The following is a 144179-nucleotide window of genomic DNA, read 5'->3' on the forward strand; positions in this document are numbered from 1 at the left end:
TACCTGCTCCGTCTTTACACCTTCGCTTCATGCTTTTCTCTGCACACCTGGGTGCTGGGTGAGTCTAAGCTTCGCTTTTACAAGTGAAGCTTGTAATAAGCTTTTACTGTTCTGACTTTATTCTCTGTCCTTTTCCTCCCGGTCATCTCTCCACTGCCCCAGTGACTGACCACACAAGGCGACCTTCACATTTACAGCTCTCTTGTGACCCTCTGATGGTAGAATTCCTTTTTAATTCCCATCCTGGACTGAGAATACATTGAGGGAAGGCCTTGGACCGTTCTTTTATCAGTCTACCTGAAGCAGATGTAGGAGGTGTCCTGGTGCCTTGGTGTCTTTTGAATGAATGTGTGAGTATTTTGCTACCATAAGTGACCCCACTACTCCCAGAAGAGTCTTCATGCTTCAGAGGGGCTGTTCTACCTCTTAAACTTGAGTTACCTCATTTTCCCCAGGTAAGTATGCCATATTTATTTTAACATTGTTTATATTCACCTATTGATGTGAATATAAGGTCCTCTCACCACCACATGGTCCTGTTGTGGACAACAAGAAAAACTACCCCACCAACACAGAATGGCAAGTTGCCATAAACGTGGTGATGCCAAGGCCTCCTGGACCACATGTATCAGGGACATAAAGATGTTGGTGAACTGCAGAGAAGCAAGGCTGAAGCTTTGCTCCATGAGGAAAGGGTAGCCCCATCTCTCAACCCACACAGCCCAAGCCTGGGCACACAGTGAGGTGTGCAGAATGATGCTGGGTTTCAGGCTGCCTATCCTCACTCCTGGCCAGGCACTTCTGTATGTCAGACAGTGCCACTGCTGAGCATCGATGCCCTAGCCAGGTCATTGCAGCCCAGTCTATAGAGTGACCTTGTCCCCTGGTGAAGGCATTGGTTCCCAGAAGGCTTGTGAACAGACCTATGGAACAAAGCTGAAGGCACTTTGATGATGAGTGTTAATATATATAGAAAACAATGAGTAAGAACCGTACTACTGAGAAACACCGTGGGAGGAAGGCCGCTCTCTCTCCTGTGGAAATAAGACCTCCTTTCTTGGGTTCAGTTTCCTCATCAGAGAACCAAATCCCCTATACCTTCTGGAGGCGGAGAAGCAACACTCCTGGCACCCAGTGGGCCGCATGTTGTAAGCCCTGATTATAGACTTACTGCTGTGTGGTTTTTCCATATGGTTTTCTCAAACAAGAATCCTGAACATCCGATCTCCGTTCTCCCTGCATGCGTGCTGAACAGCAGGGGTATAAGAAGTTGGCTTTAATGGTATTTAATCTAAGATTCCCGATAGTCCTCTAAATCTGCCTCACCAGCCGGCACCCAAGTACAAAACGCATGGCCTCAATTAGCACCAGAACCTTCCACTCCCCCCCCACACACACACCCAGCAAGCCTCCTGTTCAGCCTCAAAAAAAAAAAAAAAAAAAAAAAAAGACACAAAAAAACAATTCTGCCACAGAAGAGAGGACTTGAGCCTTGTCAAAGCTTTGTAGGTGGGTGGAATCTTCCAAGTCACAGAGCTAAGTGAGGGAGGAGGAAGGGAAGGGGAAGGAGAAGGGATTTGATACTTTTGGGGTGAGGGAAAGTCAGCTATTGCAACCAGTGGGATTCCAGAACACCTGATGAAGAATTCAGGAACAGTTCTGTCTCCAGAAAAGTGGGGGATGGGCAGGGCCATAACCAGAGAAAACCTTGTAATTCAAAAATAACGAGAAAGCCAATGTCACAAAGGGAACAAAGCAACAGCCCCTTGGATTCTTTTCCAAGCTAAGGTTATCCAAATTCTTCCTTAGTCTTGCCGAGGGAAGTCCGTGTCTATGGTTCATGTCTGTTGGAGGACATTTAGGGCCATACCTGTCACATTTGACACATGTATGGAGGCTCCAGGGAGAGAGGAGGGTCCTGTTTCACTTCAACCTAGGCTTTATACCACCAGCTTTCTCTATAGAAGAATGAGGAGAGATGCTTTAGTTGGGTGCTCTGCTGAGTCTCCACACTACATAGACCAGTACCAGTAGGAACCTAAGTGAAGGAAACAGGTTTTCTAGGTGGAGAGGGGAGGAAAGCAGCAGGAAGGTGCCATGCACTGAGGATTGGGCTGCCCAGCACTACACCTGGGAATGAGGCTTGCCTGGTGCTCTCCCCCTTCAGGCCCACTCTGTGACCCTGATTGAGATCAAAGTGGATATAAGAGAGAAGCTAAGCTCACCTTAGATGGACTCATATTCTCTGATGGGTCTGACATCTTCTCCTGGTGGAAGAAGTATGGTATGTGATTTGAAGTCAAAAGATTAACCTATGCCTTTAATATTAGCAAAATGATTACTTTGCAGAGTTATGATGCAGTGAACTAGAGAATAAGAACGTGTGTGCATGGCAACAGATCTGGGGATATCCAGACGACCAATAAATATGTGTTGTTTTTTCCTTCCTTCCTTCTGATGAAAATATTTTTGGCTACATAAAAGTGTTCTTTTTCTTCTGCTGCTAGACACAAAGAAAATGTCCAGTTTATCTCAAATAGTAGCATTTGGGTTGGGTTCTTATAGGATACAGCTTCTGATGCCTTAGATGAGAGAAGCTGAGGAAATGGGAAAGATGAACATCATTTCCATAAATCCCAAGATCATCCTGCCAGAGGACCACCACAAAGCCTGGAGCGAGAGAGAAACAATCTGTTCAAATGAAGGCCGACATGATAGACGTGACCCTGTTCACACTAGCTAGGCTCCTGTCATAGAACACAGTGGGGATCCTAAAGACGAACCCATGACTCAAAGTAAGGTGTCAGAGCTCTGGCTCCAAGCTGCATGTTAAGCCTCTCCATCCTCAGCTCTGCTCCCTCCATGTGCCCTGATTGAAGGATAGTCTTCCAAAAAGCCAGCAGTTCCTGGCTCGCCTTCTCACGAGTTTTCCCTTTACCCTACCCAAAGTAGCGTGAGTTCTCCCCATTGCATCTGAGACTGTCTTCAAAATCTCACACCCAGTCAAGTGCTCATCTCTTGAATCCCTGCAGTTAAAAATGCCTTGTCACACTCCTTATGGCCTGTAGGACATTTTCTTTTTAAAATATAGCTGCCTCTAATCAGATGAGAACACCGTATTTTGGGGATTCCCATAGGAGAGGGGCTCTCATGAAACAGAAATATTACAGGAGAAATATTTGTGTTCTTGCCTTTTCCCACCCTTATCATGCAAACATACCACCCTTTCCCCAAGAGAGACAGACAGACAGACAGACAGACAGACAGACAGACAGACACACACACACACACACACACACACACACATCATTACCCCTTCCAATACAGAGATTACCACTTCTCTTGCTGACATTGGATTCAGGAAATATTTGTTAGAGGTGACACTCAAATACAAACCTTGACGCATCCATCCGTTTCTACCAGCATATGCTGTGCAGCTCCCTAACAACCAGTTTTTGCTGAGGACAGATTCTGCAACAGAGACCGGAATTTAGTTATAATCATGGCCACCCACCACCACCATGGCATTCATCTGGACTATCTTGACAGGAAGAAGCCTAAGTTCCAAATATTATCTTGTCTAATCCTCACCCCCTAAAGGGGTAACTATTTATGGGTGCCTCACTATGGATGGAAAAATCCATAGAAGCTTTCCCAAGCCATGTTGTACAGACTTCTAGGAAAGCACTGATTGCTGAGCAGTTTCTCCAGACCCACAGGTAGAGAGAAGCACTGTAGGCTGAAGCATCAGGGGACCACACCCTCTGTGGAACACAGGAACACTAGAATATGATTTAAACTTACTTTGTTAAGATGAGGCAGACTCTGCCCTGGCCTAGGGTGATGCCTGCTCTGAATTTTCCCTTTGAAGATAATAGATCTGGTCAATTTAAAGGGGGCAGAGGTGAAGTAAGAAACCAATAAGCCCCTGAAAGTTTGGCTGCCTAACTAAGTGGTGAATTATGTGCTCATCAATGAATCCTAGACATGAGAGATGCGACGGCCCCCTGGGTCACATGGCCATCCCCCTGTGAGGAGAGTTTTCTCCGCAGCATCTTCTATAAGTGCTTCTCCAATCTAATTAGAAATGACCAAGCAATGGGGTTCCCACCACTGCCTCTTGGGGAACTATTCTGCTGTCTAAGAGACCTAATTATTAGGGAATTGATCATTATATTTATACTAAATTCTTCTGCACACAGTTGTATCACATCGCTTCTTAATTGTTCTCCTTTTGACCCTGCCTCCTCCTCCCCCAAACAATTCCTCTTAAGCACTTCAATTACTTTTTCCCTCTGCTGACTCCCAGCTGGCCCACATGGGAGTGAAGTTGAGAGAGAAGAGAAATGAACTCCGGGAAAGAAGGAACAGAGGCCTGGCTGCCTGGGAGGGTGGCTTGGTCCACGGAAGGCCCACATGTCACTCACAGCTTTTATCCTACATGCCAGAACCCTACACAGACAGCAGGCCACAGAGAACTGTGTCCCTCACAACAGGTGCCCAGCAGAGCAAAAGCCACAGCCCACTGTCACTGCAGCCACAGCTAGGTCCCAGTAAGTCCAGCAAAGCAGATGTCTGACAAGAGGGAGGAGATCATTAGAAGCTGTGTTCAAGACCAGTGTTATTCTTTCTAACACACAAATTCTAGCTCAGAAACAAAACCTCCCAGTCTCAGGAAAGAGAAAAATTGAATCAGACTCACCGGGCCTCTGCATGATTCCACCAGGCCTACAGTATTGTGGAGACAAGCCTCCAGTGCATGTTCCACAAGGTACAACTGATCATCATGGTGCCTGCCCATACTCTCTGAAAGCCCTCTATAGAGCTAAGGAGAAAATCTGGGAGCATCATGTCTCCCTGAGGCAGTGGATCTTTTGGCTTGTACAGACCTGGGCTACATGGTAACCAGTGTATCCTGAAATTCGATTGACCTGTGATTATTCAAACCAAAAGCAAAATGTTTGCAACTTTAAAAAAAAAAAAAAAAAAAAAAGGAGTGTACCTGTCAGCAGATGCTCTATCCTGAAGAGGCCGCCCATCTATCCTGATTTTTTCTCACCTAAAAACATGAAACACCCAGCATTGCTGAAATCCCAATCTCATGTAACTCTGCTTTTAACTGGCATGACCACACACTTACTGAAGGTGGTAATAAGTGATTCACATAGTCTGCAGTACACATCACACATCATACACCTTTGCCAATGAAGTACAAGATTCTGAAAGCTGAGGGTTCGGCGGGAACCCCGTCCCATCCTCATCTTGTTCCTTGGTGATTCTTCCTTCAGCCTCCTCCTTGCTTGCTTCTCCTTTCCCTGGCTTCCCCACAAGTTGTTTTCCCTAGTGTTCTCACATACTTATTACTGAAGATTCCCTTGATCTCCCATAGCTGATTCTTAGACACCACAAAGCAAGACATGGAGAGAACTTTTAGAACCTCTAATCCAACTCCAGAGGAGAAAGCTGAGGCCAAATATTATCAGATTTCATCCCAGTAGGAACCAAGTTTTCAAGATACATGTTGGAAGATAAACCCCAGGTGAATCTCTATGGTAGCTGCAATGGCTACAGCACCTAAGGATCAATTCCTTTGGTGTCAGGAAAGCTCCAGCTGAGTGGCCAGACGAAGATAGAACAGCCTCCAGTACAGTGACACATGCTTTAGTAAAACATTGGGAGAGGTCATCCTTAAGTTAGGGGAAAGAAATCAAGAGATAATGAAAACCTCCTAAAAGGTTCCCACCATTTATTTAGGCCCAGACTGAAGGAGCAAATACAAAGAGTTTACAGAAACAGTCTGGGAGGTAAAACTGCATTCAGGAAAGTAGCCAGTGAGCGGTCAGGTTGGGAAGGTGTGGTCAACGTAAAGGAGAAGAGCAAGAAAATGAGACTGGAGAGGTAGATTGTAGAAAGGCCATGACTACACTAAGGAATTTGGGATCTGGGATCTGATTTTCATGTAGTCTGTGGATATTGACAGAGGATTTTGTTCAAGAGAATGTTGATATTAAACCTGTCATTTTCTAAAAGAAAGAACTAGGTCTTCCAGAATTCATCTAGCCAAGAATGAGTGACTAACTGTACTAAGATGTCAAATGAAGAGATCAGAGGAAAGTGGGTCACTCGGTTTTAGGAAACATTTTCAAGACTGACTCTATGGATCGTATGTGCAAGAGACAAAGAAGAAAATTCAAAACTGATTGAAATTTTGAATAGACGATCTAGGTAAATATTCTTACAGAGATGAGAGAATAGCAAGAAAACCTGACTTGTGGGAAATGACAATCAGATCTTGGGAATATTGAACTCAAAGAACTGGATAGATCGATCGTTCCTTAGGAAGGCACAGAGACAATGGTGTGGCCTCATGACAGTACATGTAGATAACAACTGAGTCCACAGGAGTGGTTTTCATTCAATGGAAGAGTGTGGTGCAAGGGGCTGGGGTAGGATTAAAACTTGGAGCATTGGGACACAGGGGAGGGGCCAGGCAAGAGAGACATGCCATGGAAGAGAATGTACCAAGGAGATGGGTGGGCAAACAGCAATTGCCTTGACCTCAGAATGTCAGGCTCAAAGGGTCAAAGGCATACACTATTGAAACAGGAGCACAGAGAAGGCAGATGGGTGTACCTTCCGTAAAGGAAATGGGATGTTATCTATAGGGTGTCAACCCAAGAGAAGAAGAGGATTGGTGACAGGTGAGGACTCTAGAGGGTTTGTGAAGTGAGGTGGCCAACAAGAGCAGAAAGGGAACAGCGTAAAACATCCCTTGAGAGAGACTTGAGGGAGAGGCGCGTTCCACAGTGAGATGGAAGTAAACTGTGGAGAATCGAATCTGCTAGGCTGATTTTCCCCCTGAAATAGGAAAGGTGGTCCTCTAATCTGTGGATGGAAAGATTGAAAGAAATAAAGGATGTATCAATGGTACCTCAAGAGGTAACAAGAGGTGGTCCGCTTACATGGTTGGGACCAATGCTGAGGTAGGTGAGGTACATCGGGCAGAAAATCGAAAGCAGCTGCCATCCTGAAGGTACACAAATGCCGTGTCGGTGCCAAGAAGACTAGCTTCATTGACTTTTTTACTTTAGACTCCTCACTATCCCACCTAAGCCATGATCCTAGGATCATGAAACACCCTCGGCGGTCTTAAAAAGGTTGCGAACCATAGATTCTTAATGATGTAGTGTGTTCTCACAGGCAACTTCTTTCATGGTCCTTAGATACCCTGGATAAGACATGGGCAAGAGAGAGGGAGGAAGGGACGGAAGGAGGGGAGAGAGAGAGTTATTCCATTAGCTCTGTATCAGAGAACACATGAAACAAGAAATGAATAGGGTGGAAAGGATTGCTGTGAGGGTGTAGTTGAAATGGTTGTTCCAACAAGGCCGAAGAGGAATGGAGCTAGGATGAAGTGGCACACCGCTAACACAAGGAAAGGTCAGGAGACGGCGAGTCCCAATGAGACCAAAGGATGTGTTTCAAGGGCATGAAAGGCTGGGGCTGACAGAAGGATCAGAGGTTGTGGTCAGAAAGGAGAATTTCAGAGTTCAGGATTTCAAAAACAGAGCAACTCCAGTTGGTGACGAGGTCTAATCCTTGCTGTTGGAGCAGCTGCTAAAGTACAGTTGAGGTGGAGGTTGCTAGAGACTCACTCTCAGGAGCCCTGCGGTGGATGCATCAGACGGGGTCCTCTGTGGGACATGTCTGCAGTAGTTGAAGGGGGGAAAAAAATCACTCTTCTGTTGAAACGTTTAATGTGGCTCGGGAGATTCAGACAATTCTTTACAAACAATCATCTGTCCTTCTTGCTCAAGTCAAAGTCATGCCCAGAAGGCTGCAAGTCATCTCCCTGGCAGGAAGTGTGGGGACTACTTATACTACACTGTGCCTTTCCAGATCGGTGCCTTTATCTCGTGCTTTCATACACAGCTGGCCATTCCTGGTGACCAAAGCACTGAGGTAGTCTAATTAATCATGGCCACAGTATCATTTAGAACAGGTTCTTCCATACTCCATGGGTAAAAATCTCTTTCAAGGCTGCAGAAAAGCTTATGTGTTGAAAAGAAAATTTTTGGCGAGTTTTCTACTCTAGTGCATAAAAAGGTTATTTTTTTTTTCTGTCCTCAGACCTCTTTCGTATCAATGCCTTGATGTCTATCATACTGCTTAATAAATAAACAAAACAACTGAAACAGAGGGACTTAACTTTTAAAAAAGACACCAAATCGAGCCTCATCATTTTTATTGGAACAAAAATAAGGCAGGCAGTTTAAAGACGTGAAAGTAGTGGGTCTGAAATAAGCACCCTTGACCTCAGGGCTGGGCAGAGACGCCAGTTGCATTTGACTACCCAGCTGAGGCTAATAACACTTTTATGAGACTCCAACCAGTAAAGAGCCTGTGCCAGTACTGATCTTACTCGATTTGACTTTCTTGTTCCAGGGCAAAATTTGAGAATGTCTCAAAAATCAATTTCTGTAGACTCTCCAGAGTTCCTCACAAAATAAAGAAAAGTAACAGTTAATAGGGATGGCCCAGTGCCAGTGGAAGTCCTAAGCATGCAGCTGCCACCATGGGCACAGAGGGTATGATTGACCCCAAGCCGGACTATTGAAGTATTCAGCAGACATTTAATAATTAAGACCATAATTGTTCAGAAAGATATACTTTATGAAAGCTAAATGAGCTCTCACTCCCTTAATACAGAAAATATTACAGATGTTTCAACTAAGTGTGGACATTTTGAAGCCTATCTTTGTAATGCTGGAGAAATGTATCATAGGTTTGACAAGAACAGTAGACCTCAGGTCATCAAAGAACAATGATGCTTAATAAGCCCTCTAGGACTTTGCTACAGCTTCAATGCTTGTCCCCTTCAAAGTGCAGGTGGAAATGTAATTGTCATAGTAACTTATTAACAGGAGGGGCTTTGGGGGAGTAATTAATCCATGAAGGCTCTACCTCATAGATGAGAGTGCTTCTATCATGAAAGAATTAGTTCTCTCTCTCTCTCTCTCAGCTATTCTACCTTCCTCTATGAGATGAAACTGCAAAAAGACCTTGACCATGCACTTATACCTTAATTTGAACTTATCCTCCAGAACTGTGAACCATGAGAGATTGTATTAGCTACAAATTACCTTGTCTGGGGCACTGTGTGGTTCATAGCAGCACAGCACAAGGGAAAGAAGACCTTATCTTTGAGCCTACTTTCTTTCTGTCTTCTCCAAGACTCCTTTCCTTGCCCAGTTCCCGTCCTTTAAAGACAAGTCAGATGGCATGCCCTGACTCTATTCCCTGGCATGTCTCACTTCTGAAGCAAAGGAGAGTTTACGTCAGTTGGGAATACCATGTATAATGTGAACATCATTTATTCTGGCTACAAATACTCCTATATAAATAGAACAGCATTGCCTATGTCCAGGGTTCATTCACTGGAGATGAATAATGAGGAGTAATAGGGAGAGAGAGGCAGAACCTGTTTTATAATTATTGGATCTATACCTATATAATCTTTTGGAAATATCTCACACATGCTTTATATTTTGACTAAACTACCATCCACTATAACAATTATATATTATTTTCCATTCTAGGCTGACTGCAATGTCAGAGCATAGTATCCTACATCTCATTGTATGACAAACAAGCCACAGTTATATACATAAAAGGTCTATTTTCAAAACTGAGCGCTCATACCCAATGTGTGGATCTTGGTTTCACATTGTTCTCCATTTCTCCTTGGACAAACAGCTGATTCTAGGTTCAGTGCAGAGATTACACATGATAAGACTAAGATACCAAGCTATGCCAGAAGTAAGGAAATAGAAAGCAAATGAAGGAGATGCAGCAGAGACAAGAAAGTCAATATCAAAGAGTTCCCAAAGATTACAATGGAGAACATGCTTTTTAATTATAATCCAAAATAAAATATTAATGTCCATAAAATCTTGCTGATGTAAATAAATTACTGAATAAATAAATGAGGAAAGAAATATCCCCTATAAAAGCATTCCAATTATTTTGTGGATACAAGTCCCATTGAGAGGTGAAATCTGCCTCTCCTAACCTACCCATCCACCTTGAGTGTGGAAAGAACATTGATTGGGAGAAGAGTCCAGTAAGGCCCATGGCCTGAGGAGATTCATGGGAGCCATAGGAAAAGCCTCTCATGGCTTCTTGAACAGAGTAGATCAGAGTTTTTAATTAGCTTTAGGGGCTAATAAGAAGATCTTCTCATTTTCTTTATTATGTTTTGGGGAGCTAGAGTCTTTGTTCTATAGAGCCTTGGCTCTACTTTTTTTGGGGGGTGGGACAAGTCACTAGAGGCAGCCCACACTCAAGGTAGGGTAAAAGGAGTTAGGAGGAAGGGTGAATTTACAGTAAAGAAATCTCAAGGACTTACTGTGAAGAAATTTGGCAAGCATTGCCTTGCCAAGAGATCAAGGTCAAAAGGAGGTATAAGTATATCTCAAATATAGTATAATCTTTGATATGGTATGACATAGGATACTTCATCTCCATTACCTTTGCTCAGAAACGCATGGCCCCATCTAACATTATGAGAAGACCATCATATCCAAACAAACAGACATTCTACAAAACACCAGACAGTTTTCCTCAAAATCATCAAGGTCAAAAAATAAAATCTGAGAAACTGTCACAGACCTGAAGAGATAAAGGACATATGATAGCTAACTATCACCTTGGACTGGATCCCCAAAGAGAAAAAAATGATGACGAGAACTTCCTGGTACATGAACAGAAAGTAGACTTCACTGGATAGCGATACCCCAACCTTGGTTCTTCAGCTGTAAAAACTGAGCTAAAAACTACAAGATTTGGGTTTCTGGGAGCTTGAGTAGGGGGCAATAGGAACATTGCTCTCTGCATCTATTTGCAAGTCTGAAACTATGCTAAAGTCATTTAAAGCACAAGAATGAAAAAAAAAATATCAATACAGAATATTCTAACTAGCGGTAACGTAAGGAACACCTACCAAACCCCTTGTCACATGCAGAAACTAAGACTCCTATGGTTTGGTGGCAGGATCAAGGTCATAGAATGAGATGACTAAGACCAGGACAAAGCCAGCCACTCCTCAGTCTTACTACCCCACCTCCCTGACTACAGCATGCTGAGAGTGGCTAGGTGAGAACGGTCTCAAAAAATGGCCATTAACTTTTGAAAGATATGAGTGGTACATTCACCATACAAAGAAGGAGTGCCCCAGATCCCAAGGAGACGCATGGCAGCCAGAGCCTCCTGAGGTTCCTTAGACAGAGTTGATCTGAGGTTTTCTTTGGCTATACATGCTAAGGGCATCTTCTTATTTTGTTTATCATCCCCTTTTTCCTCTTCTAAAGGCAAAAATAGAACCTTGTTCAAGAATTAGTTGGAATCCAGCAAGAATGAATAGTGATGAGACTATTTCTATCAAAATAGCTTCATTACCATTCTGGTGTCTGATAAAACCAAATGTTCAATTCTCTCTAGCAAGAAAGGTGCTAAAGGCAACGTCCTTCTACCTTTTGTGGAGAAAGAATCTAGAGCTGAGATATTTTAAAGCTGTCCCCATTCACACAAACACATTTCTTATTGAACCAAATTGGGATGAACAGTCTTTTGTAGCTTCTTAAATATTCTAAGGAGATGACAAGCTACCACCAGTTTGGGGCTTTTTAAAATTAATTGTATATATATATATATATATATATATATATATATATATATATATATTAAAAAGAGAGAAAGAGAAGCACACATACCTGTGAATTCTGCAATAATCTATCACATTCTAATATGGCTTTTTTTTCTTTTAAATTTAGTCCACTAATGCTTGGCTACAGATCAAGTTTCGGTAACTGAAATGCTGTTAAAATTCTCCTCAATGTCTCCCATCCACAGAAGAGTAGAGCCTGTCTGCTAGGCACAGTAGCTGAGCGCTCAGTCAGTCAGCTGAACCTCGTTACTAACCCGACTACCCTGGGTCTATGTGCAGTGGAGAATGGCAGCCAGATTTCTAGGGCACACAGAACCAGAGCTGGAAGTCTCGGTGCACTGGTGGACTCCCTGTGACGAGATCTGATTCTGTCCGTACAGCATTAGCTGTCAAACTTTCTCTGCAGCTGCTCGTGACCTGTTCTGAAGGAGGTACAGAAGGACAAACTACCCAAAGGGAAATACATGTACATTCAAACTATAGGAAACAAACTCCAACCCTAAGTCCCCGGGGAAAGCATTATAATTTTGGCAGCATATTATTTATTTCCTCCCAGAAAGGGATGAATGGGCCAATGTCCAGATGGACCATTGTGAATCATCCATCCCCCATTTCCACCTGCCCTTCCTCTGGCAAAAGAGTCCCAAAAGTTTCTCCCTCAGCCTTGAGTCAGAGCCGCCCATCTGTCGGCTTGGTCAATCCAGGAACAGTTAACCTCAATGATTATCTTCCACTCAGTAGTAAAACCTTTCCCTCTACACAGCTGGAGAGCTCTGACTCTTTACTTTTACTCTGCCAGCCATTTAAGCCAAAAACTCCAGGCAGGCCGAGTGGAGCACATCGTTTGTAAGCTGTGCTTGCTGAGGCAGGAGGTCTGGAGGGGGCCTCTCTGAGCCACTGCGATAGAGTCTTTTAACACCAAACAGTGCAAATTGTCCACCAGGGATGACTTGAAATGTCTCTTCAATGCACAGTGCCTGGTGCCTCTAGCCCGACTCCAACTGAGTTTCACCACTTATGAGGGACTCTTACAGAACTGCCTTATGGAAGTTCTCTGGCTATAGCAAGAGGCAGCTACAAATAAATTAGGGGAGACTCAAGAGAGACACACACAAAATGTGAGTACTTACCCCTGAGCAAGATATCATCTTGCTACACACACACACACACACACACACACACACACACACACACACACACGGTTACTGAAAGCAAATCCACTTGTTAATGTTCAACTTTCATATCTGGCTACAGAGTGGACTGGCAATAAAACGCCGATCAGTTCTCTAAGGCAGACACACCACTGATAAATCAGAAACAATAAAGCTGGAGACAGGCTTGCTGAGCTCCAGCTGGTACTGCTTATATCTGTCCTAAGCAATCAGGAATCATGAAGAAACTTCTTTTTGGAACTCCTAACCACAAGACTTCACAGTGACCGCCTCAATCCCACATGCCCATGTGCTGAAGGGGGTTGCAGGGGAGAGGGTACCTTTATTCTTTTTGACAAGATCAATCAGACCCCCTGGGATCTACTCATGGCCCACTTCTCCCTAGCCACCGCCCATCCTCCATCCCGGTCAGCTCCATATTCAAGAAAGATTTAGAACAATGAAGCATTGCTCCACCCAACCCCCAGCCCTGAAACTTTTTGTCAGTTGCTAGGTCAAACCTTGGTATTCTTTCCTTTAAGAACCTGTCCAGGAAGTAGTTAGTCATCCTCCTTGGCATACATAAAGACACCACGCTTGAGTTCCAGAGAGGTCAAAATTACCCACAGCACACCAACAGTGGGGTCTTTTACTTCTAGCATCCCAATTAACTGGATTTCTGTCTAGACTCTTTCACGCATCAAATTAAATCTTACAGAGCAGTATAGGAGTTCACTGATATGAAGTCAGAGGCATTCACACTCTATTCCATCCTCTTCAGTCACAGGCAAACCCTCTCTCCCACCATATTGTTTCTCTCACACTGGTTGAGACCAGAGCAGTGGATCCTTTTGGTCCTGTTGTAGAAACACACTCTGAGTACATCCCAGCCTTTGCAACAAGACTGCTGCTTCTCCATGCATTCGTTGTGGAGGCCACAATGGCATCTAATGTTCATTAATTCCTACTGCCTCTACCTCCTGTCAGTCATCAGAGCCTGCCATATGGTTACCATCAGGTGCACTCATGTCTGTATTATGTGGCATTCCTGGATACCTTAAATAGATATTGCTGAATCTGCTTGTGTTTTTTACAGGGCCACTTATATTGCAAAGATGATTTTTTCCACTTCAAGACTCCACTAAAGGGATATTTCTGCTCTGTGCTGGACTATATTGCAAACCCCCAGAGCTTTCTTTTTGACCCCAACCCTACTGCTATGTTTTGGGATAGTCCTGTAGGCTACCACCTTTGAGGAAGAGAGTTGAAGGAGTGTTTTTCTAGCATTTGGGGTAAGTGAACATGCAGAGGGATGCTGGCAAGATTGCTGACCTGACATATCAACTTTTAGTCTGGTTTCTATGAGAACAAGAATAACCTAGAAGGCATGGAAATGCCATACCAATAAACCAACATGTCTTGGGCACCTGCAAAGAAGTCCTTTTATGCCTCACATTGACCCAAGAGTACAAGTGTTTCCCATCTTTGTGCTTTCTGGGGTACTAAAAGAGGAGATTTCATGAGGCACCTACAAACTATATAAGGGACTCATGGGACAGCACACTTCACTTTGTCCCAATAATTTCATCAGCTATCTAGACCTCACACATCTCCAATTTATGGTGTAACTATGAGAAGATGCTGTTCTGGATCCTGATGCTCTGAACAAAGTACAGTCATACATCCTAGGTGTCTTAAACCCTGCACTAAATCCTAAAATTAACTTGCAGATCCTGTATGTCTAGCTGCAGTGGCCTTGAATTATTGGCCATATTTCTAGTGGCTGCATACAGACTACCAACTAGATTGAGGCCAAACTTCATACTTTTGTAATAGCTTTACCATCAGTAGCACATCTCTGGAAAGGCACTCTAACATATAATTTTGTCAATTGGGATATATAGATATGTGTATTTAAATAGCCATGCTGTACTTGGCTCATACATATAAATACTTCCTGTTCTGGAATCGACCTGATATTCTGTTTCTCAGAACCTGAGAGCCCTGGAAAGTTCACCATTAATTCTGCACATAGGTTCAAGCATGTGTATATATAACCATGGTCACATAGGTTCAGGTATGTGTATATACATCCATGTGCACATAGGTTCAGGTATGTGTATATACATCCATGCACACATAGGTTCAAGCATGTGTATACATATCCATGTGCACATAGGTTCAGGCATGTGTATATACATCCATGTGCACATAGGCTCAGGCATGTGTATACATATCTATGTGCACATAGGTTCGGGCATGTGTATATACATCCATGTGCACATAGGTTCAGGCATGTGTATATACATCCATGTGCACATAGGTTCAGGCATGTGTATATACATCCATGCACACATACTTAAATTCACAAATGCTTGATAATTAGGAAATTGGACATATGAGAAACAGTAACACACTGGTTTAAAGTTTATGATCGGCATAGTTTAAAGGAGCTTACTCTCTTGTTCATCAATGTTCCAAGTTATTATTTTAGTTGTCAAAGATTTTCAAATATTCCCGGTTACTTCCCAGAACAGACAAAATTCCATCTCATGGCTCAGAACAAGGCACTCTCTCTTTTCCCATGGGTATACCTTCCTTGTGATGTGGGAATACTGCATTTGCTTGCCCCTTTTGCACACCTGCCTGAGGGCAATAATGAAAGGCTACACCTCTGGTAGGAAAATATCCAGTAATTTCTCAGCCTTTTAGTTAGGGGCTACATACACAGATGATGGTGGTATTCAAACTGACCACTATGGTCTCACAGCGATTTCATAAATGGAAACTGACCTTATTCAAGAAAAAAAAAAATCATAGAACAAAAGTGCAGGCCATTAACCAGGGCTCAAGGTCACATTTCTACAAACACCTGCTTGTTCTCAGATAACACCTGCTAAGAGACTCCAACACAAAAGGACAGGGCTCTACTGATAAATCCTTTGCTCCAAGCTGTGAAGAGAGGTACAGCCCTCCTGGTATGGGTTAGGCAAGATAATAGGTGGACAAACTCCCCGGGCTTCCCAAAGGATCAACTTGCTCTCTGAATTTGTGACATGAGTGACTGCCTGTGCAGACAGCCGACTACAAGATGACCAGGGAGCTAAGCAAAAATGCTAATCACATCAATGGATAGAGCGAATCCCAGTGGGAAATGCCTGGATGGTTTTGCCACGAAATATATAGCAATCTCTTTTTGTTTCCTTGTAGTCTCACACTCCAAACAGCAACTATTGCAGCCTTCAAAGTCTGATTTTAACTCAAAAAGCTGTTCGTAACAACCAGAGGCTGAAGGGAGAGAAGGAAAGGGGAGTGGTCATTACACCTCCTGTCTTCCACACTAAGTTCTGTTAACGTGGTCATGACTAGATTCTTCTAAGTGTGTCATAGGTTCAAGCCATAAATCTTTCCTCTCCTCCTATTGAGAAATAAAAATGTAATTTCCCACCCGGTAGCTCGGTCTGTGACTTGTGGGACCCAGTAGGTTGTGGCAGACGTGATATTGGGTCCCAGGCATTAAGAAATTGAAAGCTTCCATCTCATCTCTCATAGAACACATGGTTCTTCAGATTTGAGTCTTTTTTTTTTTTTTTTTTTTGCCTGCTGGTCTTCATATGATCAACCAAACTGTGGAGTTCTCAAAGCCAAGACCCCTACAAACACAACTGCAATAAAGAAAGTCTCTGGTCTCCTTGATGCTTTCAAGACATAAATCTGTTGAGCTTTTACTGGAAATAAGACATGGCACCTCTGGTCTAGGCAGCAAGCCTTTGTCGTCCTTGAGCTGATTTCCATATGGTAGCAGAGACGAGCTGAATGAGACCATCCTGAGGAACTGCGCTGAGAGACACAGATTGTTAGTGAGGAAGATGGAGTTGCACAGTTGGTGGTGTGGATCTGGAGTATGAAGGGTTAGAGGAGATTAACAATATCAATAAAGACATGCTGCTAAGAGTAGACTTGGCCTTTCTCATGTTCTTCTCTTCTTTCTTTTCGAATGAGTCTAGCACAGGATGAGGTAGATAATGAGGACGCATGTGATGTGTGATAAATCTGGAACTAGAGCTGAGTTAGAATTGACCCTTGCTTAATATAAAAGTCTAAAATGCTGTCCATAATTAAACATAAAAGCAAGTCTTCAGCTAGTCCACCAGGTGGCCTACTAAATGCAAGGAGTGACCTTGAATCTGCCCCAGGAATTGCCTTCAGCAGGGCAATTTGAAGGTGCCATCAGTGGAGTTGGCCAAGAAAGAGAATGGAGAAAAGGATTCTTGGTCTCCTCCTCTCCTATACACATCTGGAATTTTCCCTTCACAGTCCTGTCCATTAGATATTGTATCCACCCACTTAATAGCCTCATTCTTACAACTCCTCATATCTACTCTACATGTGCATATGTGTACGTATGTGTACACAAGCTAGCAATTGATCCTAAGACTTGACACATGTTCTACCACTGAGCTATAGCCCCATTCCATATCCTTTAAATCTCCTCTTACCTTTCCCTTCGGATCTATTCTACAGCTTCTTCACCCTGAAGACCTACCATAGTATCCATGTTCTACCTGATAGCTTAGTCTAATTCATTGTCTCTGTGCCCACAGAGATAGGATAGCAACATCCAGCTGTCCAATTGACAGGAAATGACCTCCAAATGACTATTCTGCGTGTTCCAGAAAAGTACTTTTGCCCATATTTTCTGACTGGCATCAGCTAGAGTCCTCAGCCTAACCGTGTTTGGAAGTTCATGCCTCCCACAGTCATCAGTCAATGATAAATGAAGAGTCTGGGCCAAGCTTGGCTTACTCTCATATACCACTCAGAGTGGAGACAGAGACTTCCTCACGTAGCCTTCTCCAGTAGCCATCTCTGCTCTCCAAGTACTTTTCTCAGGTACACGTCCTCCACAACTAATCTAGCCATAAATCTGGTGGGGAGGGGAGGTACCTGGCCATGACCACACATGGTCTTTAACCTCACCCACAACCATAGTGTCATAGGAAGAAAGCACAGTAGCCAGTCTTTACCATTTGTCTGTTGGGGCTCTGAAGCCTATCTGAAGAACTTCTTAGTTTGAAAATTTGTGAACCCCTTCTCTAAACCACAAAGCCCTTGTGTTGCTTCTAATAGCTGTAGTTATGTGTGTCATACTTCCTCATACCCTAAAGAAGTATCTTCCCCACCCCAGACCCTGCCCCCCACATAGTCTTATGCACTCTGGAGCTCAGGCATGAATCTATGGGTGGGCCTTCTGCTCACCACCCAGGTTCTACGCTGACTACTTGCTTTATGAATCTCAGCAGGGTCTTGCTAACAGCATATTGGAAATGCAGCTTTCCTGGCCCACATGGACAGGTTTTTGGTCTATTTTTGTCTTTTCCCTGTTCTGTTTAAATATGGTGTCTGTGACTGAGTTTCGTGTTCCGGAGGACGTGGTCCAGAGAGAAGGAGCCAGAGTTGCTTCTCTGCCTTGGCGCTTAGGAAAGAGCAAATGGGGCTGCCACCTGCCCGGTCTGGGGATGATTCCAGAATGGCTCAGGTTATTCACAGCACAGATCCACCCGGGGGTAAAAATACCATCCCAGAAGGACGCTCCTCCTAGCCATAAAAATACCTATGTGGTATAGAGATACATTCAAAAATGACGCAAGGTTTGGGAGCAAATGTCTTAGGAAACAACTGAAGCTATTAGTACTAGCCTTAGGAAAGGGAAGAGAGGGGATCTGGGAGAAAGAGTGAGGGCAACTCAAGATGCTTACAAATGTCAGTAACAGTCAGAGAAACTATAGTTTAGACCATGGGAAGAGCTTCCTTACCAGGGAACATCAGGAGACTTTGGTAAGGTGTCTTCCTGAGAGCCACAAGGCTCAACAAGTTCTACTTCGTGAAGAATCAAAACTAAGACTGCTCCAGAGTTGCCTGTGGCATCCACAAAAAGGCTTCTCCTTTCCAAGATGTTTTGTCCAGTGTCTCCTCTTGAGTTTTCTCCACTATAAAGTCATCTACACAATCACTGTATCCCACACTCAACTCAGGGATAGACAAGTGATGAGGAGAAGTAGACTCACCCTCCTTTTAAAATCTCCTTTTGAAGGTCCCGTCTTCTGTTTCTGGGATTCTTTCCCTAAACCGGGTTCTTGCAAACAGTCTGCCACTGTTGTTGTTGTTGTTGTTGTTGTTGTTGTTGTTGTTGTTGTTGTTGTTGTTGTGATGGTGGTGGTGGTTGTGTTGTTGCTGTTGTTGTTGTTTTTTGCTTCTCAAATCCCTCCCTCTTAGTTTGTCTAGCTACTCTGGAGTCCCCACTCCTTACAAGTTTCATTCTAGCCTTTTCATGCTGAGTGGTACTTCCTCCACAGTTCATATGCCAACTTTACACATGACAGTCCAAAGAATTTCTTACAGTAACTTGAACTTGCCTGCGTGATAGACATGTCCAGAGAATCTACCTTTAAGAGCCAAGAGAAAGGCATCATCAATGCGGCTCCATTATTAAATTGCTAACCTACTTTTTACAGGCGCTGGCCCTTCCGGGTATAATGGGTCCCACATCTGGTATCAGCAAGATATATTTCTCATCCCTTCAAAACATTTTCAGTATTCATAAATTCAGAGGAAGAGGAGATATCTAAATCCTCAAAAAGGTGTTGGAAAATAACCAACGTACTAAAAACCCAGAAGTAAATTATTGTAACATTGGTTAAATGAGCTAACACAATTCCTTTGTGTGCAAGACTGGGTGTCAGAGTTCTGGTGCCCTCACTCTGAACTGGGTGCCTCACAGACCTCAGACATGGCCCAGAAACCATATTTAAGCAGTGTCATAGACAAATCCTACCAGTGAAGGAAAAAAGCATGGTATAGAAACATAGAGCATCAATTAGCAGTGGGTCAACCATACCCTCCATGAGTGTCCCCTTCTGAGGTTGGAGTTTTCTGACATTTCTACTTCTTTCGAATATGAAGTTGTTTTTCATTAGTATTGTAGAATTTTTAAGTGCTGAGGACAAAGAAAGAGAAAAGGAGAACGAAAGAAAGCTTTAATCCACCTAAACTGTGTGTATGTGTGTGTAGTGTGTATATGTGTGTGGTTTTGTGTCTGTGTGTCTGTGTGTAGTGTGTGTATGTGGTCTCTCTGTGTGTGGTGTGTATATGTGTGTGTGTATGTATGGTGTGTGTAATGTGCATTAGTATGTGTATGTATGTGTGGTATCTGTATATTTGTATGTGGTGTGTGTGCAGTATACATTTCTATGCATGTGTATGTAGTCTGCTGTGTGTGTGTGTGGTGTGTATGTGTGTGGTATATACAATGTGCATTAGTATATGTGTGTTGTGTGTGTATGTGTGTGTGTGCAGTATACATTCCTATGCACGTGTGTATAGTGTGCTGTGTGTGTGTGTGTGTGGTGTGTATGTGTGTGGTATGTACAGTGTGCACTACACATACATATGTGTAGTATGTGTATGTGTGGTGATGTGTGTGTGTGTGTGTGTGTGTAAGAGAGAGTCAGCAAGTTTTCTTGTACTGAAAGACAGCTCAAAAACACACTCTTGGAACGGGTGACTTGACGACGCCACTTGAGACAATACAACATCAAAACAGAGGGAGTGAATCGGAGCAGCTCCAGCTCCTCGATTTCAGTCAATGAAAGGGAGGCACATGGAGAATGAACTGGGTTCCACTACTGCAGAGAGCACTGGGCTTCTTCCTTTTTTTTTTTTTTTTTTTTTTTTTTTTGGCTCCTTCTGAGGAATTCACTTGAGGATAAAGTATTGCAAATCTCAAACTAAGTAGAAGCAGCTGTTGCTGCTTCCTCAGCTTTGGTAGCCTCCATCAAAGCCCTGTCCCAAATCAACACAAAGTAACTCTGTGGCCACATGTCAGGGTGATGTTCGAGGGTATCGGTCAATGGAAACAGAAATGATAATACAGACAGCAAGCATATGAACTGTGGTGCTTTCATGTGCCTGGGACTATTCTAGCACCAGGTCTATCCTCCTGCCTAGTGATGTATGCAGTGTTGTTACTCTTCTCACTCAGATATGGCGATGGACTGATGGAAACTGTGAGTTCCCAGAAAAGTACCCATCTCTTCCACCTTCTGTGATAGGAATACTAACAGCAACAATAACCGTATCAAATGTCAAATGTGCCAGATACTATGCAAAATACTTTATCCCAACCAATCTTTGCAATAAACATATAGGCTAGGAGTTAATTCACCCTGCACCTTTACCTATTAGGCAACTGGACAACAGAGATTAGAAACTAGCTCCAAGTAGGACACCTTGAATGTGGCAGACTTTGGACATAATTCCAACCTGTCCTATTCTAAGGCTTTGGCTCCAGAGGCCTGTGATATTGTCTCCTCGGAGTATTTCCCTTCTCTGAAGCTCATACAATTGCAACTGAAACCCAGGCTCCTGGGTTATTTTCATCAAATTGAAAAGCTCTTCCTGAGATTAGAGACAGCCAAGTGAACGGCTCCCAGAGAGCCTTCTGGCAGTGTTGCCCATCCGTTGGCCTCAGCCACAGCTGTGGTCTCCAAAGGAAATAACTCATGTGGCCGTTGGTTGCACCTGTCACTCACTGGAACCAGTGCTTACTTCAGAACATCAGAGCCCCACAGGGATGAGAACAGCAGCTACACCAAACTGATGGGCACCCAAACAGGTCCCTATGGTTCTGGGAGCCTGCTTCTCTCAATCTAAGATGAGCCCCTCCTGATCCACCCTCCTATTTTAGAAGGTCAGAGGGACTGGCCCTCAGCCACCTGCATTATGCCTTTGTGGAAAGAGCCCATCCTAGCGCCCTATGCAGGCGGTGGCATTGGCAAACAACAGGCATGATCTAAATCAGGTAAAACACCTCTGACCTCCTCCTGGTTAAAAAGAAAAGGAATTTGGAGGTGATTCTAGGTGACATCATTGAAACAAGAAAGGCTAGCAAGTGGCCAGTGAGAATTAAGGTCTCTGCATCAGTCCTAGGGAGAGGGAAGGACATGTGGGACTTCTAGGAAGCAGTTAGAGCTGGGAGAATTTCATGGTGCTTTGGGTGTGTCGCCACAGTAAACTAGGCACCACAGTAATCATTAGAGTCAATCAAATGCAACTCTACCAATGTTAACAGAGCATCAGGCATCTACACCAAAATAAAGGGGTACTGAACATGTTTCTTCATGTGCTTGTATCTTCCTTCATTGTGCCCTTACTGCGAAGCCAAGCCATACATGCTTGTCACCCTCAAATAACAGGTCAGGCTGGCGTGTGAGTAAATGCTCAGATGAGTGGTGAGTTGTGTGGAAAGTGGTCTGGAGGGATAAGTGTGTGGAAAGAGGTGAAAATCTCTTTGTGAGGGATACATACAGGATGTGGTTTGGGGCCTATGAATGGTTCTGTAGCATTCTAGCCACCCAACCTCTCCTTAATCACAGCATTCAGAGTTACCTATATATTCAACTGGGAGAGTCAACAGTCATATTCAAATCCAGGATGATTTCTGTTCTGTACCATGCAGTTCGTAACACCTCCTTATGGATCCTTGAACACCTCCTGGGCTCAGTGTTCCCCTATGGATAGTAAAGATCTTCAGTCCTGCACCCTGAACTCTGAGTCAGTCGCTTTGCCATGTGATGGTTTTCAAGAGGCCAGGACTCCCAAGGAGGGAAAGGGTCTGTATAAGTCAGTTACTAATATGTTGATTCTTTTCAGTTGTGGAATTTTCCAAAAGTAAAACTAAATAGACGATAGAGGTGGATAGATAGATAGATAGATAGATAGATAGATAGATAGATAGATAAGATATAGATAGGTGATAGATTATTGATTAGATAGATAGATGATAGATTGCATAGATAGATGATAGATAGATTACAGATAGATAGATGGATAGATAGATATGTAGACAGACAGACACACACACACACATACAACACTTTAGTTTCAACTTTAAAAAAAAAAAAACTATAGACATGGATTTGTCCAGTGCAGCATGCACAAACATCTTCTTTACCTTTGGGTTAATCAAACTATTCTAATGAATTTTACATTCTTGATAGGAAAAAGTGACACTGGGGTATCGGTCATCCAATACGTCTCTGTCATTGTGTCAAAGACTACTTTCCATTATCCTTGATGAAGATGGGGCACATGCCACTTGCTGATGAGATTGCCTACTTCCTTTAGAAATGCTAGGTTTTTACACCTTCACCTACCATTTGTTCTTTGCTTTTCATATTTAAAAGTGTTAATACAACATCATTCTACCAGGTGGCCTATGTGAATTACAAACTGAAACACTATTTAATATATCCCGCCTGCCATAAATAGCTTTCTGTTGCTATGATAAATTACTGACCAAAAACAACTTGGGGAGAAAAGGGGTTATCTTAGGAGCTCGAGACACAAACTTGGAGGCAGAAATTGAGCAGAAACCATGGAAGAAAACTGCTTACTAGCTTGCTTTCCATGACTTGCTCAGTTTGCTTTCTTATATAGCCCACAACGACCTGCCCAGGGGTGGTACTACCCACAGTGGACCAGACCCTCTCACATCAATCAGTGATCAAGAGAATATCGCCTCAGACATGGCCCAGGCCAACTCCATGAACATAATTCCTCAATTGTGTTCCCTCTTCCCAGATGATTTGATTTTGTCTGAGGTTGATAAAAAGTTATCAGCACAAGTGACCCCTTGCCAACTCCACAAAGTCACTGTGAAGCCGTTACCTTTCTTTTCTTGTTTACTCCAAGATCTCATGATACTAGCACAATACAAATCATAGTATAACTTTTAAAAGTGCCATGGTCTTCAAAAAAAAAAAAAAATCAAACACTGTGTAAGTTCAACAATTCTCTAAACTATCCAATCCCTTAACTTTTGATTCCAAAAAAAAAAAAAGAAAGAAAGAAAAAATAATAATTCAAGGATAGAAAAGATGATTCAGCAGTTAAAAGCACTGACTGCTCTTCCAGAGGTCCTGAGTTTAATTCCCAGCAACCACATGGTGGCTCGAAACCATCTGTAATGGGATCTGATACCATTACTTTCTGGTGTGTCTGAAGACAGCTACAGTGTACTCATATTAATAAAATAAATAAATCTTAAAAAAAAATCAAAACAACTTAAATCCTTGTTTATGCTAATGGGGAAAAAACTAGAGCATAAATTCAATTGTACTAAAGTGTAACCAGAGTCCAGTATTATAGCTTCAAATCTTAGAGCCCAATGTCTGACAACTGGGACTCACTTCTGATCTTCTGGCCTCCAAAGGGCTTGATAAGCTCCACTTTTCTGACTCTGCTGTCTGTAACACACACAACTTGTCTCATCAGCTCTACTGTACGACTTCTGCTGTTCTCGTGGTCACTCTCCTGACCTGGCATCTCTGATATGCTGCACTTTCCATTGCAGCTGAGGACACACCTTCATACATGGCTGGCCTCTTTAAGGACTCTGCCTCTGCCATCAGGTGCCAAACCTCAGCTTTTCTCCATAACCCCTTCAATCCTGGAGTTTACATTCCAATTGAGGCTGCACCTATGCCAATGGCTTCTGCTGTCCTAAAGTTTTTCTGAACATGTTCTGAAGCTACTTGAGGACAATGATATACTTCTGACTAAAAAAATCCAATGAGTTGTCTTTTGCCTATCATGAGATGGCCACTTTGGGCATCTGATCTCATCTTCAATGGAACAGTATAATAGTCTTGTTGCCAGGAAGAATGTCAGTTCCTCCTACTAGATCCTCCTCAGGGGCGCCTGTGTCTTTTATACCAGATAACAGTGTCTGGTACATTGCCAACACATGAAAACCATATGAGGAATGAAGCACAACAATGATGTCAGACAAAAAGCTATCACAGTGGACCTGCGATAAGGTGAGATTCAGGTTCTGTGGGTGGTCTTGGATCATGAACTAGATGTCAGGCTGGAGATCTTACCAATTTTTAATTCTATTTTCCCAGAAAGCCTTTCCTCATTGATAATGCAGTCTTGGGACTCCACAAAGTAACTAAAATCTCCTAAAATGTAGCAAGCTCACAGTAGACTGTGACATTTTTGCTTGTCCAGAGCAAGGACCTCTGACGGATACATCTAGGAGCTCAACAGTGCTTATTGAACAACAACAGCAAGAGAAATTTATCTTCAGTATTTTCAGAGATATAAGATTCCAAAGGAAGAACGTTTAGATGAGTGTAGCAGTCTTCAGCTGGATGGCCTTTTCCCCAACAGTAAAGAGTCCCTGTGAATGTCTTATACACATGGGCCTTCCACCAGACACTGTGAGACACAACCACAACCTCTTAGGCACAAGCCAAACATGACTACACAATGCAGAGCCAACTACAATTCAACTTCTCATCTATTTCCTTATTCTAAAACTGGACATTCTTCACAATAGGCCTGTTTTCACAAAGCAAATGTAACAGTAAATCCTCAGGGTCTCTTTTGTGTACTTAGCTCAAAGAACCTTTACCTGAGGAACCTTACTGTGCTTACAAGGCATATGAACTTTTTCAGGTTTTTATACATGTCTACTTTCCCGGTAGAAAGGCCACACCTTGTATGGACTCCTCAGTGGAATTTAGAGTCTGTATACAAGATAAAAAAAAAAATCAATGAGTAAATAGGTTAAATATTTTATGTTTGGTCAAAATCATTGGCCGGACAATAGGCTTGAAAACGAGGCACAGTAGAGTAGTCTGGGGTGCTAGAAGAGGCACGGGCTTTAGAATCAGAATCATTTGCAGTTAGCTTTTTCCATTGAGCATCGCCCTTGGTAAAAACTTTAAATTATCTCTGTTCCTGAATAATATAGACAACACTAGCCAGCTTCTCAAGTTGCTGTAAAAATTAAATTAGGTAAGGTATGCCTATTACAGAGAAAGCACTAAATAAATGCTAATTCCTTACCGTCTTCAACAGCTTTCTCCATAGATGAAAGATGATAGATAGATAGATAGATAGATAGATGATAGTAGATAGATATAGATAGATGATAAATAGATAAATGATAAATAAATGATAGATAGATAGATAGATAGATAGATAGTAGATAGATATAGATGATAAATAGATAAATGATAAATAAATGATAGACAGATAGATAGATAGATAGATAGACCAATAACATAGATAAATATAAAGCTCCTTCCTTCTCTTCCCCCTCTCTTTCTTGCAATAGTAAACACAAACTTTTTCAATAACTGTCCCTTTCATGGAGTACAAACCTGCCATCTGACATGCATAGCAACTTAACATACTATTGTATAGACTAACAATGTTTTACTAAGTCATAGGGAGAACAACCACAAACTTTTGTTCCAAAAGCAATATTGAGCAGTGATTATTTTTATTTGTTATTTGTTAATATTTTATATAAGACAACCCTAACTACCTACGTGATATGTGTAGGAGACTCAAATTGCTAATGGCCAACAGTGATAAGTGGCGCAAGGTGCCAGGAGAGAGAGGATCTTGTCATAATGTTTGGAATGTGAACCCTTTGTTTCTGCAAAGAAAGACACTGATTGGTCAGTTCTAATAACACCATGTGGCACTTCTCAGGCCTGTGGCACATGCTGGCCTTCATAACACGCTTATTTGCATAACAGAACTATGTCTCATAGTTTGTTTGGTGTTTTGGTTTTTGTTGTTGTTTCGGATTTTTTATTGGTTGGTTGGTTGGTTGGTTGGTTGGTTAGTTAGTTGGTTGGTTTGGAAGTATTTTGTTTTGTTGTTTGGAGGGTAATGTATATAACACTGTGGAAGCCTCAAAGGTACACTATATGAATCGTTAAAACTCTCCTCTGCCCCCTCCATCCATATAAAAGGAAAAAAGAATAGAAGAATGTGAACAAAGGTAAGAAGAGGTAATGGTGAGATTGTATTACTTACCAAGGATTACACTGGAGTTCCAAGGTTGATAATTTTTAGTCTTACCCCACTTTTCTCTCCTTAGTCCTCCCTCTCGGAGGAAATGAAGTTTTCTTGGACTCCAACAAATGTGTCTTCCTTCACTAATTTCCATGTGCTGGATTCAATGCTAATTTACATCCACATTTGTGCCGGAGATCTTAAAAATCTGCTGTTGTTTCCTTCCTAAGCTGTAAGGTGGGGGTTGGGAGTGGGGGCGGAGGAGTGGAGTTGAGGACAACCGAAAGGGAAGGAGGGAGCGAGGGTGAGAAAGTAAGAAGGAAGACGAAAGAAAGAAAAACTTCAGCCAGTAAGCATTTTCCGTACTTAATAATTTGATTTTGTAGGCTAGCCATATCAAAGAGCAAAATATTCAATATTGTTAATTTAGTTTTGCAAAATATATTCTTAATTTAAAAATGATTTTGCTCCGGGTGGTAGTGCAGTAATAAAGCAGTTATTGACCAGATCTTATTGATTGTAGAGTCTGCGGGCAAAGAGCACTGACCTCCCTCACACTCTTATTGCTTCCTCCCTCCCCGGCCTTCTTCATCTATGCTCGCTCAATAATATATTATTAATATATATTTTTAGCAAAAACTGTATGTTACAAGGTTAAGAGCTTCTTAGTGATTTTTTTCAAGATCCTCTCTCCCTTTGGGGTGTTAGGGAAGAATTAAGTCAGTAACCAAGTGTCTGTGTATAAACGACTTTCTGTGGAAATACTTCCCCCACCAGCCAAGGTTCCCCATTCCCATCCACACATTGCTATATTATATAGGACAGAAGGAAAGATTCTCTAAGCCAAAGGCTGTTACAGGGTGGAAAATGGCAGCTGTGGAGAGGGCATTTCACCCTAACTGTGAAGATCAAATTTAATCCCTGTGTCCTTTCTCAAAAAGTAGCTTTGAGCTTCAAAGAAGAGAAAACTCTGGTCATGTCAAATTCAGCTACCAGTGTTCTTGCTTCTAGAAGCCTTTTGTGAGGCTTTCTCTGCACTGCCATGAGGATTTCTCTTATGCCATAGCCATTTATGATAGTCAGCAATGCGTCATTTTGACATTTGCACAGAAAATATCTTTGTCTTTATAGTTTCCCTAAGAAGTGTAGAAGTTTTCTGAAGACAAACACTATGCTTATGTTCCTTCAATATCCCTTGTATAACCGACCATGTCTTGCGTTCACAATAAGCATGCAATAATTATTTACCAATTAAATAATGTGCACAGTCTGCAGGAAACTTTTTTAGAAGAGAAAAAAGACAGACAGACAGCCGAATTTCACCCTGGCAACACATTAAGCATGTGGTATGCTTGTCTCTACCTGTGCACCAAGTGAGAATAAATGAACATTGCTGAGATTGACCTCCAGTTGTTGGATCAAAAATAGAGAGTTTCAGTGGCTTGCTTTTATGAAAAAGAGGAAAACCTGCTGTTCCCACCTCCCAAACACCGACTTCAGGGAAGGCAAGTAAATCCTAGTTAAGGGAGAAACTTGGATTAAAAGAGAGTTAGTAGAATATTGTCTGCAACCTCCCCTAGTGACTTCACCATATCTCCTAATATTATACTCAAGCATTTCTTCTGTGGCAGAACAGACATGTTCAGAACAAAACAAATACTGTGTCTTTCGCACAGTTTGTGCACATTCTTGAGGTTTTGCCTCCACAAAGAAAAGTCAGTCCATTAACTCGAATACATATTGATAAGAATTGGGGCAGGTGAACAGGATCCAGCTCTCTTATTGGCTGGTGGTTTCATAGCCTGCTGGGAAGGAATTTAAAAAGGAGGACGCCAGACACCCAATAGGAGTAACCCAAGTGAGTGTGGAGGAATGTTGGGCTCTACCTTCTAGCTGTGTAATCACTGGCAAGTTGTTCATAGAAACTGAGGTCTCAATAGGCAACAGTTGGACTAAGAACTTAATAGAAAAAAGGATAAACACAGAAAGGTCTTTTCACAGAGACAAAGGAGGCTCTGTTAGCACTCATGGGTTTAAATATGGTGGTAGTATCTTAGTTAGGGTGTCATTGCTGTGAAGAGACACCATGACCACAGCAACTCTTATGAAAGACATCATGTAATTGGGGCTGGCTTACAGTTTTAGGGGTTCAGTTCATTATCTTCATGGTGGGAAGCATGGCAGTGTCTAGGCAGACATGGTGCTGGAGAAGGAGCTGAGAATTCAACATCTTGATCCAAAGGCAGCCAGGAGGAGTCTCTCTCTCTCTCTCTCTCTCTCTCTCTCTCTCTCTCTCTCTCTCTCTCTCACACACACACACACACTGAAGAGTTTGAGCACTAGGAGACCTAAAAGTCCACCGACATAGTGATGCACTTCCTCCAACAAGGTCACACCTATTCCAACAAGGCCATGCCTCCTAATAATGCCAAGTTCCATGGGCCAAGCATATTCAAACCACCACATATAGAAAATCAGCCTCCACCAGCAATATGGCCACAGAAAGACAAAGAATTACTAATACCACACGAATAATCACCAAATCCCAACCTCTTCTCATCTCCTAGCAAAGTGCCATTGGCTTCAAGGTACCAGAAGGCAACGAATACCAGGGAAGGGTCCTCTGAAGTCCAATTATTAGGGCCAAGGACCAGACCAATCACCTCAGGGAATGAGCCTGGACAAGCAAAACAATCAACTGTCCAACCCTTTTGCTTCATTTTCTCCTTTGTCACACAGGAACAATTATGTAACCCTACCTACTCCTCACAGCCCTCTCAAAGATCATGTAATCAGAACCGTGAATGTAGTTTGTTGAAATTTCCAGCTGGTCACAGATGCTGCCTTGCTAAGGAGCCCCTCCTGCTCTCCATGGAGTCCCTCACTGGTGCCCACGCCCAGCCAGGAGAGGCTCCCCCACCCCCAACCAGAGCCAGAATGAAGTGAACAGAGTAGCACAGGGCTCTGCAGGTGGCAGGGAGAGGGGGGAGCTGCACAGGCAAGGAAATAATAGAGACTGGATTGTTTATGCTTGTGGGAAAGGGCGCATGAATATGGATAAAACCCTGTGCGCATTTTGCTAATTACCCAGCGTCAATGTTAAAGGAGAAGAGAACCCATTGCAGATTTCCAAGCAAATTCCGTCCCTTCAAACCCACCCCCACCTACACACACACACACACAAATCACCACTGCCACCACCACCACTTCCACCGCCATTTTCTCTCCTCTCATAAAAATAGCTGACAGTGTCCCTCTGAATATAAACCAGGTGGAGTTATTTGAGTTAAATACAAATCGACAGAGGAATCCTGTCTTGTATCATGCCAGAGAGTCCAAGGAAGGAAGTCTCCCTCTATGGCCACAATTGGCGGGGCTTCTCTCCCATAAATTCCTAACAGTCAAAGCAGTCTAACCTAGCAGGCAAAGGGTGAACCAAGGCAGGGACTGCCATAGAGAGACAAAGAATGGCACATTAAGAGAAGGCCATTTTTACCAGGACCCAAATTAATAAAACAAAAGACAAAAATAATTCCTAGCCTTTGGGTTCCAGTCCTAATGAAGGTTTCTTTCCTGTCCTTTCCCACCAGAAAGTGGTAAACCAAACAGTGGCCACATATTTGGAGTCAGATAGAACCAGCTCAGGGAAAAATAAAATATGAATTAAAATAAAAGATGAATAGCCTTTGTTTTCTGGAAACTTCTGGCTGTGTCCCAGTCAATCCCGGGTCAATGTGAATGACATCCCTGTGTCACCAGGGTTTGGGGCAGCAGAGTTTAAGCTAGGGACATTTAGAGGGGAGAGCTCAAAGCTACTAACTGTGGTTCTGAAGTTCATCACCACAAGCTGCAAAAGCCCATGTGCCTTTGTCTCAAGAGCTACTAAGGTAAAGAGTAATCAGAGAGTATCTGTCTTGAGCTACAAGCATTAGGGCCACAGCAAAGGCAAAGCCTTTGGTCACATTTTTCACAGTCCTCTGCAGAGAAGCCAGCAGCTGACCCGGGAAGTTGGAAACTATGAGTCACCTAGCTCTGTCCCGTGTAGCTGTGTGATTCTGAGCAGGACATTTGGCCCTCCTGGACCTCAGCCTGACAGTCTCTTCATTTGTAAAATTTAAACAATTATCAGTATGAATTTTCATGGTTCTTAACTGGACAATCCAGAGAAAAACAAATGCCAAGAAGTGACCCAGAGTCAGCCATTTCCAGCCATTCTTGCCTCTATCCTACTGAACGCTGCTCAACAACCTCTTGAGTTAGGTCACAACTTACTATAATAGACAAGAAAACTAAGGCCTGGAATAGTGACTTCCTGAGTTATTAGTGATATGGTCGAGTAGAGATTTGAACCCAAACTAGCAAGCATATTGATTGTACTATGTAGCATTTCCAATAAAAACATGGACTTTTTCTCTCCTGAAATCTTTACTGTAGTAGAATACGTATAAGCATAACATTTCCTACCATACCCACCTGCAAGCCTTCAGCTCAGTGGCACTAGTTACAACTGTATTTTTATACAAAGATCACCTCCATTCATTTCTAGAACTCCTTTCATATTGTAAAACTAAAACTCTACCTGTCAACTGATAACGCTTTCTTTCTTTTCCCAAGCCCCTGGCAAACAACCCACTGCTTTTTCTGTCTGCATTTTGACTATTCCTGAGTCTCATGTAAATAATATCATACAGTATTTTTCTTTTGATGACTGCTTCATTTTACTTAGCACAATGTCCTTAAGGTTCGTTCATATTGTAGCACGTATCAAAACTTTCTTCCTTACATTTTGGTGATTAAGAGGCTGGAGACATGGCTTGGTTAAGAGCACTGGCTGCTCTTCCAGAGGTCCTAGGGGATCTGACTCCCGCTTAAAGACTTCATGGGCACCAGACACATATATGATACATAAACACACATGTACACAAAACATCTAAACACATAAAATTAACACTAAGTTTAATAACAATGGGTATTAGTAATACTTTATTCTATGCATGCATGGACCACATTTTTCTTACCCATTCACTATCCAAGGGACACTGGAGTTGCTTTCATGTTGTACGTTTGTGATTAATGTTGCTATGGATATGGGTGCAAAAATATGTCAAGATTCTGCTTTGAGTTCTTTTGGATATTTACACGGAAATGGAATTTTTGTATGCTGTGTCATACAATAAGTATGGTTTTAACTTGGGGAGAAACTGCCATACCATTCTCCATAATGGCTGTATCTTTTTACCTCCCTATCAACAATTCATAAAGGCTCTGTTTTACACACCCTTACTAATAATTGTTTTCTTTTGGGGGGGTAGGGAGCCCATTTGTGCACACATATACATGCATATACACACACATACACGTACACTCACATATGCACACACACTCAAGCACTTGTTTGCTTATAGGAGCCATGCTAATGGGTATAAGTACCTCATAATTTTGGCTCACATTTTACCAATTAATAATATTGATCATCATCCCATGTTCTATTGAGCATTCAGATATCATTTCTGAAAAAAAAATATTTATTCAAGTTTTTACCCTATTCTTTGGTTTTGTTGTATTTTAGGACATCTCTATGCACTATGGATTATACAGATAATTCTATGGATATCAACTGCTTATCAGATATATATTTTTCTCTCATTTATGGGTTGCCTTACTACTTCATTGACAGCATCTTTTCATTTACATTTTTTAATTTTATAAAGTATAATTTGTTCATTTTTGTCTATGTGCCTTTATCATATCCAAGATCTCATTGCCAAATCTAGTATAATTAACTTTTTACTCTGTACTTTCTTCTAAGCATTTTCTAGTTTTAGGACATGAACACAGCTTCATTCATTTTTGTATACAGTATTAGGTATGGGGCAGACTTTATTTCTTCTGTATGTGGACATCCATCTTTCCAAGAAGCACTTATTAAAAAGCATATGTCTTTCTGGTTGACTGTATTTAATGTCCTTACCAACACTGTTCTGTCCCATTGATCTATGTCCTGATGAATTTTGTAATCAATTTTGAAATCAGTATGAACCGTGCAGTTCTCACTGGGATTTTGAATATAATATCTTAGCAATTGTATGTCTGCCATTTAGTTACTTTTTCTTTGATTTTGAGGTTATAGACTTCCATTCATATGCCATTGAGTCCCAACTCAAGACTGCAATTTAGTATTTTTCCTGCTGCACCAAACATAATCTTTTCCTTTTTTTTTTTGTTTGTTTGTTTGTTTGTTTGTTTTTTGGAGGAACTATGTACACCTTGCTCAGTTTCAGGATAACAGAAAAGCACATTCTATGAAGCCCAAAATTTCCCCAACAAGGCCCAGTGCATGCTTCTTCCTTAGTGAGCAGATTTGAGCAAAATAGACTTTGTAAAATCTGGATTCAAGTTCTGGAATATAAAATCATACACGGTGAATTTTAAGTATGTATGGCATATATCTGTATGTTGTGCATAGCAATGCTCAAGAAGGGCTCACCATAGCATCCAGCAGACCAGTCAGTACGTGATTAAAGCCTGGCACTGAGATTAGAAACTTTGTCAGAGATTACCAGTTCAAGTCAATGGAAGCATCACCAAATAGCACCAAGAAAGCAAAGTTAAATAAAAGAAATAAATAAAATGTGTCATCTACATTGGTGACTTCAGCCCTGGAGTTTCTTCTACCCCTGCCTCTCTCCTACATCCCTACACAGGGCTGCCCATCAAACCCACACTGCCTCCATGTGCCAAAGAGGAAAATTACCTTCAAAGAGCAAGGCTCTGGACCCAGACTTATGCCATATTTCTCCCATAGACTTTACATCTAACTTTTCAGCAATGGAGGCTGGAGCTGATTGGATTATAGGAATACAAATGGATTAATTTGGGATGGATTAGATACATCGCAAAACATAAGTTTGACTTGCATTAACATAAAAATGTCATAAAAATGTAGATGCTGAGGCAGGGCTTATTTGTGATGCCGCTAATGCATTGTTACTCCAGCGAAAGATGCACACAATATTTACGCTGTGTCTGACCACATAAAACACGTCGCACACACATGCAACGCTTTTATGGAGAGGGAAAAGAGCCAGAGGGGCCCTTCAGAATTCCAATTCTTCAGCCCCTGATTTTCTCTTTTTACATTTTTTCTTTATTTTCAAGAAACAAATACAGTTTTAAACCATCATTACTGTATTTTGAACAGTTAATATTTCATATCGTGACATCGCTACTCAGAGGTAACAGGTTTAGTTGATTACTATTTGTTTATAGAGCCAGAGAAACCTGCAATCACAGGGAACATAGAAGGATTGCAATTAGATCTATTGGCTGAGAGCTGCACCTTGCTGACCCACGGTTAAGTGGTTAGCGCTATCAGAGAGAAAATGCCTACTGGCAGCTGGCACATCTGCACATAATAATACAGGCACAACTGACACGGCCACTAAAGGCTGCTGCTCTCCTTTCTACCCAGAAGCTGAAAACAGATCATGCTTTTTAATAGTGCATCAACACGTTTCTTCTGAATTAGCATAATCATGTGAGTTTGGGAGGAAATGGCTATCTTGGCTAAGCTGCTGTGAATTCTTCAAAGTATTCAAATAAAAAGGGGTCCTCCCCTCCCACGTGAACCTGATTCTATACCCAGCTTATAGTTTATTCTGAAAAGGAAAAGAAAGCAAGCAAGCAATAGGGGAAGGGGAGGTACTTCAGTTAACCAAAGTGTTTTAATACAAGGAATATCCTGCACAGGATGGGTGTGAACATATGCTTGAGCTAGGGGAGAGGTAGTTAGTACAAACGCATCGTAAAATTCCATCAATTTGCTGAGGGTGAGGGAGGGAAGGGTGACTGGGATTAAGGAAGAGCTCGTGTACATAGTACTACACAAACACTTTACAAACTCAGTTGTCTTGCAGGGCATCATTTCCATAGCCAGGTATCCTCAAACCCTCTCTCTTTCTATCAGATTCCCAAATGAACACTGCTGAGCAATGCATGGCAATGCACCCCACCTCTTTCCCTTGCTCCCTTCCACTTCGTCTCCTTCTCTCTTCTCCTCCTCTCTCTTCCATCTTTCTCTCCTATAAAAGCATGACCTACAGATAGTAGACCAAACACATTTCAATACTATTCTGAGACAAGGAAGTTCCCTGGGTCCTGGTAGCCTCTTATTCCCTGATGGAGGCAGAGGAGCACTTCTGATGTTTAACCAGCTGCCTATGACCCTGGCTCCCCTCAGACCCAAGAATATCACAAGCTTAAGGTTAAGCCTCAACCCTTTGGAGTGGCAACTGTAGTCCTTTGGTTTTCTCCTTATAGAGTTCTGACTAGAACCACCTGGTCAAATTATCCCCTGCTTTCTCTCACAGAGACTAAACTACTCGTTGTCTACATAACATTATACAGTAGATTATAGAACTGAGATGGTAGGCACTGAAAATTCCTTCTGATTATTTTGCTGTACATTCTGGCCTATGGGTAAAAAATAACAATGGAAGGAATATACACCTAGCACCAAGAAAAATTAGCACCTGCCTTTGGATACCTCTTACAATTGAATTAATTAAATTACCAATATAATAGAAAGCCCAGCTTACTTTAGGTAGATATATGCTATATAAGAAATCTAGGTTTGAGGAGAAGCCCACAACTTGCTCAAGTTACTTTCTATGCTGGATCAAGCACACACACATACACAAACACACACACACACACACACACTCACTCACACTTCCAAGAATAGCTTAAGATTCTCAAGCACATGTGTATAAGTGGCTACACTGGAAGCGGAGAACCAGGTTAGCAGACATTGAGATAGATGTAGAAGACAATAAAAATGGTGTCACTACTGCTTGCAATTTTCTCAAATTACAATTCCAGACAACAAACCTAAGTCAGTAAATGAAATGAGCTGAAAACAACTTCACTTCAGACATTTTCAAATCCACAAACTCTTAAAGCAAGCCTTAACAAATTTCAAAGTATTTGAAATGTCCTAGCCTCTCATCACAATGAGATCAAATAGTCTCTTAGTGACAAAAAAAAAGAGGAAGAAAACCTGTTTCTAGCTGTCCCACATAGCAGCTAGAGGCCTGGGAGGGGTGAAAAGGTGATATAGTCGAGGCCATGTGTGAAAATAATGAGTAAGAGAGCACACTAATAATAATAAACCAGACACAAGGCAACAAACAGAAACCATAGCCTAGGCTCCAAAAATAAAAAGAAGAACACACTGAGATTGCTTATGAAAATATTCTACACCAAAGACAATGAGCAGACTTTTACAACAGACAAAACAAAAACCATGCTTGAAAGGAAATACCCTTACGAATGGCAGCTGATGCCCAGCAACAATGACATCCTGAATCAGTGGGGAAAGATTCTTACTGCTAAGAGAAGACTAGCCATACTAATATAGATTATAGGACCAAGAAAGTAGCTTTCTAATGTCAGGGGATAATAAAAAAATTTTGAATTAGAAGCCAGGAACTACCAAAGACATTTACCAAAGGAGGCCATACAAGACATATTTCAAACATAAGATGAATAATTTTCGATTAATAGTTTATAATGCAAAAAAAAATATTTATGATGACTTATGTCATTTGGGCTACAATGTACTTCATCTTATATCTGATAGAATGTACTACAAATTCTATCAGAAATCCGTTTCCTGGGTGCACCTGTTTAAGATAAGTATCATAGAATATCTTGGAAGATTAGGGACAGGTGGGTAGCGTGTTTGTGTGTTTGTCTTGGAGCCCTCACTAGCATGAAATTCACTAAGCATGCCAGCTGCCTTCAAACTTAGTCTCAAACTTCTTCCTGCCTTTGCCTCTGAATGCTGAGATTCTTCGGTGCTTGAGGACACCACAGACTGAAACTGACACACATACAGGAGACATTGCAGACTCGCAACTGTTCTATTCTTAGCCAGATTTAGCTCCTCCTCAAAGAAGTAACTTTGATCTCATCCCATTTCACAAGATTCTAGCTTGTTCTTGCTTACTTTTGCCTTGAACCCATTTTCCTTTTCTGATCACTCCAGCAGCAAAAAGGAGGACCTCAGTATTGTGCCGGCTGTCAAGTCAGGATCCATAGTTGATTAAAGTCAATTCCTGCTCACAAACCCTATGCAATATGTGTAAATGTAACACATGATTATAAATATGATATAACTATGATATATACACACACACACACATATATATATACATATATACATATATATAATTTTCTTCTTTCTGTTCTTTTTAAAATTATTCTTAATTTTTCATATGCTTTTAGGCTGGATGCCTAAATTAACTTTGTATTCATTTTGTTACAAACACTTGAAACTAAGTATTGTTTGTGTAAACATGAGAATAAATGTGAATAAGTATTGACTCAAAAAAAGCTGTAATAATTGTGTTATAAAGATTTTAAAGGCAGACAAGAGTTAGGACACAGATTAAAAATGATGCATTAGTTGAGAAAGAATTGTAACTAAAGAAATCTAAAGACAGTAAGATCTGTAAAAATATAAGAATATTGTTTAACTTTACCAGTGGTTTTCAATCTTCCTAATGCTGTAACCCTTTAATACAGTTTCGCATTTGTGATGACTCCCAACCAGAATTATTTCATTGATACTTCATAACTGAAATTTCCTGCTATTATGAATCTTAAAGTAAATATCTGATATACAGGATATCTGATATGTGACCCTAGTGAAAGGGTTGTTTGACTTCCCCTTCAATCGAGTTGCAAACCACAGGTTGAGAACTGCTACTTTAGATGCTAGGAAATCAACTATCTCTGTTAAAAATGTCAGGAATAATTTGAACAGGAAGCATTTACTACTGTCAAAAGACCGTAGGTGAGGAGCTTGGGAGAGATGCAGCTCAGTGAGTGGACAGAAGGAGAGGGGCTAGAGATGCAGCTCAGTGGGTAGAGGGCTTACCTGGGATGCTTAAACCTTGGATTCAATTCCCACCCACATTATACCATGAGTCATAAAAGGCATGAGGATCTGAAGCTTAAGCTTGTCTTTGGCTACATAGCAAATTTGAGACCAGCTGGATTATATGGGACACTGCATCAAAAAGAAGAAAGGGATGAAAACACACACACAATGCAGAGAGAGAGAGAGAGACAGAGAGACAGAGAGACAGAGACAGAGACAGAGACAGAGAGACAGAGAGAGACAGAGAGAGACAAGGAGAGAGAGAAACAGAGAGAGAGACATGACAGAAGAGGAAGGAGTGAAGAAACAGTAGAAAAATGGTATAAATCAAGGTAGACACTGGTAGGTATTACAGTAACTATCTATGTAAGACAGATTCAAAGACCTATTGATCTGAATGAGTTGATAGCCAGTTCATTAATTCCACAGAGTTAATATTACGGCCAGGTATGCCCAGCTTACACAGACTGTGCAGTCATCTTCCATGGACATTCACAGAGAAACTGAGTCACAAAACAGAGAAAGACAAATGAAAAAACTGTTGGAGCCGATCCTATTCCCAGAAATTATAACTATTCTTCCTGCGGCCAATATCTGTGAGACAGGTATGTAGGCTTAATATTTTTCAAAATCTACTTTATTAAGGGTTCTTAAAATCTTCAACCTCACTTATAGCCCATCAACCACAGGTAGGGGAAGAAGATGGCTAACAAAACAAGGGAGCATGGACCTATTTAGTAGTTATTTGAGGTGATTCCAATCTTTGTTGTCTGCAGTCCAGTCTACTAGCAAAACATCAAGCATGAATCAGCAACATCTGCTTCATCCAAAAGTAATCACAAGGCTTTGCCAATCAGCAAGAGTCTACCAAAGCAGCAAGAAGCAGCTGGAACACCCCCAGAAGTCCTTTTGTGCATTTCTCTCTACAAAGTTATGACAAACAAAAATAGAATTTAAAAGCAAGGAGAACCAATGCCAGTGTATCATCAGTGAAAGCCAGTGTCAGCAAAGCCCAACAAAGACCAGCAAAGTGAACCAATGCCAGAGCATTGTCCACTGTCTGCTGGGTTACGCTTAAATTCTTTCCAAACATCATGTGTCTTCTCGAGCATACACTCTAGCAAAACATCACATGCCCTTTCACCAGGCAGCTTTTGGGAAATTACGTGTTTGTTCTTAGCAAAACCTCCTCTCACATGTCTGCTTCAACAAAACATCCTCACACACGTCTGCTTCCGAAAAGCATCCTCAGTTTCCAGAAAATAATCACATGACACAACTGGGTCTACAACAAAACCAGAACTTTGCATTTCACAGGTTCCTTCGGTATACCCAGCACTACTGGAGAATTAAAAGAAGAACACCCTTTCTTACTAGTTAAAATGCAATAGCTCAACTAGAACAAAGATGCCATGAACAAAGTCAAAAGTTGAGAGAGAAATTGGGAAAACATTTTTTAATTAATTTGTCTACTTATCTTATGTGTATAAGTGTTTTATCTATATGTGTGTCCATATATCATGTGAGTGTCTGGTACCTCAGTGGCCAGAAGAGAACATTAATTCCCAGGAACTAAGTTACAGGACAGCTGGGAGCTGCCATGTAAATGCTGGAAATTGACGCAGGCTCTTCAACAAGAGCAACCGGTGTCTCTAACCACTGAGCCATTCCTCCAGTCTTAAGGGAAAAAAAATTTTATAAAAAATATTGAGTTCCATTCATTTGTGTGTGTGTGTGTGTGTGAGAGAGAGAGAGAGAGAGAGAGAGAGAGAGAGAGATGTGTGTGAGAGAGAATATGTGTGTTAAAAATATAAAAGACCCTATAATACAATATACCTAAAGAATGCCCAAAACTGATGAAAAGAATAAAAAAAATCATTAAAAAGTAGGAAAACTTCTGAATAATTTCTCAAAATGCCTGAAACATATGATAAGATGTTCAACTTCATCCTGTGAGGATGATTACATTCTCACAGAATGATTACACGATGAGACTCTTTCAAGTTGAGGAAATGTATCAAAACCATGACTTCTACTCCATCAGGTACTATGAAGTCAATATGTAAAGTACAAAAGCAAATGTTCTGAACGCTGCTTCCTACATAAAAGGTAGTGAGGAGACTAAACTTAAACTGTACACAAATCTTTGTTCTTTCTGGAAAGAGATGCAGAAGCAGTAAATTAGAAAACAATGAAATTGGTTAACGAAATTGGTTAACTTCAGAGAAGTTAAGAGTAAGATTGAAAGGATGAGAGAAAATGAGACAAATGCCTTTCGTGTACTTCTGATTTTTAGAAGTGAGCTAATAGTCTAAGTACTCAAAGACAGAAGTCCATTAACAAGAGGGGAAGTCGAGTTTATAACTATAAAATAGGAATAGAGTCTCAATTGCTACAATATAGATCGTAGAAAACTAAATGAAAAGGGAAAGAAATAAATTCAACTGAAGTAAAACTAAATAATAGAAACGTCCTGAAGGACATTTAAACAAAGGACTAATACAAACAGCTTTGAGCAGAGTGTTCTATATGCCTAAAGTTGAGGGGAAAACAAAATCACAAAAACAAACCTTGAACTTTTCTCAATGGGTTTATTTTTCTAGGAAAACAGGAACAGCGTCTTTGAAACTATTGATGTATATATTACGGCGCTAAGCAAATGAGTAAATTTGTTTATGTTTTGATTATCCTGGATTCTAAATATGAAAAAAAGATGCCAGCTATGGCAGCACATACCTTTAACCCAAGCTCTTTGGAGGCAGAGACAGGTGGATCACTATGAGTTTGAGGCTAGCCTGGCCTACATTAGCAAGTTCGAGGACAGCCAGGCTTCTATGGTGATATTCTGTCTAATGGAGAGAGAGAAAAGGAGAGAGCTGGAGAAGGAGGGGAGTTAGGAGGAAAGGTGAGGTGAGAAAAATTAGAAAAGACATGAATATGTTGATGGAAATCTACAAGCAACACCTGTAATAACCATGCCTGTAAATTTTATATTCTAGCTTCATTTGTTGAAAAAAATTTAAATGTAATGGCATGCTAGCAGCAAGTACATCTAGAACACCAGGCTTGGCTTCTAAAGATTATTTCCCACTAAAAAGAAGAAACAGAGAGCTCCCTGAAGAAAGAATTGTTTACAGATCTGAGACAGAGAAGTTATATTATGAACCCAGGAAACCCTCGTATATCAGAAAGTAAGAAAGTGCTTTCAGAAGATGGTGGAGGTATGAGAAGAAAAGGAGAAAAGTGGGGTTGGGAGGAAAGGTAGAAGAAACAGGGTGACAAGAAGGAGGGTGGGGAGGAAGATGTGGGGAACAATGGGAGGAGGAAAAAGGGTTCCCACTCAACAATGTTCGATTTTTGGGCATCAAAATAACAGAAAAAGCTTCCTATAAAATGTGTGAATTTGTGCAATCATATTGATTTTTAGTAAATAAACAGCAGGAGAAAAGAGGCCTCTTCTATATGACCGAATGCTGGTGGGTTTGAAGACAGCAGCAGATGTGCAAGAATATCGCCATATTAAACTATCAGAGTTATCACTGTAAATTAAATCTTGGGTTTAAACCCAATGAGTAACAAGATGAGTAGTGAAAAAAAGATCATAAAGTGTGTCTCTGCACTCTATTAGTTATAATCTAGTTTTTAAAAAGTAACTTTATAGTGGTGAAATCATTAATTCCTTGAACAGTTTGTGAAAATTCAGATGAATAATTATCAAGTGCACCTCATGTGTTCTTGGATGTGAGCTCACACCATCAATGCAGATCTCTGCAGAATTCTGACCAAGAACACATAACCTGAGTCCTATCATGAGGAAATGTTGCATTATGTCCAAATTTAAAATGTCCTGACAAGTAACTAGTATTCTGTTTCAATATGATAAAAGATGAAGATTTAAATGCTTTTCTCAGGTTAAATATAAAAGAAACATGACAATTAAATATACTGTATGGGCCTGGGGTAGATCCTGCACTCAAGGAGAAAACCATGATATGAAGAAATTTCATTTAGTTCACACGTTTAGAATATTGGTTAATAATAAAAGGCACTGTGTATCATTACAAAACTTCCTATGGCTTGATAACGGTCTTCTCATGACATGAGAGGATATTCTGGCTCTTAGGAAATCTACAATGATATATTAAGGCACCAAATATATGACACCTTCTCTCACGTGATTCAGAAAATGATGCAATAGATATAAAATTAACATTCCAGTTTTAAAAAATGGTGAATTTGGACAAAAGCTGTATAAATGGTCTCTGAAATGTCCTTGTAATTATTTCTAAGTTTGTAATTATTTTGAAATTAGATATTTCAAAAATAAAATCTGAGGGTAGGTAAAATGACTCAATAAGTGATAAGCTCAATCCCCCAAATCCACATGAAGGTGGGAGGAAAAAAGCAGTTCCACAGGTTGTCCTCTGGTCACCACACATGAGCTGTTCATACCCACATACATCATACCTACAATAACAATAAATAAATGACGTTTTTAAACTAAAGTATAAAGAATTGGGGGATAATTGTGTCCTTTGTAGTTCCCATGCCAATGTTAGCACTATTGAATTCCAGTACCATATTCTCTGTAGCCTGAAGTCCCTGCCCAGAGCAAATGAACTATTGCGTGAAGATGCCTTGGAGAGCAGCAACTCCACCCTTCCAGAAAGCCCCTACTGAAGCATCTCTGAGTATTTCTGCCATATGTTTCACCCCTGGCCTCTGAACCCTCCATCCAAAAAGGAGGTATCAGCGTCTCAGATTAGGTTCCTTCAGGGTCTTTGTGTCTTGGCTGTGCATTTCTCCACAGGGAATGCTCATGCAATCAGGGTTTCTCCAGCCTTGCACATAGAAGGGAACCCACAATGCTTTCAGTTTTGAGTGGACCTGGCATGTGCTGACTGTAGGTACTTGGGTCATCACATTAGTTAGGCAAAGATGAGTCCAACAGAAGCCTCAGCATTTGCTTTAAGCTTGTGCCAGGCAAATGCTGGAGCAGACCCACAGATACACACTGTTGTTGGTATCAAATAGGAACAGTCCCTCAAGTCTGAGACACTGCCTTTGTGGATTTCTGTTTTAAGTTAACTTTCAGAGTGAGTGAAGGTAGAGAGGGGCTTTAAACAACTTTGCAGTTGCCACTTGAACGTCAACTCAATCTACTGAAAGGCTTGAACTTTCTGAAAGATCAAGAAGAGTGGGTAAGCATCCCTGAGGATCTCCACACCCAAAGTCACTCTCAGGAGTGAGAAGGGGAAGAAGGTTCCAGACCATTGGATAATCAGTAATTCCTAATCTCCAGCTAGTATTCTTTAGACTGTCTTGTGGGGCAGGTCTGAACTCTAGTCTCAGTCAAAGCCTGATCTCAGAAACACCACAGTACAGAAGCTCTCCAAGTCCCTTATAAGTCTGGCTGCCCAAACAAAGTAGAGAAAACCAAAAACTAGACCTCAGAAGTGGGCTTCATCCTAGGGCCTCCTTCTGGGATTATTCAGGAGGAGGGTGGGGGTCACTTAGAGAAGAAGCTTGAGTGGACAGGCTCAACAGTAAGAGACCTCTACTCTATTTCAACCAGGATCAGTTGCTACGCACCTAATGGGACGAAGACATGGAATTCTACTCTGTAAGGAGCAGTGAATCAGAATTCTCTTTGGCAAAGCCAAATGTCTTAAATTTTTTTAAAGATCACTACTAATCATTGGGAAATTGCTACTTCTGTATGTGGGTAGGTAAGGCGGATTCAAGAAATAGTTTTGCCATCTATCAGCACAGTAACTGACTGTTGTCTTTCAAAGCCTAGAACCCAATGCAAAGGGCATCAAGGGTTTCAGGGAAACCTTGAGCTATTTGGGGGACTGTAGCAAAACACCTAGATCCTACTGGGAGAGTTTAAAGGGAGATTCTTAATTGAATGGGGGAGAAGATAGGTCCACGGAGCCTTTAATAGACTAAAAGCTCCTTGGAATACCTCTGGCTTGTCACCTGAGGGGGGAAGCCTCAACAGAATAATGAGTAGATTCTAACAGTGATTTTGATGAAAAACTAATTAGGAATATAACAAGGAGATTATTAATTCCTGCCAGAATCAAAATTACAGACCTCCTCGCCATGTTGGAAACACGAGCTCTAGAAAAGAACAACTCTCAGGTCCTGTTTTAAAGATTGCCGCCTGGAAGGGAAGACAGGCAAGGAGTGTGGACAACACTCAGGCCATGTTTTAAAGACTGCCACCTGGAAGGGAGGAACGCAGGCAAGGAGAGTATGGAGGGGATCAGAGATAGTACCTGGGGGCAACTGCTCAGGAACTGGATACTTCGCAACAGTCAAAGGAATGAGAGTGCATTACAGCCTGTGTGTACTTCCCTGGGAGAGCACAAGATAGCACAGATGCTGGGTTATATCCTTGCACAGCTTCTGAAGTTAGACAAGGTATAGAGAAGAAGTGCCATAGGCAGGATTGAGAGAGGCACTGTTGCCAAGCTTGAGGATGAACTAAGTTCCATCTCTGGGTCCCACTTGGTAGAAAGAAAGAACGTAATCATGCAAGTGGTCTTCTGAGCTGCACACGTATACTGTGTTAGGAGGTGGGCAGAGGCAGACAGCACTGAACAGAGTTGAAAGCAACGGCACGATTAGTTTTATTTTTGTTTGAGACATTGCCTCTGGCTGTCCTGGAACTCACTGTGTATACCAGGCTGGACTCAAACTCAGAGATGTGCCTACCTCTGTCTTTCCAGTGCTAAGATTAAAGGTGTGCCACCACACCTGGCTGCAACTAGGATCTTGTCCGGCCTAAAGACATGTGCTAGTCATTCTCTTGTCCCATAGTTCAGATGAATAGGCTTGAAAGAATTTTCTTTATATTTTTTAACCATTAGGATAATTTAGTGCTGTGTAATACATAAGGTCTATGACCAACATCAGGGGAATTCTAAAATAATGAGGTGGGGGAGGACCTACATTGATTTGATAGCCAGACAAATTAATATGGTATTCCCATTTTTCCAATGGGCAAGGTGGGTCCTAAGAACTGATGGTAACTTAATCAGCCGAGAAAAGCAGTTGTTGGTTTTCCCTCTGTCTCCCAGGAAGCATTGCCCCCCCCCCCACTCTGTCCCCATATGCCTCAGGAGATGCATGTCTATTTTTAAGGAGAATTTGTAGTCTCTTCTCATCTCTTGGCAAGATCCGGACAATGCCATAATTTTCTGTTGTTAAGTAGTTTATTTCTCTACAGTGGTCATAAACACTAGGTTGATGACAATCCGGAAACACTTCATATACTAAACACAAAACTCACCATGAAGATGGCTTGCTTTGGGTTTGTTTACGGCATTTCAATCTCACAAACAACACAGCTGAGTGTTTATCCTACCATAAGGAAATGCATCTTGTTACTTGTGGTTTCAGCTTTTCCTGTCCTAGTTGTATTTCAGAAGATAAGGGCAGGCCTGGCATGATGGCTCATGCCTTTTGATCCCAGCTCTCAGGAGGCAGAGGCAAGTGAATCTGTGTGAGTTCAACACCAGCCTGATCTACATACTGTTTTCTGAGACAACCAGAGCCACATAGTAAGACTCTGTTTCTAAGTGAACAATATAAATGAATGTTTCTAAATGAATAAATAAATAAGGGCAATAAAGAAGAAACTTCAATACTTTCCCCATTGCCCAACCTTTTTAAACCTTCAGATGTTTATTTTATTCTCCTCTAACAAGCCATTGAAATTAAAACTTCAAATTTTGCAATGTTTTGAAATGCGGACATGAGTTGATATGTAAGGCCTTCCATATTTGTTTTCTATGCAGTCATTTCTAGATATCTAGGGACTTCAGAGAATATCAAAGTCTATAGATGCTCATCATTTATATAAAGTGTAGTGGTTGTGTATAAACTATGCATATTATTATCCCAGAGTCTTTAAATCATTTTATTCTTTGCAATATCTGGTATTATGAAAATGCTATGCAAGAAGCCATTATACAAGAAAAAAAGTCTGCCTGTGTCCTAACACATGGAATTGTGGGGGGGGGGGATATTTTTCATCAACAGTTGGTTGTTTCCTTAGTTGGGAAAGCCACAAATGGGGGGGACTGACAGTTCTGCCCCCTGCAATAGCTGTAGAAAACCCATGATCCCTTGATCATGAAAGAGGTCTCCTTTGACACATCTCTTAGGTCACAGTATTCTGGACCAGAACACGTGAGGCCAGAGGAGTTCACAAGAGACCTCACAAGAAGGGGGACTCTTCCTCTTAATACCATTAAGTTATATAAATCTCCTGAAATTATAGTGACAATGGGCAATCTAACCAGATTTCATGGAGACTGCTGTGAAATGGCAATTAAGTCTAGCTGAATAGACAGAGCAAATAATGGAGAAATAAGGAAAGAGACATATGCATGGAAGATCCCTTATTCTGCAATTCAATATGATAAATGAGAGCTTTGGGAGTTGCACTAATAATTTAAATTACACACTTCTTGGCCAGTTGTTAGAAGGCGTAGCTGCCTCAGACCAACTGAACCAGTGTGGAGACCACATCATATTCTCTCCCACATGCATATAACCATTTCACACATCTCCAGTTTTCACAACTCTTCCAGGGAAACAGCTTGTTTGTTGCACAGAAGACTCCCTTTTGTCTCCAGAACCACCTTTCCCCCATGTTCACAATACCCCAGCATCATAAAGCAGGCTGCTGGGAGAGGGAACTGGTGGCTCAGCAGTTCTGAGCACTTGTTGTACTTCCAAAAGGCAGAAGTTTGATTCCCAGCACACACATGGTAGCTCAGCCATCTGTACCTCCAGTTCCAGGGGATCCAATACCCTCTTCTGAAGTCCTGAGGCATCAGTCACACACATGGTGCACAGACATGCGTGCAGGCAAAAACACCATAAACATAAAATAGAACTAAATAAATCTAAATAGAGTGTTGCTGGGCTTCTCGGAGTTGATAAAGTCCATGGGAAATAACTCCCAGCTAAATGTTTCTTCCTCAAGAACAATATACAATCAGCTCCTGAAGATCCTTTTCGAACATTTTCTGACTCAAAAAAAAAAAAAAAAAAAATGTGTGAGATCATGAAAACAAACCAATTTAGAAAGATGCAAAAACTGTGGCCATAAATTACAAAGAAAACATCAACATGTTGTGATCCCATGGTCTGCAGGATTTTTCCTGCAATGGCTGAGATATGGGTCACATGGCCTTCTGGTACTAGATACAGTACACAGATTACAAAGAACATAGGCTTTACATGGAAGCAGCCTGGAATATTGGCTCTGTTTTAAATATTAAACAGATTTGCACACTTGTAGGTGTTCATTAAACACCTCCCTCTGGCACTGATGGAGCAGTATTCATTCTTAGGAAAACTGGAAACCTCTACATGTTTCTGAAGATGACATCCAGGCAAATGATTTTTATTCAGCACTAAGTTGACCAAAAGAAGACAGCAAACATTATCTCCAAGTAGAAATGGAGGCTCAAGTTGTGGGATTGAGGCCCAGACACTGAATTCTTTGTATCCATGGGGCTGCATGAACCAGCTCCCTCAAATTAAGCCTTAAATTTGATATGAGGTCTGCTTCTTTCTCTTCTTTCTCTTCTTTCTCTTTTCTCCTGCCTTAGTCAGTGCCAGTAACTGAAGAGACACTATGAACAACAGAGCAACTCTTATCAAGGAAAGCATTTAATTGCAGTTGGCTTGCAGTTCAGAAGTTTAAAATCAATTGTCATCATGGCTGAGAGTATGGCAGCATGCAGGCAGACGTGATGTTGGAGAAGCAGCTGAAAGTTCTACATCCAGATTCATAGGACATGAATTCCAAGACTCTAGGCTTGGAATGGGCATTTTGAACCCACGCTTCCTCCAATAAGGCTTCATCTACTCCAACAAGGCCACACCTTCTAATCCTTTTAAATAGTGCCATTCCTGGTACCAAGCATTCAAATCTATGAGCCTACGGGACGATTCTCATTCACACCACCACTGCTCCCCTCCTTCCTTTCTTTCTTTTCTTCCTCTCTGTCTTCCCTTCTTTTGAGCCTCTATTTTTTTTCCTGGTTTTTCCTCTTCAAGACAAGGTTTCTTTGTGTAGCCCTGGCTGTTCTGGAACTATCTCTGTAGTCTAGGCTAGCCTCAAACTAAGAGACTGGCCTGTCTCTTCCTCCCAGGTGCTAAGATTAAAGGCACATCCAAGCTTCTTTTAATTGCTTACTATATCTACAGAAATCTGTAATTAAGAGCTATAGAATCTTGTGTGTAAAGTAGTTAACTTACATGAAACACTAGGGCAATGCCATAATTGTCTCCCTTCCAGTGATCTGGTAATTTGCTCAGAAGAAAGCAACTTGTGTGGTCATCTCAAGCAGGGCTCTGTGGTTTACAGAGTGTGCTCAGTGAAAACATGGTGTTCTGAAACATAGGAGAGAAGGTGACAGAAACTCAGGCCCCATTTCCACTCCAACATGAGCATCTTTCAAAGCCGAAGATCATCAGAATGAGGCCATCCATGGTAACTAACTGTGTCCTTGACCAAGTATTTAATCAATCTCAGGCATGTTCCTGCTCTGAACAATAAGGCATGTGCACTGTGACCTTTTGGTTCACCTTCGCCCAAGGATCTTCTAGTCATGAATTGGTGGTGGTGGGTTTTTTTTTTTTTTAATTTTTTAATGTAAGCTTTCTTATCATAGGTTAAAGTGAAAAAGATAATTTCTCTATCCTGAGACCTTAGAATCATGTGAGACTAGAATGCTTTCCTGGAATGTTGAAGGGTTGAAACATATGAATACTATGTGACCCAGCACTGGACCAGGCTCTCTGCCAACACGCTCTCATGTAATCTGAGTTCCTGGAGGGAAAGAGAAAGGTAATCAATATGTGTGAGGGTCTTGCACTTGCCTGTCCATTATGTCTGTGACTCATGAAGGGTGCCTTATATTACCCACGGCTTACAGAGATTGGAGAGGTCAAGAATGAAGTTGGCCACATTTCAAAAGCAGGTCAGGATGACTTCAAGTTCATCTCTGGGCTGTCCTGCCAGCACTGAGTCAGAACAGCTGACCCATGAGTATTCCTGAAACCCAAAACCCTGAACACAAACTTTCCTTCAGCATTCTAACAATAAAAGTTCAGGTTGAACCTCAACATTTGCCAAGGACCTAAGAAGTCTTAAATGTAATAATTCCGCAGTCAACCCAACAACCACCAGAAGAAATTAAGTTCATGGGAAGATTATTTCCTCTATGTGTGTAATTGGCTTTCCCTTGATTTCTAAGATTTTATCATTCCCAAGTTCTTCTCCTTGTTCACCCCACCCCGATCTCACACACACACACACACACACACACACACACACACACACACACACACACACGGTGGGGAGGGGAGAGAATCTCAAAGGGACAATTGTAAAACAATTCAGATTCACAGGATGTTTCCTGCACAGTAATACACCTACCTCACTCTAAAGAAAGGTGAGCAACCCGATCAGAAGTTTCAAAAAACGCTGTGATTTCCTACTTGTCTTTCTCCAGCTAATCACCCTGGGCTCAAGGGACAGTTCTTTGTTGATCTGAGTGTAGGGTGATGAACTGTTTGACCCTTTCAAATCAGACATCTACCAAAAGAGGTGAGAAGTTCTTGTATTTCTGAACTTTTCTCCTCCTCCTCCCAAACCCCACTCAGCGCAAGAAGATCTCCAGTGGAACGAACAGGAAGCACAGGCACTTCCGTCAGTAATCTGCTCCGTGTGTTCCCTGCTACTGAGAGTTTTCAGAAGGCCTGACTGTCTGGGTTAATTGTTTAATGCTTTTAGTTAGAATTAAACTTTGCACCTGCTCTGACAGTGATAAATTAAATGTGCTCCTTTTCCAATACTGTTGCCCTCTTTAAGTAGAGACCAAGAAGTGTATCTCCCTTCTTCCCCTGCGTTTGAGGAATCTCTGCTACACTGGAGTGTAAACCAGCATAATTTGTCACTAGAGCTAGCGCCAATTAAATTGATTGCATTGGACTGAACTCTGAGACCCCTAATGCAAGCACTAAGGGAAAAATGGGCTCTTTTCTGCCCATTCCCCCATGTGGCACTTAGGCACTGCTCAACAGTGGAAGGCTTTCAAGGTTCAAAAGGGTTTTATTTTCAAAAGAAATGGGCATTGATCAGCTGCATTTAAAGGCAAAGATAATTCCAGAGCTTGAAGGCTGGATTTGTGTTTAAGGTCTAAATCTCTTTCTTTAACCTTGGGGGGCCAGTATAACATAAAAGCAACAAAGAGATTAAGATTACAAAGGGTTTGCAAGTGTAAATGATGTGGTGGTGTTCTCCAAACATAACACAGTCCCCATTCACAAGCCCAGGCACAGGCCCGGCATTTGATCTGTTGGTTTTACACCTGTAAAAACAACTCGTGTTTATTTGTCGCTCAGCAAACCATTTCAGGCGAAAGTGGGGGAAAAAAAAAACGAAAGTGGAGGAGGAGCCAATTTGCTCGAACCACAGAGTTCAAACATGCCTTGGCCAAACCAAAAAGTAAACAGTCTCAAGTCAGTGTCGGGGAGACAAGCAGAAAATCCTCTCTCTTTGTCTGACTAGCACACACCACACAGAACAGAAGGAGTGGGACATCACTCCAGCCCTGGGTCGTTTCCCTCATTATCCCAGCCTCTCATGCTTAGGTTTGTTGTGCCACAAGCTCAAAGCTACTACCAGCATCCACTTCTTTGTGGACTACCAATTCTTTCCTTCCATCTTGTTTGAAAGTTTAGGTTCCCACAATTGGTCCTATAGGCTGGGGCCATTTGAATAATCTCAGATACAAATCACATCAACAAAGTTAGAGGCTCAGAATTCAATTTAGTTGACTCTATCACCCACCGTACTTGGCAACCCAGTGGCAACATGCCTGTTCTCTCAAGTTCAAACCTCAGACTTCTGTTCTCTTCCCTAAAGGCTAACTACCTACTCACAGTGACTCACACCCTGCTCTTTCACACTGTCTCAGATACATCAGGCATTCCTTGCTAAATCAGGTGGGAACAACAGAATCTTCCAAATCAAAGGAAGCAGGAAGGATCTGGTGCCTCTTGTGGCTTCCAAGAACCAGATTAAACAGTTCTGGGCCCTAACAACCTTAATAATTTGGCATGATCCAAATGGCTAAGGATTCAATGGCCCTTTAAACTCAGTCTTTAAAGACAATAAACAAACAAATAAACAGTCCAGCCTTTATTTGGGTGGGAAACCATGTAAGTACAAGAAAGTTGAACAGTGATTCAGGTCAGGTGGCTGCTCCATCTCTCACTTCCTAAATAGTTCAACTCTGTCTGGAAATGCCATATTCCGCCAAGGACACAAAGCCTTCTGATGAGATGGTATTGAGCTATTACTGACCTTTGGAGAATGAGTCTTTTCCAAGAATTTGGTTATATTTCTTCCAACCCTATACACCATAATCTCCCTAATAGGAATTCAAGTTTTTATAAAATTCCCACCTTGTTTATTTCTCAAGCTGCTTTATCAAGACAATGTGTTGAATCCCATGTTTGCTTCTTTACTGTATCAAGCATTCAAACATGCATGGTCCTTGAGCAATGGCCAGTGTTTCTGGCTCTGCACCCAGAACCCTGGTACAGCCTAGCTAAGTTCTATACTCTGGCTCTCAGGAGTCTGAAGCCAGGTGTTGGGTGAGGCTGTGATCTCAGCTGAGGGCCTCTCTGAGCTCACTAGTTATTGGCAGAAAGCACTGACTCCATGCCACCATTCCTCCTACATGGTGTCATCTTTATGCTCTTTGCAGATGGCCTCCCACCACACCACTGTTTACCTCTTGTGGTCAGTTGGGGAGCCACTTGGACTTGTTTTCTAGGTTGAACTTGCTATTTGAGTCTACCTACAATCCATTCACCAGCTCACAATTAAGGACCTTAATTTCTGCTGCAAAGCATTCTAAACATTGCCATTCGCTTTAAGCAACCCTTAAGTGATCAGTTTTTACATGCACAGGTATCCCTAGTAAAGAGAAACAGACTGTGTGGCGTGATATGACTACCAGGAAAGGGGCATCTTTATGCTGTCTTAGAACTGTACTTGCCACAGATTACCTCAGAGTCACAACCCCAGCTAGCTCTTATCAGTATTAAGAATGCCTTAGACTTTGTGTTTCCCCTGGAAGTCTCCTCCACTAAGTTCATAACACTTGAAAGTGTTTTCATTGTCCCAGTTTTCCCTGGGGCATGTGTTTCAAAGGTACCACAGGCATTGCAGAACTTTCTGAATCAGAGTAGCAACTCAGAGAGTCCCCAGTGCTCCCCGACTATCACCAAAAGGCCTCCCCATAAAGTCTGCTTCTCCCAGGCACTATCACATGGAAACATGCAATAAGATGCTTTCCCAACTCTATGACAAGAAAATGTCACATTCCCACAGAAATCATACTAGTAGCAGCTTCATGGAAGAGAACAAAGGAGGAAGAGAGGGGCAAGAAAGAAGAGAAGGAAGAATGAAGGAGGGAAAGAGGAGAGGGGAGAACAGAAGGAGGGAGGGAAAGAGGGAGGGAGAGAGGGAGGGAGAGAGAGTTTGGTTCTTCTCATCTACTGTGTACAGGATACATACAGGGAATACCTAAATACAGGTATTCAGGGAAATACAGGACCATTCAGGGAAAATATTTGATAAACTCATCACAAGGAAAAGCAACCCATCTTTGAGGTCCAAAAGAAAGCTGATCTTAATTGTTCCTATTGGGTCATCCTTCAAAGCACTGCTTTCAGCAGGCCACGCTCCTAGTCAAGGCCTGCCTCGTCTCCCATGGGCTTCCACAGGGAGCCAAATCACCACATTAACTTTGTGTCAGACTGGCACCTGCTGACTTCTGTATACTGGTCCTGCTACATGACAAGGTAGAAGTTCTCAGAGCTGCTCAGCACAGTTCCTATAAGTCTGCTGTTCCACAGGCAAGACCCTCTCCTCCTTCAGCACGGTTCCCCTGTCCTGCATCTGCTCTCCCTTCCCACCGCCCCTTGTAATCCTCATATTTCCTTCACTCTCGCTGTGCACCCAAGGCTTAAGGTACAGATTCATTCCAATATTTTCCAGGAAAACGTCCCAGCTCACTTGGAACTTGCAACTCACCCTCCCCCAGTCACCACCTTTAGACGAGGAATTAAATTTAGGTTTCATTTAATGGCTTTTCTCTCTCTCTCTTTTAATTTTCACTATGTATACAAGGGTGTGTCTGTGTGAGGTATGGGCACATGAGTGCTGTACCTGCACAGGCCAGAGGGAGTGCTGGATCCCTTAGAGCTGGAGTTAAAGGCAGTCATGAGGTGCCCGATGAGATGCTGGGAACTGAACTCCCGTCCTCCATAGGAGCGGAACATGCTCCCAATCCCTAAGCCATCCCTCCAAACCCGGAGGTCTACTCTAGCTTGTGGTTCTATGTATCTTGTTTTCTGAGATGGTGATTCCCAGACTCCAGAGCAGAGTTGTTCTTTGTGGGGTTTTAGGGAGTGAGGTAGGTAGATTTTTGGTTTTTGTTATTTTCAATATGTCCTTTTGGTAATTTCAAATCAATCTAGTAGCTTCCAATCAGATTTTTTAAAAACTGGAATGGCTGGCTGACTAGAGAAGGAAAAGGGTTGGGGGAAGGGCAGGAAAGGGAAAAAATGGAGGAGGTGAAAGGGGTGGGGTGTACTTCAGGTACTAAAGGTATTTGACTTTGTGAATTCCTTATTTGTAATGTACGGCCCTGTGAGTGAACTAGCATATGTTGGCACTGACGGACAATATAAAATCATTGCTAACCACACTGTCTGTCATTACAAGATAATTATTAAAACATTAGAATGAATTGAGGGGAAAACGTAATATACATGGCTAAAATTATGTAAAAAAAAAAAATCAAAATAGGTCAGAAGGACAACAGAATGTTACAGAGAAGCAGAAAGGTAACCACGGGGCACTGAAGGAGATGGAAGGAAATGTCCGGCCAGGCACTGGCAGATCTTAAACCCTCAGAGGCTGCTGCCCCAGAGAAAAACCAGGACTACGTGTACATTTGCTCATTTGCAAAAAAATTTTTAGTCTTATGACATCAGAAATTCCATAAGGTGAGGCAAGTAGAAATTCTTCCTTTAAAAGAACTGAGGCCCAGGTTACTAAGGTGGCTCTGTGGGTAAAGGTGAGGGTCACCAAGCTGGATGTCCGGAATCTGATCACAGGGACCAGCATGGTAGGACAGACCCAACTCCTTCCAGTTGCCCTTTGACCTCTACATGTGTCATGTGCATCATGGTATGCGTGTACACACACACACACACACACATACATACACACTAAGTAAAAATATAATATCAAAATGTTTCAAGTGAGGTTTGAGGATTTAGGTGAGTTGCCCAAGGTCAAATTACATGTCAGTGTTAGAAAATAAATTTACATCTTCTAACACAAAGCACATATTTTATGTCATTGCTTTGTTTTGTTTTTCCTGTGTACTTAGAGTCACAGGCTGAGTCATCCTGCTTCCTCCTCCCCACCCATACCCCACCCCCCACCCTTACCCCACCCCCCCACCCTTACCCCATCCCCCACCCTTACCCCACCCCACCCCACCTCCTATTATCCTTAGCCACCCTGACATCTAAACCACAACTTCTCCCACTGTCCAAATGGGCTTTCAGGTTGCTCAAATCAAGGTGTGCCTTTATCTCTGACACATCTTTTGAAAGAATGAGGCTAGAACTCTCTTGCTATATTCTGCCTGGTGTAGGCTGTGCACCACCTCAACCAGGCTAGGTATCAGGGAGAAGTTAATAAACTTAGTAGAAGACCAAGAGTTGTCAAAGTGATTGGTAAAAGTGGGAACTTTTATTTCACACCATCAAGTATTTATTGGCTGCCTTTGCTGGGAAAGCACAGTAAAAAGCACTGTAGAGTTTACAGCTGAAGGAGCAGACAGGTGGGCAATCAACATACATGCATGGCCGAAGTGGATGAAGCTGACTTGAATTGGGAGGTGCAGACTGCGGGGCCAGGAGTGATGACTGGGGGTGAGAGAGGGGTCCCTGTAAAGGCAGCTAGCAGGACAAGCCTTGAAAGCCCTCAAGAACGCCATCAGTGGAGGCTCTCTTGTCAGCAGTTCCATTTGCAAGACTCATCACCGATTTCCTGGGGCATGGAGATCAAGAGCAACAGAGATTAACGGGGCCTTGCTTGACTTCCAGACCTCTGCTAATGTCTAGGTTGGAAAGAGACCAAGCAGCTGGGAGTCAGAGGTTTACCCCAAGGCCCGCTGCACAGACCACGCAGTGGTCAGTTCAGAGGTGCAGCAGAAGCCTCGCCGTTGGCTTGAGGGAATGAGTCAGGCAATATCTATTCAGGGTTTAGATTATGCCAAGGAGAAGCCCTAATCTGTGGGTATATGGAACAGGAAGAAATGGCTTAGCCTGGCAGATCCTCCCCCAATAAGTCACAGTCATGTGGCCCCCCCAGTCCTCAGAGCATTGGGCAGCACCGGCTGGAGGCTGTGCTCAGCATTGTTGGGTTGGCAGGACTGCTGCTCCTACCCACAAGTTGGCAGTTTTCCTAGTTGCAAGACATTCCTCACAATTCAGCCAATGGCTCAGTGGGCTGAACCTCACAAGCAAGAAGAACCCATCCACTGAGTTTTGGTTAATGCAGGCCAGTACATGATGTGGGGCTTCACTACCTTCTTCCCCAAGAAATACCAACATGACTGCAGCACCTGTTTATTCTGGGAGGACCTTCAGAGCTAAAGTCTTGGCTGTCAGAGCCTCTGATGTCCCCAAGTCCCCTGATCAGTTTATGAAAGGCAAACAAAACCTGTTCATGTAAAGACTGCTTCTTGCCAAGCTGCCAGGCACCAGCTGAGAGGGTTTCCGTGCCTTGCTTCGGGCCAGCAGGAGCGTGCTGAGTATCAGGATCTAGTCACATCTTCCTTCACTTTCTAGAAGCCTCAGCAGCACTTCTATGGGTCCCTTCTGTCATTACCCACCAACTGAGTCAGCTCTTAGGATGAAATACATGTTTCTGAACCGCTCATGGGTATGAGTTTTATGAACTGCTCTTCCCTGCACCCCACCCAGGCCTTAGCTTCCCTCTCTCCCCAGTGGAGACAAGTGGATTATTCCCATATGAAAAGTAGAAATACTGAGGGCAGAGAGGAATCAAATATTCCCAGTCTAAGCCAATAAAGGGGAAGCAGGATGACCTTCCATGTGCTTTGATTAGAGCTCCTGTTTCCTAGAGCCCGTCTTTGTATAGTTTTGAGCAAGTTACTTCCCTACTCTGGGCCATATTTTGCCCATCACTAAAATAAGGAGTTTGAACTAGATGCTACTTAGCTTTGATATCCCCTCCCACCAGCCCTCACACATACAAAGACCCTGCAATGTTGCTGGGAAACAACAGTCAAACTGAGATCTGCAAACACATAGGAAATATCATTTACTGCCCAGGATGGATTGCGTGCATCAGACCACTTCTTGGTTTCTGTTGGGAATTAACTCTGTTCCAGTCTGATAAGTATGTGTCACACACACACACACACACACACACACACACACACAAATGTTTATCCTAGCATTGTGATCTGAGCATAAATTATTTTCTTTTAATAATTATGAAGAAAGTCAAGATTGCCATCCTGAGGAAGCCACTATCGCTTCCATTTGAGCATGCTTCTGAGAGAGAAGAAGGAAACGGACTTACTCCCAGAAAGCCACAGAGCTTTGCCAATGGGTCACAGAGTAGACTCCTTGACATGTAGTCTTTGTGCTTTCCAAATCCAATAAGAGGACACAATTACTCACCTCACTCTTTTCTTCCTACTCCTTGAGGGAGATCAGACAGGTTTTCTCCATTGTGAGATGAGTGTTCCCTCTGAAAATGACAATGAAGGAGGAGTCCTGGGTCTGTCGACATGAGTCCAATATTAACCAGGCATGATAAAACCTCTTGGACAACACACCCAGTGCTATGCAGCAAAGAAGGGGAATTCCCATCCAAGTTAGGACCCAAGGAAAGCAAGATGAAGTCAGGCCACAGAAAAAAAGGAAAGGAAGTTTCCTACAGGATGACAGAAGCCTTTGCAGTCTTTGAGTTTTCTTACAAGCTTTCCCTGGGATGGGTAAGTCTGTTCTGCACAGCCGGGCTGAGGGCTATCTCAGCTCTAACTCAGTTCTTGAGCAGCTGGAGTCAAAGTGGCCAGTTGGCTTATAGCCAAGTTTATCTTCAGTAGGGCTTCTTCAGTCACCGAGTGAACAAGAGCATGCCCTATGTCATGTAGGGAAAAGGAATCATCTTCAAGAATCTCCCTTGAGACCAAGTGCTAAGGAGGCAGTGACCCTGCCTTTGAAATATGTAGGCTATGCCAAGGCAGACTCAGAACTGATCTTTCCCACATCAGGAAATGATTCTTGGAGGGCTCGGCCTCTAGTGAGTAATTTTCCCCAAGAAGTGAATTTGAACTCTATTTTATCTCTAGCTGAAAATATCTACAGACCAAACTAAGGAGAGCTGGCACTAAGCAAGAACAAGAAAGAAGCTTCTAGTTCAGCATGATACAGACTGACTCGAACACTCCACAATTACACTGGGGCCATGTTCCCAATGGGGGCACTCAGCTTGAGAGGAAAATAAGGCAACCAATGCTAAGAGGGGCAGCCAAATGAGTTTCTGGCCTAGGCACTGCCTACTGTGAAAAGCCAAGCTCTGTTTGGAGGTTTAAGAAAGTTGAGCCTGCACTATATTATATCCTTTCTCTTCCTCCTCCTCCAGGGGCACATGCTCTCAGAAGCAGAATATCCCCAAATCTAGGAAATTGGTGACAGGGTGGCTCTAGAAATTTTTCTGATCTTTTCTGGGGGGTCGTGGGTACACAAGAAAGGATAAAATAAAATGTTTGGCCAACCAAAAAAAAAAAAAAAAAAAAAGGAACTTGAAGTGATCACAAGAAGATGGACAGTAGGTGCAGAGTCCTCATCCTTCTGGCCCAGGATTTTGAGAACATCTAATATGATGAGAACACAGTCCTGGGCTCTTCTTGTCCTGGCAGAAATGCTAAGTTATCTTGGCACATCAGCCACAGCCTCTTGCCTTTCCTCCTGGTGATGGGGACATGCCTAGTCACCCTTACCAGTCCCACTGAAGCTGTCTGAAAACACCTACTTCCAAGTCAGCCAGCAGCAAGGGGTTCCAGCATGGCATGTGTCTGAGAGTACAGACACGTGGCCAGGCAGTACAGAAGACCCTCACTGGAGCCACCATATTGAAGTATAGAACAAGTCTCCTCTTCCAGATATGGTCAAGGAAAAAGAAAAGAAAAGAAAAAACTAGCCCAAACATTTATGAGGAACAAGCATGTACTGGGGTGATGTTTCATCCTAGGGGGGGCTGGCAAGACCAAGGCCTGAACTGACAATAGACACAGCACAGAAGTATACTTCAGAAGAGGATCTGCTAATATACATGTGTAGCATCTATGAACACACTCTGGAGACCAGGAGCCCCTTTCCCCAACAGGATTTCCCCCAGTCTGCAGAATGTCACATTCTCAAATGGCTCTAACAGCTTTTCAATCTTGGTTTTTAAAATTCTATGAACTATGAGGTTCCTCCCTCTCTTTGCAGATAAGGAAGCTTGAGCCTGTCACACCCTTGGCATCTGTGGAGCATCAACCACGTAGAGAGCAGCATGACATAGTGATCAACAGGCAGTATGATATAGTGGCCAACAACACCTTCCCCAGACACAGTATCTCACTCATTACCAGCTCTTGGCTGGGGGAGTTACCAACCTTTTTGAGCCTCCACTGTGCAAAATGAGTATAAAAAAAAAAATCTATCTGGCCTCATTAGGTTGTTCTGAAAATTAAATAAGACAAACAAGTAATACATACATTAAATGAAAATATAACATGTAGCCTGGTCTTCAGTCCATAGTAAACCACTGCTCAGTCACATTGGTGACAATTGGACTCACTGTCATTAAGCAGAATACCAGCTAGCTGTGTGATCCCCTTCTAAACTTTGTCTCCTTGTACTTCAGTCCCCTGCTTGTAAAGCAGCCTGGGTGGCTTGGGTCTTCAGATCTAGCCTTCTGTGACTCTAATACACATCAAAGCCCAGTACAAAGTATCTAAGATATCACTCTCCAACAAAATCTTTTTGAACACCCTTGAGCTGACCAACAGCATCCTAGAACAGACACTTCCTGTAAGACTGCAGAGCTAAGACAGTGGGCGAGCATGATGTGGATGCCCCAGCAGATGAGATGGAACTTCTGGTAGAGGTACACCGAGCAGAGCTCTCTAAACATTGCTGGTTCCTAGAATGGAGGATTCAGTGTTACCTGGGAGCTATTCAAAGAAGCAAGTGATGGGCCTCCCCGACCTGGTAACTCAGAGGCTCTAGAGTGAGGGCCACAGAAGCCCATGTTGGAACAAGCCTGTTAGTGTGTAACAAGCTTCACTGATTTGAACACAGAACTACCACTGAGACAGAACGCCCCTACGACTGGGAATCATCCCCACCATCTCTTAGCTGCCTACGTCTTCCATCTAAGCAGCAACATGGGGTACTCTCTAGCAGCTGCCCTGCCCTGTGGTGTCAGAGTGACAACTGGCTAGAGGCTGTAGCCTGGTCCAGTCCAAGAAGATCAGATTTCTACACTGCCACCCCATTCTTTCCTCAGATGGTTCTCACAGCCGTGTAGAGCCAGATCCAAAGAACACTAACCAGAGACCCCCACAGGAAGTCTGAGAAGCAGAATTATTTCAAGAAAGACCAGAAACATGAAGACACCCTGAGGAACCTAGTGGGAAGAGAAGTGTTTATGAAGAGCAAACAAGTGGCATTGTATCCCCAGCTTCAGGTATTGGATGTCCCCCTAACCCATACTTCAATTACAAGTAGTCTGTACTCAGAGCTGTATACGTCTAACAGACCACCCTGCTTAGCTAGTTGGGAAGAAGCAAATCAAAGAATGTGTTTTACTTTTGTTTTGTGAAAGTTGACATTTCCCCTCTAGATTAGGAGGGTCTTTTCTAGATGTGGATAAATTTCCAGCAGGTCTCATGCCCTGTTGGAGTAGAGAATAAGCCCAAGGATTCTAGAAGCAAAGATGCCAGGCAGCCCAGTGCTCTCAAGACCTTCAGAGCAAATTTGTTTCCTCCATCACAGTCTTCCTTCAACTTCAACTCCTACTTCATTACCTGCCTTAGTGAGAGTTTCCATTGTTGTGAAGAGACACCAGGACCAAGGCAACTCTTAGAAAGAAAAGCATTTAAATAGGACTGGCTTACAGTTTGAGAGGTTTAGTCCCTTGTCATCATGGTAGGAACCATGGTGCTGAGGAGCTGAGAATTCTACATCTTGATCCCCAAGTAGCAGAAGATTTGCTTCCTCAAGGTCTCTTCTGCTCTGGATGAAGCTTAAGCCCACCCCCACAGAGATATACTTCCTCCAATAAGCCACACCTACTCCAACAGGGCAACACCTCCTAATAATGCCACTTCCTATGGACCAAGCATATTCAAACCAACACGCTGCCCATTCTGTCTCATGGCCTGGGATGAAGGTAAAGAAGCTAATATTGGAACCTTGGCTAACACCAGGCAGCCTCCAGCTGATGACCCCACACAGTAGGCTCTAAGTCTTTCTCAGCAAGGTAGGGTGACCCTCCAACCCAACTAACACTTTCTGAGCTCCAGGCACTTAGAAACCTTGGGGCCACAGCTGTTTTTGTCCATCCTCACCTTTTCCTATACTCACTGACATTCCAGAGAAGGGAGAAATAGGTGAGGGTGTCAGAAGAGTGAATCTTGAGGTGATAGTATGGTAGAATACAAAACTGAGAGAGTGAATAACTAGGTCCCTGGGGGTCAGGGCAAGACCTGGGAAGAAAAGAAATCAAGAAGCTTCTTCTGTTCTAGCTAGACAGCACAGCCATCATGTGATATTTCTACAACACTGATCACCTAGCTCTGAATTTGTAGACAAGTTGATAATTAATACAAAAGAGAAGTTGGTAATTCTCTTCCCCAGAAGCTGTTGGAAGTCCCCCTTTAACAATTTACCTGACCCTGTCCCCATCCCCTGGACAGCTGTCTTAGGAACTGATCTCAACTCTAGGGTAGAAAGTAGGCTAAGATGTTTAACTTAAGACTAAATGAGCAGTTTAAGCCACTAGTGACTGTGAAGGCCCCTTCTCCATCAATTCTTATCCAATCTTGCTTCACTTCCCTCCAGATGTTCTGAAACACTTGAACCAAAAATGCAGTGACCATTCAACTGTGTTTCACATCAAGAATGAAGCCTCCACAGTCGGTTAGGGGAGCAAACTGTTGTTGACCGGCCCTATGCTCTCCGGGTGAGCTGTTGATTCTAAGAGAAGTCTTAAACTCAGAAGGACAAGTGGCTAGCAAGGTCTGGATGCTAGCTGAGAATCTTCACATGCTGCCATCTCTCCTAACACTTTACACTTTCAAGAGAAAAACGTGTCCTGGAATCTCTTTCTCCTGCTCTGCCTCTCTTCCTCTCTCCTTCCATCTTTCAACACTCCTTATTTATGTATCTACTCTTTCTTTCCCTTTTTCTCAAAAACCAGACAACTTTGTCTAGGAGGAGTGAAGTCATACGAATTCAAGTCTCAGGGCTTTTCTGTATCCCTTCCTCTTATAAAGGAAAATGACATTCTGGGGCAAGAAAAGCTAATAAAGTCCTGGATCTTTGATGGTAGTGATACAGCAGCACAAACAAATTATAGTGTTCAGAAAGTTTGAGAGACTGGAAACCATGCACAGCGTATAACACTAAATTTGCCTGTCAAGAGTTTTTTATTATTATTCCTGCTTGTTTCGTTTTATTTTCCTCTTAAGCTGTTGTTTGTGGCGATTTGCCTCACTATAGGAGGTTTTGGCTCCAAGATACTGATTTACAACTTCGATCGTCAGCTGACAAACATGCCCTTACAAAGAAAAAGCTTCTCTATAACAGGGATTTCAAATTTTCCTAAGTCATAACACATCAACCGGAAAGTGAAGAGTTTCATTCACAGGAACCAATTCATCTGAAATCACAAAGTTGTTTTTATAAAGAAAGGGGAAAAGGGAGTAAAGGGAAATTTTAAACATGAATACAGAACCTGTAGACTGGACTACGGTAGCTCTCTGGCTTTGAGTTTTCTCATTTTACCTCTTGTTTATATCCCAGGTTAACTCTTGTCTTCCTCTGCCCATGGTGCTTTCTCAGGAATGATATAGATGACGTTCAAGCCTTGACAGAACTCAGCAGGTGAACCTATAGGCCTCACAGCTCTGCCGAGGTCTGTTGGTTGCTTATTGTTACTGGGCAGTATTTGAGCCCTGTGATAGCTTTCAAATTTTCACAGAACATGAGACACTTCAGCATTCACATTCAAAGTGGATAATGCCTCAAACACATTCATTACCAAATGGATAATAACTACAAATTTAATATGGATAAGCCAAGATTAGAGATACCACCATCTTCTTCTTTGGTGTTCTGTTGCTTTGATAAAACACCAACCAAAACAACTTCTGGAGGGAAAGGGATTTATCTTTTGCTGTGTTGTTTTGCTTCGTTTTGGCTTAAAGTCCATCCTGGATGGAAACCAAGGCAAGAACCAAGGCAGAGATCCTGAAGAAACACTGCTTCTGCTTTGCTCTCAGGCCCATAGTCAGGAAGCTTTCTTACACAGCCCAAGCCTAGAAAATGATACCACCCACAGTGTGCACAGTTAGCAATCAAGAAAATGCTTTACAGACATACCCCTAGGCCAATATGATGCTGAAAATTCTTCAATTGAGGGTTCATTTTCCGAGGTGTGTCAGGTTGACACCAAAATCATACATATCTACTCTTTTAACAAGAGTTCTATTGAATTCTTTCTACTGCTGGGGAAAAAAAAATATTTGAATTAAAAATTTAGCTCAAAGATGATTCCCAAGTTATTTACTTTGAATAAACTTTAAATGTATCCTTGTTGAAATGTTCAATGTATTCCTGGAAAGTAAAGCCTTTAGCATTACTAGATTGGTTGTTAGGTTTTTTTTCCACATAAACTCAAGCAATGGACTTGGGAGACATTTTTCAGGCAAAGACCATGGCTTCTGATTTATTTAGAAAATCAAATATTTTCTCAAATGAAATGCTTATCAAAAAACGTGAAAAAAGCAAAAAGCAAAACAAAACAACAAAAAAACAAAAACCAAAAAACATGTTATTTGGCGCCCTCAAAGTGGCAAGGAGAAGCATTGCACTCAGTCCGATGTGTTAGACAGCAGCACCTAACGGTAGAATCAGGAATTGCAGGCTAGCTCTCTCAGGCACTAGACACTGCCTGGGAGAGAAGAAACCTAACAAAGAGAAAGGTTTTGAATTAAGAAAAGGGACATTCTCTAAAGGAAAAAAAAAGTATTTTCTTAACATGGAGTAGGAGAGATAAAGGAAGCAATAAAAAAGCCTACATAATTGATTATGAAATAAACATCACTTTCATGTAACATTTTCAACTTATTGTGTGGTGACCTATGAATATCCAAGTAACATTTTGTACAATCAGTTGAAGAAAAAAACGAGATTTGATAGAAGGCCAATTTTACTAAGTGGCCCCGATTTTATAAAGTAAAAGATACTGATATAATCAATTACTCATGAAAACAGGGAGACAGACCAAGGACAGTGCAGAATCATACAGAAGCTACTTTATTTCAATCTGACTTAGGAGTGATACAAAGGCTGAATTGTAGTGCACAAAGGAGCTGTCAAACCCACAAAAAAATTAGTAATAAAAATCAGTGTAGTTATTTAGACTCCTAAAAATTAGTGGCTGCCTTTATGTTTTTTAAGAGGCTTTGTCAGCCCTTACTAATGCACACAATCATACAAACAAGCCATCATAGACGAAAAGGCAAGCCTGGAGAGTAGCATTTTGTCGCTCACCTACTGTTGGCTCGGTGAAACCAAGCTTAAGTAGCTAACATACCAGTAAAACTGTTCGAAACAGTGTGTGGATATAAACAGACATGCTCTCACTCTGACTCTGTGTCTGGCGTCTCCTCTGCATTAGTTGTCAACCAGAGAGTCAGAAGTAAAGAAAGGCAATCTCTAACTTCCATGAGGAAGCCGTGAAGAAACACAGCTAGATTATAAGGGTCTGTGCCGGGGCATTTTGCAGGCTACAGAACACAGCCTGAAACCTTTTCATTTTGAGATAGCTTTGCCTTCTCCTAAATTGTAGCCCTGTAGTTACAGCAATGCAAGTCTGACTTATTTACTATCTTGCAGATGACTGAAAGAAAGAAGTGCAACTAGATAGGCATGATAAATAGATTAATTTGAATGTTATTTAACTCAATAATATGGGTTACTTCTAGGTTACAAAATATAGCATCAGTTTCCATAGTCTTCACTCCTCGTTTCACTATTACTGAGGATGGGGAATCCAGACAGATGGGACAGTATTATATGTATATATGTGTATATACACATACTATATATAGTATGTATAGCATAGTAGTATGTACAGTATATATGTGCATATATAGTGGGACTCTGTTTTGGGGTCAAAGGAGGATGTTGTCAGGTTGGGGGTCTCATTAGAAGCTCATCTTGATGACTCACAAGTCAGCTACTAGCAACCAGCTCCTTGGTGTGAAGACTGCACATTCCTCTCCATCATCACCGTCCATCCCTGTCCGAGGGCAGTTCCCAATGTCCCAAGAGAGAATGTTGCAAGGCAGGGGTCACAGTCACATGCTAGAGCTGTAGAGGCATGAGTCACACACCTCTCACCACCAGTGACACAGTCACTGAGAGAAGTGATCCAAGAGCACCAGAACTCCAAGGGGGCAAGAGAGTCACACAGGGTATGAACAGTGGGAAGTGAGAACCATGTGTGCAGCCTTGAGGCATATCTACACAGGCTACTAGAAACCTAACTCCAACCTAAAGGCAGCAGTTACAAGAAGAAAGATTCTAAGCTTCATCTTAATCTATTCACAGCACCTTTTTACAAAAAAAAAAAAAAAAAATAAGCACATGCTCTGCTCTGAATAAGTGGAAGTGAATATATATATATGCTATATATACAGTATTATATGTATATGTGTGTATATACACATACTATATATAGTATATATAGCATAGTAGTATATACAGTATGTGTGTGCATATATATATAATTATGTACTAGAGAATAAAACAGAACTAGCTCATGGAATGTATGCTCAGCTAGAAAGAGCTAGAAAATAAATATGCATATATCCTCAGAGAGAGCTTGGAAATGGTTGTGAAGGCGCACTATACTTTAACATGCAAGAAGTTCTGAAATCTATTCACTCTGCCCTCATCACATAAGCTGTTAGGGCTTGAGTCTGAAACACACCCCACATCATCATGTTTCAAGTGTATACTTCTGAGTTTGTGGTGAGACTCTGAAGACTGAGAGGCCATTAGGAGGTACCATTGGCTGGCTTGTGAAATACAGTCCCATGACTCTGCCCAGCACACTCTACTTTGACTCTACCCCAATAGGAACATGCTTCTGGCCTCATGTTCCTGCTACCATGAACACTCTACTCTGTTTTCTCTGCTGTGATGGTTAGAATCCCCTGAAACAGTCAAAATAAATCCCTTAAACTGGCTTTTCCAGGTGTCTCAATCACCATGTTATAGGAGTACTCTGATACGGGAGTGCAATGGCCGGCCGACTCAGCTGCATCAATTGTCACTGCTGACTGTGACACCTAAGTGAGTCAGCTCACTAAGGATTTTACAGTTGCAAAGTGGGGGAAGGGCTGGAATAAATGGTCTGCGGCCTCTTCTGTTAAAAAAAAAAATAGTAAAAGCCAGTGTATTAATTGTTATTAAAGAACCTAACTTTGAAAAAATTACATCCTTCATATTAAAAATAGTATAGGCAAATCCATGACAAAGGAGCAAATGTTTTTCTTAGATCCCTTCTCAGGCCAATATAATTTACTCTCTACAACAGATAGCTTTGTCAACTTGATACAAGCTAGAATCATTTGTGAGGCGAGACCCTCAATTGAGAAACTTCCTCCATAAGATCCAGCAGTAGGAAATTTTCTTAATTAGTAATCAATGGGAGAGGTCCCAGTCCATTGTGGGTGGTGCTCTCCCTGGGCTGGGGGTCCTGGCTTCTCAGAGAAAGCATTCTGAGTATGCCATGAGGAACAAGCCAGGAAGCGCACCCTCCATGGCCTCTGTATCAGCTCCTGCCTCCAGATTCCTGCCCTGATTGAGTTTCTATTTGGACTCCTTTTGATGGTGAACAATGATGTAGAATCATAAGCAAAATAAATCCTTCTCTCCGCCATGTTGCTTTTAGTCATGATGTATGTATCATCACGTAATAGTAACCCTAACTAAAACACTCTTCTTTAGCCGATAGCAAATAGATTTCCATTTATTAAAATTAATTTCCTGTGTGTTGGTGTTAAAGTGAATCCTGTGACGGGTGGTGCCCTCTTCATTATGTCAAATGCTTGTCTTTTGTATTCCAACTTCAATCAGTGACTGGGTGATAAATGCTGTGGGCAAAGATGTATACAGTTTATAAGACATGCCAGGTAGTATTCCTCCTGGATTCTTCTGTTTTCAGACCATACACAATAAGTACTCAGACCAAGAGAAAGAAGCACTAATGCCAACCCTGTAGAGAATACACACCCATAAATATGCAGCTGAACCACCTAGACTGAACAGAATTCGCCTCACATTATCATCTCCCCAAAACATCGCATCACAGAAGAGAAAAAAAAAAAGGTTTCAGGGTATCCCTACCAGCTACCAGCATGTCAGTGTGATCAAAACTGCAGTACTAGCTGACCTGTCCTTGGTGGCAGTCACTCAGCAAGCTGCACTCGATCATCTTTTATTGCATATCTATGTTTTGCTATCATTTAACCCTTTATATGAATTTATGCTGATGGAAATACTAGCATGAGTCCATTACTCCACTCATTTTACACACAAAAGTTGATATGTAACCATCCCAGAGAAAATGCACTAGTGTCCAAATCAGAAACCATTGTATCTTCTGGTTTCTTACAGATATCTGATAGAAGTTCCGCAAACCTCCAACACTATTGGAATATAATTTAATTCTTTTTTTAATTACTTGGAACTTTTTCCCCAGATTTTTTTTTCAGACTTAGATTATTGGCTTGGTTGATTAATTGAGAAAAATAAACATCATTCCATTTGCCTACATATTCTGAAAATCAGATTGTTTAGGAGGTTTAGTATGATTGTTTTTCCATACATATATATTTTCTAATGTATATATTTCTATTGGCTAATAAATGTCTCTATGACTGATACTAAAATCCTTGATAAATTAAATCACTTTGAATATTCCATTTTAATCATCATCCTTTTATAGTGTAAGGAGAACTTCCAACTTGGTATTTAAATCTTGAGTTTCCTCAAAACTATTCTTTAATCAATCATACAACTATGATAATTGGAAAAAAAACACATGGTTCCAGGATTTAGGATCTTAGGCAAATGATTATCAACCTTAACTTTTCCATCTGTAAATGGGTATATCTCACATACTTGATGGGAAGAAGACATGGAAATAGTACACATGTGAGCAGTCTGCACTGTGGCCTGCTGTGGTTCCTGCCTCCTGGTATATAAGAAGATTATGAGTCAGAGTGAATAAAGGCCAATCTGTATGACCCATAAAACATAGCGACTTCCAAGTTCTTCTCAAATAGCAAGTAGAAAGTTAACTTGGGAAGCACACTCGCTATTATTCTCTCTACTACTACACACAAGTAAACCTCTTTTTGTCCAGTTCGGTGCAAGATCTGTAATTACAGTGGAAAACAAAACAGAGCTTAAAGAACATAGAAGATAACCATGACAACAGACAACAGAGCAAACAAGTGTCGTACAGTGTGATGAGCGCCGTGGCATGCGCCGTGTCGTGCGTGTGGACTGCAGGTACTCTCAGATCCTGTATCAAGGGTAACTCTCATATTCTGGAAGGTTACAGATGGTCACCAAGAAAAAAACCTTCCAAAGCTAAAAGGCAGTTGAACTGGGACAAATGAGTCCTCGGTTATTCAGCAAACCTGAAATTTGGCATTGGTACCAACTGTTCCATTCATTCTTTTACTTAGGTTTTGTGGGAATCTATTATATACCAGGAACTGTTCCAGGTTCTGGAGAGTCATCATGAACAGAGACTCCAGAGTCAGTCTCTTTCCTTCCTTCCCTCTCTCCTTCTTCCCTATCTCCCTCCCTTCCTTTCTTTTGTCTTGTTTTGTGCTCTCCCTATGTAGTCCAGGCTGGCCTCAGACTAGACACTCTCTTGCCACGGCTTCTCAACAGCTAAGTTTATAGCAAGCTCACCTACCTGGATTATTCTTCTCTTTTAACATGTTTAGATGTATTTTTTTTTTTATGTCTTTGAAATTTTGACTGCATATATGCCTGTGTACCACATGACTGCAGTGCCTGGGGAGGTCAGAAGAGTACTTTTAACTGCCAAGTCATCTCTCTAGCCCCACTTGGCTTGTTCTTGAAGGAGGCAGAGACCTGTACTAACCAAAGCAGTAAAGTAATAATGGTTCAAAGAACAGATATTAAGTCAGCATAAAAGATTAAATTCACACTCTGGATAATACTGAATTTGTGACTTTGGGTAAAATTTGTACCCTCTCTGTGCATGTTTCCTAAAATGTGACAACAGTTTGTGCCTCCTGAGTGGTTGCAAAAAAGTGAGTTCCTGCCCATGCTGCACACAGAACCCGGTAACTGAGAGCTGGCCCTGGGTCCCCAGTGAGCATGCCTAAGCCCTGGATTTCATTTGGATTCACCCTCTGCTCTTCCAAGTTGAAGAAAAGATACAAGTTTAGATTTCAAGTACAAGTGATCCTCACAAAGTAGGCCATCTCTGTCTCCACAGAAGGTTGGCATGTTCAGAAATGTACTGCTTGAATAATTCTGAAGTGTGTGTTGCAGACACACAAACGTTCTAACCATGCTGCCAGCAGAGGCATGTCCGTCTCAGACATCCTTCAAGCTACTTTTTCTACACAGTCCCAGGCAGCCTGTTGAGAAAGACAATTCTGAGTGTCCTAGATTGCGTCCTATAGTTGTAATAAAGCCACTTGCCAATAGCAACTTGGGGAAGAAAGTTTACCAGACAGACCAGAAGACAACTTCACCAGACAGTTTACAGTCCACCAAGAATAAAAGTAATAATAGGAACTCAAGGTAGGAACCTGAAGACAGAAACAGAAGTGGAAGCAATGGAGGAGTACAACCTACCTGCTAAGTCTTCATGGCCAAAGCATCATGGCTTGCTTTTCACTATTTTCTTATACAACCCAGGACCACTTGCCCAGTTATCACTGCCTAAAATGGCCTGGGGTCTCCCAACCATTAATCAAGAAAATGATGCCACAGACTTGCCTACAGGCAGTCTGATGGAGACACTTTCTCAGATTTGCCTACAGGCAATATGATGGAGACATTTTCCCAATTGAGATTTCTTCTTCTCAGATGACCTTAGGTTGCCTCAAGTTGACAAAAGTCAAACCAGCACGTTTAGGATAGTAAAATTTCAGGAGGAAAAAAGAAAATGCATGTTTGCTTAAATACAACCTGAGGGATAGTTTTCATTGAATCAAATATTTTGAATGAATAATACAAATAATAAGCTTTGAGACACTGAACTTTTGAATAAAAAGACAAGGAGTGGATGGTTCCTCAAATATATTCACCACTGTAGATCTTCTAAACAATGATTTTATATTCTGGAGACCAGCTGCATCTAGAATGGTTCCAGAAGAAGCCAAGGATCACAAAAATCATCCACTCTGAAGATGGCAAGGACCTCTAAGGTCCACTCTGCCATCAACTCAGTCCTGTTTTCCCAGCATACCCCCAGAGCCTTTCAGAAGCTAACTTGTAGATGATTTCAGCACACTTACCCTACCACCAGCACCCAACAAAACCTTCCCACCATCTCACAAAGCCTCTGGTAGGTAATTTGTTCCCTGATGTTCAGCCAGTTTTGTCTTCTCTTAGCTTCATGCCCTTATTCATCGGCATACCAAGGCAGGTTTAACATGGCTTCTCCTGTCAGCATAGACTCTTCATCAGATTAATTATGCCATTGGCAACTTCAGCCAGCCATGTTCACAGGGTCTCAAATTATAGCATTTAAGGACATAAATGCCTCATCTAGAAGTCTGCAGTAACAATGCCAGACATGGGGAAGAAAGACAATAAGGAAGCAATAAAAAAAAAAAAATGTCCACTGCTGCCCCGGGTTCATATGCTCAGGGTGACAGTGGTTAATACGTTTCCTTTTCCCTAATGTTCTTCCCCTTTTCTAGGTTCTTTCTGGCTTTGAGGAGATCAAGGAGAGACATTCACAACACCCTGCCTTAGACAGTATGTCACACTCCATGACCCACTACAGTTTTTCAGCATGGAACACAGGGCTGTTCTGGTTCCTGATTGTCCTGGAGTTAGAGAGAAGAGCATGTGACTTTAAATTGTCCTTATTTGTCTATAACTGAGGGTTCTGATCTGTGTATGACTCCAAAGATAGTAGCCACAGGTGTATATGTGGGATGTGTGTATGTGCCCACACGTGTGAGTGTGTAAAATCACTTTTTGCTTTGTGTTTTGCTGCTGTTTTGTGTCATGAGTAGTGACTATTAAATATTTTTTTGCCACATCTTAAAATAAAAGTTTTATCACAGCCCAGTGTATTGCGCATGTGCCTATATGCACATGGGTATATAAAATTGTATACATAAGAAATTTTAAAAACCAAATTTCAGATTATTTTCCTCCTTTTGAATTATTTTAAAATGCTTTAAACCCATTAAGTTGCTCTTACAATTCACCATTAAGCCAAAATCAAAAGTTTGAAAACTTGAAAGAGTGTAGATACACTGACCCCACACAGGACTGATGTCTGATTTTGTCCTCTGGTCTTGTCTTCAAGCTGATAAGTGGCCAGTCCCTTGGGGTCCTTATCCCACCTAGAAGCTAACTATGACGAGCAATGTCTGATTTCCTGACATTAGCCCCAGAACAGAGGAAGAGGAAGACAAAGAGGCCAGGATGCTGAAGACAAAGGTCATGCTTCTTCACAGGAACTACGGCAAGGGACAGTGTCTGGAAGAGGCTGGTTTTATGATCAATTTCTAAGGAAAGAACTGGGAACCCACATCAATGGACACATCTCAGAAAGGCCTAAGTACTGTTTACTGTATAATAATGAAAGTTATCAGGGCCCCTCGATAAATATTTCTTTTTGAGACTTTTCTATTCCCTCAGAGTTTACTTTAATCACATTATATGTGAGAACTCATAAAAGTTATCAAAAAGCTTTATGCATGGTACATTTCTTTTAAACCTTTTTTTATTTTCTTATTATCTCAATGCCTCTAAACAAGTTGAGTAATAATTCTGCTAGAACATTTCTTCTTTGGGAAAAAAGAAAGATGTTGTTTGGAGACAGAAAGAATGAATTGTGTGAGGTCAAATCAGAACACTGGAGATGAGACAAGGTGTCACATTCTAACACTGGGGAAGATTATACTAATGGATGAGGAATTGGCTATATTTTAATATTTTGAGGAAGTATGGTCACTGTAGATGTCAGACATTTGTTTTACCTTGGAAGAAATGTTATGCCACGTGCTGTTTAAGAAATATCTAGCATGCTAAGTGTGCTTTACCAGCCTTGCTGCCTCGATGAACTATACAGGAAAGCACCAAGAGGGTCAGCATTTAAAACCTACCTGTCTGCATGGGCTCCACACTGGTGACAATCAACACAGAAACTAGGAGGAACACAGTTCCTCACCCCTCAGGACTTTAACTCCTGATCTGGTGCCAGGTAACACATCCTTCTAGCATTTGGTCAACAGCCACACAGAAGACCCTGGGTAACACCCACTCACACCCTCACAGACTCAGCCTTACTCTTAGCTTTTCCACACTTATAAGAGTCACACAAACAAAGTCTTTGTTCGACCTTAAGTTTTCCACTGATGCCAACATGCAAATGTGTTTATTAAATCAAAAATATTACTTAACCATCACAACTTCAGTAGAAACTCAGGTGAAGAGAAACCTGTTAGAGGTAGGGAGAGAGAGGAGAAGAAATGAATGACTAAGGCAAGTCTAGATAGAAGACATCTGTGGGACATCTCATATAAGACAAGTTACACTGAGATTATATCTTTCTGACTATTTTAAATAATGCTAATTTTCTTCCATTAATTTTTTGAGCTTTGATATATATATGCATGCATGTAATTTTAAAAATGAGCTAGCTCCTACCTCGAGGCCACACTCTCTACCAACAGCCATCTCACTCAGCTCCTCCAAACCACCAGCTCTGGCGCATTGGCTGGGAACACCAAGAACTGCGCTCCCTCTTCTCTGACCAACCACCCAAGGCTAGCTCTGCCAATATCCACCCCGACTGTGCCTTTTCTCCTGCCCACCTGAGTCGTTGTGGATGGAAAACACCAAACAGTTCCAACACTTTAAAACCAGCCAAATAACACAACTGCTGGGCGCAGAATCTATTGTCCTAAACACATCAGCCATCCTATATCAGAATTCCACCAGTGGTGGGAGCTGCCATCAGCTCTAGTTGCCCCCAGGCCTTACATAGTTTGTGCTCCTCTACCCAAAGCCTGGCTGAAAAGCCCTCTCTCTGTCTCCTTCTCTCCTCTTCCTCCTGGGACCCAGAAATCCCACATTGTTTTCCTTCACCCAACAATTAGCTTCTGCCATCTTTATTGACACAATCAAGAACCAATTAAGAAAATGACACTTCCACCTACAAATGTGTTTATATATACATATATATGGAGATATAGATAGGTAGGTAGGTAGATAGATAGATAGATAGATAGATAGATAGATAGATAGATAGATAGATAGATGGATGAAAACTTAAGGTTGAACAAAGACTTTATTTATGTGGCTCTTATAAGTGTGGAAAAGCTAAGGGAAAGGCTGAGTCTTGGAGGGTGTGAGATACATGTGTGTGTGTGTGTGTGTGTGTGTGTGTGTGTGTGTGTGTGTGTGTTAAAGCTCATATATATTCATATATATGAATTAATATTTTAAAATAACAGATATTTTTAGAGATTGTTTCTTGTGAACAAATGGCTAATGTCAAGTTCACTGTCCAGACAAGGGAGGGAGGTTTCCTAGAAGTGCAAGCCCCCCCTCCCAGGGCCCAATGTGGGTTTTCCAGGACTTTCCTCCAGTTGCACAATTATCCATGTACTTACTTCACAAAACAGTCCTACAAATCAATAATGAAGCCTAGTCTGCAGAGATGGTTCAGTGTTTAAAAGCATTTGCTCTCTTGCAGAAGACCCAGGTCTGGTTCCTAACACTCACATAGTAGCTCACAACTCACTTGAACTCCTGTTCCAGTAGATCAGACATCCACAGTAGTTCCAGCCTCCACAGACACCAGGTATGCACACACACGTGCATACATGTACAGATGTACACACATACATACATGAGACTGCAAACACAAGGGCCCATGTTTGACAATCCACACTGAACTCCACTGCTTTGTCCTTCCCTTCATGTACCCAAGACCTTGCTCCCAAGTTACCAAGCTTGATCACATGACTCTTCATCCGGTGATGACAACCATTAAATGCCCACTAACATGCACCTCCTTGGGTCCAGCAGTGGCCAAGAGGCAGTCTTTGCAGGAGGCATGAATGAAGCAGGGACATGTAGGCTAAGATATCCACCCACAGACTCAAGAGACCCCATATTGCAAGCCACCACTGGAGAATGAAAAAGAGCTCTTAGCACCCAGCAGCTCTATATAAAGACTGAGTGGGACCATAGATGCCCCAAATCTCACTTTATGTCAGGGAGAACATGAGCCAATGGAGAGGAACCATGGGAAAAATCTTCAAAATGGCTAAAATGGATTATTAATGCCATGGTTATCAGAAGACCATGTGTGAAAAGGGAAAAAGAATGAAGAGAAATAAAATCAGGGAAAACTATACATATCTGAGAAGTATTTGTTCTATAAATTATAGACACTTATACAGCTCATTACCATCTGCACTTAGTTATATATGCAACAATCACAATTTTATGCATATAATATGCATCTGTACATATATGTTAAAACTGCACTTCAACAGAACATCGGCATACCATAGCTATGAAAACACAAACTGACAGACCTGAGCAAAGCTTATGGAGGAAGTGAACCATAAGTGGATTCACAACCATCGAGCCCACAGCCACCTAGAGAACCTAGAGCAACAATACTTTGTGAGGGTATTTCTTTAGGGAAAACAGCAGTGGTCCGGTACAAACCCTGTCATGAAGGCAGTGTTGCCCTGTGTGGAGGTGGCAGTGTTGTCTTGTGTGGAGGTGACAGTGGCACTTCAAACTCAAGTTCTCAGGGCTCTGGGAACACAGTAGGCTCCGTCAGAGAACCTAGAACACAGGAGCTGGCTCTGGAGTTGTTTTCACTGAGAAGGGTGACCTGCAGGTCAAAGAGTGTTGTCCGCCTTGCCAGCCATGCCTGACCTGGCTCAGAATCATGCCTTGTGGCCAGAAGAGCAGATCTGAAACTCTGACTCTTAGCAGCTGTGTATCTTGGAGTGAACTTCGTGACTTCTCTGGGGCTGTTTCCTCATTTATAAAGCAGAGGTAATGAACATGTTCACCTCACAGAACATCTGTGAGAATTAAATGATCTAATGCATATAAGGTGTTACAACTGTCCCTGGCATGAGGTCAGCATTCTGGCACTGTAGGCTAGAAACCAAAATAAGACCCCACAAGAGGCTGAGCAACCTAGAGGTTTTGCCACCCAGGCCATCAGAAAGCATCTTGCATCAGTTAGGGCTTTATGGCTGTAAAGAGACACCATGATCAGGGCAACTCTTATAAAAACAAAACAAGACATTTACTTGAGACTGGCTTATGGTTCAGGTTTAGTCCATTATCATTACAATGTGGGAAGCATGGTGACACACAAGCCAATAGATGCTAGAGAGGAGCTGAGAGTTCTACATCTCCACAGGCAGGCAGCAGGAAGTGAATGTTGCTCCAGACCTGGCTTGAGCATTTGCCACCTCAAAGCCCACCCCCTAGTGACTCACTTGCTCCAACAAAGCCACACCTACTCCAACAAGGCCATACCTTCCAATAATGCCACTCGCTAAGAGTCTGGGGGGGGGGAGGGCTGGGGGTTGAGAGTTATTTCCATTCAAATTACCACAGGTACTATGTGACTAGATACAGAAAGAATGGGGCTTAGGGAAGGCAGTCACCCAAAGGAATATTGTCAACCGTGTCAGGACCTGTCTATGCCACAGGGTCAGGAGCCTCTGAGTCCCCATGAAGAGGAACATCAGCCCAGACCAAAGACTCTGAAATCAGCTCATGAGCCCCTCTCCTTCCTCCCACCCTACCCACTAATCTTAAAGGATAATCTCAGTATAGAACAGACAAAGAATGCAACCATTTCCAACTGCACAGGAATTGTGCAGCTCAGGAATAGCAAACTGAGGCCTGGAAAGGTTCCTTTCCCAAGCAGGCACAGAGCCTAACCCTTGGGCATGCCAGCTGCTTGCCTGTCCTCTCCGAGTGCTCAAGGAGTCAAAGTGGACACTGTATGGCCCATGCCCCTTGCCAGCTTCAGCCTCTAGAGGTGACTTCCTGTCCTCAAGATGTTTACTCCACCCACATGGTGAGTGAGTGGGCAGGCAGGCACCTGCTTTATGAGCTCAGTTTACAATGGGGAAATCCTGGGCTTGCCCGGTGCTCCCACACATGGAGAGGCACCCGGCCTCTGCCTTCAGGGTTCCTGGGGCCCTTCCCTCACAGTCAGTTCTAAGTCATGTGTCATAACTTCCCCCTCAGTCATGTAAAACTCCTTCTGGTAAAGTTATAGCCTATTCTAGAAGCAAGGATTCCCATATAAACATACACATATGTTCTTGACAAGCATAGTCAATGCTGTTACTTTCAGGAGTATATTTCCTACTACCACACTCTCACACAGCAGCACCAGAGCCTATCAGACAGGCAGTATCAATGCCTGGTCTCACCTTCTATCTCCAGCACTCAGGTTAAATAACGCAGAATCTTGATAATGAATATTTGTGGAAATGGAATTAGAGTGGCTGCAGTCCCCTCTAGTGAGGGAACGGTTCGGTTGGGAATGTCAGTTTAAATCAGTTTGTCTTGGCTCTTCAGTCTCTTGAAGGTCTGGACAGACCACAAAAGCAGGAGCTACTGCTGAGAATGAGTTTCAGAACAGGGAAGTCCTGAATCCTGAGCCCTGAGTCCCAGACTTCAGCCCTCAGCACAGCTTCCTTCTGGCCTCCAGTTCCTTAGAAAGGATGTGGGAACATAAATGGGATTCTACATGGTAAAGTTACAAGCCCCATACTCCTACTACTAATCACAGGGAATCTCAAGCTTCCAAGTCCCAACATAGCTCCAGTTTATTTTACCAGGACCAATGAGTTCATGGAGGAAATCCAGTTGTCACTGTTCAAAGAAGAGCAGCCAGTGCTTCACGGGTACACCTTGAGCAGCTCCACTACCATAACCCAGCATGGCTATATTCTTCACTCTGCATCAGCCTTCTCAGAAAGAAGAAAGGGGTGTATATGACCTGAGAGGGAGCTGAAGACTCATGGAGTTCGACTCACCAGTGCGGTGGTCTGATGAGATGCTTTGTACTGAAGGGACGGTTGGAAGACAAAATTTCTCTATGTGACAAATGGAAACCAGATGTCATGCTGAGTAAATCACAGTGGTCTAGATTCCATTTTATAGACACAGGTAGTAGAGGGGCATGTGGTGTGTGTGTGTGTGTGTGTGTGTGTGTGTGTGTGTGTGTGTCTTTTAGAAAGAGGCCTATGACTGTTTTTGATTCAACAGCTCACAGTGGTGTTTTACAATTCTGTGTTAGTATCTGTGGATTTTTAATCTGTACTTAGTATATACCAAACATTGCTCATTCAATTTTTCAGTCGACTCTATATGCTAGATACCATGACGTCCATTTCACAGTTAGGAACATTGAGAGAGGTAAGCATCTTCTCCAAGATCACACACGATGAAGCAGAGTGCTTAAGAGCATCCATCCCTGATCACCATTAACTAGTAGATAAAGATCCAACTACAGCTCTCAACTAAATGCCCCCCTCCTTTCTGTTCTGAGACACTGAAGGAAGTCAGAAGTGTGGGTCCTACTCCAGACGAGGTTGAAAAGTCCTTATCATGCCACTTGGAAAAGCTTAGACACTTCGCAGTATCATGTCATTACCACCCACGGCTAATATTTTGGCTTTGACCACTTCTTCCTATAAAGGTTTTTTAATCCAATAATTAGAAGAACATCTCCTTCCACTTGCTGAGAAGACTAAGTGGAATCAGTTACACGGTAGTTAATTTAATAAAGTCCATTTTTCCACTATAGGTTCTTCTTATTAGGATCTTAAAGTTTGTGCATGTGTGTGTCTCTTTCTCTCTGTCTCTCTCTCTCTCTCTCTCTCTCTCTCTCTCTCTCTCTCTCTGTGTGTGTGTGTGTGTGTGTGTGTGTGTGTGTGAATACATTAAAAGAACCGTATTTAAGAAAGATCACGTGCACCAAAAATGAGTTCGCAAATGAAATAAAACCTAGATCATGGCACAAAATCAGGAATTTTAAATCCAGTCATTACGGAGGAAAGGTTTGCTATACCCCACCCCACCCACAGCCCAAATGCTTTAAACTGGCACTGAGAGCCTTTATAACCTGGTGCAGTCTAATATGATGTCCCTGTTTCTTTCTTTTCTGAAAACACAGCCTATTCCCCATGCCCACGAGCTGCTTGGTCTCAGACTCCTCCAGGACTTGTATAGTCCAGGTCAGCTTCAAATTTGCCATGAAGCTGTGGATGGCCTCCCTTCTGCCCACACCTTACAAGTGTTGTAATTATAGGCATGCACCTCCACACCTAGCTAAGAGATCTGGGATTCTAAACTTTATCTTTACCTTGTCTTGAACATGTTCCTCCATTCTTGCTAGAAATATTTCTACACTACTCCTGTCCTATGATACTTGAGACATAACCAATGTAGCCTGGAGGTCTAAACTGGGCCTGGGAAGAGGCCACATCTGGGAACAAGATGCTCAGGAAGGGCTGATGAGCTAACAGGGAAGAAAGTTCCTGGGTGAGAGCATCCCCTGGGAAGGATGGAATCTGGCAGAAAGGCTTCCTTGAAGGAAGGACCACCAAGCCAGGAGGAGTTTCCAGGGAGCAAAAAGGCTAGAAGTAAAAGCCCAGTAACTCTGCTTGCTCTTAGGAACAAAACCTTGGGCTTCTCTTCTGCAGGTGCCTTTAGTGTGGCTTTGAGAAACAAGAAGGCAACAGTCAAGGCCAAAGAAAACAGGAATGGAGGGGGCAACTCCAGAAGGACAATGGCCAGCAACAGAGCTGACGCCTAAGCTGCTAGTGTGTTCAATGTGCCCTTCTGTTTGTGGGCTGAGTCTGCAGTCTCTCTTTCTCTGTCTCTCTCTGTCTGTCTCTCTGTCTCTGCCTTTCTCTGTCTCTCTCTGTGTGTCTCTATGTGTCTCTGTCTCTCATCTGTGTCTCTGACTCTCATCTGTGTCTCTGTGTCTCTCTGTGTGTCTCTGTCTCTCTCTTGTCTCTCTCTCTCTCTCTCCTCCCTTCCTCCACCTGCACTAGCTTTCCAGCCCTCTGGCCTTTCACGACAGAACTGCTCTGCTTCTGCTTCACCTTCTCCACAAGTCCCCAGGTACTGAATCCACTAGTCAGATATTAATTAAGGCTTCTCAGAATTACCATATTTCCTCAGAATTTGCTTTAAGCTGTGAAAGGGCCCTCTGAAATCTGCTTTATTCTGCTCCTTCTTTGGCTTGTGAGCAAAACCCAGTAGGACTAAAGAAAAGAGGAAAGGAAGAAATAAGAACTTTTTTTCATACATTAGCCCATCAGCTCTGACTCCTTGTCCTCGGGGACGGGTCCAGGTTGAATGGTGCTGACAGATGTATTTTACCTCTAATGTCTTTTACAGCCTTGCAACTCAACTAGAATGAAAGAGAAGACAAGAGAAAGAGAAAGAAGGACAGGAAAGTAAAGCAAGAGAGGCGGAAAGACTGGGGGCAGGAAAGACAAAGGCCCATTGTCTCAGGTAGAGTTCTTACTCAGGGCCTCAGCTTTAGCCCGTTTCATGGCTACTTACCACATCTGCCCCACCTGCTTGCCTGCACACACCCTTCAAATTGGCTTCAAATTTTACTGCATTTTATAAGTAATAAAGCTTGCGTCATTCATTCAGCTCTCCAGGTACAGAGGGCATAGCCCAACGCCACATCTTCTGAAAGTCGCTCACTGTCAGTAGGTGTGCTATTAGAAGAAGATTATATTTTATAGATGATTTCCTGTTTCCCCAAAGACATCTCAAGCGTCCTGTCTCCAACATAAAGTGAGCACATACTAGGCACCGAAGAGCGTATGGAGAGTTAAAAAAAAAAAAAAAAAAAAGGAAAAGGAAAAGACATCTGCCCTCCCTGTAGATCATGACTGAATTTCTAAGATTTCTTTAATTATCATGATAGCACTTGATCATCAGATTTCTAAAGTGAGAAAAATAAAGATTTTTAGATACTTTTGTGATCAAGTGTCATTGCTTTAGTGAAAAATGTTTTTTTTTTTAATCCAGGTATCTGCATCTGTACCTGATTGTAATAATGATGATGATAGTAATAAGTTATACTTTTATAGGCCTAAAATTCCAAAGGCCCTTGAGCACCTCACATCACCATCATCATTATCATAACTCATAGCTAATTATATACTGACAGCCTGGGCATGCAGAGAAAAATGCTTGTCAGTAAACTGACTCACTTGTACCGTGTAGGTCAGCGGTTCAAATCCTGGAAAGGATGCCGGTAAGCAGAGCAGCTGCCTCAGACACTCCATGTCCACAGGGCTACGCCCCACAGATGCTTGGGAAAGAGAAGGGTGGAGTGTCACAGATGAGAGAATGATGAACCACTGCCTAGGCTGGCCTCTGAGGGCCTTTTGGTTTCAGTTCTCCAAGACTGCTTCAGTTGAAAATAATTTCCTCCTTTGACAGTGTTTTGTTTTGCTCACTTTAGGTATTAGCTACTTTCTCATCGCTAACAAAGGCGATTAAAGGAAGCAGGTTCACTACGGCTCAAGGTGGACAAGGAAAGGCATGGTAGAAAGGCCATGCCTGGCAGGGGAGCACAGGGAAGCTGGCCCCATTGTTCCGGTGCTCAGGTCCTTTCTCCTTCTCATTTAGCTCAGGATAGGTGGTGCTACCCACATTCACAGGCAGTCCTCCCTGATCTGCCACAATCCCTCATCCCTCACACTCATGCCCAGAACTAGGTTTCTTAGGTGATTCTAAATTCTACTTCAGTTGACAGTTAAAATTATCCCTCGCAGACTACTATAACAAAATACCACAGTCTGGGTGGCTTAAACAACAGAAATCTACTTCCTCACAGTTCTAAAAGAGGACAGATATGAACAAGGGTTTGGTAAAGGTACTTTTCTATGAGGCCTTTCCCTTTGGCTTTTGCATGGTCATTTTCTCCTTTATCCTCAGATGACCCTCCTCCCCCAGTGTAACTCTGTGCACTAGTATCTTCTTACAGGAACACCAGTCATTTGAATCAGGACGCATCCTAATGACACCATTTTACTTTGGCTCCTGAAGACCATAGTTCCAAATATAGACATATATATACTTCATATACTTCATCATATGAAGGCACAGTGCATTCCATAACTGACGACGACTCAGCTGGCCTTTGTGCATCTTGTGGGTACAACTACCAGCATCCCTTCTACCCACCCTTCCACCAAAAATCAACATTTTCATTCAGAGGAAAAGAAGTAACACTCCTCTCTATGGGTCACCTATGGCATCTTTCCTATGTTCCCATTCAGAGTTAAGCCCAAACTGACCACTTACAGATGCATTCCCTGATTCGTTCCACTCCTGCTCCCCATCAGCAGGGTCTAGCTCATTAGTTCATAGGCCCTCCCAAGTTCTCAAATTATCACATTCTCTAAGTCTTTCACATATACATACTGTCTTTTCCTCTAGACCTTATATTCTAAAGTAATAAAGACCTTCTCAGAGCTTGTAGCTATATCTCAAGACCTAAGAAAGAATTAGCACACAGTAGAGTTCAAAATCTGCTTAGGAAGTTTGTGAGTTTAAGGATTAGCAAATGTAGATATAATGACAAAGTGTAGCCCCCGTAGAAACTGATGGTTTATTTCTTAAGAGTTTCCCAAATGACATCTGTTCTCTGGTGAATATACCAAAAACCCATCATTGCAAAGGCTCAGAAGTCTAGTTTTGTGTGCATCCAAAGGACAAATCCATCACCCAAAGGACAAATTCATCACCCAAAGGATGCACACTATGCCAAACTCACCAGGCTGATGAAAGAGGACCCTACCCACAGAAAGGCAGCAACTGAGACTGTGTAATCATGTAGTATCATATCTAGCTAAATACTCTGATCTCACAACAGAGATATCTTACCAATGGTGTCAGAGGCTGGGAATCCAAAGACAAGGCTTCCTGGTCAGGACATCTTCTGCTTCAAGGACTTTTCTATTGTAAGGTTCTTAGCTTTGTCCAGTTCTTTCTTATGAAGCACTTCAATTGTGGTTCTAGAGCTTTTTCTATAATTCAATCTCTCTTATTAATATATGGAGTCAGATGGATGTACAGTGCTGAAGATGCAATTTACTATCATTTATATATATATTTTTTTTCTCAAGAACCCTGACTAATACACCATCAGGAAAAAAGAGCCAGAAAACATTTTTAGTAGCCATGAAGAAAGGCAAAAATCTGGAGGATGAAGTGCCCTTGAAGGTGTTCAAAAGGAAGGCATAACCAAAGTGGGGAGTTGTGTGGGATGAGGGCAGAATGGTAGAGATGAGTGGTCAAGTTGGGGAAAAAAAAAAAAAAAGCAGTTTGAGTTTAATAGGTTGCAACCCAGTTGAGGTGGGTGGAGAATATCAGAAGTATAAACAATCACTATACATGGATTTTTCTTGATTTGCAAAGCAAGCAGAGAAATTGGTGCCTCAAGCAACAGCTATTTTAAGTACTAAATAATATCCAAGAGAATACTCATATAAGAACAAAACTGACCCGTAGACAGAGAATGACTAATGATACAATATGATACATAAGAAGGCCAGTAAGTTGAGGTGTTGAGTGAAGTGCTAGGCTTGTCTTCATCAGGATCACAGCCTTGTCACCTTCCCTTCCACCGGGCAACAAGTAGTTTCTGATACAGAAAAGAAGGTAGAGCAGAGGGATGCATTGATTTCTTCTGTCTTCCCTGGAAATAGAAATCCAGTCTGCTGGTGAGAAAGATGTCATAGGTTAAGGATGTGGAGGAGAAGGCCTGAGTGGAGAAGATGAATGGAGTTGGATGGCCGCACATGGCTGAAGATGCTTGTGTGAGTTACTGTTGTGAATTTATAATAAGCTCAGACAGCACCAAACAAATGAGAACTTAGGTTGTGGTGGCTCAAAGGAAAGAAAGGCAATGGTGAGCTGGAACCTTTTGGAAAGCCTTGCATAAGAGACTGGAATTGAGGCTCTAGGGGTTGGTGAAATGTAAGTCCAGCAGACACAAAAGGCGTGGAAGCTGGGATAAGCATGGGACTGGCCTGGATAGAGAGGACCAACAGAGATGGAAGCAGCCTGGCTGAACAGTGGGAGGTTCTGAAGAAGTGAGGGTAGGAAGATCACAGAGTCCAGTGAACAGTTTAGAAAGATTTTTCTGGCCAGGAGACGTGGCCACAGATAAAACCCATTTTGGAGGACAGGGAAAACAGAACTTTTTGGTTTTGTTCATTTTTGAGCTGTTGGGTTGGTGATTTTGAATGTTAGGCCTCCCAGAATAAAACAGTCCAACCACTGATAATCTGTTCGGCTGAACAAACCAACACAGTGTAGGGGTGGCAATGGGTCATATACTGACTGAATGCTTCCACTGTAGCAGCAGGGTGCTAAGTTCTCACATGATTATTTCAATCAGTTTGGGGAACAACCCTTTGAGTAGGTCCATTCACTATTCTCATCTCATAAATAAGAAAACAAGCTACAGAGAATTATACCTAAATTTCACACCTAGGTGTTAGGTGTTAGAAGGGCCAGGCTCAAACTGAGGAGATAGTCTTGGCAATGATTGTCTGTCTGCCAGGTCCTTGGCTAACAGTGGTGTTGTAGAAGAAACTAATGCAATAGTAGAAACCAAGTCCCCAGCTCTACATAAAGAAAGTAGGGCCCAGATGACTGACAGGCAAACTGAAATGCAGGAAACAGTTATGGGGAGATCCCAGACTGCTAACTCCTCCCACAAGGCTGACAAGACATCATCTGCTGTACAAGTGCAGAAGCCCAAAGAAAAAGTCAGAAAGCACTGAAAGGAGAAGCATTGAAAGTTAGATGCAATATACAGACTTGACTTTATCTTTACAATAAAGCTCCTCCTGCCCAAAACAATTCCACATAAAAATGCCAAACCAAGCAATCTTGTGCTAACCTGCTGCTCCAGTTTTAAAAGGTTATTATCATCCATCAGTGAGAAACAGAAACCCGGTGCATGGTCCCCGGGAGCCAAAACATGCTGATATTTGCTTCAAGTTATTTTGGTTTTGGTTTTCCTGTGATTCCACCTATCCCTTCTGTGTGGCTCCTGAACTGCTTGTGGCAATTCGGACTTTGCCATGTGAAGGACACAGTGCACAACCTTCTCAGAATGTAGAGGCACAGGACTGTGTTAGCTGTTGTTACTGCTCTGGAGCCCACAAGGTTGACGATAGGTGTACAGAGTCAGCTCATTCCCCAATATGTTCAGAGAAAAGGCTGCAATAGAAGAGTTTATTTTGTTCCTCCCAATAGGTCAGTTTTAGAATCACAAAGTGTTCTGGGGTCACTTGGAAAATAAAGAAAACAGAATGTATCCGATCTGTGCCCAGGCTGGGGAAGCAAATCCCCAAATCACACAGATTGAAGAAGGATTTGGTTTCATTAAAAGCAGCCACTGGCATTTGGCTTCTGAAGATGAAAGTGAAAGCCCCTTAAACAGGCTCGAACACGAGCAGAATTTCCGGACAAGTCCCCAGGGTGCCAGAATTGTTTCCAAAGGAGGCATGAGCGTCCATGTCTTCCCAGAGATTTGAAAACCCGGAGCATTTACAACAGACGAATCCCTGCCTCACACAAAAGGCTGGGGGATGAAAAGGCAAGAGCTCGGCTACTGAGCACATGGTTGATTTAATGTGAGTAACAGCCATGTGCACAGTGGCCTTCTCATCTTACCTATGAGGAAGCTGGGGCCAGAGTGAGATCAGTGGCCCAGGAAGGTTCACGTAAGAAGTGGCAGCCCCAGACACCCAGCCAACGTCACTGTCATAGACTGTTAATTTTCCCAAGTGAGTGGGTTTGGACTTACCACTCCCCATTTTCAGGACATCATAATTTGGGTTTTTTTGGCCTTTTGCTCTGAATCTACAAAAGTTTATATTTGACTCCACCTGGTTCTCAAAGCCTGTGTGCTGTGCTCCCTCCTCAGCTGGGAAGCTCATCTATCAGGTTTGTGTTTCCACCAGTATTCTTCCAGAAAGGACAGATGCTCTCTACCCAAACTCTAGAAATCCAGAGAAGACATGAATCAGAAACAAAGCAAAGATGCATACAGGCCTCAGAAAAAAAAGGCCTTTAGTAGGAAAAGCTCCAGATCTAGGATTCTGAACTTTCTCACAGTGATCTAGAAGAGAAAGAAAGGGGTGAGGGAGGAGGAAAAAAAGAAAATAGGAAGAGACAGGGAGGGAGAACAGGAGAATGGGAGAGAAATAAAAGACAGTGATGAGAGAAAGAAGGAGAGAGGAGAGAAAGAAGAAGCAAGGAAGGGAAAGAATGCATCATAGTTACTTTCCTATTGCTGTGATAAGACACCATAACCAAGACATTCTTAAATTCTTAGAAAAGGAAGAACTTAATTTGGGCTCACAATTTCAGAGTGTGAGTCCATAAGCATCATGGCAGGGAGAAGGCAACAGGCAGGCAGGCAGGCAGGCAGGCAGGCAGGCAGGCAGGCGGCAGGCAGGCAGGGAGGCAGGCAGGCATGGTGCTGGAGCAATAGTTTACTGAAGTGGAAACTTAAGCGTTCTTTGGAAAGTCAGTTAGGTGATGTTTTGCTGGGACAAACGTGAAGCAATGTTTCATTAAAGGGGTCACAAGTGTGAAAGGCTCACTGAAGTAGACACAGGAGAGAGGATGTTCTATTAGAGCAAGCACGTGAAAAGACACTTGATGAAGGATTCTTTGGTCACCCTTACACTGCATAGTTGAGCTGCATTTGTAGAGAATCCATAAAGAGAAACACACCAAAAAACTTCTGGTGGTGTGCTATAGTTTTTTGCTGCTTCCATGGACTCAGGCTGATTAAGTGTATGTGCTGAGGCAAGGCATGAGGAGGGCACGTGATGTTTGGAGGGTATAAATAGGACTCCACAGAGTGAGAGAGAGCTTGGCTTGCTGGTACAGCTGGCCGTGCAATGCTTATGGGTCTCTCATCTTTGTTGATCTTGGCTTCCCTGCAAGAGGCACAGCTGAGAACTTCTCCTGGTGTTCCTCCTGGTCTTTCCTACTGACCCCAGCAGAGGATGAGGCCTGGCTGTCTCTCTAGGTCGTGTCACAACTGTTGCTAAGCTAACTCTACAAAACTGAACTGCTGGTGTGTCTGTGGATCGAGCTGCTGCCACCTGCTATCCCTATAAATGGAATTGCTGGTTTCCAGACAACACAAACAGGAGTTGTTCCAAAGAACCTTTCTAAACAGGTTGACTCCTCCCCAACCCCATATTTCTTTTTTACTATTTCTGGTGGGTAATGGGTTACAAGGAAGGTTAAAGTGTTTAAGAACCATCATTAAAAATAAGGTTTGAAATAATTAAAGTTATAGCTAAGAGCTCACATCTTGAGACACAACCATAAGTCAGAGAGAAAGAGAGATTAGGAATACCAAAAGTCTTTTGAAACTCAAAGCCTCTCACACTGACACTTCCTCCAACAAGGCCATGCCTCCTAATCCTTCCCAAACAGTTCCACCAATTGGGAAGCAAGTGCTCAAATATGTGAGTCTAAGGGGATATTCCCATTCAAACTACCACAGAAAGGAAGGTAAGTTGTTTTATCAAATGCACTATGTCCTCTAAATATAAAACAAAAACTAGCCACACTCTCCCTAGAAGTTCATTGAGGCCATGAATCATCTCTCATCCCGAGCAGCTCAGGGTGAGCTGATGCTGTGCATTCCAAGCCTCTTGGCTCTCTGCTAAAGTGGCATCCAAATCTCAGTTTCAGAAGCCTCAGACGACACTCTCTCCAGCAAACATCTCATACCTGCTCTTAGCCACAAGAAAGGTCACAAAAAAATGTTCATGAGTCCCTAAGAACCTTGTACCAGAAGAAAAGCCATCCTATAGAGATTAGATATCAGTAATGGAACTGCACATGAAAAAGGGCAAAATCACCTTTCCCTCTTCCAGGAACAGGCTGTGGCCCTGGGGAAACCTATATGGATCTTGGGTTGCCTAAAGCAATTCTAGGTACTCACTTACCATCTGGTTTAAAAAACTCTAGACTGTTTTCTTCTGTCTGAACAGCCAAAAACCCAGAGGAACAATCTAATACCAGAAAATCTCTAACCCCAACTCTACAGGAAAATTTACAATTTTCTGCTGTGAAACTCCCCATCCTCACCCTTTCCGGATGGCTTCACATCACCAGGAACAGTAACAACAGGCACAGAGACAGACTTGCTGGCCTTCCAGCAACAGGCACCTATGTGGCCAGATCAGGGAGTGATCAGAGGTTTTTGAGCATCAAGGTGGATGCTAAGTGTCACCATGCATGACCCTTCCAACCTGTTGTCTGACAGTTCTTAACAGGAGCCTCCTGCTGGTCTGGTTCTCCTGCATGGTGCACACCTGCAAAGGTGAGTCCAGGGGACTTTCCGTCAGGCATCCCTGAGTGTCTCCATGCTGAAAGCCAAAACCCTTGACCCTTTGCTGCTATGCTGTTGTGAGCACATCTGATTTTGCACAAGACATGTAGAAATAAGAATGTACCTGTCACAGGTGTCAACCTCTATTTGACAGGTACAGATCTGGAGACTGGTTGGAACTTGCAGCTCCTCGTTGCAAATATCTTCCTTGTGACCTTTCATGTGCAGATGGGCAGGCACCAGCCTCTACATGCTAATGTGTCCCTTTATATTCCATGGTTTTCTTCCAGCTTTGTAGGTGCCTGATGGGAATTCATGAGAAATGGTAACCAGGATGTGAGAGCTATTCTCACTTCAACCGAGGGAAACATGCTTGGAAATGGCATTGGTTTGCCTAGCCACTAGAGTACCAACTGAGAATCAAAGCTACAACCCTGACATATTTGATGGGCCTGTAGATATATCCTTCACATATTTAAAACTATGTAATCAAATTCTACTTTTAACTTACTTTATCTAGTTGTATCCTGTCTCATTGGACAAAATATTACAGATAGCAATTTCCTTTTGTAAAGCACAATTGCTCTTCTGCCTTGAGTTTTTATAACACACACTAGTTGTACTCAACTTCCTAGTGTAGGAACAAAGGGAAACACAGATTTTTATTTATCGTACCACACTGGCAATGATATGACCACCATTGGGAATAAGTATAGCTAAGGTTGGGCCAAAAGATTTTCTTTGTGTAAATTGCTGGTTACTCAAATCTTTGACAGATGGATGGTATAGACATTTTTTGTCTATTTTATGAGTTTTATGACACAGTAAGAGTTTTCTTTTTGTGTCAGTGTGTTGCATTTCAACTTTGATTTACTCTGTCATGACCTTGGTTTTTCGATACAAAATATATTTAAGGCCATTAAATTTATTATTCAAATTTCTGATAAAAATTATTTTGAAATAGAAGTCTTTTTGTTCTCTCTCTCTCTCTCTCTCTCTCTCTCTCTCTCTCTCTCTCTCTCTCTCTTTCTCTCTTCCCGCCCCCCCCACCAGCCTAAATCTTCACAAAGGAATACAAAGAACCACAGCCAAGACGGGCTTGCCTGCAGCAGAACTCTCCAGAGTCACAAACTAGAACAAACATTTAAAAAGCAATTTGGTGAGATTTGGGGAGGTTGAATGTGAGCTCCCTGGAGAGTGAGTGACTTCTGGGAGACTCTCTCATAGTAGGGTCACCACACTTTTATGGGTTTTACTACCAGGAATGCCACCAGATTCTCACAGGAAAGAGTAAAGAAAGAACCCCCTCCTGGCTACAGAATTGTAGGAAAAAGTCATCATTTTGAAATACAGCAAAGCTTCCGCCACTGTGGCAGCAGTCAGGGGACCAGCATGGTAGGGGAGACAGGAAAGGCAAAATGGACCAAGTGTGAAATGGCATGTTTTTAAAAATCATTTTGCACAATAACTTTAAATTTCATTTAAATTTAAACTTTAAATGAAAAAGTGTTCTCTAACCCAAGAACTGCTCTCTAGAAAAAAAGTACTTCCCCAAAGCTTCCTCCCATACAAGGGCAAGCTGCCCACCCAAACTAGCAGTGTCTGACTTCTCTTAGCTGAGGGGTGGGTAACTAACCGATGGTTATATGGATCACAGCTAGAGCCCCATAAAAGACTAAGACTCCTTTTGTCATGGGATTCCACAGCATTTTTCAGGCCCTTCAGCTACTCTGCAGGTACAGAACTTCAGTACAACATTAGAACTTGTAGGGTGAGAATATCCTGAAGGAGAAATTACTAGAGATGTTGAAATGACTTTTTTTTTTTTTAAGTAAGCAAAAGGAAACTAGAGAGCTGAGAATCGTGTGATACCGGAAGCTACTGAGCACATCTCTGAGTCAGCGTCATCCCCAGCCTCAGGTGAAAGGCACTGCTCCAGCATTTATCACCCACCACCAGCCATGGCCTGGATCTCTCTTCCTATGAGCAACCTGAAGTGATCTGAGGAAATGGCTATTTACTAGAACCAGGAAACCCTACAAAATCACACATATCAAAATTTTCTTGTTCACTCTAAGAGTTCCCCCTACACTAACAAAGGTGTGGATATTCAAAAGGCTGTCTGAAGGCTAGAGACATACATGTTGTTCCATTGTGATGAGAAAGGCCAGAAGGCATGACCAGAACAAACAGTGGTGCTGGGCTGTGACAGTGACCCTCAAAAGAATGGAAACTTTTTTTATGGTACATGCTCTGAAAATGCATTGCAGAAACTAAGGATTTACATGTAGATTCTCTGGTCATCAGTCATATCAAGTTAAACATAGCATCTAAGATGTGCCACCATCCTTTCAAACTTGTGGCTAGGTTAAGAAACTCTTTCCGTAATGTTGAAATTATCCACATTGGAAAGGAACAAGATGTTCCTAAGCCAGGAGAGGCACAAACAGAAAAAAAATTCCAGAAGAAACAAAAACTATGGCTCACAAGTAAATTAAGTACAGAGTAAATAAGAATAAAAGATCTTTTTAAAGACGTGATACAGTTTGGAGAATTATTTGACAGAGAAAATGAAACAATTTTAATTGATTTCCTAAGGGCTCCAGTGCAAAATGTGAGCAAACTCAACCTCGTGTAGGTAAAGTGAGCAAAGAAGTGGAGACATTTTTTAAATAGCCGGAAGCAGAGCCAGAAATGGAGCCGTCCATCAGAAATGGAGAATGCCTTTGATGGGCACTGCAGAAGAATGATGAGAATCGATGAAAGAAACAGATGAGTTTAAATCTATCAGTAGAAATTCCCCAAATTAAAATACAAAGAAAAAATGATTTTAAAAATGAACAACTTAGCAAAGCTGCAAGACACTCTCAAACTGTGAAGCATTCCCAGAGGACCTGAGAGAAGGGAAGGAAAGCAACACCCGAAATAACAATGTCCAAGAATGTAACAGAAGTCAGTGGTTCACTAACACGTCCACACAATGTCTACACCTGGCAGTCCCTACTCAAACTAAAAAACAAATTCAAAAGAGAAAATCTTAGGGGGAGTGGCAAAGAAACAGACACAATTTACCTCTAGAGGAAAGGGTAAGAAATACATGAAAAGCCACGGCAGCCAAAAGAGAGAAGTGGGGTGCTTGTGTTGAAAAAAAGAAAGAAAAAAAGCATTATCCTACAATAATTTGCCCACAATTTTTTTCCTTAAAAAGTGAGGGATAACTAAAGACTCTCAGATGAATCAAAATGCAACTTATTATCAGATCTGCCCTGTGTAAGAGACACAAAAAACCCCAATGGGTTCCCAAGTGGTCACATGTACATGTGGGCACTAGTAAAGACATTCAGCATGTTGAATTTGTATACACATATATACACATGCATGATAGTAAAGACGATATCAAATGACCTCAAGAGAGAGAGAAGAGAAGACACTGGAGGAGCTGGAGCGGAGGGAGAAGGGGCAGAAATAATGCAAAGACAATTTCATGTGGGATCTCTCAAAACTGAACTGAAACACTATTCTTTACAAAATTAAAAAATTTCAATTACAAGATGAAAAGAAAGAAAGCTATACAGCCCAGAAACATGGAGATACATGAAGAATGAAAGCAAGAAAGACATAAATACAAAGAAAACTTTTTATTGTATTTATTTTAATTTACCTAAATGATAACTGTTAAGTAATTCTTATAACGAGTGTGTGCTTTTGTTTATGCATAAGTGAAAGAAATCACAGTGATATCATCAGGGACAGGAAGGAAAAACTGGCCGGAAATATTTTAATGCAAAGCACCTGTACTTTGTGTGAAGTGAGATCGTTTTATTTGAGATAGGAATAGATGAGTTGTAAGCAGGTTTTCCAGACTCAAAGAATAACACTGTTTAAGCTATATAATCAATGTGCTATGACGGTGGTAAAATTAGACATTTAAAATCCTACATATATCACACAAAAAATTCAGTAAAAATCAGGAAGAACAGGAGGGAAGAAAAAAGATGAGGTAAATAAAAGTGACGTCACAGGTTCAAACCCAATCCCATCAGCAACCCAGTGATGTGAACATTGATTTAAATATGCAAATTTTAAAAGCACACGTAAAAAAACACAAAAAGTAATGTTGCCTATGGGAAATTTGCTTTGACTGTAAAACACAGTTAGGTTAAATGCAGAAAATACATGCCCGGAAGACATGTCTGAAGAGAAAACTGAAGTGGCTACGTTAACCTCAGGCAGTGCACACCTTAGAGCAAGGGACATTGCAAGATGACAGTCCACAGTAATAAGGAAGTAAAAATTTTCAGAGGACATAACATCCTAAGCTAAACATCTATGAACCTAGCAAACAATTCAGCATCAAGAAACGTGAGACAAAAGCTTATAGAACTTCCCCCCACATAAGTAAATCCTACTATTCCCATTGGAGAGATCTATTTTTCAATAATTGAGAGCTCAAGCAACCTGAAAATGAACAAGGATACAGTCAACCTGAACAGCACTGGAGTCTGTTTGACCAAGTTAACATTTATGGAACACTTGACCCTACAGCAACATCTCGTAGTTAGTCTGTTCAAACTGCTACCATAATATCAGAGGTTCTTCTCAGCTGTTCTACCTTGCTGCTCTGTCCAGGTGACAAAACCTGGCCAAAGCAACTCTGGGGAGGAAAGGATTTGTATTACACTGCTACATCACAACAGCCCACGGAGGAAGTCAAGACAGGAACTCAGCGAGGAACATGGAGGCAGAACTGAATCAGAAAATGCAGAATGCTGATATTGGCTAGCTCCCTCTGGCTTGCTCAGCTTCCTTCCTTATACAACCCAAGACTACCTTTCCAGGGCTGGCCCCGCCCACAATGGACCAGGCTCTCCTACATCAACTAGCAGTTAAAAAAGTAATCCCTGAAGTCATCTATCAGCTTTGACTCTTAACAGTCTTTCTGCCTCATCTTCCAAATAGGTCCCTGAGCCTCACAGAAGTGTTGGTTAAAGACCTTCCATTCTGAGCTCCTCTCCAACACTTGTAACTCACATGCTCTACCCATGTCCAGTGTGGGTCTCTGTGTTAAGTACCATCCATTGCAAGGAGGTTCTTCTCTGATGCAGGCTGGATGATGCAGATCCTATATCATATATATGTGTGTGTGTATATATATATATATATATATATATATATATATATACACACACACATATATATACATACGTATATATGTACGTGTATATATACATATGTATATATGTGTGTGTATATATATATTATATATATATTTTATATATTTTTTTATTTTATATATATATTTTATATATATTTTATATATATAATATATATATATTTTTTGGATCCAATCTCTTTATTGTCAGGTTTCCCCCACCCATACCAACCCCCCTTTACTTTCAAACCTATAGAAAAACCCCAAGCCTGGGAATGTCCTGGGGAAGAAAAGCAGAGTGTTTCTGCCCCTTGGCCCAGGCAGTGCAGACAGGAAGAGTGCATGGGGTAAGGGTAGGCCAGTAACTCCACTTGCAAAGGATGTAGCACTCACTGGCTAGGATGCATGGGGAGAGGAGTTACTGCTGCCAGCTTTCCTCTAGTACCCACTATAGACTGGCATCTATACGTATATATGTACATATATATGTATGTATATATGTGTGTGTATATATATGTATATATATGTATGTATATATATATATGTATGTATATATGTATATATGTGTATATATGTGTATATGTATGTATATGTATATATATACATATGTATATACGTATATATATATGTGCGTGTGTGTATGTGTGTATGTGTGTGTGTGTGTGTACGTGTACGTGTATGTCTATGTATATCTCAGGCAAGGCTGATATACATATGAACTAACAGAGACTGTGGGATGATGGGCAACAGGGAAAAGGAAATGGATACAAAGGCCTAACACCAACTAAGAAGCTATTTGTAATGATATCTACGAGGAGAGGGAAACCTGCTGGGTTTGGTTTGGTTTGGTTTGGTTTGGTTTGGTTTGGTTTGGTTTGGTTTGGTATTTTGTTGTTGTTTGGGGTTGTTTGTTTATTTGTTTTGTATTTTGAGGGTTTTTTTTTTTGTTTTGTTCTTTTAGAAGAAAAAACATGAACTTATGAACTTTCATGAGTTCCTGATTTGGGAGGTCTTGAGAAAGGGGAAAGAATATGTACAAAATTAAATATATTGTATAAAAATTTTAAGTCAGGTATGGTAACACATACCTCTAATCATAACACTCTGGAGGCAGAGACACACTGATCTCTGAGTTCAAGTCTAGCCTGGTCTACAAAGCAAGGTCCAGGACAATCAGAGCTATACAGAGAAACCCTGCCTCAAAGAAGAATTCAACCAATAATAAATAAATAAATAAATAAATAAATAAATAAATAAATAAATGGAAGAAAGAAGAAAGAAAGAAGGAAGGAAAGAAAGAAAGAAAGAAAGAAAGAAAGAAAGAAAGAAAGAAAGAAAGAAGAAAATACCCCACAGACTATTCCAATGGAGACTTCATCAATTGAGATTTCCTCTTCCAGGTGTGCCAAGTGGACAATGGAAGCTCACTAACATTCTGTGACTAACATGAGAAACCTTTGGGGTGTATCATCAGACCACTAGGATTGTCATCAGATAGCATCCGAGGCCTACAACAGAGGCGTTCTTGCTTTGCTATAACCTACCCAGCGATGCTTAAATGAACATGATTGGATCATATTTTGGAATATTACTTTCTTTGTTACTATAAAACTTCATAAAAGTCGTTAGCACATCAGAACATCTGCATCCCAAACCATGGCTATTCATATTTAGGTCCTGAATAAACTATCTTTTGTCTCCTTAGAAGGGGAATTGTGGTTTCCATATCATCATTCCGAAAGTTCTAGATAAAATTTTCTAAGAGAACATGTAGAAGATTTCTAATCTGACGATAAGCTTTTATATAAAACACAGCAAGTTAATTCAACAAAGCAGAACTTTTAGAATTGTCTTATTAAACTTTAAGACTTCTCAGTAAAAGACACTACTAGGAAAATCACTCCAGCCTAGTTAGCATTTGCAAGGCCCTTCATCCCAGACTAATATCAAAGAAAGAAAACAGAAGAGGAAGGAGAACAAACACACAGCCAGGCACACCACAGACCCTTAACTCTTATTAATAGAAAGATTAAGACCTGCAGTGGTAATATGTATCTATAATCCCAGCACTCAGAAGGTGGAGACAGGAGGATTAAGAGTTAATTGTCATTGACTTATTTTTTTATTTGTGTTTCAAAATACCATAACCAGGGCAATTTATAAAGGGAAGTGTTTAGTCGGGCTTACAGTTTCAGAGGGTTGGTCCATGCTGAGAACTTACATGCTGATTCACAAGCAGGAGGTAGAAACTACTAACAAGGAATGGCAAAAGAGTCTTCTGGAACATTAGAGCCCACCCCCGGGACACACCTCCTCCAAAAAGCTCCACACTTCCTGTCCAAATAGTCACCAACAGGGAGCAGAGTGTTTAAAAATGTGAGTTTCTGAGGTCTAGGCTCATCCGAACTGCCAAGTCAGCACCAGCCCCATAGGGACTTCAAGGCCAGCCTATAGTGCAATGAGATTCTATTTTTCAAGAAATAAAAAAATAAAATCAAGAAAACAAAAAACCTAATCTAAATGTGAACGAAAGGTCTGAGCAATTACCCAACAAAAGAAAATATAAAATTATAAAAAATGAAAAAAAAATTGTCAATGTCACATTGTTAAGGTTATATATAAAAGCAATAGTAAAATATGACTATCCACTCATTAGAATGCATATATACATATGTATATATACTATTAATATGTACTATAATATATAATGTATGATGTATAATATATAATATATGTATTTTTTTTATTTAATTTTTTTGGGGGGAAGAGATAGAATCTCACTCTACCACAGGCTTGAGGTCCCTGTAATGCCTGGGATCACTGCTGTACTTTGGATGAGGACGGCCCTTATAAATTCACATCTTTAAATATATATTTTATATATATAATTAATATTTATATACTTATATTCATATATATTATGAATATATATTTATTATATTTAAATTGACTAAAATTATTTACTTTATAGTAATGATACACTATATATAAATATAAAAATATAAAATTGATTTAAATTAAATAAATTTAAATTTAATTTAAATTTAAAATTATTAAATTATATATACATATATATGTACATGTATATATATATATGTACATATATATATATATATACAGAGAGAGAGAGAGAACACAAATATCTTGCCAACAGCATATAGTAGCAGGAATGCCCAGTGGCTATGGATGGGAATACAAACTATATAGTCACTTTGGAAAGTACCAGTACTTTATAACAAAGCTAAACCTATCATCACACAACCCAGCAATCATACTCCTAGATATTCCTGCAACCAATTTGAAAACTTAAGTCCATATCAAAACTTGTTGGTTGCAGTTTTATTCATAACCACTGTGAGCCTTGCAAAAAATACAGAAGTAACCAAAATGTCCTGTCCTTAGTAGATAATAGACTGGAGTGTGCCTAAGTGATGAGATATTATTCCACAACAAAAATAAATGAGCCTTTTGAGCAATAAAAATGTATACATGCACCATGGATGTGTATTTTAAGTATAAGACATTGTATGAAAATGTCATCTCTTTATGATTCTAATTACATGACATTCCAAAAATTGCAGGTTTACGAAGATGAGGAAAAATCAGTGGTTGCTAGGGCTTCAAGGAAAGGAAGAAAATAAAATAAATGAAGTATAAGAGTTGTGATTGTTTTGGGGAGTGTTTTGGGGTTGGGTTGGGTTGTGTTGTGTTGGGTTGGGTTTAGTTTAGTTTGGTTTAGTTTGTTTTGGTCTGGTCTGGTCTGGTCTGGTCTGGTCTGATCTGGTCCAGTCTGGTCCTGTCCAGTTCAGTCTGGTCTGGTCCAGCTCAGCTCTGCCACACTCCGTTTGGTTCGGTTCAGGTTGGTTCGGGTTGGTTTGGTTTGGTTTGGGTTGGGTTGGGTTGGCTTGGCTTGGCTTGGCTTGGCTTGGCTTGGCTTGATTTGGTTTGGTTTGGTTTGGTTTGGTTTGGGTTGGGTTGGCTTGGCCTGGCTTGGCTTGGCTTTGGTGGTACTAGGTATTGAGCTTAAGGTTTCCTGCATGTCAGGTGACCCACTGGTCTTTATCCCCCATTCTTTTTGGTTTTTGTTGGTTTGGTTTGGTTTGGTTTTCATTAAGTTGCCCAAGCAGGCCTTGAACTTCCTCCTGCCTCAGCCTCCTGAGCAGCTGGGATTACTGTCCTACACTACCAAATCCAGCTCTCCAGAGACCTTTATGGCTATGAATCTGTATCATATACCATATATGGCAGTATGGCAGATATATGACAAACATCTGTCATAGTGTATAGACTTTCACAGCTAAAACAAGGCAAAAGTCAAACACAACATTCAGTTTTTTTAACGCTTTTCCCACCCATGCTAATTCTGAATGAGTCAAACTGCATTTTAAAGAAGAAGAAAAAGTTCTATACTGACAGAAATTGAACTGTAGTACATAATCACTGTGTTCTGGCTGAGAGTTGTTTATTATAGAAATGTAGGGTGACCATTCTTGCTATACACACATGTCGGCACCGAACCATTGAATAAGGGATCAGCAAGTGGTTGGATCTGGATCCAGGTTTCTCACCATTAGAGGCCAGGGTTTAAGATAAACAAGAGAGAGCTAGAGCAAACCATAAATGACAGATTGGAACTGAAATCACTAGTATGGACCCCTGTTCTGAGATAGATGATTATATGTGGAGATACGCATGGATGTGTGTGTGTGTGTGTGTGTGTGTGTGTGTGTGTGTGTGTGTGTGTAAAGAGAGGGGAGAAATAGATATACATATGTATACATTAGTATGTACACATGTATTTTTTGCTTTGTTTATAATGCATCAAAATCAATATTATCACAAAAACAATGAGCACTCTGGTCACCCAGATTGTGGTTTCAGAAATCATTCCCCAGTGAAAGAAGACAGAGATCCCTGGCGGAAAACACATACCAGATAATCTTATAGCATCTCATAGTGTAAAATGTCAGGAAAATCTTCTAAAACAAAAGAAATCAACTCTACTGGCCGTATGGCAGAGCAACTCAAGAGCTAACTGAAGGAGCTCCTGCTGGCTAAAACTAGAGAACTTGAGAAAAACAAAATGAATAAAATGCCATTGAATTACAACCCACCCAGAAAACAAATGTTTAGGAATCTGTACTTGTATACTATATATATGTGGACCCGTTGGAGATAGCCTGTAAATTCTCTAAGAAAAAAGAGCCCCCAGTGATGTCTCTATAAACACTCCTCCAAGGCAGTAGAGCCTAACTCCTCACCCATTACATTCAGGCCTCAGATAGTGACAGCCTTCCAAAGAGCACAGTCTGAGTGGCTGAGGAGAACTTTTCTATCTGAGAAGCAAACCTTAGGTCAACTAGCTGATGAGGTCAGCTCCAGCAATGAAATATCACGGTGATGATAGTACCCTTGATATGATATGATGAACAGCAGTTTGTCACCACCATGCTCTCAAGAAACCCACCCATAGCCTAGTCTTATTATGGGACAAATATCAAACACACTCTACTTACGAAGCAATCTTAGACATACATGGCCAGTGCTTCTCCAAATGGTCAGTGTCTTCCAAAGCAAGAAGCATCTGAGAAACCGTTGCAGCCAAAAGCAGTCTAAAAAGATACAACTCCATTAACATTGGTATCTAGCAACAGAATATAAGACTCAAATTGAAATTTAAAAATGAATTACCACATTCTGTCATTTATTTCATCAGCGTTTTTTCCTCCCGTACAGATCCACACTGTTTTATCTCTTGCAATTGGGATGTTGGTCCTGGATCCCTCTCACTTTGTCTCTGACTCACTGCTCTTCACATTGCATCAGGTAGAGCATACAGACTTCATTTTTAGCATTGGTCAAAGAGGGATAGAACAAGGTCCTGGCCTGTTGACCATGAAAAAGCTGACCCGCCTCTGTCTTCCTCTGCCCCATCCCCATATCCACCGGCCCACATTGTCCCCAAGAGCAGCAGGAAGGTTTCTCTGGATAATGTGGCTCTGAAGAGGAAGTGGGATATCTGTGGCCTGGGGTCAGCTTGACATGAAGTCCTACAGCAGCCCCTCCTCCTTGCTTCGAGCATCTGCCCTCAACCCGCTGTGGCCCGGGTTTTGATTGAGCTCAGGCGAGGGTAGAAGCCAAGTGGAGCTGAGCACAGCTGAGGGCCTTTCATCACTTTGTTAAAGAGTTAAAATGCTGGTAGGCCCGCATTCAATATTTGTTGAATGGATAAATATATGAATTTAGAAGTCACTGCTTAGAAACCATTATGATGTTTCACTGATGTGTAACTTGTCTAAACTCCTAGAATAATAGCATTTTCATGCTGTAGAAAGGCCTCAGAGAGAAATCTTCTGGCCAAATCCTTTTTTTTTTTTTTTTTTTTTTTTTTTTTTTTTTTTTTTTTGCTATAAGGGAAGAACTAGCTCAAAAAGGCCAATTAACTTGCCTAAAGTTGCACAGCTGGCCAACCTTCCACCAGGCGTTTTTTCATTACTATCAGCTCCCTGTGTCATGCAGCATGGAAAGGTTTACACATGTACATGTGCGTTGTTGTACAGTGTGGTGAATCCGCAGGTTCCATGTCTCTCAGGGCATTGCTCCTTGCTAGTCCTGGACTCTCAGTACTTTGCTCCTGCAACTCCTGTGAATATCTCTGTGTCTCCATCTTTTTTCCCTTCCTTCCCATTTATCCTTACTGTGATGCCATTGCACATTTAAAGACATTATCTTGTGGTCCATTACACCTCACTCCTAAAAAAGGGGTATCTGAAAGCCCCTTGTGGCTTAAGAAGAGTGTTTATTAAGTCAGCAGTGGTCTTTGGATTGTTTTAAGTTCCTTCATTCACTGGGAATGGTTTCACATGTTCATCTCGGGTGCATTCCAGTGTCCACCCAGGCTGAGGAGGAAAAGCAGTGAGTGTAGAATTAGCCTGGGTTAAACAAGCACACACTCTTTTTAGATCATAAAGCAATTAGAAATACAACTAATTAAACTGATAATCAATTTAATCAATATGAAGAAACCCAATCCTGGTGTTCAGTATTCATGTGGCACAAATCTGGATTTTGAACGTGCTGTCTTCCCTATATACGTGACACAAGTTTACTGTTGTTGCCCCAAGCATGATTTGTGTGGCTATTTCTAATGCTGTCCCTATCCAAAGATGCTATCCTTTAGAGCACATATGTGAACTGTGTTTTCATCTGCCAGCCAATAACAAATTCTAATAAAATTGTTATTAACTATTGAGCCTCTTTGGTAAAACCAGAAAGGATGTTTCTCCAGGCCAATCAGACCCCAATACACAGCGTAAGAAGCTTCAGTTCCAAAATCCTATCGTGATCAGATTTATTTCTGTCCTATCTTTACCTTAATTGTTTTTCCTTGTCTTAGCCTTTGAAGATTACTCTTAAAACTCTGCCATTGTCAACCGGGAACCTCTCAATGTCAATTAGCTTATCAATCTTCAACTACAACAGCCAAACATCAGTGGAATGAACATCTCATGGTCTAGACCAAAAGGCTGTGTCAGTCGGCTCTGAAGAGAGCCAAAAACCAGAGAAGAGCGGGAAAACATACCCAGTATCTCAGATAGCCAGTTTAAGACCTGTGGTTGATCATTTTGACAATAAGCATCCTCAATTAATACAAGGTAGAGAGAGTTAGAGGTATTTATCCTAACTGTATGCATGAAGCAGTCAGGTTGAGAGGTGTCAGTAGACAAACCAAAGAAACCAAATCCCAGCCCAGTTCAGGTGAAGACTCATGGTGGCCCATGAACAAGGGTCATGTGGGACAGAATGAACTGATTTTATTTCTGTCACTTCTCCCATTGATTTTATATGACCTGATCCAGGGTAAATGTTCAATAATTATTATGCATGAGATCAAGTAGAAATAACAGGATCTTGGAGTCTCAACAACTCTCCCAAAGTAAGTAAGTATTCCTACCTTGGTTTTACAGAAAATTACCTTTTAGATGACTTGCTCAGGGCCGGCTACTTGATAAGCTCCAGTTGCCGTGTGTGAAACCAATTAGAACAGGCTTCTCCTATAATCCCAGGGGTGCAAAATACTCCACAATCTTCTTCAAGAGTTTAATGACAAAATAGCAAAAATTAAGAATATAGACTTATCTCTCCACACACCCCCCCAAAAAATCTAGCCAATTAAAAGCTAATTCGTACACCCTAGATAGAAAAAACATTGGTTTCTGCTCATAGCTATTGAATAAGTAAAACCCTGAATCACACAATCTGAAGTGGCATTACCTAAACACTAGTTCCTAGACTAGCTGCAAGTTACTTTAGGAACAGATTCCCAAGCCCAAGCTTTACTCCTGGAGAATCTGGTCAAAGACATATTTATGGAGCTCGGTTGTTTATATACAAATGGATTCAGGGACCATATTCCTAGATTTAGTCTCACAGAATCTTTAACTGGAAAAGGTTTTGCCTACCATCTAGACCCTGGAGGTCAATAGATTTCATATTGCTAGCCAATTGCAAATGATAAGCGACAGGTGTGGGGGGGCGGGGGGGGGAGATCAACAGAGATTCGGTCTAAGATGGGCACCCAGACAGAACCAGATACAGCCCCAAAGTAAGTCAGTCCAGTGTGGGTGAGCCATTCATTTTAGTGAAGGGGGATGAAATTCAGGCTTCTTCACTTGGACTTTAGTGGTTATTTACAATAATTCCCATTACGCATCATAAGGCGTGTCAGCAGTACTAGGCTATGCAGTCCTTCTAGATGGTATACGGCAGAAAAGCCAACATTTACTTTACTTGAAAGATTAAGGCAAATCTGCAGTAATTGCTCCTCCTCGTTAATGCCTCTGCCACTTTAAAAGGCAGGTCAAATATTTTATTCCATTATTAGCTATAAAATTTTAAATATTGATATCTCTTGAGAATTAATCAGGAGAAGTAATATGTTAAAAGGAAAAGAAAAATAAAATCAGGGCACAGTTTCTCAGTTGGGTTGAAATTCATATTAAAAAATATGTGTCTGATAGGAAATCTCCTGAAAACAGGTTTTGATGAAGGTGTAAAGCATGAAGAAAAAAAAAAATAGTCTCACTGAGTACCTGAAGAGAAGAGGTCATGGGGGCCCAGCACTGAGGAAAGGCACCGAGTGTTAACGGAAGCCTACCAGGGAGGCTGTTCATGTCACAACCTGTAGCTGGAACAGCTCTAGTGTAGTGAAAAGGGCACAGAAGTCTATTCAGAAAAGAAGGCTCTCATCACTGAGGCCGGCACAGTTTGTTTCTTAAACATAATTTCTTCATTAGTAAAATGTGATGATAACCCCCACCTCTCGGGACTGTTTAGAGATAAAAGGGCCTAGCACAGTTCCTGGCATAGAGTTTCCCCTCAGCGTCTTCTGGAAATGGGTTCTTGGAACTCTCCCCAGAAACCAGGATACACAGTCTCTGGTACAAAAGAGTTCACATACGACCTCCTCTCACCTCTACTATATTTTCAGTCATGGCTAGATTACCGACAATTCTTAATATGGGTGAACACTATATAGTAGTTGCTATATTGTATCATTCAGGGCTTAATGACAAAGAAACAATGACCCATGTTCAGTGTAACTGGGCTGTTTTTCAAGTATTTCCTGTCTACTGTTGCTTGCATCTCAGATACAGAGCTTGCTGACAAGGAAAACCTCCTGAACACCATTCCTCAGAGGAAGCTCCTTTCAACTATGTTTGGGAGAACTCTCTATCCTGAAGGGTCTTTCTGTGCAAACCAATTTTAAGGTCTGTTCAATCCAGGGCCTTGCCTGCATTGAGATCTCAGGTTAGAACAAAGTGGACAGGTTCAAGACCCAGGAAGTCGGGCTAATCACAGAGTGAAGACAGTGAGCGATGGTGAGCACCCCTTAGCCTTGCATTCATGGCCCAGGAAACCCCAAAGCACATGCAACTCAAGAAACATGGCCCCTCATTCCAGCTTTCTGAGCCCTGCCTGAGTGGCACCTCAAGAAAACAGACTCTCTCTATAGAGGGAGTGCTCCCTCTGTAGACTAAACTCCAGGCTTCCAGAAACCAAACATTTTGACTTCATCCCTCTCCAGAGCATCTACTGGGTATTTCCAGTAAGTACTTCTGAACAACACCTATTCTGAGGTGATATGGGTAAATTGCAAAAACATTAATTTACTATTAACATAATTACAGGGTTTTTTCCTGCTCTCTAGAATTTGTTTAATGCTTGGGGCCAAATCCCTTTCACTCTCACAATACCTTCTTTGTTTTAAAACGGAGATACGAGAGTGGCTGTCTGTGGAGGGATGCCCTTTGAATTCCTGTTATCACAGTCATAAGCTGCCTGGAGTCAGAGGCAGTGCAGTAAATAGACCAGACTTCTTTTAAATGCCCACAGTCTGCAAAGAATTTAAATGTCTTCCTTTGCGTCTCTCCTCGAAATATATTTTGAAATAGTTGCTCAGGCCTAAGCTTTCCCTAATAGGGTTCCATTTAAATAAATTTGGAAATATTTTCCTTCTTTTAAAAAGAAAGCCACTCAGTTTGTAAATGTCAGATAAAAATACACAGCCCTTAGAAGGCTATCACCCATTTTCAGCAATGTTTCCTTCCAGGCTCTCTCTTGCCTTTTCTTTCTTTCTCTTTTCTCTTGTTGGCTGTTCCCAGCAGCTTCTGGGAGCTTCCTCACCCAAGAGGACTGGGCTCCTCGGATCACAAACAATTTCATTTGTTTTCCTGGCTGTGGCTATTATAGGAGCAAGGCTGGCCCCCGTCGCCCAATACAGCCCTTCTGAGTTACCCTAGCTCCCTAAACGCCAGCAGAGGCCACGTGACTGAAATGAAACCAACTTGCCCTTAACTTTGGAAAATTAGCCGCTCTCCTCCTCACTGTGCCATGTCAAAATTAAAGAGTAAACAGAGGTCCCCCCAATCCCCCTGATTGCATTAATCATTCAAATGACGTATTAGCATTCTTCAGCCCTCTTCTGTTGTGCTTCCAAATTAACACCTCCAGGTTCAAGGGAATAGAAATTAACTGAATTATCTGGCAGCCCCAGATGTCCTAGCATGCTCTTCCCTCTCGCTGATTTAATGTGCCTGAAGAACGGTTATGAGGCAGAAACACCGCTAATGGTCAAGAAATAATTTATGCTATGTGGATCCAGCAGCCTGAGTGAGCCCTCCTCCTCCCAACATCCCAAAGTTGCCCAGATTCCAGGTGAGCCCTGGCTGCCATGTGGACCCTGCTACTGAGAGGTGTGGCCATGCTCTAAATATCTGTCTCCCCGGTTGCAGTGAGATTACCAAGGTGCTTGCCCAGCTCTGGAGCTCTCTGTCCAGTATGGGCTGTGTGGACCCAAAATGCAGAGCCACAGAGCTGCCTGTAGGATGAGGAGTGTCTGTCCCAGAAAGCAGGAAAGGATGGGAGAGCCGCCGAGTCTTTGCCATCCCAGAAGGGGCCTCTCTAGTGTTTCTCCGCTCTGGCCACTAGCAACCTTCCTGTTGAGGCATGAAAGAGATGTCCTCAGAGTTGTGGAAGGGCTCTTTAGAACATTGGTGTAATCCTTCACAACAGAAGCCTGTTTCCCTTGGGGGTTAAGCCTGTCATTTGGGAGTGTCTCCAGGGCATTAAGCCATAATTGCTTGCATAACTCCAAGAGGCAAACAGGAAGCTGGCACACACACACACACACACACACACACACACACACACACACACATTCATAACCTTCCTAGAGCAGGCCGGTCCAGTTCTTTGCCTTGGTGGTACAGCCCCGACCTCAAGGCCCCTCCCTCACCCATTCTGAGGGGCAGCTCAAGAAGTGGAAGAAGCCTCAAGTTCGCACAGTAACCTTCACCCCTACCCAGCTCTCAGGTGCCTGACTCTGGAAGCAGGGCCTGGGGTGGGAATAACAAGAGGGCCACACCAGACAGCAACCCAGGCACAGGGGCCTAATTACAGGACTTCAAATGCTCTCCCCTGTCTTGGTGGAAACAGAAACATCAGATGTTTATTAAATGACATAGTGGCGGCGACTACTTTGCAGAGCCAGCCCAGAAGTGTATGCTGTCACTTTAAAAAAAATTGAGCCGATGCCAGGCTAGTCATGGTAATGCTCCCATGGCATGATTAGATTCATGCCCAGGGTTGTATTTGCATATGATATTCAGGGCATGATTTTTTTATTGTTCTTAATCAGAGCCGAATGTCAACAAAATAAATGAAGTTGCGAGTTGAAGTGAAATTTTTATCACATCAGGGATGTGCTTTTTCTCCCATTTATCACAGCCCATATTGAGAGAGTGAAATTTTTTGAAAATGTGGTAATCAATGGGAGAGCTCCATATGGCAGGGATCAAAGGTGTTACATAGTGTGTGGTTCTGCTTTATTGCCAGCCAGTACTGTTAATTGGACAACAAGATCAGAGGCAATATTAAAATCCAATTAAATTGATATGAACAGATTGCCAAGTGATGTACACTAATGTATAATTGAGTATCAAGCAAATGCAAGTCCCCGTCTTCTGCTTCTACCTCCTAAATAAATGATGGCGCCATGGAGGACAGAAGCAAGTTTGCACATTAGCTGCACAGCTCTGGGCTCTCATTTGTTACTTTCAGAGTTGATGACTTTTGCTTTTCCTCCTAGTCCGCCTTAAAGAGACAGACCCTTTCCCTGCCCCCCAGCCCCTCCCTGTGGCCCCCACCTGGAGTGGCGCCCCCCCCCACACAATCATGTTTCCCTTTCGGGGCTTGGAAATGAAATCCATGTTTCATATGCTTCATTACATGTCTATTATGTAGCAGGTCCTAAAGAGCAGTGCATTGATAATATATTGTGGTAGTTGTAAATGATATGTCCATCTGGAGAGGCACGCTAACACATTTCTAATGCCGTCTCCCTGATATAAATTATAGCAGAGCATTTCTCAACCCAAAAGGCAGCGAAAAGCAAGCTCGCCAAGCCCTGGGTGAGCACCTCGCTGCTCACACAAAGGACCGGGAGTAGCACTGGAGTGTGGGCCCGTGCTGTGGATCCCTATAGTGGATCCCAGCTGCTGGGGCTTGCCAGCAGGAGCTGAAGTGGGCCTCCATTCATTCCTCTCCAAACAAGGCCGGGAAGGGACAGGAATCCAGAGGAAAGCAGTCCCTCCCACTCAATTAGAGCAATTAGCTCACAGGCCTTCCCCGGGCCAGGCCTGGCTGAATAGGATCCCCCTGCCCCGCCGTTTGTTACCCGAGCTGAGCTCACACAAATTAATGAGGAGAGGGAATGAGTAACGCCAAGGGAGGGCTGCTGCTGGCAAACACTCTGGGGGCCTCGTCCTTTCCTCCTGTAAGAACAGTCCAGATTACCCCCCAACAATAAAACCTGTTAACTTATACAACTTTGCTTAAGAAACAAGCCTGATGGGACTTTGGCAGACTTCCCTGCTGCCAAGAGAGTACCACTGCGTGTAGTGTGTGTGTGGGGGGGGGGGGGGGGGGGGAGGGTGCTCCACCGCCACGCGTGACGGAATGGTGAGCCACCAGCAGACTTCATGTATCTATCTGCCCATGAAGTGCTGCGTGTGGGAAGTTTTTTCTCTCCCCTGTGTATTACCAAACAAACTGGGCAAAGGGCAGGAGAGACAGAGTGACAGAGGTGATGAGCGAAGATGTTTTAAGCCAAGATTGTGGTTTTGTTACCTTTAGGTCCAGCTGCTCAAAACGAATCCTTCACCTCCCCCATTTTGCCATAAACCCACACTGGCCTAAAAGAGAGAAAAAGGGAGGCTGACTAAATAGACCTTGGGATGGGGCGGCCCGCGGGCTGAAAAGACATCCTATGAGCTGAACTTTTAACTGTCTTAGAAGATGAGTAGCAAAATTTGGCACCTTTCAAATTTTGATCAGACACTTAGGTCTCTTTACAAACAGGTTCGCGTTTTTATAGATCAGATTTTATTTGTGGGTCTTAACAAAACTAAGATGGTATCTCGGCTTGTAACTGTTTGAATTTCCTCTATTTGGCTTTCGCCAGTCAAAACAAGCGGTGGATCCCTGGTCCGTAAATACTTACGGAGCAACTGTTGAATCAATGTTTTGCTTTCCTTTCAGCAGGTCGGCTGACTAACTTCCAAGCCATTCATCTTGAAAGTGGAGCGAGGAGAAACTCAGGCTGAAGTCAGACCTACAAAGGGCCCAGCATTGCCTTGGAAGCATGGGACCCTCACAGAAGGAGCTGACAAAACACAGATTAAGCAGGGAGAACAAGCAAGAGTGGTCCTTCTCCCCAAGTGGAGCAGTGCTGGGGACCAGGCAAGCAGCTCAATGCTGAGACCCTTCTGCTGCCAATGGTCTCCCACAGTAGCAGATAGATGGGCCGGGGAGCAGCTTGAGGTCTCCTGAACTACTAGGAAGTGCTTATCTTAAAGTGTTTATCTAGAAATGGCGTCAGTCCTACTTCCTACCAGTGTCTAGTATTCCCAAGCCACCCTAAGACTCAAAATGTGGAAGGAAACAAAAACAAAAAATGGGAATTTTAATCAAAACTTCTTCGGAGTCCCTGCCACCGTGCAGCACTTGTTACAACTGGCCCTCGCTCACTCTTCAGCACAGCCTACAAGGTAAGACATACTATTCTCATGTTTCAGAGCAGGCAACTAACCCTCAGAAAGGTTAAATAATTTCCCAGAAGTTACACAGAAGAGAGACACAAAACTGAAACTCAGACACGGATCTCCCCAAATTAAAGCCATGTTTTGTTTACTGACTGCTATCCCATCCGATTCAGGCTTCCAACATTGACTCGGTAAGATCATCCACAGTGGAGTGGCAAACTCCCACAGGCCGCTGGAGAGCTGAAGAAGGCTTCAAGAATCAGGTGCTGTTCCTGACAGGGATGGGAGAGGCCACTAAGGCAGCCTCCCGCGCACCACTCCTCTGGAGTCTGTATGTCTCGATTTCTGCAAGCATGTGCCAAGACTTCCAGTAAGTCACTGGTTCTCCCTGTATCCTCAGTCCTTCTAGAAATAGTGGGACCAGTCACCTATCTGTGCTTTCTAGTGTGGAACTGTTACTGTGATACTCAGAAAACTTGTTATACTCAGCAGAAAAAAAAAAAAAATTCCTCAGGAAAGAACTCCAAAGAATTCACATTCTTATCATGTTGCCCTGACTGACAGGAATGTTCCTGCTTATTCTGATATTTTTTTTCCTTACAGACAACATGGTAGAACTGAACCGTATGCCTTGTGTGGAGATATATCTTGCCTTAAACAAGGCAGGCAGTGGCAAGTTCCTCTTCTGGATAAAAGACTGAGGAGCCAGCACAGATTGTTCCATCTGGACAACTTGCAGCAGTGACGCAGGAGACCATGTTGAAACTAAACCTCCATCACCCTGCGTCCTCTCCAGTGCCTTGCTGGATCACAATGGACACAGCGGGAGCAGAAAGTCCGAGCTATCTGGGATACTTTGTTACTGTACCATAACTTCATCTCACTGACAGATACAAATCACATAGAAAGACTATTTTTGGATAGAAAACACAGGAAATCATTCAGAAAATAAATAGATTGAATGAAGAATATCTACTTAAAATTGAGAAATCTCAAATTTTTCAATTTTGGGGGTGGGATGTATTATTGTGCTAGAGATATATCATTCTTCTCTGAATAGGAAAATCCAAAATGCCATGTTCTATTGCAACAATATAAAATATTTTCAAAGAATTAAATTCAAAAGGCTGGAGGGATGGTTGTTGGTAGAGACAATTGCACCAGGACTCCTGCAAGTTGACCTCTGACTTTCACACACATGCTTACCATGGCAGATGCAAGCCCCCAACACACACACACACACACACACACACACACACACACACACTAAATAAAAACCTGTTGCGATTTTTTAAAACCAATTCATTTAGAATTGGAAAAAAATATTTGCCTTTAACAAATACTTTAAACTTCTCTAATCTATTTGTAGCCCAGTGGGGAAAACCTTTTGCTAAATTATCTGCAGTCTGGCTCCCAAGTGGATCTGCTTGGAGGTTTTCATTCCCCTTAGTTGTCTGTGGTTATTCACTGGCACAGTCACAGCTAGCAGCACCTTGAAGAGGGAAGGCTTTAACCCATTAGATATTAGATAGTAGACATTGGGCATTAGACATCCCAGGGGTGAGCGGTGACTGACATCTGCAAAAGCCAGTGGTAAAGAGCAGGGCACTAGAAAAGGCAGGACTTCCTCTTCCCTTGGCAAATCACTCTTCATCGCCCATCAGGCCAGATAAGTAAGGAACACACTGCAGCTTCCCCCTTAACAGTGCACGTAAACTTCAGTTTTGCTTGTGAGGAAAACAAGGGCTCCTCTTACAGGCTTGCCCTCAGAAGGCTTTATTTTCCCCTCACTCCTCTGAGCTCCACGTCCTCCGGACCATTGAGGTTTCCACATAGCTATGCAGTGACATTCTATCGCAAATGGCCTAATGGAACAGAGAGAACTTTATAAGCGTTTTCAGAGATGTGGGAAGGAAAATGAAACAACATCACATCCCACACCCTCTGGGGTTATATTTTTACTCTTTTTAGTTTTTACAATTACTTACAATTATGTCACAGTTAAGATTCTTGATTAATTATGTAGGAGTGCATGCTTATAGAGGTAACTACCTGCATAGATACACACTGACACAGAAAGTGTATATGGAGTTAAGCTCAGGTAGAAAAGTGTGTGGTGGCAGCAAGCCTCAGGACTAAGTTCAGACAGGAGGACAGACTGGTCACTGTGGTGCTGTGTTGGAAAGTCTTGGCTCTGTGGTTCACTTCTGTCCCAGGCAAGTTCTCCAATAGAACAAAGGGATTGTGGCAGATGCTCACAGATGTTCCTTCTTGTTCCTCCATCCAGGTATCCACTCCTGAAGCCACTCTCAATCTTTAAATGCAATTGAATAGACCAAACATCTGTGTAGCTAGGATTCTGAGCAGATAACAATATATCAGCCAACAGTAAAAGGGAGAAACGCAACCACAAAAGAGCTAAGAATGTCTCTCCATTGGTAGAGAGCTTGTCTAGGATGCATGAGGTCCTAGGTTCAGTTCCCAGCACTACATAAAGTGGGCATAGTAGACAGCCTCTAACTCAGCCCTTGAGAGATGAAAACAGGTTAGAATTCTGGTCCATTCTTGGTTATGCGGTGAGTTCAAAGCCAACCTGGTCTCTATGAGATCCTGTCAAAGAACAGAAGGAAAGGAGGAGCTTCAAGTAGCAGAATGGGGGCTCTTCAAGAGGGTTCTCTTCTCCCCAAGACTTAAAAGACATTATTGCTGTCATTTTTATAACTTTATGTATTGATAAAAATTAAATAAGTATTATATAACATCGTTGAGCATGTTCACCGTTACCTCGGAAAGGGTCAATATGTAACACAAACCCCTCCCTTATCTCTACAGACACAAAGCATCTACCACATACCAAATCCTTACGATTATCTGTTCCCATTTTTCATCAATAAAATTGTCTTTAGACACACAATTTATGTTTCAACAGTGTCAAATGAAATAGTTTGACAAATGCTTCATTAGTCCGTTGTTTCTTGAGCATGGTGTGCTGTAACCAAAGCCTACTATCACCCACTCACTTGGCCACCCAAGCACACATACTTGCTATCATGACACTGTTCAGTCAACACTTACATCAAAGGTCATAAAAGCTGCATTAGGTAGAAGGGCCCAGGGAATTGGGCCTTATTCTCTCCTAGTGTCCAAGCTTTGACAGTGTAATGCAATTACGTAATAACTCAGGGCAGGAAGGCAATATGCCACACCAGAAACTCAGGTGAAGCCTCTCATAGAATTATGTGGCAGTGTTCTGCCTACGTGTAAAGTCAGCAAAGGAACACACTGCTGACATTTCAGAGCCCAGAGAAATCTCCCTCACATTCCTATCTCACTCTCACAGGACACAAAGCAGTCTCTTCCATGGGAGAAATTCTGCTCCTGAGGAAATGACACATTTCCCATAACAGATATACTGAACTACTTTAAACACCAAAAAATGTTAGGGACCACAAACTCCAAAGTCAGCTCCTCCTCAGCACATTTTCATTGTCCCAACATAACCACAACAAATGGCTTTGGGGACCCCGGCTGTAAGTCAATGTTTTCACCTGTCTTTCTTTGACATATCTGGGCTGTTTCCCCGTGACTTCATCATCCTGCAAACCAGGGCCTCACTGGAAAGCTGCCCCACTCACCACCAAATCTCAAATCTGCCTGCCACCAGTGCTCCTCTGAGGTCAGTGAAGAACAAAAACGCAAACTGACATGGTCTCCAACACCAAGAAGACCAACGCAGATGGCTCCTCCCACCTGCATGGCGAATTCTGCTCAGGACAAGAAGATGACAGGAGCTTCAGGCAACAGTCAAAGGGAAACTGCACCTGCCTCCACAACGTTTCTCTCCTCGGAAGACTCGGATTCCCCTGTATTGTTCACCTGTAAGTGACAGAGCTTAAAAACAGGCATGCGAATGCTTTTTAAAAGCTGTGATCTTGTCAATTTCCCAACATCCTTTGTCCACTTAGTATTAAAAGGTATTTGAGAAGAAATCAAACCGGGATAGCTAAAACAAGACTTGGGCAAGCTCTGCCGATAGTCCCCACGACATGGTCTGGTTTCACTGTGCTTACCTACCTAGGCCCCTGGAATTAAGACTCTTGGGTTCCCATTTCAGTTCCACTGCTAACCAACTGTAATCCTGAGCAATTTATTCCATCTCTCTATCTGGGCTTTTATTTTTAACCTACATAACGGGGATAATAGTATGTCTTCAGTGGGTCACTGTGAAGATTAAATGAATACTTATAATAGTGCCTGGTACATGGTAGCTGCTCGTAGTAACAGTTATTGTTGCCAGCTAGCCACTGTGTGTCTTTGGATAAGTAATCACCTTCTGTCCTTGAATCACCCTCCATGTGAAAAATGAAATTAATAATATTCTCACCCCCTCAATTACCTTACAGGATTGTTGAATAGATCAAATAATTCAGTGGCCATGATCAGTTCTTAGGAACGAAGAAACGTATCATAGTAATATCTGTAATATATTGCTTTTTAATAGAATAATATCATTCCCCAGTCAATGAAAACAGTCTTTTATTTTAAAGGAATTAAAAAGAGAAAGAAGACCCACTCCAGGTTGGCCAGAAGCTCCATCAAAGGTCCAAGTTGAAAGAAAAGTTGGAAGAGAACGTGCCAGCTGATTTTTCTGATTTAATCCCACTGGATGAAGAAGCTGGAAGAGAGATAAGACAATAGGTCTCCATCACCGTGGCTCTACCGAGGCATCTGTATTGGTTCTGAGTGGCACACAGTTTACTCTGTGATCAGTTCTGTCTCATTACAAGCATACTCTAAAATCAGATATGCTTTGAGTACTGCTCATAATTTCAGGCCAATGCAATTTCTGACCCCAATAACCGTCCTAGGAGGATTGGCACATGCTGCTGTCAGAATTGCCCAGTCCCAGTGGCTAGCCAGGCCAAATGATGATTTGGAGTTCCGGCCTCACACAGGCAAGCCACCAGCCCTCCCTGATGGTTGGATTGAACTTTTGGATTGAAATGACCAGTTGTGCAGATGCCAGGCAAGCCTAGATGGAAATAACCAGATGCCAAATGAGGCAGCTCAGTTGATACTCCTAGTCGGTGGCTGACTTCATCTTCCATAAAAATAAGCCCTTCATCTTGATGCCCAGTTAACACAGCATTGACAGTATAATCACCTGTCTCCTCCATATGCCTCCTCCATCTCTTTCTTCCTAAAGTCCTGTGCATTGAGTGATTGGTCTCATCTCACATCAGGCTGCAGTTCTATTTCCACAGTGTGTGTGTGTGTGTGTGTGTGTGTGTGTGTGTGTGTGTGTGTGTTATGTTAGAGAGTGGAGAATATATATGTGTGTGTGTATGTATTCTTTCTCCCTCTTTCCATCCTTCCTTCCCTCTCTCTCTCTCTCAGCTAAATATGAAAAGACATGAGAAAACAATATAACTATTATACTGTCCTATATTAATGGAGAAAACAACACAAAGATAATGATACTTATTGAGTACTTACTGGTACTTATTGAGTTAGCTCTGAGCTTGGCATAGATCTTGGAACTTTACATAAATTCTCCAACTGAATTCCCCAAGCCTAGGAAGAGAGGATTATTAGGATTCCCTTTGATAGATAACTAGACCAAGGTACAAACCTGACAAATCCCATGTGAAAGTCATTCAGTAGCCACATGGGACATGTAGGCACTGGTAGCACCAGGCTCTGAGCCCAGGACTTTTGTCACAGGTACGATGTATTCAGCACACTCACATGTATGTCGTCATAACGCCATCCATAGTACTCGGTTGGGGGACTGAGAGTTAAGTCCTCTCAATTGACCAATAAAATGTTACCTTAAGTTCTATGAGTCAGATGGCACCAGCTCTTGGTTTGACCCCATGAATTCCATTTTTACCACAAGATGATAAATCTTGGTAGTTACAGACAAACATCCAGAAATATAATTACCCCTCCCAAGTAGGAAGCAATATCTGTACACATCAAATGTTCTCAATAGATAGGCAGCAACTTGCTGTCTTTGGGAATACAGTGAAGATAGCTCTCCAGGCTTCTGCCTGGATAGGAAAGAAAAGCATCCATGAGTGCTAGTAAATAATTATGGGAACAATGACGAGGAAGGCTTGCACTTTAACGACAAAGATGGAACGTAAGCAGAGGGAGAAGTAGTTCATTTCCCTAAAACCCTGGCATCCTTCGTGGAATTAGAACTGAAGGCTTTGAAACCGAATCCTGAGGTCACTTACTAAACATCACTGAATTAAGACAAGGGGAATGAGGTAATGCTTGCAAACCAGAGACACACGTGGCAGTTTCTTTATATTCCCAGAACAGGTTGAAATGAGCTCCAACACACACGAACAAGAATTCGGGCCCACTTTGCTACAGTACTGACCACACGGCCAGCTTGTCTTGGGGCTCACTCTCCTGATGCTGAATACAATCAGCAAGAGCTCAAACGCCCAGCCAGGATGAGTACCCCACCAGGAGCCTGATCAAGGAGAAAACCCAAAACCAACTGGCCTGCCAGAACCCAGACACACATGGGAGACTCCACCAGCTAATGGCATTACCCCCTTTTGAGAGCTCCCCACCCCCACCAATCAACACATTCTTAAAGTAGCCTGGGGCAGCTGAAGCTCCCAATCAGGCCTGGTTTGGACTGTAAATGGCTTGAGACTGCCAGTGCTGGCTAATGTGATTAGGCACAGAACATTAGCCAAATCAAAGGGATAGGGGAGGAGGAGCCAGGAAGCCAGAGGTGAAAGGGGGAAAAGAATCCATGATTGCCCAGAGTGTAACAGAGTGGGGGAGGGTGGCACCGGGACTGGGGAAAGGCCTCTGGCACTCCAAAGGGAGGGAATTCAAAATTCAAGGAATACCTGAAGCCAAATGATTCATTGCTCAGTCAAACAGCTGGTCAGGCAGGCAGTCAACAGCTATCCAATGTCACCTACGAGCACGTGTTCCACAGCACCGACACCTGATCCGGCTCGGACTCAAAAACAAATGATGGAGGAGCCTTGTGATGACGGTCAGCCACCACCAGGATGGCACACACTTGCATAAAAGATAGTCCAGAGGAAGGAGCAAAGCTGCAAACAACAAGTCGAAGGACCAATCCTGTGTGTGAACTTAGCAAAGCCATTAGACTGAAACGTTTGGTGGAACACTGGTCTAGATGTTTCTGTGAAGGTGGTGTTTTGAGTCCACTTCATACTTAAGTTGTCTGCTGAGCAAAGCTGATTCCCCTCCACAATTTAAAGCCTTGATTGAATTATGCTGCAGAGAGAACAATTCCGCCCCAACACTGAAACGCGATGACCACCTGGCTCTCCAGCCTGCACAGATGAGTTTTTGATTTGCTAGCCCCTACACCCATTTCAGCTCTCTATCTCTATCTAAAACAGCCTCCCTCCTTCCTCCTGTTGCTTCTTTTTCTCTGGAGAACCCTAACATGCACACAGTGAACATGTCCACCACAGGCAAGGCAGGTCCAACATCTAGAAACACCTGAAAACCTTGTGTTTCTTAGAATTGAGGTGTAACGTCAGTACTGGACCCGGGACTGGAGAATGCAAAGAAGGAGCATAGTGCTGTGGGGTGAATGCCTAAGGCCACTTGTGAGCTAGGGAATGTTAAGAGAACTGGGAAAGCAGAAACTGAAGCCTAAGTAGGGGTGCCAGGTCCAGACTCCAGAGGCAGGAGAGAGGGGAGAACGAGGTAGATACAAAATTCCTGCCTTTTGGACCCAGACTCACTCCCAACACAGACAACAATACCATCTCCCTGTACCTGAAGCCCTGGAGAGCTGCTCTGGAGAAAATTAGCTCTAGAGTTGGCCACAGCCTCCGACATCTCTTATGTATCAGCCTGAGAATCGAGGGTAAACAGCTACACTGTTTCAAAAGGGTTAACCACCCCCCCTTCCTGCCTGCAGTGGCAATCTTTCCTAATCATTTCCATTTTTATTCCTCCTGAATTCTCCCGTTCCCCCGCCCCCTTTGTTTTCATGACCTGTGGGAACCTGAACTCCAGCTGGAGGTAGAGTCTGCCTTTATACTTGCAGCAGATATTTAAGCGATTATGCTGTCACTGGGCATCGCCTGGCCTCCTCCATATGGGCTGCTCCCAAGAAAAGCATTTGGTTTCTCCTTTGTTCCCTGGACACGGAATAAAATTGTTCCAGAAAGCATTACCCTTGAGCAGTGGGGCTGGGAGAGGGGAGTAAGTTTGGTCAGGGAGCCTGAGTATCAACCAGGAGGTATACAAAAGTGACCTGGACTGTTGGCCCTCTTGGCTCTGCCCTTCCCATGCGGGACGGGCCATCACCGCCCAGCATCACAGTCTTTGGAGGACTCATATACACATTTCAGCTCTGGAAGGACAGAGTTGTAATGAGGAGGTGAACTCTGCTAGTTGATTTGGGCTACAAGTACACACTACCCTCTAGGGCTCTCCTAACCTTGCAGCTATCAGACAGCCAGAGAAGGAAGTATAGTCTCATAGAGTTTATCTGATGGTGTACCTCAAAGAGCATGTCAGGGAGACTCTCTAATAATAGCTTGTTGTGGCCACTGTAACAAATTACCACAAACCTGATTGCTTAGATGTCAGAAAGGTATTCTCTCGTGGTTCTAGAAGCAAGAAGTTCAAACATGGTAGCACTAAGAACTAAGAGACTATTAGGGTCCAGTAGACAATCTTCTTCTTGTGTCTTCCTACCTCTTTGACTACTGGCTGCACCACCTGGGTGTCAGCGGTTGCTACCTCCGTAATCACGTGGCCCTTTCCTCTCTTTATGTCAGGTATCCCTGCTTCTCTTTTCTAAGGACCCTAGCAATGGCCATTAGAACATACATGCATAGTACTGAATCAATTCATCCCAAGAGCCTTCACTTCATCACAACTGTAAAGACTTTGCCACATGACACAACATCTGCAGGTTCCAGGAACTGGGATGCAAATGTCTCTAAGAGGGTGTTATTCAGAAATTGTAGCTCCCACAGCCATCTCATGTCTTCTCTGTTTCAGAATAAGAAACGGGGTCAGCAAGGGAGGTAAGGTGATTTTGTTTCCAAATGCCAAATGCCTTTATATTGAAAGAGAATTCAGGTCTTAGATGAATAGGGGTCAGTTCCTTCCCAGCCACAGAAGTCGAAAGAAAAAAAGTAGAAAGGGTGAACCTTAATATCTCACTGTTGGAAGCATCTACTAGAACTAAGCCATGCAGAGGGCTCTGGACTAAATCTAGCAATTATTTTCCAACAATGTGGCTTTGAACAAGGGCTGAAGCTAAGCCTCAATTCCCAAATCCACAAAGTAGATGCAATAATCCCTTCCCTGATGAAGGGTTGCAAAGATGCAGAGTTAGTGTACTGTGTATGCAAGACAATGTGGTCAACACCTTCTAATATGCTCTAATCCTTAATCAGGTAAGATTAGATTATTTCCCAAGTTTATATAGATGAAGAATCTTACACTTAGAAGAGACATGCAGGTCTCCCCTTCCCACAACAGTCTCACATTTATAGAATGCTTCCTGCTTTTGCAAAACATGTTCACTTCCACTACTGGGTTTGAAATCCTCACTGCAAGGTGAATGTGACCTTGAGTGACTTTGGGGAGTCAATGCAACTGCCATGCTAATTCAGTAGCTGGTCTCCTGAAAGTGTCTGTGTGCCAGGGCAACTGTAATGAGGACGTCCCCCAGAGGCTCATATGATTAAATGCTTGGGTCCCAGTTGGTTGAACTGTTTTGCAAGGACCAGGAGGTGTGGTCTTGGAGGATATGTCACCAGCGGTGAGCATTGAGGTCTCAAAAGCGTACATAATTCCCTGTTAGCTTTCTCATTGCCTCATGCTTATGGATCAAGAGGTAAGTTCTCAGCTACTGTTCCATTGCTATACCTGCATGCAGGCCTGCTACCATTCCCCACCTCCATGAGGGTCACTGATGCCAACCTGCTAAACCTGAGCCCCAAGCTAACTCTATTTCCTACAAGTTGGCTTGGCCACGGTGTCTCTTCATAGCAATAGAAAACAGTAACTACGATTCCCTAATTTCAAAGCCATGCCCACTTGATTTTACCCCTGATGTCAGTGCCTCCCTCCATGATTTACATGCAAAACTTGTAGAGATCGGGTGGGTGTGGGTGTGGGGGTGGGGAGTGGGGTTACCAGACTAGTCAATAGCTTACTCTTCAATCTGCTTTACTAGATTGACTTAGCTAATATCCTCAACCTGAAGAGGCAGCTAACATTCATTCTCTTCCTTTTATAAATGAAGGAACTGAGACCCACTAGGAAACTTCCCGATTTGCCAGATATATAACTCCTAAGTGGGAGGAGCGAGATATGAATCCAGATCCAAAGAGTGCTATCACAGCCCTGCCAAGAATTTTCCATCTCCAAATTGCCTATCTGTCTATCAAACCCAGTGAAGAAGGGGCTGGGAAGAAAAGCCTGGTGGTAAAATGCTTACATGCAGCACGATGACCTGAGTTTGCGTCCCCAGCATCCACTCAAAGCCTAATAGCTTTGTAATGCGCCTGTAAACCTAGCCCCAGAGAAGTAGAGACAGATGGATACCACATGCTTGCTGGCCAGCTAATCTAGATAAATTGACAAGCTCTAGGTTCAGTGAGAGACTCTGTCTCAAAAACTGAGAAGACTCACATACAGGCACACCCATACTCACCTAATGTTGGGAGCATTCTCCACAACATAAAACCCAAGGCAAAATGTAAATAAGCTAGCCTTTATAATGAAACTCACAGTACTTGGAAATATCTATTGGAAACCCTACCAGATGTCCATCCATAATATGGTCACCATTAGCCACACATGCTTGCGGTGTATGTGCATGCCTCACAGACAGTGATAGACCCACCAGGTGATTTTCCAGAAACCTGACTTCAGGCCTCTTCTGGTCCCCCTACTCCATCAAAGAGACTTTGAGTTTAAAATCTGTTCATTAACAACATTCCTGTTCTCTCTTTATTTATCTCCCATATGACAGTGACAAATAGCCCCATGGAATCCTTATATCAAATTGAGAGAAAAATGAAGCATCCCTGCCTACAATTCATACCAGGATGGCTGCTACAGTATTGAAACAAGGTAGCTGTACCCCAGTCTTATAGATGTTCCAAGAGACACAGTGCCCACTGCCATCATCCAAAGTGGTACCACTTACCTTGGCCAGATGGGAAAGAGTACAGTGTTTCATGGGAAGACTTAAACCCACACTGTGAGAACTGGCAGTTCAGCCTACCTGTCTGATCATATAGGATAGGCTATGTGATGGTTTGAATATGCTTGGCCCTTGAGTGACACTATTAGGAGGTGTGGCCTTTTGGACTAGGTGTAGCCTTGTTGGAGGAAGTGTGTCACTATGGATGAGGGCTTTGAGAGCTCCCTCCTAGCTGCCTGAGGTTATACCAGTCTTCTCTAGTTTGCCTTCAGAACAAGATGATGGACTCTTAGCTCCACCTGCACCATGCCTGTCTGGATATAGCCATGTTCCTGCCTTGATGATAATGGACTGAACCTCGGAACCTGTAAGCCAGCCCCAGTTAAATATTGTTCTTATAAGAATTTCCTTGGTCATGGTGTCTGTTCACAGCAGTAAAACCCTAACTAAGACAGGCTAATAGTGCATGAAGTCTTGGGGTGGTCTCCAGTCTAGTCCCTGTATTGTGTAAGTAAAAACTAAAGCACAGGGACAGAGAATAGCTTTTCTAAGATTGTACAGCAAGACAGTGCAGTGCCTGCTAGTGTTGGCATTCTAGGCAACAAATAAACTTTCATGCACAGAGGATCAAAAAAGCCAATGATGTGTTAAATCATCTGACATGAAAGGCCCAAGATGGGAAGTGGGCAGAGGAAACCCCCCCAAAAAAAGTCAATGTGGTGTTTGAGGGTACTTCCCCCCTGACTCCAGAAGCTTGCCCACCTCCACTGGAGGTGTCTATAAAATTAGCAGACCTCTGAAAGACTGCATGAAGCTGATAAAAGTGTCAGCTTTCAGTTAGGATATGGGAGGGGACAAAACTTTATCCTAAAAGTAGGTTCACTCACAAGCAATGTTGTCCTCCCAAGGCTCAAAGCCAGGTTTGAACCATTCATTCTTGATTAAAAGTGATATTGTATTTCTAAGATGTAAACTAAATTCTGTCTAAGGTATATTAAGTTTATACTGGCTTTAAATAATTTCTGACATTTGTTCATATATAATCCCCGCTTTTCAATCAGAAATTAACCACCGTATACAGGATACAGAGAATAGAACTATTAGACAGACTTGAAAATAGAAGTTTATAATATATCAAAGAATTTAAAGCCATGATGGGAAATTTTAAGAATCAGTTTGAATTTTTTTGAGTTATATTTTTTCAGTATTTTATTGAAAACCTATTTTTAAATAATATATTCTGATTAGGGTTTCCCCTCCTCTAGCTCCTTCTAGACCCTCCCCATTCACTCAAATATGTACCCTTTCTTGCTCTCTCTCATTATAAGACCATCACCTAAAAAAGAATAATAATATAAGAAAATAAAACAAATTAAAATAAGACAAACAGAAAAATGAAAAAAGGCACAAAACACACACACATGTTCAGAGATAAAAGAAGGAAAAATTCCAAAAAAAAAAAAAAAAATGAAAAAAATTAAAGTCAATAGCTGATTTTGAAAGTAGGTTCAGTGTAACCAAAATCTTAGCTGATGCAGAATCTCAAACAGTAGAAAAACAGACCAAACAAACCAATAAAAAAGTAGAAAAAAGAACAAGAACACACAAGATGAATCAAGACTTATTACACAGGAAAGAAAGGTTGACATCGACTGATGCAGAGAAGAGACGGGAGGAAGACCAATATAAAAGAGTATCTGAGAGTATTTCTTTAATCTGGTGAAAGACAAGAAGAAGGAGAAGAAGAGGAAGAAGAAGGGGAGGAGGAAGAAGAAAAGGAAGAAGAAGAGGAGGAAAAAACAAGAATCGTAAGAGGAAGGGGGAGGAGGAGGAGGAAAATGAAGAGGAGGAGGAGGAAGAGGAGGAGGAGGAAGGAGAAGGAGAAGAAGAAAAAATCCAAGAAGTATTTACATTGTAGTATGATATAAATAAAAGCAGGTAAACCTTGAGAAAGTCTGGTAATTGGTTAAGTCAGACAGGGGCAGATGACACAGAAAGTATGAACTAAATCATGAAAACAATAGAACTCACATCTGTCTCTTACCAGAAATTTACAAGGAGAACCATGATGTAACGACATCTTTAAAGAGCCAAGATTGTTGACTCTCTGAAAATCCTATACCCACCTAACATGTCAACAAGAGCCAGGCGTGGTAGCACACTCCTGTAACCCCAACAGTCCAGAGATACAGGAAAGAAAAACATGAGTTCAACATCATTCTGGGCTACAAAAGAATTCTGAACCAATCTGAAAATTTTTTATTCCTGATATTGAAACTTTTGCCTTTTTTTTTTTCTTCTCCTGGTCAATTTGGCTAGAGATTTATCAACCTTATTGATCTCTGAAGCCCTCAGCTTCTTTTCCCATTAATCTTCCTTTAATATTTTTCTTACATTTTAAAGTGAATTTTATTGCATATGTAGAGTTCTTCGTGTGAAGACGTTGGGTTTTCTTTGTCCTTTTAACCTGTCAGGGTAGGAGTTGAGGTTGACAGTCTCTGCTGCTGTCAGCCTTCACATCTGTATGCTTTGTAGAATAAAGTTCTCTTAGATGCTCCCAACAGGACTTAATTGATTACATTTTCATTTTTTTCTCAACACAAAGTATTTTAAAATTTTTTCTTTCATTTTTTTCTTTGATTCATGGATATTTTTAACTATGCTACTTAGTTTCCAGATATTTTGGGATTTCAAAAGATCTTTCTGTCTGAAGTTCTAATATGGTTGCTTCGTGGGAAGAGAAGAGACTTTAATTTGAAGCCTATTAAATTTATTGAGGTTCACCCTATGGTCCTGATATATTTATCTTAGTAAAAAGATGAATATACTAGAAACTTGAAAATAATGTATATTGTACCACTATTGGGTAATGTGATTTATAAATGTCAATTAGTGTAGGCTGGTTTATGGGGTTGTCCGAGTCACCTATATTTCTACTGATTTTCTGTCCACTTGTTACATTAAGTACCAAAAGAGAGCTATTGACATTTCTGACTATAATTGTGTATTTATCTACTGGTAGCTCCCCCAGATTTTTCTCTCATGTGTTTCAAATGAAGACTTAACACTTTCAGCTCAACTAATTAATATCCTTTATTTTTGTTAATATTTTTTATTCAGAAATCTACTTTAATAATAAAATATCCACTCCTACTTTCTTTGCTTAGGGCTAGCATAACCAACCTTTTCTATCCTTTTGTTTTTTACTTATCTTTCACTTCAAGTGGGTTTTCTGATCCATATACATATATACAAATGCATATATACATATGCATATATACATTTATATGACATATTACACACCATACACACACACACACACACACACACACACACACACACACATCCTGACTATTTGAAGATTTCTGGATTCATACATATCATCAATTGATCACACTGTCACTGGTTTCCTAACTTCCGGTCTAGTCATGGTTCCTTTTTATATCTCTTCCACACTCTTCTGGATTATTTGGATAGTCTTTTAATTCTATTTTGTTTTGTTGGGTGATTACATTTATGGTGGCTTGAATGAGATGTCGCTCATATTCTCCAGGATTTGAATACTTGGTCTGCAGTTGGTAATGCTGCTTAGAGAGGCTTAGTCGCCTTGCTGGAGAAAAGTGTATCACTAAGGCTGGCTTTGAGATTTCAAAAGCCTCACACCATCCTAGGGTTCTCTCTCTCTCTCTCTCTCTCTCTCTCTCTCTCTCTCTCTCTCTCTCTCTCGTGCTGCTGCTGCTGCTGCTTTTATTTGGAGAAGTGGGTTTTCAGCTGTTCCTGACACCATGGCTAACGCCTGCCTGCCTCCCTACAATGATTCTGATGGACACTTAACCATCTAGAACTATAAGCTCAAATAAACCTTTCCTATAAGTTGCCATGGTCATGATAATTTAAAATAGAAAATTATCTAATACAGTACATAACTGTTGTGGGTTTTGTAATTATTATTTTTTGTTTAAACTGAGTAGTATCTTTAGGGGTCATCTTATTCATCTTTAACTTCTCACAGTCTACCTTTAAATGATATGACATTTCATGTGTAAAATGCAATGGCTAATTTTTATATGCCAATTTGACCAACCTATGGATACACACATAGCTAATAAAAAACTTCATTTCTAGCATGTCTGTGGGGTTGCTTCTAGAAAAAAAAAATACCAATTGAGTCAGTAGGTCAAGTAAAGAGGACCAACTCTAGCTAATTAAGTAATATTAATTAATATTGATGGACACTTCTCAGTCCACCGAAAGGTTGAGCAGAAAAAAAATGTGACAAGTGGTAGAAGGGCAATTTTGTTCCCTCCTCTTGAGCTGAAACATCTGTGCTCTGCCTTAACCTATTAGCGGCATCACACCACAGCCCACACCTGCGTGCTGTCTGTCATTCTCCTGTTCCTTAGGCCTTCAAACTCAAGCTCAGTCATACCATGAGCTTTCCTGTGGCAATATGCCATGGAACTTCTTGGCCTCCATAATTATATGAGCTAATTTCCATAGATATCTCTTCTAACATTTTATATATTGATGTCTAATCTGCTCTTAATGCAGTCTAGTATTTTTTTTTATTGCAGATACTGTAGTTTTTTAATCTTCCATACCTCTGCTTAGCATACCCCATCGCCCCACTACTTTCTTGAAGTTAAAGCAATTATAGCTATTTTAGTGTCTTTGTCTATAAATTCTATATTTGTGAGTATTCTAAGTTGGTTTCTATTGCTAGATTTTTCTCTTTCTGAGGCAAATTTCCCCACTTCTTTGCATGTTTTATAATTGTTATTGCGTTTCTAGACATTGTGGATATATCTTGCATATTTGTTCCATCCTATAAATATTTTGAGCTCCCTTCCATGTTACAATTAAGTTGCTTGGAAACAGCTTGATCTCTCCTGGTTTGCCTTATGCTTTGTTAGATGTTATCAACATTTAAGCCTGAGCTAATTTTTTCCCCCAGGAGAATTTTTTGTCAGTATTCCTCCACTCCGTCTTTTAAACGGTGAACTTTTCTATTCTACATGAAGGACTCTGAATCCATCCCTGGCCCCATAGGTCTTCAGAGGCATTTACATCTAACCTCCAGTGTGGAGTAGCTCACTCGCAGACCAACGCTCATTAGCACAAAGCTACTGAAGCATTGAGTGGGACCAGCAGCTGATCTCCGTAGGCTTTCTCCACTGAGATTTTCCATCAGTCAACTCTGACCACCTTGCTCCCCACACTCACTGCGTCCCAGCAACACCGAGAACTTGTAAGATCCTCTAGTCTTCTCTCCCTCCACTGTGACCTGGAAACTCAAAGTAGTAAGCCGAGGTGAGCACAGGACTCACCCAGGCTTCTTCTGTTCTCCCTTGTTTCCCTCTGCCTAGTTAGTGACTTGAGAAACATTATTTCACATGTATTGTTCAGTGTTACTGTCGCCTGGCAGTGGGAAAGGAAGCCTAGCTCCTGTTACTTCATCCTAGTTAGAAGAGGTAGTCCTAAAAATACCTTTAGAATAGTGCTTCCTATAACTGTTTATATGGGACTCTCATAAGATCACACCTTCTTTGAAGCTAGAGAGCACAGTTTACTCACCATTAAACACATAAAACAGTTAGTATTGATCAATCTGAGTTATTGTGGTTGAACATGCCTCAATAATCCCCCACCAATAGCACAGGGGGGTCAGCTCTCTTCTATCTAATATGTAGCATGGTGAATAGAATTTCCGGGTTCTCGACTCACTTTCACCATTAACAGGATTACAATTTTAGATAATTTATGTAATCTCAACACATCTTTATCATAAAATACAGATAACGAAACTTGTTTATTTTAAAAATATGGTTGACACAAATTTGAACTCATTCCAGAAACTGCTAAAGCACCCAAGAACTTGAGACTAGATGGGTCACAGACCTAGGAGTAAACCTACTACAGTTATTCTGCTAAATGAACACAACACTAAAATGACTCCTGGTAACACAATTCTGCACTCATAGATCAGTCCCTCCCTCAACCCACATCAGAGAAGCTGCTTCTTACAGGAGATGGGAACTAACACAGGCATCCACAACTGAACAAAGTACAGAGAATAGAAGACTTGGCACTTGGCCTTAAATGGGATGTCTTCAGCAAGCTCCTCCCCTCAAAGCTCCAGGAGCTATCTGGAAGAGGAGACAGAAGGATTGTAAAAGCTGATGGATCACTCCAAGAAAAGAGTGTTCTCCAGACACAACAGAACTCATGCACATATGAACTCACAATGACTATGACAGAACACACAGGACCTGCACAATTCCAAGCCAGATGGGGTCCTAGCATTGAGGGTCCCACCCTAACCATGACACTATGTGCAATCAACGACCATTGGCAAAGGGAGAATCTGTTTGCCCCAGTGGAGTCTCACTGGGTGTATTAACCACATTTCTGGTGGACCCCACGCCCAGTAGTTGGCCAACACAACAGGAACACACTGGGACTTTTGTAGACTTTTGTTTCATTTTGCTCTGTTTTAGCATTTTTGTCTCACAGTCTTTTGGGCTTGATTGTTTTGATTTTAGGGTTTTTTTAGGGGTCTTGGTTTGTTGGGCTTTTTTTTTTTTTTTGCTTATTTGTTTATTTTTGTATTTTTATTTTCTTTTGCAAGAAAGAGAGAAAAGAACATAAAGTTGTATATGGAGGATGGGAGGAATATCAGGAGGATGAAAAGTATGGTCAAAATACATTGCATAATTTTTTTTTAATAAGAAGTTACAAAAATAGTCCCCCAAATTTCTTTCAAAATGAGCATATCTTGAAACACATCTTTAAAGAATATGATTTAATATCAAACAGTATTATACCCCAAACCCTAACATACTGAAACATGAAAGTATCCTGTCACATCTCATAGAAGAAAGGACAGCAGAGGTCCTGATAACGTAAGTGACGCTGGTGAGGCCACACAGCCAGGCTGTGGCAGAGCAAGGGGTGGGTTCTTTCTAACCTAGCACTGAGATTCCACATCTCCATTTTCACTAACAATTTCACAATCTCACTGTGGGACATTTCCACGGGTGAAGTAGATTGTCATACTTTCTTTTTTTTTTTCGAAAATTGGGAAACCCAAAGGTCGCTTGCATAATCACCGTGGCAAGCAGTAAAGATGATTTTCAGACATGGGCAAGATCCAACAGCAAAGACTCCTCTGGCAGTTAATTGTGCCACATGCTGCAGTTTGAGGCTGGAACATTCCTAGGGAAAGAAAACCCAAGACCTGCATGTGACTCCATATTTCACTGCTTAACAAATAATCATTGGAATTAAAACAAACAACACTGTGTCTTAGGGCAAACCCCTGACCAGTCAAGACCAAGGGCTTGACAGATGAAAATAATCTAGTGCAGGATCTGGGAGGAAAATGTCCAGAGGAAATGAACACTAGGCAAAAATCTACTGTTCTTATATTGGACAGGCCTAGCAGGCTCAAACTACAGAGGACATTGGAAAACACATCCTCTGAATGTAACTGGGTACAAGCCCTAATGTAATGTAATGTAACTGGGTACAAGCTCCCTGGAGCTGAGCTCTGTGGGAAGGAAGATGGACTGACTGGAAGCCTGATGCTCACATTTTGTCTGTGTCGCTTCAAAGTTTATAGTTAAAGCATCCCATTCTCTCCTACAGTGGTCCAGGAGTGCTCAGAGCACCCTGCAGAATGAACTGGCTGGCTTTGTTTTAATGCTGGGAGACATCATCATGAGCAGTTGTTCACAGGAACTCCAATTTCTCTTGTAAACACTCCTTTTGAAAAACATTTATTTTTATTGTTTTTTAATTAAATATATTGTGGATATGGATGGGTATGTGTGTGCAGATGTCCGCGGAGAACAGGTTGTCCTGGAGCTGGGCAACAAGTGACTGTGAAGCTGCTGACCTGGAGTTGAGAACTGTAGTTGGAACTGTGTAAGAACAGTTCATACCTTTACCCACTGAGCAGACTCTCCAGCCCCCTAGCAGACTCTTTCCAAAATGATTTACATGACCAGTATGTTAAAGTTCTGGAAAACTCCTTTCCCCTTGGTGGTTATGTGCATGCCCTCATAAGCATATGTGGCAACGCTGCTCAGATGAATTCAGACAACACACATAGGAAGCATTTGATGTTCCTAAGACCCATCTCTCCAGAAGCAGCAGCTAAGCAAGGAAGGCCACTTCTTTTTCTCTTGGGCCAAGATTTTGATTTCTAACATCTGGTTTACAATATTTTTTTAAGGCTTCATTAAAAGAAAGAGGAGAGAAACAAAGAAAAGAAAATCCGTAATATACAGTAAGAGGGGAGAGAAACATTATGCATTTAAAGACTGGGCAAATGAAACCTTACATAGATATGGAGAGATATATTTGTGTATCTGTTAGTAGAGGTTAGGTTGCACCACAATAGCTACAAAATAAGCAAAGGTTTATTTCTTGTTCACATCCTATATCCATGGGAGACCCACTTCAGTGACCCACTCCAAGGCCCAAGCAGAAGCAGCAGTCACCCTCTGGAACACTGCCAGCAGACAGAGCAGAAAGAAGAGAGAACACTAGGTTCTTACAGCTTCAACCTAGACAAGACATTTATTGGCCAAAGCCAAAGATTAACATTTGTACACAGACCCCTACAAGTCATATGGCTCTGCCAGGCAGTGGCCAAGAGTGTAATCCTCCTACAGGGAGATAAAAGATGGCTCAGTCTACCCAACAGAGAAAGAGCAGGTTTCAGAGAAACCAATGTAGGAAGGTGGTACAATGTGTAATAGGCCATAAGATTCAGTATTTACTAGAATTCACTCACCCAGCTAGATTGTGACTCTTGGAGGTGCCTTGGACAGCGTTACTATGAACCCTGAGTTGGTACCGAGGATGCTGTGATGGCTGTTCAGGTCATCATTTTCTCAGCTCATGAGAAGGGAAGACACAGAAAAGAAGCCAAGGGAAAATGGCTGAGAGAATTTGAGGTGGGGTGGGATGGGGAGATCCTGCTTCAGTTGGCAGAGGCAAACGGGACCCGACACAAAATCCTGGAGAAATATCTAGGCTACGGATCAATAAGAAACTGCTGAGCAAAAGAAAAATCCAGAAAGGAAGAGAGCTTGGGCAGAGGAAGGCAAAGCCAGGGCTTTTCGAAAAGGACACCTGGAGGGACATACAGGTGCAGAGAGATGAGGAGACCATTGGTGGAAATAATCACCACCCCGGGGCAGAAGTGTGGACAGAGACCCTGGCTCTGGAAGTAGCTCTCTGGGGCTCTTCAAGGAGCCCCAGCACTTCCTGGCCAGGCTGAGGGCCATTCCTCAGCCCTGCCCCCATCCCAGTACAGCGGCCTCTCCCTTTTCCATCTTGAATGGCAATTAGGAGAAGGTTAACTGACTGCCTTTCTCCCAGGAATCCTCTTCCACTTTGCAAAATCGCAGCGTTCGCAAAAGAAAATCCCGGCTTAGACCAACAGGTAGATCCCGGGAGCTGTCGTTGGAAGTGGGAGATTGGGCGAATCTTCCCAGCGGGAGATTAATACTCATCATTCAGAGTTGCAGCTGAGGCCCATTTGAGTGACAGGCGGCCAGGAGCTGAAAGAGCCGCTCGGATCCCAGAACTGCTGGCATGCAGGCTTGAAAGAGATTTATTTCAGGATAATTAGCTGGGTGTATTAAAGGTGGCCAGGAAGATCTGCAATTACTGTTTAGCAAACAGAAAGGAGACATACACATTTTTTAAAGCCAAAAAAATAAAATTAAACGACTCCCATTTTTCTTCACTTGAAAGTTGTTGAATAATTAGGAAAAAAAAAAAACACGGAACGAATGCAACTTTATTGCATTAAGATTATTGTGCAAAGGTGTCAGAGGAAGAAGGAAGGAGCAAAAAGGGGGAAAGCAGCCTTGGGTAGAAAGGCTGGTGGCAATTTTATGTGTACTACCTTACCGCAACTTGTTCTTAGTCAAAAAGAAACGTTTTAAAATCTTTCTTCATTGTTTTCTTTCGCCCCACAAAGGGCCTCATCCAGTATTCTTCAGCTTGAAAAGTGAAATACAATAAAATCCTAAAGCACAAGGGTGTGGAACGTAAAGGTTCACACTGAAGAGAAAGGAGGACTGGGCCAGGCCAGCTCTCAGTTCAGAGATATGGTATCTCATGGTATCATGATATCAGCCAGGTGATATGATCCCTTCATCCTTAAGGACACCAACACCTTCCTTGGGGCAAAATCATCAGTTGTCCACCCTGTCACCTTTTGGCATCGTGGGCTGGAGTACTTCAGGCTCGTCTCTACTACTAGAGACAAGTTTTCCCAAGGAAGATAAGACAATTTGACTTCATTTATTTTGATTTTTTTGTTTGTTTGTTTGTTTTCCTTCTTTTAAACCCGGTCTCCTGTAGCCCAGGCTTGGCTCAGAGTCAGTCTGTAGCTGAGTATAACCTTGAACTTCTGCTCCTCCCACCTCTACCTCTGGAGTGCTGGAATTACAAACATGTACCACCATACCTGTCTGAAATGAGGCTGGGAATCCAACCTAGAGCTTTATGCATTCTGTGCAAGCGCTCTCCAGCCAACTGAACGAGTGACTGTTGCTCATTGGATCTTGAGCATTGGAGACCAAGATTCTCTAAACCATTTGAAAGGGTGAATCTCATTCCCAATCTTGAAAGTCCAAACCGGACAACAATGTCTCCCTAATACATCCAGTGTTAGGCTTCAGTCACGGAGGTCGTTAGCTGGCAACCTCCCTGTGGCTTCATTTCTGGAGACTCTAGGGAGGATTCCAGGGTTCCTGCCTCCCCTCCCAAGTGCTGAGGTTAAAGCCTATGCCACCGTGATCACACTCAGCTTCCACGCTCCTCTCTCTCCCCTCTCACCTCTCCCCCACAATACAGAGGCTCCTGGAAACTAGAGCTTTGGTTTTGATGAACTCAGATCTTGGTCTTGTGTGTTTCAGAAGCCTTCAGAAATTAGTACCAGGCCTCAGCAGGGTATCTAAGAAAGGGAACACCAACAAACAGAAGAGAACTGTGTGAGGGAAAGGAACCGTGTATGGTCAACCATACACACTGCACTAACTACTCCATAGAGCTGACAGGTTTACAGAGGAACACCACCTCTCAGGACTTGCCTGTTTACATCTTGCTGAAAAGGTCTGCAAAGTTTTAAACAAAAGTTTACATTGTTTGTGCAAGCAGGCATATAGAGAGAGATCACAAAGCAGAAATGGGAGGGTACACTCGGACTTCCCAGAGGCTGGGTATCAGACTTTTGTTGGGTCTTTATCTTTAAGAATTAATAATAATGATAACAACAACAACAAGTACAAAAAGGAAACAGGGAAACAAAAGGCTTGAGAAAAGCGGTGGAGGGGCACCTAAGACAATATACAGACAATACTATGGAAGGTACCTCTGCTACACATTCCAGGACCCAAAGAATCCTCAAGCGGGGGGGGGGGGGGACACTCATCAGGGAACAATCTCTTCTCATCCATACAGCCTTAAGCCATTATGGCTCCCCAAATCACTTGTCAGGCCTATTTCTCACCCCATGACGTCCTGTGGCTACAGAGACAAGTCCCTTGTTCTTGGGGTCTGACTTTCTTCCTAAGATCACAGCTTCCAGCAGGAGGGGTGTCCTGTGTCTCCTCTGGGTTCCCCACTGAGCCCATCACAGAGCTAGCTCCTGGGGGCACACAGACATGAACATGATCCTAGGAGATGAGGTTCAGACTCTCAGGCAACAGAGACTAATTATCCAGTATTCAAGGGTGTTGACTAGAATATGGTTTATGACGGGGAAAAAGAAAACAAACTAAATGTCAGTAGAAAATGTTTTACATGAGTCATGCAAGACAACAATATAGAATATTTTGGAAGAATGAGAGAGTTCTAGAAAATATAGTTGATATAATAAATGAAATTTTTGTATCCCATTTTGAATAGTTTAACATTTAAAAAGTAAGACTTTGAACTCCAAGCTATATATCTAGTACATAATACCTTTTCATTCTTAACATAAGTGGAATCAAAAGTAGAGGGCTGGGCTGTAGATATACAGACAATACAACACCAGTATGTACATATATATGTATACATATACATATGTATATATGTATATATATTATATGTATATAATATATTTATATATTATACTATCTATCATAGGTACCTTATATCTATAATAGATAATTGATAGATAGATAGATAGATAGATAGATAGTAGCAATTTTGTTGAAACTCTCATCACCCCTTCCTCTAAGTTATGCCAAGGTTCTAGATTCTGCTGGCTAGACTAGTGTCTTAGTTAAAGTTACTATTCCTGTGATAGAACACTATGACCAGAAGCAAACTGAAGAGGGAAGAATTTATTTGGTCTATTCTTCCACATCACTATTCATCACTAGAGACAGGACAGGAACTCAACAGGGCAGGAACCTGGAGGCAGGAGCTGGTGCAGAGGCCATGGAGTGATGCCGCTTACTGACTTGCTTGTTCCTCAGGGCATACTCAGCCTGATTTCTTAGAGAACCCAGGACCACCAAGCCAGAGTGGCCCTCCCACATCAACTGCTAATTAAAAATATTCCAGGACAACTAGGTTTTTAATTTTTCCAGAAAGATTGTTTAGTTCTATAAAGGACTTTGGATATCTAGATGGCATAAACTATGGAGAATGTCTCCTGTACTCAAAGTCCACACTTATGAATATTAATCACATCCAAAAATATTTTCAAAGAAACATCCACAATAACATGTGTTTCTAAATACCTGTTTGCCAGGTAGATGATAGACAGACAGACAGACAGACAGACATGAGCTTCAGAAGTATTAAGGGGAGTCTAGAAGTATATACTCCCACAGGGATAATTTGGGAAGAAAAATGGGGATTTGTTTCTTAGTTGTTCAACTTCTTAAAATGAAAATATGTTCTAACACATTGTTTCTGGGTGTATGGTTCCTTTTTAAAAATAATAACGATTCAGACAAAAAGGGGAAATTTGTGTTTAGGTCTTCAAATTGCTAGGAAAACCCTGGCCCTCTACAACTTACAGAAGAAGGTCATGTGTTTGTCACCAGATGCCTGGCACACCCTATGCCTCACAGCCACCCTTAAGAGTAGATATTAAAGCTGTGCAGATGAGAGATCGGAGGCGTGGCCATGTTGAGTGTTCTCCCTAGGCCACTAGGTCACGTGGGCCGTAGCTTTGTCAGAGCTCGCATCTTGCACTCAGCAAAGGGCATCTGTGTCTCTAGAAATTAGCACAACAAGCATGGTGCAGCGTTTTCAAAGCGAGTCAGTCAGTCTCTCTTCAGCAGCCCAGATCAACTTTCCGCTGCCCGTGGCCGCTGGCCGCAGCTGGCAGCCGGCTCTGTTTGCGGGCATGCCAAACACAAATAAGCTCGAAGGACGAGTGCAGCCAGGACGCCAGAGATTTCTATCCCTCTTCCAGACTTATTTCTTATTATTTCTCGAGAGCGTCCACTGCGCTCTTAAAAACAAGGGGCCTATTTTGTAAGCTGTTCAATGGTCTATTTTAAACTCGGGGCTGCATTTGTTTACGTTCAGTCCTAGGCCTCGCCCTTTGCAATAAATGGCCACTGGCACAACGCAGAGAGCCCTAGTGCTGTTTACCGCCCCTTACTTCAGGAAAGCAGTGGAAATCAGGGATTTGCAAAGGTCCAAATCTTGAGAAGGCCTTAGAGAAGAAAGTTAGTTCTGAGCAGAAATTTCTAAGACCAGAGCTAGTACTATGTAGGCGCTTATGTGGAGCACGGTCATACATAAAGGGAAACAATACACATACTAATTTATCCAGAAAGCATTTATTGGACACAGACGATGTCAACCACTTCTCTAGGCACCTAACTGTACCAATGAGCAAACACAGTCTGTTCCCGGGGGGCCAACACTCCAATGAGAGGAACGTAATAAACAAAAATTAGTAATATGGTATTTATATTATGCTTAATGATGTGCTAAATTATCTAGCAATAGTTAGTGTGTCAAAGAAACTTCAGATTGTTTCGCTTAGAAACTCAGGAGCCTAGAGCCTAGAACCCGTGGTGACAGCCAATCACTCACCAGTTGTGACATGCCAACTCTCAAAACTGCTGGTCTGAGTCTAACAAACCTCCCTGATCCTCCTGAGCAACTTGCCTCCCCTTTGTCTCCCCTCACCAAAGCAGGCTCCAGCCTGCCATGGAAGGTGACAAACTGCCTTCCCTGTCCTGGAGACAGGAGAGCCACAGTCTCCAAGCTGATACCCAGACACCTCACCCTTTCAATTCCCCACCCAGCACGGAGAAAGTAATTCCTATACAAAGTGTCCTTGCATCTGAATGGTCTGTGTTCTGCATCTGGCAAGTATATAAGAACCCACCTCCCATCTTCACCCCACCCCCTCCTAGGGAGTGTGCTTAACCCAGAGCCTGCCCCAGGTGGGTCAACTTCAGACCATGAAATCTGAACGAACAGGATATTTTTAGACCAAGAAACCTTCTGAGCGCATTCTAGAACTGGGATGAGTCCCTGTCCCTAATGCCAAAGCTGATTTTGTTCTTGCCCATCCTTCACTTACTAAATTTCCAAAGCAGTTCATTGTTTCAAGGACCCTGACACTGCATAAAGTGTAGAAGAGGCAACATCGAGCAGACTTGACACCTCAAGTCCTAGACACTTGAACCTGACATTTGCTAAAGGCATCTTTGCTTGCCCTGGGGGAGAGAGATTCCTCTAGAGATCTGAGCCATGGTCCACACAGAGGGCCATACAGGGCATGGCTGGTTTTGACAAGACTTGCAATTGATTCGCTAGGTCATTGATGAATGGACTTGGAACTGCACATCCCTTGACTCTAAAGAGAGCATGTGATTACAGAATGCGTGATGGAGAACTCTATCATTAGTGATGCAAGGTGGGGCTCATTACACACCCACCTTTAGTGCTGGGAACTTTCTGAAACTGTCTTCTTTTTCAGAAGCACCATTTGCAGGTGATGGGCCTTAGCTTTTCTTCCACCCAGGGCATAGAGGCTTTCAAATCTTTGTAATTAAAACACAAACGAAGCCTGGCTTGTCCAATGGGGGAAAAATGAAGTCAGGATGGTGCCATAATTGGGGCCGCATCCCTGGGTTAGGACAGTACTACAGTTTGCATTTAAAACCAAGTCCCAGCTCTAGAAGGTGACATCTCAATTACAGTTTGTCAGCTTTGTGAAGGCTCCCACAGTTTCTTCGGAGTCATTAAAAAGTAAAAAACCGTAATCATAATAAAAACTAAACACCGTCTCTGTTTAGGGAGAGGAAATGGTCTTTATGCTGCAGATGTGCGCAGGGAGAACAAAGTCACAGGGCACAGAGAGGACCCAGGAAGAGAGAGCAGGTCTTTCAGTGACACCAGGACAGCACAGCCTTCCTGATCCCCTCAGAAACGTGAGGTGCAGCAGGCAAGGACAGCAAGGTGTACCAGGCAACGGTAGTGAGGGAGAGGCTGTATTGAGACAAAAAAAGACTTGGTTCCTAGTCAATAAAATAGTCAGTTTATATACAACACTAAACGCCCTCCTTGCCCTGGTGCACACCAGGTGGACTCGAGGCCCAGGCACACCCCTTTCAGCGCTGACTTGTGGAAAGATCCGCAGATGCTGCTCCCCTTGCCTACTGCCTTCCAGTCTGTGATTTTCCGTGAACTTGAGAGGACTTCCTGTCTGCGCAGCCTGAACTGGATGGAGGGAGAAGAGACAGGAGAGCAGAGTGCCCACTCAACCCTATAACACAAAAGATCAGTGGATGTGAGCTAGACAAACTCCTAAAAGTTCACAGTAACCACACATGCAGACCCAGCCAGGCTGAGCTGCAACACCTCATTTGACACACCAGGCTCTCAATCGGACACCCCGCCAGCCTCTCAGCTTTGGACTACTACAAACCGCCTACATACAGGTCCATACAACTTTCACACCAGTATTTCCTGTGACTTCTTACAAAAACACTTTCTACTTGATCAATGAGACATCGTAAACACTATTGACCTAGGGAGGCATTCTCAGAAGGTCAACAACTCTGGCTTAATCCAGTCCCTGATCAGGTAAAATTTAAGATTTCCAAAGGAGTGCTAAAACAGTAGTCAGTCACCCCTGGGCAAGTTTAAAGGCTGTCACTAGAAAGTTCTGCTTTAGGAGCACACATCCTTTAAGCTCTGGCTTAAACCAGTTCCCTCTACCCTACACTGTCAATGAACATTTGCTCTTCTGGAAATTCCAGCTCTCCTCTTCAGGACTAGTCGTAATCAGGGATTGGTTAATAATAAGACAACGTGCAGGTGATGTATTACTAAGATCTAGATATGTGTCTCCAACTGAAATGGATAAGTACAGTATAAATCTTCTGGGCTGTGCCAAGTTCAAGAAAGTCTTCATTCCCTACCCAAGAAGAGCCAGTTAATCAAACCCGAGAGTTTCCTAGTTGTCACAGGGTTTTGAGTGTTTAATTCCAGGCACACTCACATTTATGTTACACACCTAAGTAAAACCAAGATTCGGTTACCATTGTGCTGAATTTTCAGTGTCCCTCTCCTTCCCCCACTGGCCTTGGGGCAGTGAAGAGTTTATCTCTATTTTGTGCGTGTGTATTTATACATACGAGTTAAGATAAACTGCTATTCATACATTGTGGTTTATGGTCCACAGAGTTGAGATGAAATCTCCTAAAGCGGGTGGCACCTGTATTATATCCATTCCATGGAAAAAGCCACTTTTCGGAAGAGTGTAGATGATTTACACTTTCAAAGTCACATAGATGCCTAACAGTGGCACTGGCCTTTGGACCAAGATTGCTGTAAGCAGGTGCTTGCTGGTCTTCCTACAGCAGATACATTGGCAGCCCCTTGGCCTTCAGACTCCTACTGAGACCGTCCCTGGCCTGATCCTTCCCATTTTCAGGAGCCACTGGTAAACATTTTGACAACTTCTAAATTTGTGAATGTTTTTTAATGGCTCACACTTTTAGGACTCACATAAATTTGTCAGCCTGTCTGTGAATAGATCGATGTACATCTGATTCCTCACAGTGATGTCCTAAATGCCAGAGAAGGAAAACCCAGAGAGAGAGGTGAGCGGATGCCAGACCGAGATGGCAGAGAGGAATCCAACATTTATAAATCATGAGCGTGAGAGTCAGGGAAAAGCAGGCTCTGTTCGGACAAGGCAGATGAGGTGAAACTGAAGACTTTAACTTTAACAAGACCTCCTCTTCTCACTTATTCTCTCTGATTCTTAAGTGCATTGACAGACAAGGCTATAGGAAAATATGGTTACTACGCATCTCAAACATCAGCATTAAATATCCCTGGGCGATTTGCCCCTGAGAGCATCACACCTGTACACTCTTCAGCATGACTTGATTCTCGGGAGGACATCGGACAACCTGGAAGCATTTTTGGTCTAATTCTTAGGCAGACAAGCAGGGCACCCTGGCCAGACAACGTTCAGGGTCTGTTTCTCCTGAGGTGCAGGTGACTTCAGCTTTCCTCGGTATGGGCCGGCAGCAGTGTACAGTCAGTTCAGCTCCAATCTCTGACAAAAAGACCATTTGCTACCATTGCCAAGGAGTTCTGGTAGAGCGTGCAAGCGCTTGGTCTATGGCCTCCCGAAGGGAATAGTGATGTTCTGTGTGTGGCTGAGGCAGAACTCCAGCCTTTTGGTCATCAGAGGAAGTCCCTGTGTCCAGGTAGTGAGACCAAATAACTGCAGGGTCAGACGAGAGTCACATAAGCAAGAACATGAAGGTCTCTCTCACCCTCTGGGCTCTGTTCTATTCCCATGTACCCTAATCAGGATAAGCTCCAGTGGAAGCATTTTTCTCCCCTCAATGGCTGCTGAAGAGCCCGGTCCTAGAAGGTTAGCAAGTTTGTAACCAGCACCCTCAGCCTGGGTTGTTCCACCCACACGCCCCTAAACAGGTAGCCACTGGTTCATCTTGACTCCCAGCCTATCCCCTGACAGTTTGCTCCTGAGGCAGAAGTTTTCATGTTGAGTATTTCCAGTTCAAATATTCCATCAGAATGGTGTGGGCCCTGTGTGGGCTCACATGTCCTGACATGGCCTCACCCACCAGCCTTCTGCTCACCCCAAGAAATAACAGTCTGATGTGTTTATTCCACGGCAGTCCTGTCTCCCCAGGAGGTGAAGACTTTCTTTAATACTCTTAACGAGAGAATTTAAAAATGGCGGCTGACTGCCTTAGTAAATCCACACCATATTTTCAAGATAGGTAATATTTCAGAGATACACTCCTGAATGAAACAACAAAATAGCTTTTTAGAAAAAAAAAAAAAAGAAAGAAAGAAAGAAAAAAGAAAGAATTTCAATTAAAAAACTCAGCTGCCTAGCTCTCAGCTGTTACTTCTGCGGAAACACACACACATACACACACACACACACACACACACACACACACACACACACACACACACTCAGGATTCCTACATGGACAACAGAGCCAACCAAGAGGGGTGCTAGGCTGAGCAGAGCACAGGTGGACTTTGTGAAACTTACACCTACAGTGGGGAACTCCAGTCACGGTGCTGAACCTTAAATCTCATTAAGCCCCTTCTAAGTATCAAAGGTGGCCCCGTCCCGCTGCTTCCTGAGTCCTGTCAAGTGCAGGTTACAGGAAATTGACAAAAGAGCTTCCATTAGCCCAGCCAAAATTCACATGGCTCTATTATTAAGATGCTGCCTAGTTTGATCACCCTCTTAATCTATCAAAACTCCAAAAGGATAATCTTTTAAAAGCCTCCCCGCCTTCCCTACCCTCCCAACCCCCAAGTGCTTTCCTTTGTTGCTTAAATCAAGGTAAGTTGATTTTACAAAATTTGGAGGAGAGGCATGTTGGTAGCTGGGAGCTAACAAAAAACAAACACAGACTTTCTACCTGGAAACTGTTCTCTTTGATTCAAGACTGAATGTCACCACTTTGTAAACAAAGAAGATGATTAAAAAATAAAAATGCTGCCTGTCTTTTTTTTTTTTTTTTTCTCTTTAACTCAGAGTCGGCTCACAGTACCTGGCACTGGAAAAAGAAAGAAAGAAAGAAAGGAAAAAAAAAAAAAAAACAAACCCACCATTAGGCATGCCAGAAGAGCTCAGAGGGATCACGTGCTCTTTGCTGGTTTTGTTTTATAAGCCAGGGGCCATGGAAAGAAAAATAGAGCCTCCTGTCCAGGTGTCCCTGCTTGGCAAAATAATGGGCGCAGGCCGATGTGACATGGAGGCAAAGGCTGTTAGTGTACTCTGACTCCTGGCAGACATGCTACCAGGCGGAATCCAGAGAGGCCTTGAACAGCAGAGCCAGCCTCATGCGCACACCAGACAATTCCAGTTGCAAGCTGGTATCCAGGTACCCACCCCCATCATAATAGAACAGATACCCAAGATGAGCTGCCTGCATTATTAATTCGAGACAGTCAGCTGACAATTTCCTTTATTTATTTTCATAAAAGGTACATCTATCTCTAAACTGAATTGCCTGGTTTAAAAACTGGGGTGTCTTCCCTCACTTCCATCTTGCCTACCTCCCCCCAAAGAAACTGATTCCTATCTTAACACAGCCATTCTAAGGCAGCCTGCTGGCTGTTACCTACTGAGGTGAGTTTTTGTACCTCCCAAAGAATACCCAGACCATGCTGTGGAGGTTTGTCTTGATCCTCTTTGTTTAAACACACTGGATGTCCGTCAGAGAAATTTAAAAACATATTCCTCCTTTCTAAACAGGATGTCTGTTATGGTGGATACACTGGTAATGATTTCACTATGTAACCCATTCAGCCATCAAGTTTGATTTCTGGGTCACCTTCTCTGAGACAGCAATAGTAACAACCAAATATGAACGGCCAGTTGTTCGTCCATTCCCACCCTTCAGGAGACATTTGCAACCAAAACTTCCTGGTCTGGAACACCGGGTTGGGACACACTAGAGTCACTACGTGATTGATTATTACTTTGATTTTACTTTCACTTGGGGTCAAATCTTGCAGAACACAGTCTAAGCCAGAGAAGCTTCCAGAGTCATCACCAAGATCGTATTTATGCATGCATACTCACCCAGGGGTGTGTGTGTGTGCATGTGTATGTGTGACTTGTATGTGGTATGTGTGTGCATGTCTGTGTATGCACATGTCTGCATGTGTGTATGTACATTGTGTGTATGTGTGTGTATGGTATGGTGTGGGTGTGGCGTGTTTGTGGTATGTGTGGTATATGGTTCATGTGGTAAGTGGTGTGTGTGTGGTATGATGTGTGAGCATGTGTGTGTGTGTGTGTGTGTATATATAGTGTGGTGTGGGTGTGGTGTGGTATATTTGTGGTGTGTATGGTATGTGGTATGTATGGTGTGATGTGTGTGTGTGCATATGTGTCTATGTGTGTCTGTATCTGTTCTTAGAATAGGGAAGGAAAGGACTGGGAAAGCCCAGTTACGGCTTTAATCTGAAATGTCCCTCACAGGCTCCTGTTTTTAACACTGGGTCCTTCATTATGACACTACTTTGGAAGCTGTGGGAGATGTATGGGGTAGAGTCTGGCTGATGGATGATCATTAGAGTAGGCCTTTAACCAAACCTATTCTAGTCTAGCTTCCTAGTCTGCTGTGGTGTGAGCTCAGCCCGCACACTCCCACAGCGTCGGGGGGAGCCATACAGGCCACCCAACACAGTGCTCTTACCGCTGTGGCTTTTTCACTGGAACAGACTGAAATCCCTCTAAAATAGTGAATAAAAACACATCTTTTATCCTTTAAATTGTTTGTCAGGTATTTGATTCTGTGTGACCTAAGGAAGCTAACATATCCACCAACACACCAGGATGGCCTCCCAGAAGCGGCCCGGATATGAATTTTTAAAAAGCCCCTGACACACCTAGCTGTTCTTTACTCTGGGAATGACTAATTAGCAAATCTTCCCACCCCTGGGTCAGCTTCTTACAAATCCTCTTCCCATAGGGTCCCAGCCGAGGCAGAGGAGGCTACCTTCTGGGGGATCCCTGAGTCATCCCAGGAAATCGAGTTTCAAGTGTGAGACAATTTTCCTTCCACCTCCTGGATAACTCCATCGTCTTCCAGACACCAATCCATGCTCTCTGCCCTCTGACTGCAGGCCTGACAATGGAGAACCACCACCATCTCCTTTGCCTGTGCCTTTTCTCCTGTCTGAGAACAGCTCCCAGCGTCTCCACTCTGCATCTAGATCATGTTGAGGTCAGAATTTCACTGCAGGACACCAGGACACCAGGACACCAGGTTCCCTCTCGTTACACACCATCCAACACAGTACCCTTACCATTCACACACACACACACACACACACACACACACACACACACACACACACCTCACAGGTCAGTGGCTGTCTTCTGGCCTATAGCATTATGAAGGCACGTTTGCACTTGGCGCTCTCCTTGGTGTCCTTTCTGCAAAGGAACCTGAGGTTACTGGCAAAAACAACCCTGATGCCGCCCTGACAGAAGATGGCTGCTGTCTTTGGCTGTTAGATATGGTTTCACAACACACAGAAGTATATAGCTTGCTCCCAAGTAAGCCACCCAGAACTGACAGCTAGGCAGTTCTTTTCCTGATCTTCAGTTTCCCTTACTGCCCTTCCCCACAGACCCTGTCGAGACAGTAGATCTCTTTTATTATCTTCGGGGATTTTGTTTTGGCATTTTGTGGTGGGGGCATCCTTCCTCAATTGCAGTTCCACTAGATTTCAGTTCAAGACCCAGAGTTCTGGATCACCACTGGAAGAAACGAAGGGAGGCTAGCAGGATCTACTCCTGTGCTCATCTGATACTGATATCCATTTACACCCCCATGTGCACACTTGGCCTCCTTCCTGTTCTTCGTGCCCACCATTAACATCGTCTCGCTAAGTCTTCTCTGCTTCATCCTCATAGTTTGGAGTCCATTTCTCTTTTAAACAAGGTCCCTGAACTTGTTGGGGGTATTCGTATGAGAACTTGCAGTAGATATGCACCGAGTGTCGTATTTGGGGTAATACCACCTTGGAGTACACAGGGAAGACTTCATGGGGTTCAGAAGTATTCCAAATGGTCCTAAAGAAACAAATTGATCTGTACACAGTGTTTCCACCAGAAGACTGATGAGACAGGCCGTGGGTGGGAGATTCAATATGGAGGGAGACAGAAGTTCCCTCAACACCACAGCACACCACCCTCCCCAGAGAGGAGGACCAAAGGTTTCCCACCATGACCTAGGAGACTGAAAAGAAGGACAAAGGGCAAGAAAAAGAACAATGGTGACAGACCTCTGGGAAAACAAAGCAGTCAAATGTTACTCATGGGCACCCAGCCAAAGTCAGACCTCTCGGAGAGCTCGCTAGGAGTGTCGGGAAGGGCCCTGGGGACATTTTCCCTGTCTGTGTCCCTCTCTTTGCCAGCACCCACCACAGACTAGATAATGAAATATTAATTCTATCTGATCTGCAGCCACACGGGCAGGATTGTGTCACATGATCCTTTAATGACCACAATTCAGGTACCCGGACTGGCTGTGAAGAGCAGGCTCCTCTCCCAGCCCGAGTCCAAGTGTCACTCACTTTACAAGAAGGTATAAAGTGTAGGGCTCAGAGGCTGTGCGGGGGACCCAATGGGTTTCTCAGGTCCCCTGGGAGCTGGCTGTGTCCATGTAACATCGAGCAGTAACCACCACGCTCTACCCTGCCCCTCCCCACTACTAAAGTGAGCTGTTCTTAGGTGGATGGTGTCACTCCAGAACTAATAAAATGCGAAAGTCTAATTGTGTTAGCAACTTCCCATCATAGTCTATTAATATGCATCATATTGGTATCCATTTTCCCTAATGTGACATGAAAGGCGGTAATGTGATTACTTTTTTTAGTGAAAACAAATGCTAATGTAATTAAATGTTGACCACAGAAGCTGAAAGATATGGCAACCAGCAGGTATTTGAGACTTTCTTCCCCTTAAAGAAAGAATGGAAATGGAGGAAGGAAACAAGTGTCAACCCAAACTAGTTAGAAATGGCTTAGCTATGGCTCAGAAATTCACAGCCATCACCTCCTAGCCAAAATCTCTTCTGTCCGACAATAGGCCTGGAGCACAGTAGGTTCCTGGGGCACAGAGCAGAAGAACCTGGCAGCCATTATAGAGAAGTCTGTTTTCACAGTCTGGAGAACTTGGGGTTAGGTGTAAGCTTTAGTTTCAGCATTTGACTGGTTGAAACAGTAAGAGCATGAAGCTCAGGGGACCCTGAGAGTTAAACCAGTCCATTTTACAGAGCAGGGAACAATGCCTGTCACATAATAAATGCTCACTAAGTGTTTGAAAGAACTGCTGTGTGTGCAGTAAACATAAGAACAAAATCCTGGAGCCTTTCGTTCAACAGCGTCTGATCACATTCAGCATACAGCCCTTTCAAAGGGTCCTCTGCTGTCCTGAAATAATGCGCTTCCTCAGACGACTTCAAAATGCTGTTCCGAAATCTGTAAGGGAAGGAACAGGAGATGCAAACCCACCCACTTACCCTCCTAAACTCTGCCAAACCCTGAGCTGTGAGGAAGTGTGGTACTGGTTTGGAGTAGAAGAAGGCTGTCCCTGTTATGTTACCATGTTCTCTGCCCTCCTTCCTGACAGGCTTAGAAGTGAACATCCAAAAGTCCTTTGTTCAGGCCGGATCTCCAGGGAACAAAAGAGGATTAAGCGGGCGCCTCAACCTTACCAGATTCACAGAGTGTCCACAGTGGTCTCTCAGTGCCTCTGACTCAGGCTCCTAACCAGCTGGAGAACACCTTGAGTGACTTTGGAGACTCTTCTCAGGCCAGGGCTCATGCAGGAGAAAGCCGAGGCCTAGGAGAGGACTGTAATGCATGTTGTGTGCTAATGGGATGGACCGCAGTGAGGAGGAGAGCTATGTACCTGGACAACCCATGACCGGAGAAGGCCAGATTAGCACGAGGGAAACATACTCCAGTGAACACCTGAGAGAAAGTTCAGCTCTCAGCTCACTGGCTACATCCTTCTTTGAATTCCTGCTCCTTCTGCCCTCACCTCCTGGGTATTGGGATTAAGACATGCACCACCACACCTAGTTTATGCGGTACTGAGTATTGAACTCAGAACCTTGTTCATTCTACTCAAGCTTCTCCAACTGTACTGCATCCCTCGGCCACCTGCAGCCTTCTTTGATGCTAAATGTGTTTCCTAGCCTCATTTTTTTTAAACCTGTGTTTTGACAATATCACACTGTTAGTCATTTACTTTTATCAGGGTAGAGTGTGAACTCAGTGCCCACACCACAAATTATGCAGTCATGTTTCCCATATCTGGGGACATCATAGGGGTCAGTGCATCCTTTGTGATCCTGGCACCTCCTCTGCTGAGTATTAACCCTAATTTTAAAAATGGGCATTGCTGTTCTGCCCACCATCCTTCAGTGTTTCTTCCTATGGTGATAGACCAGATAGATAGATAGATAGATAGATAGATAGATAGATAGATAGATAGATAGAGATTGATATATACTGATATGTATGGATGGATATGTATGTGATGGTGGCTATACACTATTCCCTTGCATGAGGGAAATAAAACATCTTACCATGTCTCTGGTTATTAGACATTTAGGCTGAAGCCAGCTCTTTGACAAAAGAATAATATGAAGAATATCTGTCTGTCTGTCTGTCTGTCTGTCTGTGTGCAGATGTAAAGGCCCATACCTGCATATGTAGAGGTAGAGGTTGATGCCAGGGTTCATTTCTCATTCTCCATTGTATTTTTTAAAATATTTATCTATTTTATTTATATACATAAACTGTAGCTGTCTTCAGTCACACCAGAAGAGAGCATCAGATCACATTACAGTTGTGGTTGCTGGGAATTGAACTCAGGACCTCTGGGAGAGCAGTCAGTGCTTTTAACTTACTTTTTTAGACAAGGTCTCTCACTGAACCTACAGTTCACCATTTCCAATAGACTGGTTGGGCAGTGTCTTAGTTAGGGTTTCATTGCTGTGAAGAGACACCATGACCAAGGCAACTCTTATAAAAGAAACCATTTAATTGGGGCTGGCTTACAGTTTCAGAGGTTCAGTTCATTATCATCATGGCAGGAAGCATGGTGGCCCACAGGCAGACATGGTGCAGGAGGAGTGGAGAGTTCTACATCTTGATCCAAAGACAGCAAAGAAGGAACTTTCTTCTGCCCTGGGTGGAGCTTGAGCATAGGACATCAAAGCCCACCCCACAGTGACACACTTCTTCCAACAAGGCCACACCTCCTAATAGTAGCACATCCCATGGGCCAAGATTATTCAGACCACCACAGGCAGCAAGCCCAGAAGGTCCACCTGCCCCATGCTCCAGTGTTGGATATCCAGAGTTCAGGTCCTGATGCTTGCACAGCAGGCAGCTTACCCACTGGGCCATCTTCCAGGAAAACCAAGGCTATACAGAGAAACCCTGTCTCGAAAAACCAAAAAAACCAACCAAACAAACAAACAAAAAAAAAAAACATATCATATATATGAAATATATATTTATATATTTATATAACCTTTACATATATAACCTTTCATATATTAACCCTTCATATATAGTGCAAATACAGTCTCCCAGCTGGCTGTCTTTCAGCCCTGCTTAGTTGTCTTTTGACTACAATTTTTGCCTTTATTTGGTCCTATGCTTTGTTTCTCCTTGAAGCATTCAGGAGGTTTCATTGATTCTGCAAATCATCCTATCCCATAAGCTTCTTACAGAAATGTTCACAATGGAAGTTCAGTGAATCGAGAGTCCCCTTGATCCAGAAAGAAAAGAGCTATGCTGTAGTAAGGCTGAGGACACTGATAGCCAGGTTTCCTTGCCTGTCTTCCCATGTAGCCTAAAGAGCAAAGAAGATTACACAAATCACAGAGGTCTGGGGTCCTGGCCCCAAATACCAGTGGGGGAAATAAAACAGGTTTCTAGAAACCTCATGTTTCATGTTAATAATCTATGAAAATTTTGTCCTACTCCATAATTTTTAGTGCTTATTTTCTTTAAAGCAAGATTTTAATTACTAACAGTAAAATTATGTGACTTTCCTGATTACAGTCACTCACTAGACTTCAGGGGCAACGTCAGATTTCCCTGGCAGTAACTGAACCCCAGTTTGACCTGTAGCACAGGTCTGGAAACTCATGAGCTTCATGAGGTGAAGGCACTGTTAACACTGCTGTCATAATCAGGCAGAGCAGAGGGGCAGAGGAGTGTGCAGTTGGCAACATGTTCAGGTGAGTTTTAGTATGTATAACCATGGGAATCTAGCCAGAGTGCTGGGCCAGAGAGGGTATGGAAGGCGGATTTTCAGT

At 42.4% G+C, this 144179-nt stretch overlaps 4 long non-coding RNA genes across 5 annotated transcripts in view; all 4 read right to left on the reverse strand.

Annotated features, from left to right (window-relative positions):
* LOC143442942 (uncharacterized) overlaps positions 1 to 3487 on the reverse strand; it is a 10505-nt gene extending 7018 nt beyond the window's left edge. Inside the window, exons 1-3 of the long non-coding RNA XR_013111565.1 lie at positions 3397 to 3487; positions 2226 to 2267; positions 1871 to 1958 (exon numbers count right to left, since the gene is read on the reverse strand). This is a non-coding gene — a long non-coding RNA (uncharacterized LOC143442942). The remainder of the gene's footprint in view (positions 1 to 1870; positions 1959 to 2225; positions 2268 to 3396) is intronic.
* Positions 3488 to 25378: 21891 nt separating this feature from the next.
* LOC143442943 (uncharacterized) lies at positions 25379 to 98374 on the reverse strand. Of its 2 annotated transcripts, XR_013111566.1 has the most exons (4): positions 97714 to 98374; positions 97539 to 97634; positions 56540 to 56609; positions 25379 to 26984 (listed from the first exon to the last, which is right to left on the reverse strand). It is a non-coding gene; the product is annotated as an uncharacterized LOC143442943 (long non-coding RNA). The 2 variants fall into 2 exon arrangements; XR_013111567.1 differs by lacking the exon at positions 56540 to 56609.
* A 13-nt stretch (positions 98375 to 98387) lies between these two features.
* LOC143442944 (uncharacterized) lies at positions 98388 to 103533 on the reverse strand. The gene is made up of 3 exons (XR_013111568.1): positions 103326 to 103533; positions 99998 to 100112; positions 98388 to 98921 (listed from the first exon to the last, which is right to left on the reverse strand). It is a non-coding gene; the product is annotated as an uncharacterized LOC143442944 (long non-coding RNA).
* A 39073-nt stretch (positions 103534 to 142606) lies between these two features.
* Positions 142607 to 144179, reverse strand: part of LOC143442945 (uncharacterized) — a 15598-nt gene continuing 14025 nt past the window's right edge. The window contains exon 3 of the long non-coding RNA XR_013111569.1: positions 142607 to 143292. This is a non-coding gene — a long non-coding RNA (uncharacterized LOC143442945). The remainder of the gene's footprint in view (positions 143293 to 144179) is intronic.

The sequence above is a fragment of the Arvicanthis niloticus genome, chromosome 7 (assembly GCF_011762505.2).
Source record: "Arvicanthis niloticus isolate mArvNil1 chromosome 7, mArvNil1.pat.X, whole genome shotgun sequence".
Taxonomy (NCBI): domain Eukaryota; kingdom Metazoa; phylum Chordata; class Mammalia; order Rodentia; family Muridae; genus Arvicanthis; species Arvicanthis niloticus.